The sequence below is a fragment of the Magnolia sinica genome, chromosome 14 (genome assembly GCF_029962835.1).
Source record: "Magnolia sinica isolate HGM2019 chromosome 14, MsV1, whole genome shotgun sequence".
Lineage (NCBI taxonomy): Eukaryota > Viridiplantae > Streptophyta > Magnoliopsida > Magnoliales > Magnoliaceae > Magnolia > Magnolia sinica.
The window spans coordinates 29,672,766-29,797,451 of NC_080586.1; the positions used below are offsets into that span (position 1 = coordinate 29,672,766).

The 124,686-nt window shown below is 38.9% G+C and overlaps 2 protein-coding genes and 1 non-coding gene across 6 annotated transcripts; 2 read left to right on the plus strand and 1 right to left on the minus strand.

The window, feature by feature from the left end:
- Positions 1-24,683: 24,683 nt before the first annotated feature.
- On the plus strand, positions 24,684-73,637 carry LOC131226310 (uncharacterized). 4 transcript variants are annotated; one of them, XM_058222120.1, is made up of 5 exons: positions 24,684-24,839; positions 69,974-70,711; positions 71,222-71,341; positions 71,895-72,774; positions 73,207-73,637. In XM_058222120.1, exons 2-4 carry the CDS (start codon positions 70,016-70,018, stop codon positions 72,765-72,767), a joined length of 1,689 nt encoding a protein of 562 aa, XP_058078103.1. In that variant the 5' UTR covers positions 24,684-24,839; positions 69,974-70,015; the 3' UTR covers positions 72,768-72,774; positions 73,207-73,637. The 4 variants fall into 4 exon arrangements, with proteins under 4 accessions (XP_058078103.1, XP_058078104.1, XP_058078100.1 ...); XM_058222121.1 differs by having other exon boundaries at positions 73,479-73,637; XM_058222117.1 differs by having other exon boundaries at positions 24,685-24,839; positions 73,224-73,637.
- Positions 73,638-75,867: 2,230 nt separating this feature from the next.
- LOC131226312 (uncharacterized) lies at positions 75,868-77,053 on the minus strand. The gene is made up of 2 exons (XM_058222122.1): positions 76,235-77,053; positions 75,868-76,127 (listed from the first exon to the last, which is right to left on the minus strand). The coding sequence occupies exons 1-2, from the start codon at positions 76,512-76,514 to the stop codon at positions 76,093-76,095; spliced, it is 315 nt and encodes a 104-aa protein (XP_058078105.1). The 5' UTR covers positions 76,515-77,053; the 3' UTR covers positions 75,868-76,092.
- Positions 77,054-99,586: 22,533 nt separating this feature from the next.
- LOC131226496 (small nucleolar RNA R71) lies at positions 99,587-99,693 on the plus strand. The gene has a single exon (XR_009161875.1). It is a non-coding gene; the product is annotated as a small nucleolar RNA R71 (small nucleolar RNA).
- Positions 99,694-124,686: the final 24,993 nt, after the last annotated feature.

A 124,686-nucleotide genomic window follows, 5' to 3' on the forward strand; every position in this document is an offset into this window, starting at 1 on the left:
AAACCATCTGAATCAGAAAAATGTATGCTTACTAGAGTAGTATATAATATAGATACGCAAAGGAGTCAAAATAGGAATGCGCTTGCTTCAAAGTATTTGTTACCCAGATACAGGGTCCTTCACAGGATATTTATTTCAAATCTTTATCCACGTTCTGGTAAAAAATCGAACTCACCTCTTTCATAGTTCGGATTTTGCATTCCATCATTTCTGGTACCAATGTATGTCTCCTTCTTTAATCTGTCATTCCATCATACAATTCCGTCTCCATCCTGGACACAGTGATATTCCTTTTGCATATCTTATGACTGTGTTGGCCACCCATATGTTAGTGGCTATGCCTGTTAGAGAGGCACCCATTCAGCACCTCATCTTCAACAATTTAAATATAAACAAGATGAATTTGAGGCTGGCCACAGGCCAAGTCAATGTGTGTGTTGGTGGAGCTGAAGTAGTAGATGAAGAAGAAGGCGATTTACCTCCAGAAGACATTAACATGGACGATATCTTTGATGAGATCGAATCAGATTCTAAGGCTGACTCTGATTATTAGCCTTCTGATTTTGCTGAGAGGTTGAGTACTCTTGAGGAATAGGTGGCTCAGATTCTTGTAACCCAAGATTCATAATTTTCTTATATGAGTAAATATATGAGACGCATTAATAAGGATTTACATCAGATTGATCCATCTATTCCTGCTCCCTCTTCAGGATCTGATTAGTATTTTCTAATCTTGGTTTGTAATAACTCTTATGATAATTAACTTTCTTTTGGTTTGTGGGATTGAATTTGGTTGAATTATGTTGATGTTGAGTGATTATGCTTGAACATTACTTGCTTATGAATTTTAATATCTTGATCCATTATTCCTCATTGCTCGTCTTATTCTTCCTTGTTTATCTACATCCCGTGTCTTATATTGGGTTCTTCCTTTGTCATATTGTGACAAAAGGGGGGAGAATTTTGACATGCATGATATATGGTATTTGTGATTTATGACATGTGGATTATGGATGGAGGGATAGGAGTAAGGGGGAGTAATGGCAAAATGTTTGCTTTTTTTGGTTTATATAGATGGTGCATGATTCTTTAACCAGGTTGACTGGTTTATATTGATAATTGGTGTATGATTCTTTGTGCATATAATGTTTATATTATTATGAAGTGTGTTTTGTCACAAATTTGACAAAGGGGGAGATTGTAAGTGTTATGGTTTCTAGGTCTTATAATTGTCAAAATTTGTAGTGTCAAAACCTCTATTGGAATCTGTGTCTTATCCGACTCATCTACATAATAAAGACTATGCATCTCTCAAGACCAAAGATTTTTAGTTCAAGAAATGCAAGATTACATGGTCATGTTCAAGTACAACGTCAAGTGAGTGTTCAATGTTCAAGATTCATAATTCAAGCTCCAAGTCAAGACAAAGTCTTTATACTTGGAACCTCAAGCTCAAGATTCAAGATATTTCAAGTTCAAGCTTCTTAAGGTTACAAATTCAAGTTTGAATATACTTCAAAAGGTCTCAATTTCAAGCTTCATCCCACGACAAGATCTCAAGCTTCGTGAACTTTAAAGAACGACTATCAACTGAAGAAAAAGAAGTTTCAATGTTCATACATCATGTTTTAAGGTATGAATGACCCTAGATTAACTATAGGGTAGGTCATTTTGAATACATAATTCAATTAGATCATTTTATAAGTGAATAGACTGTTTCTCGACTAGTCCTGGACTCTGTTCAACTAGTCTTAGCACTGGCTTGACCAGTCCAAGAAATTCCTCGACCAGTCCTAAGTTTGTTGCAAGTTTTCGAAATTTTTTGTTAAGCCTCAACTAGTCCTAGAGACTGCTCAACCGGTCGTGTGAATAGTGCTCTACTCGTTCTCGACCAGTCCTACAGCCATGACTCAAAGTCCAGCAACTAAATCTAGTTCCACACGACCAATCGTGGAGGTCTCTCGACCGGTCGTGAAGGGCCTACGACCAGTTGTGAAACGGCTTTATTTTATCGCGCTCAAAATTTCAAAAATCTGTCGTGGTGTCCTTAGGACCAGTCGTGAACGTGATTTCTTCACCTATAAATAGCATACAAATTTCAGAGTTTTTCATTCAATTCAAGCTAAATCAATACGCTACTCTGAGAGATAAGTTAGTGATCTTTTTAAGCTATATTGTGCTTATTTAATGTTCTCTTTTATTAGCTTTCTTTGCATTTGATTTTGAATTTTCACTTTCCAATTTCATTTGAAAGAGGGATTGAAGTATTCTTATTTCTTGGAATCAAAATCAAATTAAGCTAGCCCAAGGTACTTTAAATATAAAATCAATTTAGAACCTAGAACCATTTCATAAGTTGGTTTAGACATTAAACTTCTACGTTGAACTTCTACTCCTATCTGGTTCTTCCGGGTTTCATCAAAAGGAGAATATCCAGGTATTTTACATTATTGTAAATTTCTGTATTTTGGTTTCATTGAGATTGTGCCAGAAAAATCTCTTTGTTTTGTTGTCTGAGGTGATCCAGGAAACTCAGAGTGTGGGGTTTTTGAATTGTGTAAGCCCACTTGAAAGACACAATCGTGAGGGTTTTAGGTGAATCTTATAAGTGCAATGGTTTCTTGCTCCTTTGATTGTCAAATTTTGTAGTGTCAAAATCACAATCTGTGTCTTGTGTAGCACATTAATAAATTTATTTAAGGCAATGCATCACATGTACAAGGACAATGCTCTAAGTCAAGAACAAAGATCTACTTCAAGAAATGCAAGATCAAGTACGTTGTTCACTCCTTTAAGCTTCAAAGTTCAATGTTTTAAAACGACATCGAAAGTCAAGTGAACTGTTCATACTCAAGACTCAGGGTGAAGTACAACTCATGTATTACAAATTCAAGCTTCAAAAGATCTCAAGTTCAAGCTTCATTATGTGTCGAGATCTCAAGCTTCATAATCTTCAAAGATCGTCTATCATCTAAAGAAAAGAATGTTCAATGTTCATAGATCATGTCCAAGGTAAGAAAAGACCTTAGATTGACCTTAGGGTAGGTCATTTTGAATACATAATTTAAATTAAATCATTTTATAAGTGTTTGGTTTGTTCTTTGACTGGTCCTGGACTCTGTTCGACTAGTCTTAGCACTGGCTTGACCAATCCAAGAAATTTCAAGACTAGTCCTAAATTTGTTGCAAAGTTTTGAAATTTTTTGTTAAGCTACGACCAGTCTTGGAGACTTCTCGACCGGTTGTGTGAACAGTGCTCGACTCGTTCACGACTAGTCCTGCAGCTATGACTCAAAGTCCAGCAACTATTCCAGACTCCTTACGACTAGTCATGGACAGGTCACGACCAGTCCTGGAGGTCCCACGACCAGTCATGGAACAGCTTTATCCAATCGCGCTTAAAATTTCAAAAATCAGTTGGTCTTACGACCAGTCGTGGTGCCCACAGGACCAGTTGTGAACGCAATTTCTTCACTTATAAATAGACGACGAATTTCAAAGTTTTTTATTCAATTAAAGTTAAATCGATACATCACTCTGAGAGATAAGTTAGTCATTTATTTAAGCTATATAGTGCTCATTTAATATTATCTTTTAATAGCTTTTTGATTTTGAATTTTCGTATTCCAATTATATTTGAAAGAGGAATTGAGGTATTCCTATTTCTTTGAATCAAAATCAAATTAAGTTTGCCCAAGGTGCTTTAACTCTAAAATCAATTTAGAACCTAGAACCATTTCATATGTGAGTTTGGACATTGAACTCCTATATTCGAACTTTTACTCCGACTTGGTTCTTCCGGGCTGCAACAAAAGGAGAAATCTAGGTATTTTATATTATTGTAATTTCTATTGTTTTGGTTTCTTTTTAGATTGAGCCAGAAAAATCTTATTCTTTTGGCTATCTGAGGAGATCCAGAAAACTTAGAATGAGGGGTTTTTTGAATTGTGTAAGCCCACTTGAAAGACACAATTGCAAGGGTTTTAGGTAAACCTAGAAAAATGTATTTTCATAGCTAATATCCACTGTGTGAGGATATTATGAGTGGAGTAGCTGTGTGGCTGTTGTTTAACAGTTGGTGTACACACAGGCGAATCACTATAATTCTTTGTGTTATGGATGTGTGGTTTATTTTCTATATCTTTTATCATTCAAGATTGTGGGATGTATTTATGGATGTGAATATTGTAATCTTTACATTTCAGCATTGTGGGGAATGTTGTAATAGCTTAGATTTCCTTTCTTGTTATTTCCTTTTTATTCCTCTGTATCAAGTTTAAGTTTTTGATACACAGACCTTTCTAGGAATCAGGTTGTCCTACCATGAGCCTTAGGTTTTTGGTGTAAGGTTGTCCTTAAAATAACATCTGTATCAATCTCTCAATACTCGTACATTAGAGGTTGTATTTACATTTTCGTATTGTGGATTGTTTATAGTGTTATCTTTCCTTTAATTGTTTTATTCCGCTGTTATTATTTTAATTTGGCATAGTCTTATTCACCCCCCTCTAGGACGTATAGCTCGGCCTTTTCAAACCTAGAAAAACCTATTTTTATAGTGAACGCTAATATCCACTATATGAGGATATTAGGAGTGGAGTAGTTGTGTGACTATTTTTCTAAACAGTTGGTGTACACACAAGCGAATAACTATAATTTCTGGTATTGTGGATTGAATGTTTATTTCTTTTTGTGGATGATTGTAATTTCCCTTTTTTGCATTGTGGAGAATGTTGTAATTTCTTTTATGCAAGTGTGGAGAATGTTGTAATAACATAGATTTCTTTCCATGCTATTTATTTCTTTATTCCTCTGTATCAATTTGAGTTTTTGATACACAAACCTTTCTAGGAATCAGGTTGTCCTACCATAAACATTGGTTTTTGGTGTAAGATTGTCATTAGAACAACGTCTGTATCAATTTCTCAATACTCGTACATTTGAGGTTGTATTTAATTTCTACTTTGTGGATTATTTAAGTGTTATCTTTCCTTTATTTGTTTAAATTCTGCTGTTATTTTTTAAAAAAATTTTGGCATTGTCCTATTCACCCCCCCCCCCCCCCCCCCCCCAAGGACATATTGCTCGGCCTTTTCATACTTAGTCCAGCAACCAAATTGTTAAAATCTAGAAATTGTCGATGACATCGAAGGGAGTTCGATGACATTGCAAATAGGCCATAACACTCCAGCAAGCTTTGAAGGAATTCTAAAATTCTCGATACAGTTAAACTACCTTCGATGGCATCGAAGATAAGTCATCGATGACATTGAAGCAGGTTCGATGACGTTGAAATTGAGACTAGATTGTCCAGTGAGTTTTTCAAAGAAAATCCATAAAATTTTCGATGGCATCGAAGCATTTTTAATGACATCGAAAGGTTGTTTGATGACATCGTAATGAGGACAAAATGGTTTAACATGTTTACAAAGGAAAATGATTTAATTTTCGATGGCATCGAAATGCCTTCGATGACATTGAAATTCAAATTTCGATGACATTGAAATTGTGCTCGATATGTCCAGCAACCTCAATGCATTTTTTAGAAAAATCTCGATGGCATCGAGTCATCATTCGATGATATCGAAGGTCTCATTCGATAACATCAAAGGGTGCTCAATGACATCCGACAAAAACTGTCCAGCATCTAATTGAAAATTCTAGTGCAGGGATCAATGGCATTGAAGAAGGTTCGACGACATCGAAGGAAACTTTGATGGCATTGAAGACCCTTTGATAACATCAAACCCGATAAATTTTTGCTTGTTTTTTACCGTTGAGATTTTACTTTATATATCACTTGGGGTTGTTTCCTGACTTTTTGAGCGAGCATAGAAGAGATCTTTGAAAGAGTTATTGCAAGAGTAAATACCCTTACTCTCCAGCCCTCTTTCTCATAGGAGTTCATCATTCAATCCATGGCATAAATGCAATCATTGGAACATTCATTGCCTAGATTGAACTATGAACTCTAACCTTCATTGATGATCCAGCTACACTTTTTAATGGCAAATCATTGTGCTAGAATCTTTGAATGCTTAGCTTGGGAATCTTCTCTAGCTTATAAAATACATATCATTAACTAGATTAGATTTACCAAAACCTTGACCCAACAATCTCGACATCTTCGATTGGAACATCTACAACTGGTTGCGGTTTAAGGGAGCTGAAGATTCTTCATCAACTGGAAGATCTTCATCATCATACGCTGAATGGGGCTCGCTTGCTTCTAGATAAGTTTAAGAGTCCATTTTGTCTAAAAAAAATTCCTTTTGTAGGATTGGGATTCAAAGTCTGGTATCCCCAAACTCGCCAAGTCCTTTCGTAGGCCTCTGACAGGAAAGTACGTGTAAAGTCCCCTGCAGTCTTGTATGAACATTTTTCTTAACCTTGTGTAGGTTGTAAAGGTTCATAGTTAACTTGATTTAAAACCATTAGATAATGAAATCTGGTACACCAATGGGTTGAGTAGATCCGCCGAGAGTGAAGTAGGCATGTAGCCTAACCACTGTATATCGTTGTGTTTGTGGTACATGCTTCTGCTTGTGTTTTATAATGATTCATGCTATGCTTAATTTCTACACACAACATGCTTAATGAAATGTGGCTTTCATATATTTCACTATCCTAGTGTTTTATTGTGTTTCCTTTTCACTTGATCCTTCTTTTATGAGTGTTTAGAAGTTTATATTTGTATTAAGTAGGATTGAAATTTTGAAAAGTCCTATTCACCCTTCTCTAGGACACTTAGACATAACTCTGTACTTCACTAGCAGTGGTTTGCCTGCAATTTCAATTAGTATCAAAGCGGATTCCTCTTAAAGGGTTTAAGAACCTGGAGGGAGATCTTTATTGAAGTTGGAAGTATGTCCAAAGGAAATGGAACATCGGTCACTTGACCGTACAATTTTGATAGTTTAAATTATACATACTGGAAATCTAAAATGAGTATATTTTTGCAATCTTTTAACCATGATGTATGCGATATTTTTGAGAGTGGGTATGTGCCACTAACGAAACAATTTGTACTTGAAAATGGCACTACCATATCTCGACCAAAACTGAAGGCATTTTGGACTGGCTATGAAAAACAACGAAAGACATGTGATGCCAAAGCTATGAATGCAACTTACCGTGCTATTTCACAATAGGAATTTAAACACATATGCATGTGTGAAACATTGAAACAAGCATGTGATCCATTGGAAACCACCCACGAGGGAACAAGCACTGTAAAATGTTTAAAACTACAACTTCTCATAATCTAATTTAAGAATATAAAGATGGAAGAAAATGAAACATTTATAGAGTTTTACACATAACATAATGATATATATAACTCCATGCAGGGACTTTGAGAGAGGGTTCTAGTACCAAAAATCTGTAGGAAAATCTTGAAATCCCTACCAGAATGCTTCGCCTCTAAAGTTACCACCATTGAAGAGTATAGGAACATTGACAAAATGAAAGTATAAGAACTCATAGGTTCCCTACAGACATTTGAACTACACTTTAAAACCCCAACAAGATCCAAAATATTATCCTTAAAACATAAAAGAACAAAAGTGAATCTCGTGAGGATAGTGAAGATAATGATGTTGATGAGAAGGTGGCCCTTTTGGCCAAGCGATTCAAAAAATTCTTCAACAAGAACTGTGAAGGAACATTCAATAAAAAAAGAGAAATATCCTGACCATAAGTGCCAAATAGGCAAAACATCAAGGAGGTTAAAGGAGCCCCAATGTTATAATCTCCGAAAGTATAGCCATTTATCTACTGATTGTCCCTTAAAGAAATCAAAAGGAAAGGTTATGGCAACCACATGGGATGACACCAAAGACTCCGAATCAGATACAGATGAGTCTGAAAGTGATGGAGACCAGAAATCCTTGAAAATTCTCATGGTCTCCACCACTATTGTCGCCACAAACATAGAGAACAATGAGGAGATAAATGAGCAGCAAATCGAAAAGGCCTCTTTCTCATAAGAAGAGGAATGATGAGAAGAACAAGAGAAAGATAATATTCATAATGCATATGACCAGCTTTACACTCACAACTTGATCATCCTTAAAAAGTTTGATCAAGCCAAGAATGAAAACAAGCAGCCACAAAAAAAATTTGGATGAAGCATTAGCTGTACATACATGTTTAGTCGATGACTTACAAGAATATCATGTTGACAATGACAAGCTTGAAAGGGAAGCAGCTATTGATGGTTTTGAAATTGAATATTTGACCAAGAAGATTAAACATCTAGAATCATAAAATGAAAAACTGGAAATAGAAAATAAGAAACTAAAAATAGAAAATGAAAAACTAAAACTAGATGTAGAGAAGTCCAAAAATTCAGTTGAACTTGGTCATAGGTTTTCTCAAAGTAATGAAAAACTACAAAGACTTTTGGGATTAGGAAGAAACTCTAGAGATAAGAAAGGATTAGGTTATGAAAGTTTCAAATCCAGCCCCTCTCTTGCACCTCCTATGTCTACGAAAGCAATGGCATCCGGCAGCCAAACAAAAGTCTCTCCTATCTACCATGCATGTGAAGACATGTGACATTTTAAATTTGAATGTCTAACATTTAGACGGTCTTATTCCACTTTCGGTACAAGCAATATTGGCAAATTTAAACCAAACGGAAGAATGATGCAGAAACCAAAGAGTCTTACAAAAATTCCAAATGAAAGGAGAAAATTTCCTACTCCTAAATTGACAAAGAGGATGGAGGAGTTACTTAGGCAAGTTGCAAAAGTGAATTAGAAAACCAAAGAATTGATGAATCAGGCGAATCTGGATCAGTTGCCCTAAAAATCCAAATCACCTAGGAACAACCAAATACCTAAGGGAGAAACCAAAAAGAAACCTCATCTCCAAAGAAGGTTGTTACCAAATGGGTTGTGAAAAAAAAAGCTAACTACCTTGTGATACATACAATGCTTAAAGTAAGTAGTAGCTCAAAATGGTATCTTAATAGCGGTTGCTTAAGGCACATGACTGGTGACATGACCCACTTCTGTAGTTATACCAAGTTTGATGGTGGGTTGGTCACTTTTGGAGATGGAAGCATCACCAAGATTATTGGACGTGGGACTATAGTTGGGCCCGGATTGCCAAAGATTGAGGATGAATCTATTGAGTATCTCACAAATATGCGACAAAGAACACTCGATCACTTTCTCCAAAGATGCGTGTGAGATCTCGGACCATATAAGTAAATTAATCATGAAAGATCTCCACACAAGTGACAACTGATATGTAATATCGAGCAGTGGAGAAAATGTCCTGTCCACAATATGTCACATGGCTAAGGATAACGAGTCTGAATTGTGGCACCAAAGACTCGGCCTTGTACACTATCGAAATTTGTCCCAACTTAGCTGAAAAAATCTAGTGAGAGAACTTCCTAAGATCGAGAAGAAATAGAATGTTGTGTGCGGTGATTGTCTCAAGGGAAAATACATAAAAGTTGCACATAAAAAGACAACTGCCGTTGCAACCTCTAAGCCACTCAAGTTATTACATATGATCTAGTAGGTCCCACTAGAGTTGAGAGCCATTGAGGGAAAAGACATTTTTTGTAGTGGTTGATGATTACTCCAGATTCACCTGGGTCACATTTCTTAGGGAGAAATCTGATACTTTTGATGAATTCAAAAAACTCGCTAAGCGACTCTAGATGTAAAAAGGATATGCCATTGATAGGATCAGGAGTGATCACGGGGGAGAGTTTAAGAATGGCTGATTCCAAAGGCACGAGTTCTCGGCTCTAAAAACTCCCCAACAAAATGGAGTGGCTGAAAGAAAGATTAGGGTGTTGCAAGAGATAGGCTCGGTTATGCTCAATAGTAAAAATTTGCTAGAGAATTTCTGGGTCGAGGCCAACAACATCGCCTGCTACATAATTAATTGGACGTAGGCCAGTGGGGCCCACTGGTGAGCAATCACTAGTAGGTGGGTCCCATAAGTTTAGGCTTCTTCCAGCCTCTTCCTTTCTGTTATATTTCAAATTCAACTTTGAATTTGATTTTAGATGGTAGATGGGGATATGACCAGATTATCCGGTCTCATCCAATCTCTCATATATATATATATGGAATCTTCTTGCGAGCAGTTCTTGCGAACAGCAGTGTCACACAAAAACGGAAGAAAGAAAAAACCAGAGAAAAAGAGAAATTAAGAAGGCTCACAATTGCTTGCTAGTCAAGCACTTTCTTGGACTAAACATTGAATTCGCTATTCGAATTCCTACTTACAACTCGAATACTACACTCCTTATATAGAGTTTGGAATAGAACTATTACAAAGCGGATTTACAAAACAGGAGGAACGATACTGTGGGCGCACAGTAACTGGTTTTGGCACTGTATGGTTTTACTATTCTGGAAAGTGAATAGTAAAAGTGCTACAGTGACAGGCGTGCTGTAACAGTAGATTCGCTACAGTAGCTCGTTTGGAGTTTTCTGACGTGTCTTTTGGAAGATAGCGGAGACAGCTTGGCTTCGGCTTCGACTGTCGGTGCTTGCATTTGGCTTCAATTTGGTTTCAATTTGGCTTCAATTTGGCTTCAATTTGGCTTCATGCTTTGAAAGAAATTGCATTTTGAATTTCTCAAAAGAATACATCTTGATCATCCGGATGAAGATCAATATCAGGAGCCGCTGTTGAGGATTCTTCGGATTCCACATAAGTTGATCCTTGTCGGCTGGATACTTGATCTTGAAAAGCAATGAATGCAGCTTTGAGTGCACTCAACTCTTTCTTTAGTTTGGCTGTTTCATCTGGAGGAGATGCTATAATAGCCTCTTTGAATGACTTTGGCAATTTTTTGGAGGAAGCCTGCTTCTTTGTTGCTTCGAGAACAATGGAGCAATCAAATTTATTCCACCACTTGATGTATGTGGACTGGAATAAGACTTTGGCATTTTGATATTCAGAGGGTAAAACTTCATATTTCCATTGGAGAATCCATGGAATCCCATGTTTAGCATAATATTGCATTAGACAAAATCCTGGATATTCAGGATTTTGAGCTTTCTCAAGATGTGAATAATGAGAAAGTAAATTTTCTGGCAAAATGTTTGAATGGCCACCAAATAAAATCCACCATTGAGTATAAAACCATGATGGGATAGATTTGGTATATGGTCTTGAAAAATTTAAAAACCACGAATGACTATTTTCAGAATTTTGGAATAAAAGAGCATATTTCCATGCAACCATATAATCCCAATAGGAAAAAGAATGAGACTTTCCATCAGGACTATGGATATGTTGGACTTGGGAAAGAGAATCTCCCCATTCCTTTTGGAGAATGATGTTGATGATTTTCATTTTGGAAAATGAAATTTCTTTTTGGTTTTGGTTAGTGCGATGCTCAAAAATTGCACTTTTGGTTTGGATCAGAATAGCTTCATAGAAGTTTCTAGAGAAATTTGGCTGTCTTGGGTTAAAATGATTATTTGGAAGAAAAAGTTTTTGAATGAGAATTTCTTCTGGAAGTTTGGAGAATTCTGGATCTAGGGTTAATACCCTATGTTTTCCTTTTGGTTTGTATTCTTCGGGATTTTTGGTATTTGGTATGAATGCTGTTTTTGGAGGATTTTGGATTGTTTGAAATGGATCCTTTGGGACAATTTGGATTGAAGGTTTTTCTGTTCTCCGATCTGGAGAGGAGTCTGGAGAAGAGGAAAGAAGGAATTCTTGATTTCTAATTCCATTAGTTCTTTTCCCTTGTTTTTGGCCTTTTGTGGCATTTTGGAGTTTTTGGGGTAGATCTCGATTCAGTTTTCCCTGTAAAAATTCGCGAGATAAAAAATCAGGCAAAGAATTCTTTTTTCCCGGGATAAACTCGATATCAAAATCAAAAATGGATAAAATAGCTTGCCATCTAGCAAATATTTGTTTTGAAGCTAGGTTTTTCACATCCTTTTTCAAAACTTCTTTGGCAGCTTGGCAATCGACACGAAGAATAAATTTTTGGTTTAAAATGTCGCTTTGGAATTTTTGGATACAAGAAACCATTGACAAAATTTCTTTTTTAATGGTAGAGTAGTTTAGTTGAGTTGGGTTCCAAGTACCAGAAGTAAAACAAACAAGTTGCTCTTTGTCATTTGAATCTTTTTGTAAAAGAATTCCACCATAACCGATGTCGGAAGCATCAGTCTGGATGATTTTTGGAAAATCAGGGTTTGAAAGATTGAGACAAGGAAGATGTCTGACTTTCAATTTGATATTTTTGAGAGCATTTGTATGGTCTTCTGACCAAATAGTTTTTGATTTTTTGGTTAAAAGATTTTGTAAAAGAGCTCTGTCTTTAGCTAAATCTTTATAAAATTCAGATATATAATTTAAACATCCAAGAAATCTTTGGAGTTGTTTTTTATCAGTAATTTTGTCAGGAAATTTATCTGCAAATTCAATGACTCTTTGGATTGGCCGGATTGTATTTTTTGAGATTTTGAATCCTAGAAATTGAATTTCTGGTTGAAAGAGCTTGATCTTTCTTAAAGAAAGGACAAGACCATTTCTTTCAATAACAGATTTAAAAATTTCTAAGTGTTTCCAATGTTGATTTATATTTTGGGAATAGATGAGTAAGTCATCTATATATGAGAGAATGAAATCTTTATAAGGATTAAAGATATCATTCATAATGTTTTGAAATTCAGAAGGAGCATTTTTGGCCAAAAGGCATTACAGTCCATTCGAATTGTCCGTAGGGAACAGTGAATGGTGTTTTGTATCTATCTTTAGGATGAATTTGGATTTGCCAAAATCCTGATTTGAGATCGAATTTTGAAAATAGATTGGCTTTATGCAATCTATTTAATAAATCTTTTTTATTAGGAATTGGATATCTGATTGTTTTTAGAACCTGGTTCAAAGGCTTGTAATTTATAACAAGTCGAGGAGCACCTCTTTCAATCTCAGGAGCTTTTTCCATATAAAAAGCAGCACAACTCCATTGGGATTTTGAGGGAGTTATAAGACCTTTTTGGAGAAGAGAATTGATTTCTTCATCACAGAGTTTAAGAAGTCGGGCATCCATTTGGGAAGGGCGAGCTTTAGTAGGAATGTGAACTTCATTAAAGTTCTCTATATAGGGTAGAGTGACTAAATGAGTTTTTCGATGCCAAAAGGCATTGGGAACCTCAGAACAAAGATGTTCTAAAGTTTTTTGGAATTTTGATAATTGCTTTTGGAAATTTGGGTGTAGAAGTTGTTTTTGGATTTGAAGATGAGAAATTTCATTTCTTAGGAAATGAATTTGGGTTTCCTTATTAGAAACACAATTAACAACTTCAGATATTAAACCATGTTGAGGTGGTTTAATGAATTCAAAGAATAAGTCTATTGAATTTATTCTGGTTTGGATTCCTTTACTAGTGGTAGTAAAGGGTTGTATTTTCAGGATGAAAGGAGTACCAAGAATGGCATCTTGTTGGAGGTTTTTAACAATGATGAAAGTGAGTGGAATACACACTCCATTTTTACAAATATGAACATTTGGTAATTTATATTCAATATGAGATTCTTGGCTATTAGCAGTATAAATTGTATAATTTGTCTTCTCACAATATTGAGTAGGAATCAATCCTTCTCTAAGACAATTTACATCTGCCCCTGTATCTATTAAGGCAATCACATCTTTTTAAAATTTTGATTCGTAATGGTAATAGGAGTATACCATTTTTGGAATTGGTAAATTGTCAAAGAATTGACAATATTTGGATTAATATAGTTTTCAATTTGATCATTTAGTTCTTCATCTGGAGAAATAGATTGCAAGATTTCTACTTGCCTTTTGAGAGTAGAAATTTCCTTTTTAAGGATATTTACTTCCTTATAAAGGTCTTGCAAATTAATCTGGGTTAGGGAAATATTGCGATGGTTTTGAAGGCGTTGATACACATCAAGCATGGATGTATTAGCAACAATTTTTTGGAAAGGCATTGAGTTATTTCTAGAATTTTCTTTAGGGACTTCTGGTGTTAAAGCCTGATCAAGGGCTTGTTTTAGATATTTCGTTTTTTCCTCAGGGTCATGGACTTGATTAATGAGTTCAAGAATCAATTGATCTTTGGCCGTGATCACCATGACGTTTGGTTTGGAAGAAGTAGAAGAAGAATGATGTGAGTCTTCTTCAGAGAATTTACATTTACATTGCTGATGATTCTCTTCCTTATCAGAAGAATCAAAGGGAAGTTCAGCTGCAATTTCTCTGACCCGGCGTTTTGGAGTATTTTTAAAGCATTTATTTGCATAATGACCAGGAAGGCCACATTTATAACATTTGGGAGAAGAATTTCTTCTTTGTTTTGAATACTTGGGTTTGGGTTTTGGTTTTGAGTAGGTTTTAGGAAGATTATCCCTATTTCTTCTTTTAATGTATTTTGGAGGATAGTAAGCTTTGGATTTAGAATGTTTTCGAGTAGAAGGAGAAACGATGGGGTCATATCCGAATTGGTAACAAAATGTACCTAATTCTTTTCGGCCATTAGATTGTTCGCGCTTTAATTGCTTTTGGAGTTTCATTTCGGTACAAATTCCTAAACCGACTTGGCAAATTGTTTGAATGAGTTCACCAAAAGTATACCGGTTATAATTTAGTATACCGAAATTTAAATCTTTTAGTTTAGCTTTGACCTTTTCTGAGAACAAAGGAGGAAGGCCCAAGATAAATTTTTCTTTCCATATAACATCATTACAGGAAGTAATTTTGTATAATTTGGAGAGAAAAACATCTTTATACCATCGGAAATCAGTTAAGGTTTTACACCTAAGATTCATTAATTGTTCTTTGTTCTTCTCAGAAACATCATCGGTCGATCCTACAAAATGTTGGATTATATTAACAAGCAGACTAATAACTTGGTCATCAATTGGATTCCCTTTATCATCAAGGATAGGATTTCCTTGAGCATCCATTTTAACAACAGAAAGAATCTCATCTCTTTGATTTTGAGAAAGAAAGGAATTCCACCATCCATATAATTGGCCAGTAAAACCTTGCGTAATAGCACTAGCAATATTGGCAATTGTATGGTGGTAAATTAAACAAGCGTTTTGGTAAATTAACATTTGGTTGCATAACTGAAGAATCGGTATTCAGTCATACCATCTAGATTCCATTCATAAAGATGGTTTCCATCAAAATGGAGTCTAGAGAATGTTTGTTGTTCTTCTATCTGAAGATCAACAGGAGTAGGTCTTTGGTAATATTGTTTAGTAGGTTTAACAATGCTTTGAATTTGGGGAAGATTTCTTGCTTCAATAAATTGGCTTTTTATTCGCTCAATGTCTGGATCGGTACAAGAACCAGATTCTGAATCGCTTTGTTCATTGTCATTGTCAGATTCAGAAGTAGAATCTAGACGAATTTGTTGGAGTTGATTATTTATTTCTGAAGATTCTTGAAATTCTTGGGAAAGAACATTAACGGAAGGATTTTTTGCTTTTTCCAGTTCTTTGGCTAATTCAGATATAAAATCTGATCGTGAATTTGGATTTGGAAATGCTGGCTTAGCAGCTTCTTTGGGTAAGAAGAAAGCAGAGGTTTTTCTTTGCTCTATTGGAGATGAAGAAGAAGTTGTTTGTGTGAAGTGTATTTTATTCAAATTCATTTGTTCTCCAAGAGTATGAAGAAAAGTGTTTGTATAGTTGTTTTGTTCAACTATAGGAGCTAAATCTTTTGGAGTAACTGGTCTATCTGCAGGAAATTTTTCTCCTATTTTTATAGGGGATGCTATAGTACCAGATATTTTGATGGATTGGAATGGAGGGAAAGTTTGGTTTAATTGATTTCCTGCTTGAGATTCCCATTTTCTTGTGAGATTTTGGAGCATAAGAATTTCCTTTGAGGGAGTTGGAATTTGTTCAGTATGTAATTTAAACCATGTAAAGAAAGGGATAGTTTCTTTCACTGTTTCCATGTGAAGATACCATTTTTCTTTAAGATCCTTTTTAACTATTTCAGGTATATTTTTAAAATACCATTTAGTTAAAGGATGTTTTTGGAAATCTTGCTTTAGATATTCAGTATCTATAGCAAATGATTGTGGAAGATTGGGTCCAGAGGAAATGACATTTACTCGAGGTATAAAATCACTTTCCGTGGGGTTATATTCATCCTCTTGGTATCGAGGACTAAAAACATGAGTAGGGACAGTTTTTGGAATAGAATTTGGATGTGGAAAAGAAGTAGGTTGAAAAGAAGAACTTGGTTCTTTTGAATATTTGGAAAAGAGAATATCAACAGAACCATCATTATTTACTTGTATAATATCTGGTTCAATTATTTCTTTTGGAAGTTTTTCATGGGCATCTTCAATATGCCATTTAGCAATATTGATTTCATCCCATTTAATTCGTTTGGGAACCACGATATTATGGTTTAGGTTAGCCATAAAAAGAGTAGTTAAACCTTTAACCCTGTCTTCATAGGCTATTCCTGGAGTATTTGTTTTCATTAATTTGTAATATATACGATATGTTATCGTAATATTTTCGCTTCCTGGTAACATATTAAATCCCTGGGTATAGATTCCTAATCGTAGAAATCTTGATAAATGTTTATCTGTTAAAGATACAACATAGTTTGGGATACATATAAAATATGCAGGTCCATCAGTAAGGGTTGCTTCAACCATTCCAATTAAGGAATCATTAAAGGCAAGGTGTCTTTTATCTCTTAAAGTCACCAGGCAAGAAGTCTGTAAACCCAATCGAGTTAATGGTTTTACAGCAACCTGAACAAACCCTAGATGAAGGTAATTATATTTAGAAGAATTTTGGATTATTTCTCGAACAGAGAGTAAAGATAAATCTTCATTTTGGTGAGATATAGGAATTGTTTGTTCAACAGTTTTGATGATGAAATCAGATTCAAGTGACTCATCATTTTGGAAAGATCCCTCAATGTATATTTCATTTGTAGGAACTTGTGGTAAGTTCCAATTTTGGAGTGATTGTTCGATATCTGAGTATCGAATCTCTTCTAGATTTTTAATAGACATCGTCTCAGCAAAGGCTGTCTTGCCAATGCTAGTAGATTCTATTGTTTTACTTGATTTTGCAGATTCTGAATCAAAATTACTTTGGGTAGAAAACCATCTGGTTATTTTGGATTTTAAACTTTTAGAAGGGGTAGTAGTATTTTGGCTAACAGAAGCAGAGCTATTAGATCTATCTAATTTTGAATATTTAGCAGACTTTTCAGAAAGAGATTTTCTTCCTGGTTCCATATCCTAACTTTTAATTAAAAGAGTGGCTTGTCAATAATAGAATTCCCAAAAATAGTCTTATGCACCACTGGCTAATGACTAGAGGGTATTACGACAAGGAAGCCTCGAACCTCTTTTAACTTCAAGCTAAGTACAGAATAAGGAATTGATCTAAATCGCAAAGATTTGAAAATACAAACTGCGTAAACACAAATACAACTTTAAATACAAATTTTCTTTCTTCCGTTTTTGTGTGACACTGCTTACAAGATTTGTACTTAGATTGGCTCTGATACCACTGCGTAAACACAAATACAACTGCTTACAAGATTTGCGAGCAGTTGTATTTTATATATAAAATAAAAGGATGAGACTCTCTCGTAAGAAAAAGATAAGAAATATCGAGAGTATATAGAAAGATATAGTATGCACAGTAATCTGTCCATTTTAGCTTGTCTTTGTCATGCTCCAAACTCGGAAACCGGGCTCACAAAATTTTCGATCACCGAATCCAGTGCCGACAGCCTCCGTAGTATTTCATTCTCGACTCCTAGTGTCCATACGCCAAATCCCGATCCTGGGATCCTACAAGAAGGATTTTCCAATGTACATTTAACTCGTAATAAGCATAACCACAGGTATACCCAAATCACAAAGGCAACATCATTATCACATATCCACTAATATAAACGTTTGAATACAATGCTGAAAGGGAAATACATATGTCAAAATTAAAGCTCTAGAAGTCAGCTACATGCTCCAAGCTCCACACTGCTGCAACCCAACATCACTTGCATACATCTATCATGCATAAGCTTGTAGAAAGCTTAGAGGGTGATGTAAGTGTGTGCACAAGATAAGTGCCAAGTATTCAATATAATGTCATAATCATACAATATCGAAAATACTGGTAAGATCATGAATCATACAATGTCAGAGTAAGCGGAAATACTGACAAGTCCATGAGTCAAACAATACCAGAGTACGCAATACAGATCAGCTATGAAAATGAGGAGTCATAAAGAGCCAAATATCGGATGCCGAGGATGCAATGCAATATATAATTTCTGATGAGTTCACGAATACCGTCAGCCGTATCTAGACCATATAAATGTAGAAACACAGTCACTCAAAATGTTATATGCCGCAGATGTAATGAAATATGCAGTGTGAATGGAATGACCATGCTGGAGTGTGAAGTCGAGATGATAATACGTAGTATCGCAGGCTATGGGGTCCATCACAAGGGACTTCTATCTAAATCAGTCTCATACCTAATTTGGATAGGTAGACTCAATGTGGTAAACTCCTGATCTCAGGTTAGTCGCGTACCCCAACTGAAATCCTGGCCATTGCGAAGGTACACGTAACAAATAGTTGCGCACCACCAGCCCGAGTGGATAGTGAACGAATGAATAAATGAGTATGTAACTCCTGCTTAATAAGTCCACATATTAGTACTGTTCATCACCGGGGTTTAGCACACTCTACATGCAAATCGCCGCCCACTGACGCGCGACCATACAAGTAGAAGAGACCTCACTATCTGCCTGGCCAGTAGTCAGCCAATATCTACCCGGCACGTCGGTAGTGGACCCATTCACGAACTGGTTAAACTCAGCCTAGCTATGCCCCCTACTCTCGGGCGGATAAGGTCGCACCCTCTCCCAACCGACCATGACACAGTGGGAGACGCGGCCTCTTGGTATTCGGCACTCGGGTGCTCATGTATCCACTCGATCTCGACGTTGGGGCGTCATCTAGTACCAAGAGGATTTAAAGATTTTCACCCAGGGCCATCTATAACAACCCCGATGCTAGAACAGATTTTCGGGGTCCCATCTGACCATCCATGATATGCCTGTGGAGGTTACGACTCTAATGTTGCTAGGACGTACAATAATCACAACACACAATGCAAGATGCATGAGTCATACAATCCAGTTATGCATCAATCCTGCGCATACCGCACTCTCATATGAGATAACCTCCGCCTATCAGGAAGTCTCATAACAACCGGCACTATGGCATATGCAATGGTCAATTATATCTCATAACAAACATGCAAATGATGCGTATAGGCATGTATCATGATGCTACATTGTTACATACTCATGATCAGTATCAATAGCCGGCATCGACAATCGACCTAGATAATGTGGACATTTAACCAACATTGCCCCTAAGGAATGACCCACATATAACCTAACATATAGTGGACTCATGGCCTCACACAAGGGCCAAATATACAACACCATGGGCCTCACTCAAGAGCTTAATACACATCACGATGAGCCTTCACATGAGCCTAACATACATCACAATGGGCTCCATCGCCTAGCCCTCAAATGCATCACAATGAGCCTCATCACATAGGCCTCATATACATCACATTAGGCCTTAAACACGGATTGAATACATATCACAACAGACATCAAATACAGGCCGCATATACATCACATTGGGCATCAAACACGGGTCAAATGCATATCACAATGGGCCTCAAATACGAGCCGCATATGCATCTCATTGGGCCTCGACAATCGGAATCGGCCTTGACAATCGAAATTGGTATCGACAATCGGAATTGGCCTTGACAATCGAAATAGGAATCGACCTCAACAATCGGCCTCGATAATCAGCCTCGACAATCGGAATCAGAATCGACTTCAACAATCGACCTTGACAATCGGAATCGGCCTCGTTAACTGGTTTCGACAATCAGAATCGATATCGACAATCAAAATTGGCCTCGACAATCGGAATCGGAATTGGCCTCAACAATTGGAATCAGAATCGGCAATCGGAATCGACCTCAACAATCGGAATCGGAATTGGCATCGACAATCGGAATTGGAATCGGAATCGGAATCGGCCTCGACAATCGGAATCAAAATTGGTAATCATCTCGACGCAAGCGCGGGGTCCATAAATGGACGACCGATGATGGAACAAGCAATATCAATGGGGCCCAATAATTTAGGTTAATTCACTAGAGAATGATGAGAATGAGCCTAACAAGGCTTAAGGGAAGGTCACAATGTGGACCTTTAACTATCATTGCCTATCAATGTGGACATTTAACCAGCATTGCTCCCAAGAAGTGGTCCACATAGGGCCGAACATATAGTGGGCCCATGACCTCACACAACGGCCTCATACACAATACAATGGGCTTCATACAATCTCAAGGGCCTTACACAAGGGTCTTAAACATCATAATGGGCCCCGTAACATGGGCCTAATACACATCACATGGGCCTATATACATCAGATGGGCCACGTCCCATGGGCCCCAAATACGTCACAATGGGCCACAACTCATGAGCCTTAAATATATCACAATGGGCCTCAACCCATGGGCCCTGAATACATCATATTGGGCCTTAACGAATGGGCCGCAAATACATCATATTGGGCCTCGTACAAGGACCTCATATACATCACGTCGGGCCCTTCCAAATGGGCCCCAAATACGTCACATCGGGCCTCATCAAATGGGCCCCAAATACATCCAACGGGCCGAATACATGGGCCTAATATACGTCACCATGGCCACGACCCATGATCCTCAAATACATCATAATGAGCTACGACCTATGGGCCTTAAATATTTCACGATGGGCCTCTATCATGGGTCCAGATACATCACAATGGGCCAGAAATACATCATAATGGGCCGCATCCATGGGCCAGAAATACATTACAATAGGCTGCATCCATGGGCCGGAAATATATCACAATGGGCCGCACTAATGGGCCTCATACATCAAGTGGGCCGCATCAATGGGTCGCACCATGAGCCTCATACATCAAGTGGGCCGCGCCATGGGCCTCAAGTGGGCTTGGACCACATCAAAAATTATTTCAATAATTGTACATGTAACATGTGTACCACTGTACACTATCATTCCACGGGGCACCTGGCCCACTAATGATGATCAACACCGTCCAAAAATTGTCCAGATAAATCAGCACCATCCAAACATTGTCCATGTAAATCATCACTGCCCAAACATTGTCCAGCACCGTCCAACATGATCTGGACGGTGTGGATGAAATAAATACATCATGGTGGGCTGCTTGCTTGTCCCAAACGGTGAACGGTGTGGATAATACATTCATCAGGTGGGCCACAACACCGTACAAACTCTGTCTAGCACCGTCCAAACACTCTGGGCGGTGTGGAAATAACACATTCAGCAAGGTGGGTTCCACAGTAGACGGTGTGAATACAACACTTGCATCAGGGTGGGCTCCACGTACAGCCCATCTGGACAAACGACCCGGACGAAACTCTTACACCTAGTGAGTTCCACACGTACATCACGTGGGGTCCTCAGCTAGGCAGCCTGGATGGAATACTGCATCAGGTGGGTCCCACCATCCTTTACTAGACGGTGAGGATATACATAAATCATGGTGCGTCAGCACCTTCCCACTGTCCAAGGGCAGGACGGTGAGGAGGCAATATAAACATCAAGTGGCCCCACCGTCCTTTACTGGACGGTCTGGGTGCAAGCATACATCAGGTGGTGTCCCACCATCCTGGGGCTGGACGACTAGGATAAAACTCTTACGTTAGATGGTGTCCCACCGTCCAAACCTGCTAGACGGTGTAGATAAAACACTCATAACACATGGGCCCCACCGTCTTAGGGATTGGACGGTGAAGGTGTAATGCAAATCATTAAGGTGGGCTCCCACACAGATGGACAGTGGATGAAATACATTCATCCAGTCATCCAGCACCATCCCACTGCTGGACGGTTTAGAGAAAACACATGCATCATGTTCGTCCCACATGGATGGAGGGTGCAAATACATCATGGTGGGGTCCACGTCAGTGCGGCCCACCTAAGGATCAGACTGATATTTGTGGTTTTCCTTCGTCCAGGCCCACTAGACGGTCTGGACAACAGCCCGTCTAGCGGTCCTGGCCCATCCAAATCATGGCCACGCCATGTACAGACAACGTGGATGAAATATACATCATCGTGGTAGGAAAGAGAGAGAGAGAAAGATCAGATGGAGGGGAGGGGCTCCGCCACTATGAGCCCCTTAATGAACATGCATGCATACATTAAGGTGGGTACCAACCAAGTGTGGGCCCATAAACAAAATCAAAGGTGGAGATTTCCTTTCCACCGGAAATCAGATCTTAAAAAAAACACCCACCGTAGGATCTTCTTCCTTCTTCCACCAACGCTTTCAAGAGCTTCAAGGGAATAAGATTCAACGGTTGAGATCAATTTTGGAGGGTGTGATTGGGTGGTAGGGAGTGGGCCACACCTAGTTTCTCTCATGGAAGCCATGGACGTCCAAGCTTGCTAATGGAGAAGGGAAATGAGAGAGAAAAGAGATGTAAGGATGGGAGGGATGGGTGTGATGGGTGAAAAAGGTGAGTGATGGGTAAAAAGGTGAGTGATGTGTACTTGACATGTAAGGGTGTGTAAGAGAAAGGGTTGACTTAAGGGGGTTGCTTGTACTTGACATGATGTGTACTTGATTGATGAGATTGATGTAATATTCTCTTGGGTTTGCAAATATGCGGCGTTTTCCTCGAACCGAACGCGGGCCCACATCTCCTGGCCCGGGTATCGCCTCGGCGCGCCAGACACGGTGTCGGAACCGTGGCAACGGCGTAGTCCCAAGGTTACAAGTTTCGAGTCAAGTCGACTCTGATATACGGGACACGACTCAGGATCGCGCGTAAACGCCGATAACAGATTGCAGGTTGCCAGAATTCAACTAGGAGGACCACGGAAGTCTACGGAATGGTACGGGCTAGGATACGAGTCTTACATTTCTATAAAAGGACGAGACTCTCTCGTAAAAAAAGATAAAAAATACCGTGAGTATACAGAAAGATATAGTGTGCACAGTAATCTGTCCATTTTGGCTTGTCCTTAGGACGATCAAATCCATAAATCGTGATCCAGGACCATCTATACCATAGGATCAGAGGTGTGAATAGATCCATCTGCTCTAGTAGTAGATAGGCGAGCCGTTGGAGCGTTAATTTTCTGCTTTGTGATGGTTCTATATCGTGTAGGCCGTTGGACCCCGAGGGCTCACACTTCCACGCTTCCTAACAAATCTAACTCTAAGAGCGATGATGGCACATTATTAGGATACTCACAAAACAGTCGCGCTTATAGAGTCTATAATTCGAGGATTATCACAATCTAAGAATCAGAGTTGTTGATGACTAGGAACATGACAAAAATGGTCCTACCGTTGACGTGGATGATGATGTGGAACCATGTATTATAGGTAAATCAAATAACAAATCCACCTCTCCACATGTGTCTTTGCCATTGGATGATATACCGGTTATCAAGGATTATCCCCTCAATCAAATAATTGGAGATCCTTGAGTTGGTACGAAAACTTGGCGACAACTTGAGACCATTAATAGTCATCTTTGCTTCACCTCGAAGATTGAACTAAAGAATATTATAGAGGCCCTTAAAGATGAAAATTAGATTACAGCTACGTAGGATAAATTATAACAATTTGAAAAAAAACTAGGTGTCGGATCTAGGCCCCAGGCCACGAGAAACAAATACTATCGGAACAAAATAGATTTTTTTCTCATTTCATTTAATGTACATTGAAAAGTCCTTTTATATGAAAAGTGAAGGAGTAACCCATCATCAGAGGATGGAAGTGGATCGTGTACTGAGTAACTCAGTACCCTTACCATACTGAGTAAATTGTGTGGGGTCCACTGTTATTTATTTATTTTATCCACTCCGTTAATCCATATTAACAGATAATTTTAGGACTAGATCCCAAAAATGAAGCAAATTAAAATCTCAAGTGGACCACACTACAGGAAACAATTTGATTGAACCTCTACCATTGAAAATTTTTTGGAGCCAAAGAAGTTTCGGATCAAGCTGATGTTTGTGGTTTCTCTTTATCCATATCTTTGTGATCTTATGAATAGGTTGGATGACAAATAAAAATTAATTTGGACCCTAGGAAGATTTCAACGGTGGAAATCATTATTCCACACTGTTTCCTGTGTAATGGTCTACTTGAGCTTTGGATTCACTTCAATTTTGGTATCAACCCCTAAAATTATCAGTAAAAATGGATGGATAGTGTGGATAAACCACATACATTAACAGTGGGCCCAACTAAGTTTACTCAATACGATACAAGCATACTGAGTAACTCGGTACGCAATCCGATTTCTTATAGGATGAACCTCACCGACTATCGCTTAATCCATTTATATACTGAGCAAGTGACTGGACAGGTGACTGATTTTTTCAAAACTCGGTCATACTCTGTCTGTCTACTTTAGCACGGGGAGTCATTGTTGTTCAGTTTGAATTGGAGACACAATTTCAATTATAGCAAGCAGCCAACCATGCCGGGGAAAAAACCGACGAACACGATCTAAATAGCGTGGCCCACCTGACAGAAACTCGATTCGTGCACACGTGCCGTTTTGCGCTCGAGTGTAGACGGGCGGGGCTGCATGCACGTTTACGCTGTGCATCCCCCCCCTCCCCACAAAGAAAGTCCTCTTTGGTCACTCCTATCGTTTCTCTCCTTCTGCTGCTTTTTCCTCCGATTCGCTCTGGGCTTCTTCTCAAGGTACGGAAACCCTTATCTTCCACCTTCCTGTTTTCATTTCCCAATGCGTTTTCCACTGCTCGAATATCTTGCTAGGGTTTTTCTTTCATTCCTTTTTTCTTTTTAAGAATGGGATAGCAACCTAGGGTTTTACTCTGAGCTCTTCCTTTTTCTTCATCTGATTCTGTTGAATTTTCTGCAAAATATTGTTTTTTTCTTCTCTGTCGATTTTTGTTCATATGTCGTCATTTTCATTTATGGCTGCTGTTATTCCGTTCCTCTGTTGAGATTTCTCTTGGGATAGCATTTCTGTAATTATATTGGGTTGTAAGCGGAAGCCGTTCTTGGGCGTTGGATCAGAGTGTTCGTGTGATTGGGATCCACCACAGGATGATGCAATGCGGAAAGCTCTCGGAAAATCCAGACCATCTTCTTCACCGTGTGGATCTCTCTGCAGACCGAGCTTATGATAATGGCGTTATGTGGCTGTAACAGCCACCCGCCTAATGCTGTTGAAGATCAACAATCGCTGTAATAACTATTACTGTAATAATGATTGCTGAGCCTTTTTTTTAAAAAAAAAAAAATATATTAATGGAGGCCACTATAATGTACTTTAACAGTTGTTGATAAATAAGGGAAAAAAGAGATTAAAAATGTGAAAAATGTGCTAGAGACTAAAGTAATAGCTGTTATAACAGCTGCTGTTCGAGTACAATGCCCGTTGCCGCATTTTAAACAGTTTTTATGTGGTAGGTTCCATGAATGATCTGAGTGTAACTCTGTAGCTCCGAATCGTGATAAGTAGAAACCATGCACTGAACACTTACAACCTCTGCTTTGACAGCCTTTGCATCTGCTCCAAATGAAAGCAGAAAGAAAATTAAGTTCTTCTCGAAAGGTGTGATTTGGATTGGATTCTTCCACACCTCATTGACCGATCAGATGTAGAACATGGATAGTAGGACTTGGGGCATGTGGGCCCCATGGAAGATGGGTCATCTCAGTTTTACCTAAATTTCTAAATTCTACCCCCATTCTTGGATATGGAGTCGGGACCCACAATGTAGTTCATGGGCCAGTCCTGGTCTGCATTGCTATTTTTAGTGACTCAAATTTAGGGTCCTATGCACTTGCTGTTGATCAAGTCCTATTTTAAGCTTTAGGTTTAGAGTCTAGAAAGTTACCATGATACCTTGGTAAGGAACTAAGGATATGGACATGAAGATAAATTTGGAAATGAGGGTGCAATTTGGGAGTTCTCAAAGATCTCAGATGTGGATATGGGTATGACCATATGGTTATCCTTCCTACACAAGGGAACACTATCATTATGCATGCTAATTTGAAGATAGTATCATTAAATTTTTTATTAAAAGCTAAAATGTCCAAGCAAGGTAAGATACATGATATCTTCTCTTTATCGTTTCAAAATATGTTCCTTTAATTTTTGCAACTTATTCATAGTATAATGAATAAATATATTGCACAATGTTTTGTTGATATTATACTACAAAGCATGTGCTGGATAATTACAATAAGTAGTTGCCTGTATCCTGTTGTACCTCATACATGTCCTTGTATTGTATCCTTTGGATGTTGGTAGTGTAGGGATACGCGGGTACTAGTAGCCATGCATTGTAGGAAAGATATACTATACCATGCAGTAGTAGGCATGACCACCACCACCACTATAGCCTTGTCTGATATATTCAGTCAGGCTTTATGATTTTTTTTATTTTTTATTTTTTGTTTTTGTTTTTGTTTTTGTTTTTTTTACCATCATTCCAATTCAGTGCCCTTTTCTCTAGTTAGATACGAGCCATGATTTTGAAAATCGGTTATAGTGCGATCGTATTGGGCAACCCCCGTTATGCGTAACAGGGGTGCACCGGTCTGCTAAAAAAATGACCATATCAGCTGGCACAGGTTGGATTGATGCTGATAAAGGGCTGATACGACTGATATAGCTTGATATGGCCATAAAGTTTCCAACTTTTTTGTAGTTTTTGAATGCATTCTTCATTTCAGCAATGCAGGAAGCTAAAAAGACTATCTTATACTAGATCTAAGCTTATTTTGGGGATCAACACACAAGATTTGAGTGAGGTTCGGTGAATTGACGCAGAATAAATTATTTTAGGAAAAAATAGAAGAACAAAACTATCACCTTTATATATATATATATATATATATATATATATATATATATATATATATATATATATATATATATATATATTGAATCTTCTTTTGTTGCATTTCAATATAATGGGCCTTAATCTATCAAATCATGCTTGATTTGTGTCCGAGTAGGACCCATTTGCTCAACTTTCAGTTGAGTACTATATACACTTCCTGTACTGCATACAGCATTTACAATGACAATATTCATTAGTTCATGCATACATTACAATATCAATGTATGTGTGCAACTATATTTTGTTTACTTGGTATTTCGTAAGAAGAGATGAGCCTAACTATATACACCTCATGTATCGCGTATGGGTGGGACCTGCTTCCAAGTAATCGTTGTTCATGCCACCTGATTGGCTGATCCTTCACATGCATTTGAACAGCCTGACCAACAATGATATAGACAACCCTCGATACCATGACACCATCAGATGAAGTCCCATATAATTCTTAAACATAAAAGAACTCAACAATCTCTTACCGAGGGAGGGAGACAAGAAATTTGAGCTCTAATTGCTACATATTTGTCATATCTTAATTATGTTAGGATTTCTTTTCAATCTTACCGCACCATTAATGTTCTCATGTAATTTCGTTCGGCAAGTCCCCATGCAGAATTAGCTTGCCACGTTAAACCCTTGTAAATAATTTAAGCTTTCCAATAGTGCTTTAGCTTCCACCTCGTTAGAGCCTTTCACCCCAAATTGGGCTAGAGTAAGCTAGAATGTCACACCCTTATCAGTAGAATGTTTCTCAACTGGAAACTTTCAAGATTTTTGCTTAATAATAGAACATCGTGATGAAATCCTGTTATTGAATCAGTTACATTTCAATATCTGAATCACTAGAATGATGAAGAGACACCACACGAGTATTTGAATAGAGGGCTAAACAAGTTATTGAAATTGTAACCTTTTTTTACTAGTAATAAGTACAACTCGAACAAACTCAGAAAATATGTAGTGCCTTCTACTTCTTAGAACAACTCTTTTATAGACCCTAAAAAACACCGTAGAATTCCTATGAATCTTTACTCAGGACTTTCCAACCCCTATATTGATTTCAAATCAATCTAATCTAATATACGATACTAAATCGCAACAACTTTATTTACAAAAGATTTGTCCATTTGTAATGGCCTAAGAAAATTAAAAGTAGATCCAGGAAATCATCCCTAGAATCTTTGGAGAATCTTCAAAATTAGCAACAGTCTTCATTATCAGCAACTGTAGACTTCCAAACATAGTTAACAATAGTCTCAAAATCAGCAAACAGCCCAAAATTCAGCATGTGGTGGTCGGCTTCATGATGGTTCTTGGGCGTGCTTCATTTCCCTTGAATTGGAGAGAACTCGACTTTGTTGAGTTTGATAATTCACACTAGTAGAGATCAAGATTCAATTCAATTAGTTGTATGTAGTCTACGTGCATTTAGAATGGGGTTTGTTCTTCTATTTCATTATGTATGGCCTGTATCGGCATCATTGGGTATCGATAGTCTTAATGCACAATGATTGTTCAACTTTCTTCTTTTTCTTCAAGACATGTTTTCCCATTTCATCAATAACTTCATTTTGTACACTGGACACCTATCCATGGAACTCAATCAAGTCAACAATGTTGATAGCCGGCGAGATATCTAAGTCAAGTAACTTGATCTTATAGGCGTCGTTATCCTTCTTCCTCTTGACTTGGCATGGACCAATATTTTTGGACTTGAATTGGTTGTATATTCCCCTCAGAAACCTTTCTTTGCATAGATTGACCATAACTAAGTTGTTTTCGCTATCTATTTTCTGAACAGTGTTTGTTTGTGAATGACTCGATACTTGGTGTTGCTCTATTTAACCTTATCCTTTGCTTGCGCTTGCATGTCTTGTATGTTTGATGAATGCATTATCATCCTGATACCTCGGGGCCATCCATCACCATTAGATGGACTTGATTGTGGGGATGCATGTAAAACAACCCATGCTCAAGATATTTTGGTTATTTTGGTAGAGTTGTGTTTTGGGGAATCTTTAGGTCGTTCGGATATTTGGTTGGGCATTCAGATATTTGGTTATGCATTATTAAGTCATTGATGGTTTAAAATCTAGAACCTTTTTAGTCCTCGGGGAATCCTTTTTGGGAAGATTTTTTAGATATAGAATCTTTTTGGTCATTCGAAATCCTTTATGAATATTGAAGTTAGATGCATATCTTTCGAATACCTTTAAAAAAGATGTCTATCTTTAGGATGTGATTTAGATCTAAATTAGTAAATAAAGCTGGGCATCGAGTCGAGTCAGCCCGAGTTAGGGCTGAGATGACCTGACCCGGTTTTGAAATAGACCTGACCCGAACTCGACCGAACTTGTTACTGAGTCTAGCATGCCTGACCCGATCCAAGTCTGGGTCTGGCTTGGACTAACTCGGACTCGGGTCGAGTTAGCACCAAGTCGGGTTGAGTCGAGCTTTTTTTCCCTGTCATTTTTTATTTCTACTTGAGTTGTTTAGAATAAATATTGTCAAAGACTCAAAAGTAATTCGTAAAAAAAGAACAAAGTCATTAAACATTGTAAAAAAGTCAAAGTATGTTCAAAATCTTAGATGAAGTTTGACATACAAACCAATAAACCATTCATTCATTAGATATCCTCTATATGATGAATGCCTTTGTGGCATGTAACTTGAGTAACCTTGTCCATAATAGTAACCCCCTTCTCCACCTTCGTCACCAGAATCATCTTTTGATTCTCTTTTTACTGCTTAAACTGCAGGATGGGCTGATTCCGAGCTGGAGGTGTCTAAAAGATGGTTGTTTACTTCTTATGAATCGGATGGTGGAGATGCCTTTCCATTGTCATCATTCATAGATTTAACTAGTTTTTCAGCCTCTTTTTATGATCGGATTTGTATGGGATTCCCAACTGCCTATAGAATGCTCTGAGACTTTTAAGAAACTTTGATGATTTCTTGCCTGACTTATGTCTCCTAGTCGTGCTAGCTTTGGCATCATGTTGTCTCGGAGGGGGTTAATGTTGTCTGGTCATGGATGCCAATTCCAAGCTTTGTTTTACTGCTTCTTTATAATCTCGTTCTTCCTGTTCCCTTAATAGCTTGTCTTCTGTGGGGGTAGTTCCTCTGTTTAACCTTTCTTCAATTATAATAGGCCTACTTCTATATCTTCTGTGGCTGGTTTTATTGGCTGTAGGGGAAGGGATGGTGGAAGCCTTTGTATTTGAGTCGAGAATGGCTCGAAGTAAATCCCAGACTTCTGGAGGAGCTTTGCTATATGGGGCAACGTCTCCTCCCCGACAAGCCAAATGTAATTTTAACCGATTTCTTTTGTTTATAAGTGTGAATTTTGAAAGAAAAAATTTTTGGTTAGGCTGAGGCAACATAAATAATGAAGGAATGAAGATAAACAAACGCAACTAACCAACTATATGAGATTTAAATAACATTTAAGTCATTTTAAAACATAAACAAAAAGAGAAAATATAAAAAAATTTAAAATATATAAACTGATAAGTGATAAGCATAGAAAACATCCATCCACTCATCAAATGTTACAATTCAAGTCCACAAATAATAACTGTCAAATTGTCATAAGCAAATGCAAGGGAACTAGAAGGCACTGTTTCATCTTGCTTCATGCAATTGTTGCAGGTATTATCTCATCCTGTTTCTCTCTCCTCTTCCTCGAACTCCTCATCAAAAGATTTGCCTTTTCCCTAGATTAGACGCAGCCAATCCTATGTACAAATGAGCGCTTCAACTGATTTCCGTATAAGTGAGTTTCGATACTTGTTCACGACCATACTCCCTGTGCTAAAAACAGATTCTGATGCTAGGATTGAAATTGGAATTGATAATGCCACGTGCCATCAACGAGAGCACATGCATTATGATTCATGAGCTTTCGACTTCTACCAGTCTAAAACATCAAATTCTCCGCCTTTGTACTTTACAAGTGGCTCCTTGAGATAGTTGTCAAGTTCTGTTTGGGTTGTCTGCGTTTGGTAGAACTAGAATCCACTTAAGGAGTTTGACTTGTGGTACTGTCTTTTGTGTCCCCCAAAGTTTCTACATAGAAATTGTACGGATCTTCGACTGTATCATGAATCTTATTGACATCAGCGGCACACCTCTTACCATACGACTTTTTAAAAATGAATATAACAATGAACATCTTGTATCGATGATCAAGAACGACTGCAACAACCATTACCAGATTGCACTCAGACCAATACTTATCAAACTTTAATTGCATACTTGTAGTCATTAATTGTAGAAAGTTTGGTCCACGACAGCTTCTGCAAAAAACATCTTCTACTCTCCAAAGTTCTGACAGAAATATATTTGTTGTTGGATACTTGCTTCCCGAAAGGATCTTTGTTGTATCTATCGTAAAAAAACTGAAAGGAACCTGTGAACTGCTTCAGCTCTTGTCCAATCATCATCGGAATGCAACCACTGATACGCACTATCACACTTCGCATAGTGAGAGAATGCATCTTTGAAGTTATCGCTGAATCCTACATTTCGCAAGTTGAATTCCAACATGTCATGACATCCAGCTTCATCGTTCTTTGAGATGGCAAATTCAACCGTTTCACGATCTCATTCCATGTATTTAATCTTGTAGGTGACCTCGCATGTACTTCGCTCTCTCTTATGTTCTCGATCGTTGGCTCAATTATTTTAAGCCCATCTTGTACAATCAGGTTTAGGGCACAACACCTAAGATGAAATATTTTCCCACCGAAATACAAGTCACCTGTGGCCCTAAATTGGTTCTGTAAATTCATTATCATGCTATTGTTTGCAGAGGCATTGTTTAAAGTTATCGAGGAGATTTTCTTCGTAATGACCCACTCCATAAGGCATCTGTAGATGTAGTCTGCAATCATCAAGCCAGTGTGACGAGATGCAAGATAACGGGGGTTTATAAATCTTTTGCAGAGCCTCCATTCGGCATCAACATAGTCGGTAGTTACTGACATATACCCCTTTCGTTGATTGGATGTCGTCCACAAATCTGATGTCAGGCCAATTCGGGAAACCGATGCCAACTGTCCTTTTCAAGTTGACCTTCTCGCTTGCATGCATCTTCATGCACGCTCTTTATTGTTGTACCGAAAACCTTTTCGTATCTAGGGTGAAGGCATCTGGCTAATTTGACAAAAGATGGACCTTTTACCATCTAAAATGGTTTTTCATTTGCAATAATAAATCTGGCCGTCAACTCATTCACATGGTCCCTGTTATACTTATAGGTGGACAATGTACCTTGCGACGGATCCACCTAAGATTTGGTAAATGAAAGTATCTGTTGGCCTAAGGTCTAGCTTCTCACTTTTTTATGACACTTCAATAGTATTTGTTCAGAGTTGTGGTTGACTCGCCTATTTGTTTAACGTATCGAGCCTTACAGTACTTGTACTGTATCTTCACTGTGTTGTTCTTTAGGGTTACTTCTTCAAAATCTTCCCACACTACCGATCTTTTTATGTATATATATATATTATTTTTAATTTACTGAACTCTGTGACTGTGAGGTACTAATCTCAATGAGCACTTCTTGATATTGTAGATCTAATCCTTTATCTAAGATCATCGGCGAAGTGACTAACAAACCACCAGGGGTATTGAGAATTTCCTCATTAGTTATCTAATAATTGAAAAATACTAAATCAAATTAGCACTATAATGCCTGAAAAGTTTATACTAAACCCTAAATTAGTCGCCCATCTAAGGTCGAATAGATTGTAATACTTTCATATTCCCTTTTAAACGCCTACTCCGAAATTCCAGCAGCATCTCCCAGTGTCTCTCCAGATAAGTAGATCTTCCATTTCATTACCATGACAACTATCTAAGCAATGTGAATATATTTGACATGAGAAATAAGAACATATTCAGAAAAAAATGAGGAGATGGAGTCAGAATAGGCATGAGCATTTAATAGGTTATATGAAAGCATACCATCTATAAAACCTTGAATTGTCCAAAATGGGACAATTTGAACGATTACTATGCCACCAAAAAAAAAAAACACTATCTGTATCTGGCCACATAGAAATCCTCAAATGGGCAACTAAGTGTCTAATTCACAAAATTAAACCACATTATGCTAACTGTCTAATGCATAATAATAGGCTAAGCAATAAGCAGTGTAATCCATAATTCACAAAAATAAACCACTACTTGTTTAATTCAAAAAAATAAAATACATTAGCGGCGGTTTAGGGTTTAGGGATTAGGTTTGGGGTTTAGGCTTAGGGTTTAGGTTTTAAGGTTTAGGGATTATGTTTTAAGGTTTAGGGATTAGGTTTAGAGATTAGGGATTGGGTTTAGGGTATAGGTTTAGGTTTAGGGTTTAGTGTTAGGTTTTAGGGTTTAGGGTGTGGAAATGGCTTAGCCTTAGCTAGTCTGGACATAGGCAGCTTGACTGCACTCGAGCCAGCTCAGATGCACCACACAGTCTATAGCCAACCCACAGTCTACAGCCAACCCGGATGCACCACAGCCAGCCTGACCGCACCCGAGCCAGCTCGGATGCACCACACGGTACACACCCAGCCCGGACGCATGCCATAGCTAGCCTGGATGCATTCGATTTCAACCATACCCGATCCTAATTTTACAAACCCCCTAAATTAGAAATTAATAAAACTAGTAAATTACCTTGATTACGCAGAGTCGGGTGGCCGGGTGAGTGCGGATCGTCTGGACAAGCTCTGCAGTGCTGCCTAAGTTGAGAAGAGTGGCTGCCGAGAGAGAGAGAGAGAGAGAGAGAGAGAGAGAGAGAGAGAGAGAGAGAGGACGGTGGGATCCAGTCCATCTGAATGAGTTGGATTTCGGGTCGAGTCGAGTTATTGGGTGACTCGGACTTGACTTGGTTTGAGTTTGGATTGGGCGATTTCTACTCGGTTCGGATCGAGCGGGTCTGAATGAGTTGGACGAGTCGTCCCATGCCCAGCTCTATTAGTAAAGCCTAGGTTTGAAAGATCTTTAGAGATCTTTATCCTTTGTAGTTAGGTCGATATAAAGACATGTAAGGGCATGTGTATGTGATAGAGTTGATTGATGAGGATTGGAATAAAAAAGAGTTAATTTAGTGAGAAAACATTCTCTTGTAGGGGGAGGAAACCCTAAAAAATCAACCTCTTGGAGTTGTGCAGTGTTCGCAAAAATAGTTCTCTTTTTATTTTCTTTCTCATCATCTTAAATCAAATTGGTATTAGAGTGAGTTCAATTGTGCATTCTATGATATCAATGCCAAGTAACGAGAGGAATGTCATGGAGGAAATAATGAGTTATGATCGTATGGAGGAAATGCTCTATAAGATTTTGAGTCGATTGGATAATTTGACAATACCAACACAACATCAAAGAGTGCCTCCTTGTGCGTGAGAAGGAGGCAACATCTTGGAATTGGATGTTAGTGATTTCGAGGTGTTCGATTGATCATTCTCATGCTAGATGAGATGAATGATTGGAGGATTGTAACTACACACATGATGCCATACTTGAGATCCCTGGTATTACAAAGGATGTTGGAATTTGAATGAACAAATCCAAAATTCATTAGAGGAAGTGTTTAAAGATTTGACGGATGATGTGCCCTGTGAAAGTGCTACAATCTAACAAGATACATGAGAAGAGCCTATTTAGGATTGATAGATTAATCTAATAATGGATCTATGGATTGATTAATTGATGGAAATGGATCGATAATTAGTGTAAGATAGAGGAAAGAGAGATGGAATAGAGAATAAGAAACAAAGAGACCCCCCCCCCTTCTTTTATATTATGGAAGTTGCATATTTAAAAAAATGCCATTAATAACAAAAGAAAATCCTCTCTGTCGTAGGCGAAAATAACCTATCTAAGTAGGCGTACGTAGGCCCATATCACGTTCATTAACACTGTCCCTCAAGCTAGAGCATAGATATTATCTATGCCAAGCTTGGAATACATGTGTATCCTAAGCGGAATGAAGAGCTTTGGTGAACACATCAGCAAGCTGGGTCTTAAGGTCGAACATATGGAGTAAAAGATTTCAACAATGGAAACTTTCCTAATATGAAGTGACAATCAACTTCGATGTGTTTAGTTCTTTCATGATAAACTGCATTGTTTGTTATGTGCGAAGCAGCCTGATTGTCACAAAATAACTATATAGGTAGTAGGTGCACCATTTCTTGATCCACATTAACTCACAGGAGGTATGAGCCATTGCTTTGTACTTTGCTTCGACACTTGACCAAGTCACCACACTCTGCTTCTTGCTTGTCCATGCGACTAGATTTCCTCCCACAAATGTATAATATCTAGCAATGGATTATCTATCCGCCAAGTAACCCACCTAGTTTGCATTTGATTACCTTGTGACCCGAAGACGACCATTATGTTTATACAAAATTCCTTGATTCGATGCTCTTTTGAGGTAATGCAAAATTCGAGTAACTGCTGTGTAGGTACTTTTGGAGAACTCATGGATTGGCTTACCATGTCCATTGCATATGATATGTTGGTTGGGTAATAGTTAAAGTAAAAGTTTTCCAATCAATCTTCTGTACCTCTTCGGATCTTTCATTGCATCTCCTTAATCACTTACACGCTTGTGATTCGGATCCATTGGAGGGTCTACTTGCTTAGTCCCAAGAAGCCCCATCTTCACGAGTAAATCCAGAACATATTTCAACTTTTATACTAAGGAAGTATCGAAGATGACCCAGATCTTTTGTGAGAAAATGCTGTTGAAGATACTTTTTTAGTTCTTCAATCCCTTGTTGTTGCTTTTAGTAACAGAAATATCATCCACACATACTACAAGCAAAATGAGACATGAGATACCTTTATGTACGAAAATGGAATTATCAGCATGACTTCAAACAAAGGCATAGTTTAATACAACCTTGCTGAACTTGTCAAACCATGCACGTGGATATGTTTTAACCCATAAGTTGCTTTTCGCAGTTTACACACTTTATCAGACTTCCCCGAGCAACAAATCCAGGAAGTTGCTCCATATAAACTTCATCTATGATATCACTAAGAAGGAAATCATTTTTTTAAAATGTCAAGTTGGAAGAGGAGCTAACCGTGATTAATAGTTGTGGATAGTATAACCCGAATGTAGTTCAACATGGCCACGTATGAGAAGGTTTCACTGCAATTAACACAAAAGTGTTTGAGTATACCCTTAGTAACTAGGCCAGCCTTCAACCGTACCATTAGGATGAAACTTGATTGTGTAAACTCATTTGCAGCCCACAACACATTTACCAGTTGAAAGAGTGGAAAGTTTGTAAGTGTCATTTAGATAAAAGTGCATCTATCTCTTCCCCCATAGCCTGCTTTCACCTCTTATGTAACAAAGCTTCCTCATATGACTTGGGAACATAGTGAGAAGGCAAGGATATGAAAAAGTTGTGGAAATTTGGAGATTTGCAATGAAAGGAAATGTATTTAGAGATGGGATGATCGGTACACGTACGCTTACCTTTTTTAGGGCAATAGGAAAATCAAATTTATTTGGAGAATTCGCTGGACCATAAGTCTCTAATGAAGATATGTTGGATGGCACTTCATGATTGGCTGTACCATCTATCTATTTTCGGCCTAAGTAGATCTTTAGTTGAGACACAATGGGAATGGAAGAGGCAGTAGATGATGGAGGTTGGATGTCTTTATTGACTGCAACAGGTATTGGAACAAATTTTGTATTAAGACATTTGTTATTTTTGAGCAGAACAGGGTAAACTCGGAAAATGTAACATTTGTATGTTGATAACCCCTCTGTGTGCGAGAATATTCAAGAAAAAATACATTTAACTACTCGAGGATCAAACTTATCATGGCTTGACTTCAATTGATGGACAAAACAAACATATCCAAAAACTATAGGAGATAGAAGAAACAAGTTTCTAGGAACTTTATTGTTTCAAAAAAAAGACTACAATTCGTGGACAAAACAAACATATCCAAAAACTTTAGGAGGTAGAGCAAACAACGAAGTATATAGAAACTTCGTTGTTTCAAAAAGAAAAAAAAAGAAATATCTAGGAATAAAACTTGATGAGGTGACTGACCCTTTAAAGTAGATGAGGCATCAGATTTACCAGAAAACATGTTGTGAGTATTGCATCACTCCAAAACTCTTAAGAACAATTATGTGAATTAAGAGAGCACGAGCTATCTCAAGGAAGTGGCAATCTTTTCATTCTACAACCTTGTTTTGTTGTGGGGTGCGCGCACATAATGTCTGATGTAGGATTCCTATTAAAAGAAACAAGTATCTAAGAACTTTGTTGTTTCAAAAAAAGACTTCAATTGATGGATAGAACAAACATATCCAAAAACTTAGGTAGAGGAAACAACGAAGTATATAGAAACTTCGTTGTTTCAAAAAGGAAAAAAAAAGAAATATCTAGGAATAAAACTTGATGAGGTGATTGACCCTTTAAAGCAGACGAGGCATCGGATTTACCAAAAAACATATTGTGAGTATTGCATCACTCCAAAAACTCTTATGAACAATTATGTGAATTAAGAGAGCACGAGCTATCTCAAGGAAGTGACAATCTTTTCGTTCTACAACCTTGTTTTGTTGTGGGGTGTGCCCGCACAATGTCTGATGTAGGATTCCTATTAAAAGAAAATTGACTAAAAGCTTGGGACATGTACTCCTTGGTATTATCAGATTAAAACACAGACACTTTTAGAATTAAATTGATTTTGCACTTCCACGTAGAAGGTCTTAAAGATAGAAAATAATTCAAATCTATCTTTCATTAAATGAAGTCATGTCATTCTCAAACAATCATCAACAAATGTAATAAAATACTTAAACCCAAACCTACTAGATATTTGAACTGGACCCCAAGCATCTGAATGAACTAAAGAGAAATGAACTAAATGACACTCCTCAACATGTGGTGAAAAAGTAGCATACTGATGTTTACTCAACTCACACACATCACACTTTAGACATTACATTGACGACAATGAAGGAATGACACTCTTAAAAACCTTCAATGATAGATGACTGAGATGGTAGTGCCACTGATAAGTTAAGATGTCTTTTTATGATGTTGCCCCCATAAAGTCACAATCAAGATAATACAGCCTGTCATACTCATGTCCTCCACCAATCTTTCCCTGTCTTTATGTTATGGAAAACACAATGTGAATGATAGAACGTGACACAACAGTTAAGGGATTTGGTAAGTTTGCTAACAGATAGAAGGCTTAGAGGAAATTTTGAACAAATATCACAGACAAGGTATCCCGTATCGGTATCATTTGGCGTAACGGTGTCCTCCAAAACCGATACGGATACGGGGGCGTAACGGCGCAAAATTTTTTTTTTGCCAAAAAAATATGAAAAAATATGGATTAAATCCAGAATATTCTAAGCATTCCAAATATGCATTCATTTATAAATTGGAACATGTTTATGGTGGTGTAATGGTCCACTCTTTGGTGAGAAGTTGTATCGGACTGTCTGATGAATTTATGAACCAGATAACCTGAATTTGACTACAAAATTCATATATTTAATTTTCTAACTATCTACTATCAATGATAGATATATTAGAATGAATGTAAAATGAAAATATCTTACATCAGGTGTTTGCAATTATTTTTGAGGAATTTCTCGAACATACCCGTGGTCCTGTGCAGTGTGGTGCACGTGACTGTGATAGTGTGATTCCTTTCTATGACCTAACATCCTCAAGTCAAGAATATTAAAAAATAATAATTAGTAGTGTCTGATATACTCCCCTGCAACTTGATTAAGGATTACTTGATTGGTTGTCAAGGGAGCTATTTTAAATACAAGTTCTGAAGTTTTCCAGTGTGTGCATGGCTTCTTGCAATAATCTGTTGTGAGCTGTCTGCTGCAACAAATACTTACCTTAACACAAATATATACTCACAAGTCACAATCACAAGTCACCACCAAAATGAAAATCCGCTTTTTTGTGGTTGCTCGACCTCCACATCATCGTCATCGTCACCATCAGGCTGAGGCTGTCCAATAGGTGTAGGTGCTGCATATCCATAATATCCAGTGCCAGAAGGAAATACTAGATCAACGAAACTAGAGGATGACTGATCCTGACTAGGCAACGACTCTGACCCGGAGTAAGGATATCCACCAGTGCCCGTCGAATAGCCATACTGGTGCCCATACTCAGGCTGTTGAGAATCTTGAGATTGAGAGTGCGTCTGCTGTGATGAGTAACTTGGATTTGGATCTGGATATCTATAATCATATGGATATTGATCGGGAGGGCTACTCCAACATGAATGTGATGGAACAGGCTCAGTATAACCATCATAATTCAATTCACCATAAGAATATCCATCATAATAACCAAGACCATGAGCCTGCTGATGTTCCGAACCTCTCGGACCCGGTGCACCACTAGATGTACCCACCTCCTGCTGGCTGTATCGTGACTCGGTACACTCATAAGTCCGACCTCGTGTACCACCTCGTCGCTGTTCATCGACATCGTGATCTGTAGACGGCTGTATAGGGCACTGAGCAACACCAGAAGTGCCAGCACCAGGGGCAGGGGGGTCATCGTCTTCATCCGACACGGTCACGCTACCACTGCTCGTACTCTTTTGTTGATCTTGAGCCGTATCTGTACGTGGCATAAACACCGCCCCTCTTACTGGGTCCAACACATCTGCACGACTCTCTTGTTGCGCTCTGCGTATTTCTGGGTCATCAATTTCCAATTCTTCACTATCCTCTTCAATTTGTTTTTCCCTTGTTTCCAACCAAGGTAGAAGTGGGTCATCCTCATCATAAATATTATCCAAGTTTATTGGACAGTAGTCTTCATCAGCAGTTGTAATGCTCCTATGATGTCGTCGCATTCTTAGTTTTATATTGTAGTGCATGAAGACAAGTCTATCTAATGTTCTATGCAATCTATTCCTATTCTTTGAATGAATGAGCGCAAAACAACTCCAATTCCTTTCGCAGCTATAGGAAGATGTTGTTTGGCTCAAAACTTCTACTGCAATGTTTTGGAGAGCCTTCGTACTCTCTCCGAAATTAATCCACCATTCGGCCGGTTGCAATCTAGATACTGCATGCTGTGCAAGAGCATCTCCAAAGCTACCAAGGCGATTTCCAAATGTATCTAATTCATTTAATGCCTTTATTTGCAGATCTAAGTCAGGCTCTAATCTCTTTATCACATTTTTTAGCCCGACACGAACTTCATCATCCGCAACAAATGATTGGGCATATCTATACCTAGGATTTAGGTAGTAACCTGCTGCATGAAGATCGTGATGGAGTTGGTTTGTCCATCTCTTGTCGATCATCTTCCAATAAGTCTGCCAACTTCTACAATCACGTTGAATTGCAAGCTTTACCTTATCCATGGCATCATATAGGAAGCCCATGGTAGGTGCTTCATCGGATTCAACAAGACGGAGTACCCTCATTAGTGGCTCCATCACCTTTAGGATCGCCTTGACCTTCTTCCAATATTTGTTGTCCCGTATGGTGTTCACAACTTCGACCGGTATTCCTGATGTCTTCTTCCCATGTTTTGTTTTGAGCCATTCTCGGGAAGCGAACATCTCACTCAACTCTTTTCTATGCTGGAATAAACTCTCTAATGCCATAAAGTTTGTTGCGAATCTAGTCGCCGCAGGCCTCAACAACTCTCGTCCTTTCGTAAACTTTCTCATTATTGCAACTACTTGATTATGGTTGTAAATAAACGTCGTCACTTCCCTTGCCCTTTCGACCATTTCCTTAACATTCTTCTTCTTCCCAATATCTTCCAATATAAGATCAATACAATGGGCAGCACATGATGACCAAAAAAGATGTTTTCTCTTATCCATCAACATATGTCCTGCAAGCTTATATGTTGCTTCATTATCTGTCACAATCTGCACTATATTCTCCAATCTCGTCCACAACTTTATCCATTAGTCCATTAATATAAGTAGAATTTTTTGTTGCCTCTGAGGCATCAATTGACTTGTGGTATATAGTTCCTAAGTGGCAGTATACCATGAAGTTGATCATGCTGCGTCTGGTTGGGCCAGTCCAACCATCACACATGATTGTGCATCCTCTGGCTTGCCATACAGGTTTAAAGGTAGCCACGTATGCTTTCACATCCGCATACTCTGCATCTGTCCATTTCCCCCTAATCTCCTTAGCCGTGGGAGCTTTTATTCCTTCACCTACTTCTGCTGCTGCATCAATTACCACCTGCCAATATGGAGAATTGGCTGCGTTAGGAGGTATGTTGGCGTGTATAAATAACTTTGCTGCTGCTCTACCTAATTTCTCAACGGAAGTTCTACTCCACATTTGTTTTATCTTCTTTTGTTTAGTTGATTCTTTCCTAAATAGGATTGGATCAATAGAGGGTCTCCTAGGCTCATTTACTTCTTCATTCAAACGTATAGGGGCATCATGTGAAGATGTCTGTCGTCGGCTCCCAAACATACGTCGTAACCCACCAAACCTACCCCCCCCACTCCCACCCCCACCCCCACCTGCAGAAGCAGTTGCACTTCCAGTTGCACTCCCACTCCCACTCCCACTCCCCCCCCCCTTGTATCACGCACTGACCCATGCGTGCCAAACATGCGGCGACATTCTTCCTCTTCACGAGCTAGACGCAAGCTCTCTCTCCTAGCTATAGTAAGTTCTCGATCTGAATCTTCGTCAGAATCAATAATATCTTCATCACGAATGCGCATATATTCAGGACCAAACACTTCCTGTCGAGCTGCATCCAAAATATCATCTTTCTTCTTTTGTACAGCAGCATGTTTACCCTTCGACTCATCCAGACTAGCTTGCATTAAAAGCATTATCTCTTTCGGTACTCTACTACATGGCGCAACTTGACCCTTTCGATGTGCCAAATGTTGTTTGAGACGGGTAATTCCACCAGTCACTAGTCTATCACAATACTTGCACTTCATTTGGTGCCTAGTACCACCAACCCTCTCACAATGTTGCCATCCAATATCATCACTTACTTGTTGTTGGCCAGATCCAGACATTTCTTTAGGCTTAGGTAGACACTAGATAATTAAATTTGAGTATGAGTGTATGACCTATGTTAATAAAGATGATTTTATATTCTAACTAAACCCTAAGAAGCTCCAAGGCAAAACCTGTCCAATATAAGCAAATAAAAACATAAAGTTACTAATTCGAAAATAGAAAAAAATTATAAAATGACTCCCCAAATCTGTAAAATACACATTAACATGTTCTACTATGATTAACATATCACATGGCATGATTAAAACAGTAAAACAATCATTAAAAAATTATTTTTTAAATTTAAAAAAGAAGGGCCATAATTAATGCGTAAATAGAAAAAAATATTAAAAAATTATAAAATGGCACCCCAAATCTGTAAAATGCACATTAACATATTCTACTATGATTAACACATCATATGGCATGATTAAAACAGTAATACAACCATTAAAAATTGATTTTTCGAATTTTTAAAAAAGGGACAAAATTCATGCTTAAATAGAAAAAAATATTTAAAAAATATAAAATGGGACCCCAAATCTGTAAAATGCACATTAACATGTTCTACTATGATTAACACATCATATGGAGTGATTAAAACAGCAAAACAATCATTAAAAATTGATTTTTCGAATTTTTAAAAAAAGGGGCAAAATTCATGCGTAAATAGAAAAAATATTTAAAAAATATAAAATGGGAACCCAAATATGTAAAATGCACATTAAAATGTTCTACTATGATTAACACATCATATGGAGTGATTAAAACAGCAAAACAATCATTAAAAATTGATTTTTTGAATTTTAAAAAAACGGGGCAAAATTCATGCGTAAATAGAAAAAAATATTTAAAAAATATAAAATGGGACCCCAAATCTGTAAAATGCACATTAACATGTTCTACTATGATTAACACATCATATGGAGTGATTAAAACAGCAAAACAATCATTAAAAATTGATTTTTTGAATTTTAAAAAAAAGGGGCAAAATTCATGCGTAAATAGAAAAAAATATTTAAAAAATATAAAATGGGTCCCCAAATCTGTAAAATGCACATTAACATGTTCTACTATGATTAACACATTATATGGAGTGATTAAAACAACAAAACAATCATTAAAAATTGATCTTTTGAATTTTAAAAAAAAGGGGCAAAATTCATGCGTAAATAGAAAAAAATATTAAAAAAATATTTAATGGCACCCCAAATCTGTAAAATGCATATTAACATGTTCTACTATGATTAACACATCATATGAGATAATTAAAACAGCAAAACATATTAAAAAAAATATAAATACCTATTTTTGACAAATTTATGAAAAATGGCCCACCAAGCTTTGATTCAACAAAATCCGCCAATATAATGTGTTTTTTCCTCAAATATCTAGCCAAGGTTGGTCGAAATTAGCAGTAGAAGGAGTGAGAAGGAGTTTGGAAGCAAGAAGTTTCGAAAAAACATAAAAAACGGACCTTAAAATGCAAAAAAAAATGGCCGTTTTTCGACCGTTACGGCGCTGACCGTTACGGGTGACCGTTACGCCCGTATCGGGCCCGTATCGGCCGATACGGGTACAAAAACTGGAATCGGCCGTTTCGGCCCCGAATCGGGTAACGGTGCGTACCGTTACCGTTACGTATCGGCCGTATCGGCCGATACGTAACCGATTTGGCATTCCTTGATCACAGAGGATAATGAATGAGACAGACTTATATGAATGATACCCATTCGATATACTTTTGGATTGGGTTACGTCTGCCAAAGTGATAGAAGAGCCTGTCAATGAGACATTAATAGACGAAGATGCACTAGACTGACCTGTCATATGGTTAGATGCTCCAAAGTTAATTACTCATGGGGTATGAGATTTTAATCCTAAACAAGGTATACTTAAGGTCACAAATGTAGCTGTAGGGGTGGAAGTAGTTACAAATGTAGTAGGAATAGACTGATTTTGTAGATTGTTTAGCAACTTCGAATATTCTTCTTGAGTCTGAGTAACCATGTCACCAATCATACATGTATGTGGAGGAGTAGATGTAGAATTAATCAGAGGAGGCCCAAGTGTGGGAAGCTTGTTTAGCTCATGTAGGCTTTACATGAAGGTTCCAATATTTTTCTACAGAATGATTGAAAATCCCACAATGCGTGCACTTCCTAGGTCCATGACCTCTGCCACGGCCACCACTCATGTCACCACGACCTCCTTTTCCAACATAACAACCACCATGTCCTCATATAGAAAACGATGTTAGAACCGAGTTGTCATTGACTCCACTTGTAGAGCCTAAAGATATACGTTGGAGGCGTGTATGCACCCGGTTTAAAGATGACACATCTTTGCTACCCAAAATCTGTGCACGAACTGGTTCATATTCATGTTTCAATCCAGATAAGAACTTGCCACTTAGAACTCTTCACGTTGCTGCAGTAATTTCTCCAAATTGGTAGTCAGGGGCTGATACACATTCAGCTCTTCCCACCTTCTGGTATTCACCCAACAATTTATCTCCTTGTTAAAGCTCGAATATATATATATTTTTAAATATAATTTATAAATATAAGAGATGTTTTTATCAGATGAATACATGTCCTTAGTCGTGTCCAGAAACATGGCATTTGCACTTATAGAGGGTTCCACACTATTCCATAACAAGGTCATAATTTGGGCATTTTCTTTGATTCGTTGGTCATATAACCAATGTTTTCCGTATTGTTGCACCCTTGGGATACAGATACATATCAGTTATCTCATGGTATATATTAGTTGTATCACGTAATGTATTGCTGTTGTTGGGAAACATTGGGAAATTGATTGAATTTTTCAATGGAACTTCTCACATTGTTAAAAAAGACATCAATACACAGAAATCAAAACATCACAAAAAACAAGTGCACGTAATAGGTTTCCTTTGTATGGGGTCCTAATCTATGTGATGTCTGACTGAATTGATGTAAGTATATTCAAAGTCAATTCATATAATTTACAAATATAAGACGATAAGTATGGAAGGAAATATAAGCAATACATTTAAAAGCAAAAGAACTAGAAAACTAGAAATATACCTGTGGCTATGAATGATGTATGGTTGTGGCTTAGACTCATGTGTTGTTGCGCATGCATTAGGAGTGTAATTTTGAAAAAAAAAAAAACTTTGAAATGGGGACCAATTGACCGCTAATCGAAGTGAAATTTTGAAAAAAAATATTTCTTATATTTTTTAATTAAAATTTATTTATTTTACCTAAAAATCTCCAAATTACCAACAATCACTAGATCAGGTTACAAACATGTTTGATTTCATGTTTAGATACTATAATTGCAACAATCATACATGGGGTGATTTCATTCAAGAAGCCGATGTCTTCATTACCTCATGCACAAACACGAACCATTACAAAAGACCCAGCACAAGAAATGAAAAAGAGACTCTTGATTTCTGAAGAATTTTTTAGCACATGCAAGATAAGTGACACTAAAGGGATAAAAGAAAAGATGAAGTACAAAGATTTTGAGAAGAAGAAGGATACGAAACGACTTGGCTTTGATATCGTGTATAGAGGAAAGATGGAATAGAGAAGAAGGAGAGAAGAGAATGGGTTGAAGTGAGGGTTCACCCTCTTTATATATTATGAAAGTTTCATAATTACAGAAATGCCATTAATAACAAAAGTAAAAAATCCCGTCTTAGACCAAGATAACCCATTTAAGTGGGCCTATGTAGGTCCATATCATGTTCATTAATAGTTAGATTGGTAGTGGAAGAGATGAGTAGCTCAACAGTTAAACTGACACATTCTACGATGTATGTTAAAGTTGATATGGGCATGTTGGTCCTATCTCAACACTGATCAAAGCACGTAAATTAGAGACTGATAGTGATAATGACAACACATTGACACGTGCTGATAGACTCCCAACTCCATTATTGCAAAAGTGGGAGTTGTCGCCTAAAATGTGGAGAGCATGAAGACGAAAGAAGTAGAGTTGTACATGAGTTGAACCGAGTTGAGCTTGGCACAACTCGGCTCAACTTGGCCAGTAGCTAATCCCAGCTCGAACTTGGCTCGGCTCGGTCCTCAAGCCTGTTTGGCCAGCTCGGCTCAGTTCGGTCAGCAACTTGGGGCAGTTCGAGCCTGTGCAGCATTTTCTCAAACACAGAATGCATCTTCAATTTCTCATTGAATGCAAAACAGTAACAACTCTTTACAAGTATTTCATCAAATACTTGACGAGCAAAATCAAAATCAAGATATGATGGCAGTTTTATAATGTGAAATTTTTTTTTTTTTTTTCTATAGTGATTTGTTTTGTATCCATTCCTTTCTCGCCACCAACTGATCCTGCGGAGAATGTACGCACCCTGAAACAACACTTCGTTGGGTCATTTCATCAAACACTCGGCGAGCAGCATCAATATCAGAATAACCGAGTCATCGATCTGATTCGATTTGAGTCGATTCGAGGTGAGGTTTGATCCGAGTCGAGTCGAGCTCAGGCAAGCTCGAACTCGGCTTGAAATTTTTTCGAGCTCTAAAAACCAGATCGATTTGGTCCGAATCCAATTTTGAGCTGAGGCGAGTCGAGCTTTTCTGAGTCGAGTCGAGCAAGCTGACCGAGTGTACACGTCTAGAAAGAAGAGGTGGCTTGACCTTTGACTCTATCTGATGCAAGTGTTGTAGATCTGATGCGTAGGCCTTGTTATCAACTACCATAGAAGCCAAAGAAGATAGGTTCTAAATGTGGATTGATCTAGCAAATCGCTGCCAGTTATCAAGTCAAGGTTAGCTTCTTTTGATGCTAGGGGGATTGATGCATTTAGGCCATCCATCACCATCAGATGTGCTCACTTTTTGGAGCTATATGTGAAACAACCCATACTTATGATATTTGGTTATTTTGGGAGATTTGTGTCACCGGGAATCTTTAGTAGGCTCTTCTGTGTCATTTAATCATTGGTAGTTTTCTATTTTGAGAGGATGTTTTTGGATTTATTATCTTTTTAGTTGTAACTTCTCTTTTTATATTTTGAAGTTAAGATGTTAAAGTTTAGAATCAAGGATTCAATGTGTCCCCTATCTGTTACGATACAGCTGTAAAGGCCGTTTTGTATGGCAACGGCCGTGATCGTTACACGATACAAGGGTGAAATGAGGCATTTTGTTTTTTGATACCATATCGGGCATTATGGGGGCTATAACATCTGTTACAAGGCATAACGCCCGTTACTCCCGTGATGGTCGAAAAAAGAAAATCTTTTTTTTTTTTTTTTTTCTATTTAATTCCATAGTCTCAAAATTTTTTTTTTTTCACTTTTCTTATTCCAAAAATGCTCCTGGATCATTTTACAACAAATTTTAACCATGCTAAAGTTTTTAGGATTAAAACTGTAGATTGAAGTGATTTGAGCAAATAAAAGCTCCGAGGGCTATTTTTCAAAAAATTTTAAAAGTGGTATTTATGCCTTTTTTTTTGTGTGTTAATTTCTAGTTCTATTGCTTGATTGCAATGTGTAAACATTAGAGACATATAACCATGTTCGTAAATTCACTAGACTGCTCGATACACCACTCTTACTAAAGAGTGGACCGTCACGCTACCAAGACTATTGATTGAAGTGATTCGAGCAAATAAAAGCTTTGAGGGCTATTTTTTTTCAAAAAATTGAAAAGTGGTATTTATGCTCTGTTTTTTTTTTTTTTTTTTGGGGTCAATTTCTAGTTTAAATGCTTGATTTTGATATGTAAACATTAGAGACATATGACCATGTTCGTAAATTCACCAGACTGCTCGATACAACACACTTACCAAAGAGCTACCATAAACATGTTCAAAACAAAAAAAATGAATATATATTTAGAATATTTACATTATTTTGGATTTTCTAGATATTTTTTCAAAATTTTTTGGGCAATTTTTTTTCTCAACTGTTACAGGGTTATAACGGTCGTTACACCCCCATATCAGCCGTTATGACTACTGTTGCCGATTCGGAATACCTTGTTTCGGATATGATTTAGGTCTGAATTAGCAAAGTCTTGCTTTGAAGAGATCTTTATCTTTTGTATTTTGACATATATGAAGACCTTTAAGGCCTTGTGCATGGGATAGAGTTGATTAATGAAGATTGAAAAAAAGAAGAAGAATGTGAGCTTAAGGTTGTAGAGGGAGAAAACCCTAATTCTGTAGTGCACACAAAAATCCGTTCTTCTCCTCTTATTTTCTTCCCCATCAATTTAACATCATATTGTCATACACTTGATCAGATATTAGTAATGGTACTAGGTCAAGTGTATGATGTGGACTTCACTTGTTAACAATCTTGACTGGGGATTTTCTTGTTGTAAATTTTATTGGATTATTTTTGGTGAATTCAGGTTGGGTAAAGCCAAGTTCTACTAAGATACATTATTGCCTATGATACCTCAGAGGTTACTAAGGTTCATGTTGGCAACTCCAGTTTGTTTGCCAGTCTAATATGCACTAAAGAATTAAAGCTTAAGTTGTAGATGCTTCCACAAATTCCCCAAAAACTTCAAATTTAGTGTCGTAGGTGTATCCATACCATATGAAGTCTCACAATGTCTTTGAAGTTGTCATCAACACGTGGCAATACTTGATCCTCCTTAAATCACTTGCAATGGAGGGTCTTTCTTTCCATAATCAGTGTGTGATGTGCCTCTATGAAGAAGATGATCACCCCATTTATTTTTAAGATGCTCGTGTGGAAAATTTGAATTTGATGGGTGATTCCAAATACTTTTGGAGGTTTGATGACATGTTGGAGACTTTTGCATGGAGTCCAATTGGTATGCATGAGTGGAATTTAGTTTTGAAAGCAACCTTGTGGTGTTTATGGTTTTAGAGAAATTGTAGAATTTTCAGAGGCAAAGAGAGCTCAAGCCAAGTGGTGGGGAAGAATTTTTTATTTGATTGTTGAATCTGGGTCCTTGGATGTCTTAATAAGGGATTCTATTCTCCATTTGTGTTATCTAAGATGGGAAGAGTTCCCGTAGTACCAGTCTCCCCCCGTCAAACAAAAACTGAATGATTTGTGTGACTACTTTTCATCCCGAACTGAAGTACCACGCTGCTAAATTTGTCGAATCATGCACAGGGGGAATATTTTAATCCATAAATAGATTTTTTCATATGACAGGCTTTATCGTACTCCCCCCTGAGCAACAAAGCCAAGTGATTGCTCCATATACACGTCTTTAAGCAGATCCTCATGAAGAAAGGAGTTCTTCACATCAAGCTGGTACAATGCCCAATCTAAATTTGTAGTAGCAGAGATCACTACATGTACGAAATGAAGCTTGGTCACTAGAGAGGTCTTAGAGTAGTCAACACATATTCTAAGCGTATCCTTTTGCAACTAACCGAGCTTTTAAATGATTCATCGAGCCATCGAGATTGTACTTGATAGTATATACACATCTGCAACGCTATCACATTTTTTGTAGGTAGCGCATATGAAGTCCAAGTTTGATTTTGATGAAGTGCAACCATCTCTTCTTCCATAACTCACCTCCATCCATCGCTATTAAGAGCCTCCTGAAAGGAGTGAGGAATAAACACACAGGATAAAGACAACGTAATATGCTGAAAAGAATGGGATAAGCCATCAAAGGAAACAAAATTAGAGATGGGGAGTAGAGCAAAAGAGTGTGTACCCTTATGGAGAGCAATTGGTAGATCATCTTCATTTAACAATATTACTGAAGACCCAAGAGAATGATCTTCTGATGGGGTGGTAGAATTGATAGAGGACACATTGGTATTCACTTCATCACCTATCTTAGAGCGTCTGGAGTAGATCTACAATGGCGGTAGAGCTGAATGTTGCACATGAGCTTGCTTTCTGGATGAAGTTGTGTCTGGCACCATAGGAAGAGTGGTGGAACCTTCATCAAGTTACAATGATTTTCCTCCCTCAGGAAAATATGTAGTACTTTTAAAGAAAGTGACATCAGCTGACACATGTTGTCTATGAGTGATTGGATTATAACACTTGTAACCCTACTGAGTATCAGAGTATTACATAAAAATACACATTACAACCTTTGGTTCATATTTATCAGAAACATGGTCAATTTGATGTACAAAGCATATACACCAAAAAACTCTAGGAGGAATTTAAAACGGTTGACATTGGGGATATAGGACAGAAAAAGGAGGTTTACCAACTAAGATTGATGAAGGCATTTGGTTAATGAGATAATATGCAATCAAAACTACACCACTCTAAAAACCCTTCGAAACTTTCATATTTAACAACAATGCCCTAGCAACCTCAAGTAGGTGATAGTTTTTACAGTTTGCAACTCTATTTTGCTGTTCTGTGTGTGCACGTGATGTTTGATGAATAATGCCATGAGATAAAAGATATGAATGAAAATAGTTTGTTATATATTCCTTACCATTTCAGATCTCAAAATGCGCACTTCATCATTAAATGGAGTTTGGATTTGCATATGACATTCTTGAAAGAACGGAAATACCTCAAAACGGTCTTTCATCAAATATAATCATGTCATTTTAAAGTAATCATCCATAAAGATAATAAAATACTTAAAATTAGATAAATTGGAAACATGGACATGACCCCAAGCATCTGAATGTATCAAGTAAAAAGGTTTATCACTTTATCCTCACGTGAAAGAAAAGATACTTTGTGATGCTTGCTTAACTCGCAAGTTTCACACTCTAACCTAGACACATACGACAAAGATGACACAAGATAAGGCTCTTCAAACTATTTAAAGATGGGTGAGAGGCCTGGGATGCCACTGATGAGGAGAGATGTTAGCCTGTAGTGTACTTCCAGACTCCAATTCTAGTTGTTCCATGATTGAGGTAATAGAGTCCATTTGAGTCATGTCCTCTACCAATCATCCATCTCGTCTTTAGGTCCCAAATATCATGATAGGAAGGATAGAATTTGACAGAACAATTTAGGGCTTTAGCTAGTTTACTGTCAAATAATAAGCTTAAAGGAAACATATGAATGTACAAATAATAAACTTTGGTTAGTTTATGGACAAATAATAAGCTTAAAGGAAACGTGGGAATGTACAAAACTAAATATAATGAGAGGTCTGGAGTAGGATAGACATTGCCCTTCCTAGATACACTAGTTGATGTACCATCAACTAGTGTGACACAAGCGATGAATGGGGACTAGACTAATTGAGGTAGCACACTATGCTTACCAGTCCTTTGATCGGAAGCTCCAAAATCAATAATCCACGGGACATTCATGGAAGAAGCAAAACAAGTTCTACTTGATTGGGTAAAAGTAGTGGTAGAGGAAGAGGCATGGGTGGAGTCATCCCCTAGAAGCTTGGTATATTCTTCCTCGGACATAGTAACTGTGCCACTTGAAGTACTCAACTTAGCAGGAGTGGTAGACTTGGACACATACGTTTTGGAACCATAATCCAAATGAGTGGAATTGATTAGCCAAAGCTAGCTTTCTACTAGATCTCAACATGTATTAACTGTGTGATTGTTGAGACCATAGTGAGTGCAATGTCGATTACCACGCTCGTGACTACTACCACTAGAATTTGTGCCATGGCCACCCATGTAGTCCTGCCTCCAATGCGAACTCCCAGAGTCTACCTCCAAACCAACCATTGCGATTGTGACCACTGCGACTCCCTCCATTATCTCTGCCAGTTGCAAAGATAAACGTAGATAAGTTGGATAATGGGGAACCTTGTGTGATCATACTAGCCATATGCTGAACTCTGGCGAATGCCTCTATGATTGATGAGATCTCACTTCTTCCAAGAATTTGAGATCTCGCATGTTCGAACTCAGATCGGAGGCCAGAGAGGAATTTAGCGACATGGAATTCCTCCCTTCGCCTTCACACAATCTCAACGTTTTTAGACATCGGCTAATACACGTTCAATTCTTCCCACATGCCCCATAGGGTAGAATAGTACTCTTTCACACTCGTCTCCATGTTGGAATGAAAATATATTCTGTAGAAGCTCATAAATATACTTTTTTTTTTTTAAAATAAAAAATAAAATAATCAAATACATCTCCTCCAAGTTACACCGAACATCGTTAGCGGTCTTGAAGAAGATGACATTCGCACTGATATGTGGCTCTATACTATTTCACAACAATGCCCTAATTTAGGCATCTTCTGCTACCCAATCATCACAGTATGTTGCGGTTTCATCGGGTTTGAGCAACGTTAGATATTTCAGTTTCCTTTTTCTATCGGAAAAACCTCTATAAATGTCGCCCACTGTAGACAGTTTATTCCATTCAGTGTATTTGATGTGCTTTGGAGGGACATTGACTTTGATGCATCCATTCCATCACAAGCACCTACAATGCCATGATTGCATTGGTTTCTCCCCCCTTTTTCTGTCAGAAAAACCTCTATAAATGTCGCCCACTGTAAATGTCTCCCCCTTCAGGACATTGACTTTGATGCATCCATTCCATCACAAGCACCTACAATATCATGATCACATTGGTTCTCCTGCCCTCCCCCCCTTTTTTTTTCTTTGGTAGTTCAACGGACTGTCACCCCTCCAACAAGAAAAGGTAGAAATATTGAAACTTCTCTGCTATTTGGATCGGAGAATTTATGGAGGAAATCTGGTTTGAAATTTTCAGAAACTGCACGATTATATAACCAAAGGGAATACACCGCGCCATTATTCTTTGATTCACCTTTGGTATTCATATCGATAGAGGGAAGAGCTTTGGATACACACTATGGAAAGCTTTCAACAAAATTGAACTTCACAAACATAGAAGGTTGTATAAATCCACGAACATAGTAAACTAGATCATTACCTACTTTCACCCGCACACTTTTTCTTTGATATATATACCATCACCAAGCTTCATGAATAATTTGTCTTCAAATCTGACTGTAGATCCAATTGTAGATGACTGATGTCACACTTTGACCCATCATGTGGGTAGAACATGAAGGTGGGCCTTACACGCCTTTGTTGAACATGATTACACCACCCACTGAGCAGTGATACCACGAGAGAAAGGATTAGGTTAGATTAGCCCGAAGCATGTTTGGGTTTCCCTTTAAAAAAGAAGAAAGAAAAAAAGAGGAGGAAAAGATGATAAAGAGAGAAAAGCAAGAATTTGGATCACTCGTGTAGTTTGAGATGGAAGAAGAGAAGAGGAAAGGAAGAAAGATGAGAGGAAAGAGAAGAGGAGAGGAGAGAGCATAAAGAGATCCACATGCCCCACCTGGCTTTTATTATAAAACAGGGCAAACACTTATTACAAAGAAATTGCACTTGTACCCCTATGTTAAAATATAAATAAACAAATAAAATAATGACTATGGGTCCCAAAAAAAACAACTAATGACTATGGGCCTTAAGGACTTTAACCCAAACACATAACTAAGGCCCAACATAGACTCAAACATGTGGACCACATGAGAGATTGGGGGACCACATGTGTGGCCATATATGGATCCATAGCATTTTTCCGCTAAAATGGCCAATGTCTGTCTCTACCGAAGTGTCCACCTGATCTACCTTGTAGCTCGGGTAGGATGTTTTCCTATAATTGAATCCTTAAAGAAGGCACATGTAAATTTTTTAGTATTCTTTGTGTGAGATAAATTCACACTTAAAACTCGACCATCCTCACATCTGTTGTGCATCTTGTTTGGTCCTGTATTCTTTCAATGCTTCAAATCTCACAACTTCCATGGCAAGTGTTTCCAATAGGACCAACCTCCTATTGAAAGCCCCTGCCTCCTTATTATGGTTTTCTGATTTATGATGTAGAGGATAGATATGCTGTTGGTAGAAAGTTGTCTACTCTGCATGGCACACATTTAGTTTTTTTTTTGGAAGTTCTAATGTATCAATGATTCACACTTTGGAGTTGAGTATCCGTTGTGTGAAATGAATTCTCACTTTGGATCTTGGCCATCCGCACGTCTGTCAACCACCTTTTTCGGCCCTCATAGTGTTAATGCAACTAGATCAAGGAAGAAACTAACTGCAGAAGTTTAGCATACTAGATTGAAAGTTGGAATCACACGAGAAAAAAAGATGCAATGACTATGAGCAAGCTCCACAGTCCTTTAGTTTGATACTAGAGATCACCACTATCTTTCAATACACTAACCTAGAGAAACAATATAACTTGCTCAAAGAAAATTCATTCATCTATCTTATTCCATAGGGCCTATGCCTTATTTATAATGAGTGTATACAAGGTTTCCTCCTTGGAAAGGCTCTAGCATAATCTAAGGAATCTAAAAATATAATTCCTAATTCCTTGCTAGACAAAATCTCTAAAATAAGAAAACCATGAAACATGAAAATCTAATACTTATTTCCTACCATAAAAAAATATCTTCCTAACATAAAAATATGAATGAAAGGAAATTAGAAACAAGCTAAGAAAGAAAAGTGGGCCTTTTCTTGTGCACAAGTGTGGAGTGTGCACGTTTGGGATGTGGTGCGATTGCATCAAGTATTCTTTCAATGCCTCGAATCCTATAACCTGCACAACAAGTTTTCCTAGTAGGACCACCCTCCAACTAAAAGTCTGAAAGTGCTTGCCTCATTGTAATGGCTTATAGTCTCACAAAGAGTGAAGCTAAGCGGCCACAAATCCGGTTGCAGGAGTGGGCTAGTGTCTATTTCAAAATGTAAACAAGTATAAATAGGTAGGAAGAGGGAGCAAGAGCGGGAATTTGAAGTGGGATTAACACCTAAGTAAAAGGACCTTGCAACTAAGTTATGACACTGATTTGTGACGTAGAGGGTATGTATACTGTTGTAGGAAAGTTGCCCACCTTACATGGTGAGCACTTGCTTCTTCTGGAAGTGTAGATGTATCAATGATTTATTATTTGAATATCGAATAAACTCCCGATGAATCAATAACGCTTCCAATGTCCCAATGCTTGAACCAATGCATTGAACTCGAGATCATGTATATAGTTCTTACATCCATCATCAAGCTTTTTGTTAAAGAAAGTGATTGACTTTTCTTTCTAACTTAGCAATGCATCAATATCAATATTGGGGGTGTCATTTTCTATAATGAAGACTTCTTTGGAGTCCACCATCAATCTTTTTGTTAAAGAAAGCGATTGACTTTTCTAACTTAGCAATGCATCAATGTCAATATTGGAGGTGTCATTTTCTGTATAGAACACTTCTTTAGAGTCCAAAGTTCGAGAATGGGAGGATCCATTATCTTGATCGTGACGAAGCTTCTGTCCATTGTTTTTTTGCCCATTTGAACTTCCCTCCATGCTCGCAATTGCAAACGGGTGTGGTAATAGTGCTAATATTCCTAATAAAATGATAAATATTTGGTAAAATGCTATGAAGCCATGAAAAGAACGGACCTTCAAGAGTGTATAGCATGGGCCACTCCACTGTCCTCAATCTTCTCTTGGTCAAGCTTGAAATTCCTAATACTCAAAGGGCACCATTTATTGTAAGGCTTATAACAACATCATTTGACTCTTGCTAGAGTGAATAAATGGAAGGTTTTATCTAGAGGCTAAATCCTTGATGTCATTGAAAATGGTTCTAAGGGCCATGGCTCATTTCCATGTCTTGCACAACGAATAATCTTTGCCATGTGCCCTTGGCAATGTTCGGAATACAAGTGATGTTTGTTCAGTAAGAGGCATAGGCTTCCTCTTGGTCAAGCTTGATGTGGGACCCTAATCCTTGGAAATACGGCCCGAGCACACACTTGCCCTGATCTGCACCATCGATTGATTGTATGCAATACCCTTGTGTACCCAGCAACCCCACCCAAGTGATTTGTGCCGGATGCCTTTGAAACCCTTTTCATGTCGACCGTGTCGTCTCTACGGTCGCAACGATGAAAATATGCGTCAATCTGACACTCCGTTAGTGAGATACGACCTGTTGAATCCATGTACCGAATTGCGTATCTTGTAATACAAGCAACCTTTATTGTGCTAAGCCCATTGGACTTGGACCTAAAGCCCACCTTCTAGAATATGGGAATTATCACATGATAGGACAAACACTGCATGACAAATGAACAACTAGCACATATGAGACAATACACTATGGGATAAAAATGGGTTATACCCTAAAATCCATCATTAGCTCTCTCCCCATGCCTTAGAAACTCATCATGGCCCGTGGCCACCTCATCTTACATATGCATCCAATGCATACCTTGTTTTGTGCCACATCACTTCAAACAAACAATTGAAACACTCCACTTCATCATTCACCATGCATCACCTACAACCCACAATCCTCATCCATCCACTAGCTAATGCATGCCTAGATTTTATCCACCTTGGCCAATGTATGCTTAGCACTATCCACCTCATCTATCCACTACCTACAGCATACACCACCTTCCACCTCACTTTTAGTACCAATAAGACCCTCAAAATTTGTCACATCATCTTACCACCTCAGGTCTCATTCTCTATAAAAGAGTAGGGGCTCTCTTACACTTATACTTTTGCTACACCTAGAAATTTTTTGAAATTTTGTGTGTGAGAGGGGCCAAGGTGTGGCCCACAATCAAACCTAGATAGAATGGACCACTCATCATCATCCAACCGTCCATTCATTTGACATGAGTCTACTCCCCCTCCTACCCTCCTCTTCCTACTCTTTCTTTCTTCCTTTTGTGTTTTGTTGCCTATGTGCATGTATGGCTGGCCCTGATGGTCAGCAAGGTGGCTTACGTCGGTATGGTCCACCAGGATGTATGTTATCTCCACACATTTTACATATAATCCTGTTTTCCTATCTGGACAGCAACTTGTAAAAATGGTATAAAATTAACCGTGTTAAGATCTGAAGTGAAACTTTTTGCTAGTATGTACCACACTATGCGCTAACACTGGACCAAATTTCGTGGCTATCTGATGGTGCAATCTCCTGTAGCATTAATTTTACTGGGTTATTGTCCAGCAACGCACATATGGTCTTGATTTGCCTAAGGTGTACCCATTTTGTCCCTTTAATGGACCCAATAGAAATATATGATCCATTGGGTTAGTAGAAAATTGGAGTAGCTTTCCAACAATGTATAATACACCTCGATCGGAGTCCGGACGACTGTGATCTTGGCCTCATACGAAAATATATCTGTGGGCTTGTTGTGGCCACACATTGTGTGGGCCACATCCGTGATTCCAATGGTCAGATCTATTTGAGATTTTTCCTTAGTTTACTTGAGTTATTTATAATATGTACGGTCCCTGTGGTTGGATTCATTGTTAATATAATTTAGGAAATTCTGGACTGACAGATGCTTCTGTAAGAGTAAATCTTGAATTGTCATATGTGGTCCAGATGGATCCAAGAAAGCTTATGTGCTACTTGATGCGTATGCTATATGTATGTTGTCCATGACGTTCATCCTCTTATTGTGGACCTACTTGTGAGATATGTGATTATTCAGGCTGTCCAATCTTGACATCCTTGTGACATGATGTATGTCTTATCCATGCCTTTCTAGTGGATGGGCCCCACTTGCCTTTGGATCCATTTTCACTACTTTATATTCTCAGTTTGCTGAAATTTCTCCAAGTACTAAACCCTGTTGGAAGTTGGTCTCTTTGGCACCTTGTGGTGGGTCTCACATATGAGATATGTGAGGGCTACCAAGTAGACTTTCTAACCTACGTATGTGTCTGGACAAATGATAATTTAGTTGGGCAAAAGTGGTCCTCATTTGCTCTGGAATTTGATCCCAAAATGTGTCCAGGAAGAGTCGTGCGAGAAACTCTACGCAGAAATTTCTGCTGGCCATGTTGGGCCATGTGCCAAAAATTGTAGACATGTAACCAGAGGTCTCTACCTTAAGATTTTGATGGCTGTACATGGGAATGGCAGGGGCACTTGACGGCACGCCGAAAGGTGGCCCCATGTGTCCATGGCATACGCCCAACGTTGGGCAAAAAATCATTTCTGCACAGTTCTTCCAATTACCCATGTTTGGGCCCTTGCCACAAATTGCACACGCATAACGAAGGGGGCCCGCCTTGTGAGTTTTGAAGCCCATACATGTGGTTATCAGATGGCCTTTTTCTTTTCCTAGAAGCGGGCCCCACATGATAGTAAATCAGACCCTGAAATGGCCCAAAATCATATCTGAAGCAAAGTAAAACTTAAAAACTTTTTGAGCTGAAAATTTGTGTGGGGCCACATCCGTGGGGGCCACCACCTACCCAACACATCTGATGGACCATTTAAGCTATGGACATTAATTACCAGGTGGTGCTAGACCCAAAATCCTAAGTGGACCGCCTTGTATGGGCAGGCCCACATTGTATGTAAACTTGGCATATTTTTTATTGTGTGGGGCATGGGGTGGACAGCCTTGCAGTCCATTTATTTTTCCTATGTTATGTGTGCCCTTGGACCGTCCAAACGAAGTGAAATTGAGGCCCAAGTGGGCTAAGGGAAGCATTTGGGAGAAGGGATCCGACCATAATGATCTTTATTGGACCTGTTTGGTAGGCCCATTGCCTAGTGAGTTGCATACTTTGCACACCACTAGTCACACCACACCCTAATGAGGCCCCATTTTAGCGTAGGCGGTACTTTTGGAATCTTTTACTTGGCTTCCTTGTGCATGCGGTTAGTAGGCCCATCATGATGTGGAATGTGTTTAATGTTGGCATATGACCCTCATGTTTGAGATCATGATTTATTTTCTAGTTAATGGTGGAATCAATTTGTGGGGCCCAGGTGTGTTGTGGGATCCACTTTAGGGGGTGTTTGGACGGACAAATTGGAAGGGATTGGAAGGTAAAATCCCGGGATATGCCAAACGTGCCAAACAGACCCTCTGAACTTGTCCCAGGATATAGCAAACCCATGGATCTTAAACCAATCCACTGACATCGCCATCATTACCTTAAAATTGATCCCATCCCACCTAATCTCGTTCAATCAGGCCTAGGGCGTGTTTGGACGGACGGATTGGAAGGTAAAATCCTGGGATATGCCAAACGTGCCAAACAGACCCGGTGAACTTGTCCCGGGATATAGCAAACCCATGGATCTTAAACCAATCCACTGACATCACCATCATTACCTTAAAATTGATCCCATCCGTCCTAATCCCGTTCAATTCGGCCGGCCAAACAGGCCCTTAGATGCATGTAGTCTATGTATGCCTTCTGTGGTATGGGACTATTATTCACTACCAAAGCAAACGTAGCATTTAGTGGGCCCCACTACAAGAACTTCAACAATTGGAAACCCCATTTAACCATACTTGTTGTATTGTATGGAACACTACTTGAATTGTACATATTACCTTAAGCTAGTGGGGCCCACTTAGTTGTGGAATTGGATCCACACCATTGAACACCTTGTGATTGAAGGTTTATCCTTTGAAGATTAGCTTGACGGTCCACCAAGTGGGACCTACACTTGACCTATAGGACCGTGTGCCTCGCACGTAGTCCAAGGTCAACGTGGAGGTCACACTTAGGTGGGACCCACCTATTAATGGTTGAGATCATGATGATGATGATTAAATTGATTGTGAATTTGATAGCATTGCTTGAGAATGATTAAGTAACTAATGATGATAAGTATGATGTAGCTTATGTGAAACATAATATGTTTGTGGTGATGTGGCCGATGGTAGATGAATGAATGATAGTATGCATATTAATAATGATGTGATGATGACGATATGCATGTGGATGGTCATGATGATGATGATGTTGATAATTCAAGTTAGGAAAAATGCATGTGTTGATGGCCATGATGATAATATGTGTGTGTGTGTGTGTGTGTGTGTGTGTGTGTGTGTGTGTGTGATAACCATACTCTACTTGATGTTAGTCACATAGACAATAATAATGCGCGCTAAGGGAACCATATGCATGATGATAGCCATGTGCCTAGTACCTTAGACATGCATGATGATGATGTGAATTCTTGTATGCTATGCACTCCATGTACATGCACATTGAAAACGCACATGCGGGTCACACCAACTTCCTCACCACTTAACAGACTTGGCGAACGAGTTGGCGAACTTCCCAAACACCAAGTCCGGCTCATGGCAAAGCATTTTTTTTCTTCTTGAAATGGTTAATCTGCTTAAGGGAGCTACAATCATATACTTGGTATTACGGCATACATCCAAGAAACGAACCTGTTTGACATATCATGCATGAGATGGTGCATCAGCTAAACAATAAGGGAGGAGATAACAAAGCTCCAATAGCTCTTGCATACCCCTACGGCTGAACGCATCCTGAAAAAGGTGTGAAAATAACGGTTTGAGCAAACCACAGCTCGTGAGTCTATGACGTGCTGGGAGTAAAACATGGCTTATTAGGGTCCTCTCGTAAAGACATCCAAAACATGTTTATATATGATAATATGTGCATCTATGATAACATGCTTATATGTGACAACATATGCATCTATGGTTGGTTTAGATGTCTTTACGGGAGCACCCTGATAAGCTGTGTTTTGGATGTCTTTACGGGAGAAAACTAAAAATACAAAGTGGTGAAAAGGGATCCAAAGGCAAGTGGGGCCCATTCGCTAGAAAGGCATGGATAAGACATGTACATCGTGTCACAAGGATGTCAAGATTGGACGGCCTAAATAATCACATATATCACAAGTGGGGTCCCACTCCCAAGTGGGTCCACAATAAGAGGATGAATGTCATGGACAACATACATAAACATACACATCAAATAACACATGAGTTGTGTTGATCAAATCTCTATGATCAAATTCTCTGTTTGAAAATCTGAGCTAATGGATGATTTTAGAATACATTATTTAGGCTACATATAGTTTCCAACCATACATAGTCATAGATCCATCTGGATCATAAACAACAATTCAAGATTTATCCTTATAGAAGCATTTGTCGGTCTAAATTTTTTAAAATTCTATCAACAAAGAATCTGACCACAGGTGGCGTACATATGTTATTAAGTAACTCAAGTAAACTAAGGAAAAATCTCAAATAGATCTGACCGTTGGAAACATGGATATGGCTTATACAATGTGTGGCTACAACAAGCCCCTAGATACATTTTTGTACGAGGCCAAGATCTTAGTTGTCTGGACTTCGATCGAGGCGTATTATACACCATTGGAAAGTTATTCCTATTTTCTACGATCCCAACAGATCATATGTTTCTATTGGGTTCATTAAAGGGACAAAAATGGGTCTGTCTTTGGCAAATCGTGGCCATCTGTGCATTGCTAGACAATATCCCAGTAAATTTGATGCTACGGGAGATTAGACCATCGGGTAGCCACGGAATTTGGTCCAAAGTTAGCGCATAGTGTGCTACATACTACCACCAAGTTTCACTTCAGATTTTAACATGGTTGATTTTATACAATTTTTACAAGTTGTTATCCAGATAGGAAAACGAGATTATATGTGAAATGTGTGGATATAACATACATCCTGGTGGACCATATTGACATGGGTCATCTTGTTGACCACCATGGCCAACCATACATGCACACAGGGGCCCCACACCAGTGCCTACACACATCAACAAAACACAAAAGGAAGAAAGAAAGAGGGGGCGTAGACTCACCTCAAATGGATGGACGACAGGATGATGATGAGTGATCCACTCCCTAAGTTTGATGGTGGGCCACACCTTAGCCCCAATCTCTCTCTCTCTCTCAAAAATTCTAAGTGCAGCAAAAGTATAAGTATAAGAGAGCCCCTACTCTTTTATAGAAAATGGGGGCCGAGGTGGCAAGATGATGTGACAAAATTTGGGGGGTCTTATAAGTGTTAAAATCGACGTGGAAGGTGATGTATGTTTTGGGTAGTGGATGGATGAGGTGGATGGTCGAAGCATGCATTGGCCAATGCGGGTGTAATCTAGGCATGCATTGGTTAGTGGATGGATAAGGATTGTGGGTTGTAGGTGATACATGGTGGATGATGAAGTGGAGTGTTTTAATTGGTTATTTGAAGTTATGCGGCACAAAACAAGGCATGCATTGGATGCATATGTAAGATGAGGTGGCCATGGGCCATGATTAGTTTCTAAGGCATGGGGAGAGGGTAGGGCTAATGATGGATTTCGGGGGTAGAACCTATTTTTGTCTTATAGTGCATTGTCTCATATGTGGTAGCTGTTCATTTGTCATGTAGTGCTTGTCTTATCTTGTGAGAATTCATATACACTTGAAAGTGGGCTTTAGGCCCACATGGGCCCAAGTCCAATGGGCCTAGCACAATAAAAGTTGCTTGTGTTACAAGATATGCAATTTTGGCAGTGGATTCAATAGGTTGTATCTCACTAACGGAGCGTCAGATTGACGCACATTTTCACTTTTGCGATCGTATGGACGACGTGGTCAACATGACAGAGGTTTGCGAAGGCATCTGGCACAAATCACTTGGGTGGGGTTGCTGGGTACGCAAGGGTGTGGCGTACAATCAATCGACGGTTAATATTAGAGCACGTGTGTGCTCAGGCCGTGTTTGTAAGGATTGGGGTCCCACACTCGATCTCTTCTGTAGGAATAAAATACCTCACAAAAGCAGACCATTGGTGAGGATGGTGCACCCTTCCAAGTTAACATAAAATGGTTCCCTCCATAGTACGTGAATATTATGAATCACTCCAGGTGTGGAATAGGAAATGGGTAATTGATAGCAATTTGGTTGGTCTCACTGCTTCTCACAACAATCTTCAATATCTATCTTATTTTTTTACACACACACTCACACCGTAGCAAGATTTCACCACAATGGTACTTGAACCCATGACCTCATGTTGAAGGACCCCCTCAATATCTATCGTTCTTAAGAGTTAATCATGTAGGGAAAGATACCCGTTAAAAGAAAAACAATGCAGGGACATGACACAATGACTTGCTCTCTTGTTAATCCTTTTTGTAGAAACTTTGTGATCTGCCATGGAGCTCATTATGCTTAGCTGGCTTCATTCAGTAGTGTACAAGATGTGGTAGGCTCGAAGCAATGTTTATAGTAGAGTATGCCACATAGCGTATGCTGGTAGCGCAATCCTTTGGTAGCGTACGCTACAATGGTATAGTGTTTGGCCCTGGTAGAGCACGCTACCACCAAGGTGTCTAATATCCATTACGATACGGTTGTAAAGGCTGATATGTATGGGTAATTGCCGTGACCGTTACATTATATGGGGGGGAAATTGGGCGGTTAGTTTTTTAAGACCATATCAGCCGTTACGGGTAATGACGCCCATTGCTCCCGTAACTGTTGGGGAAAAAACCAAGTTTTATTTTATTTAAATCCATATTTTCTCCTCATATATATATATATATTCACTTTCTCCTTCCAAAAACACTCCTAAGTCATTCTACAACAAGTTTTGACCACTCTTGCTAAATTTTTTAGAATTAAAACCATAGATTGAAGTAATTTGATCAAATAGAAGCTCTGTGGGCTATTTTTTCAAAAAATTGAAAAAGTGGTATTTATTCCTTTTTTTTTTTTTTCCGTCATTTTTTAGTTCCAATGCTTGATTGTGATGTGTAAACATTAGAGACATATAATCATGTTCATAAATTCACCAGACTGCTCGATACAACACTCTCACCAAAGAGTGGACCGTTACGCTACCATAAACATGTTCAAAACAAAAAATGAATATATATTTGGAATATTTATATTATTTTGGATTTTCTAGACATTTTTTCAGAGTTTTTTAGGCAATTTATTTTTTCTCAACTGTTATGGGGTCGTAACGGTCATTACATCCCCATATCAGCCGTTATGGCCATTACCTGTATTGGTAATGGTGGTGACTGTTATGGCCGTTACCTGTATCAGTAATGGTGGTGACCGTTATGGCCACCGTTGCCAATATAGAATACCTTGGCTACCACATGCACTTTTTTTAAGGTTCTTTTTAACATGTGAGTCTGTAAATACTTTGGAAATGATGGTGACTTATCTCCATCACGCATGAGAGTATATTGGGTTAATTTGGACCATCCGAAATGTGGCCGTATCATGGATAGATCATATCTCGATTATTACAACCATCAAACTATCCTAACCATCTGATTTTTTGCATTGAACTGTATGGCTGAGGGTTTATTTATATGTTATAAATGGTATGAGACTCACAAAGCAACTACTCTTTTATAAAACAAAAGCCATTCGAAGGGTTTTTTTTAAAACCCTACCCGACTCCAACGTTTGAGCTTTTGGCAGTAAAAAATTTCGAGTGCTCGATTCTCTCAATACACTAATCCATCTGGAGAAAGATTTTACGGTTTGGACTGGCTACATGAACGGATCCTATGGCTAGAATTTCAGAGCCATTGGACTCGAAACAGAGGAGAAATCAGAATTTCCCCAATTTGCATCCGTGCAGCTGTTGGCCTTCAAATTTTTTTATTTTAATTTTTATTATGTTGATTTGGAAGAAATTAAAGGTAGGTTTATACTATTCACTTTAATTAGTTATATTTATATTAGTTTTATTGATAAACTGATTTGTTTAGGTTGTATTTTGTTTTGTTTTGTTTTTGTTTTTTTTTTTTCCCTTTTTTGGTTGCGGTTTTGACTTTTTTTTTTGCATGGAAGTCATTTATTTTCATTTTTTCCCTCTTGGGGTGCCAGTTCTGTAGAATAAGCATGTTTGAGAAATAATTCTTGCATACAAGACACTGTTTTAGCATACGCATGGGAATGGTCCAACCGTAGAGCTATTTTACATGGAGTGGCCTGACTATGGACATGTTTTAATGGAAAGTTGGAAATGGCCCAACTGTTTTAATGGAAATTTATCATTTGTAATGTGGTTTGGTTATTTTGTTGGTGATCTATTTGACTAACATGACATCCTATGCCTTTCACTTAATTTTCTTTGCTATTTGTATATTTATTTATATTATTTATCCTATTTTTATATGTTATTTTATTTAAAAAATAAAAGTATCATGTAGCTTATGCTACATGCTATAGAGGGGCGAACTCCACACTACACGCTACACGCTATTTAAAACATTGGCTTGAAGTTGTCACCAAGTCAATATGGTGGTAAATATTCCTCACACTAGGAAGTCCAACTTGGGATTTCTTTGAGCAATCTTCATATTCATGAAGGAGCTTTTGAATAAGAGGTGGAACATCTAACTGTTTGAAACCGACGCATAACAATAAATAAATAAATAAAACCCATGCCAGCATCCTTTCTTCTTCAAACCTTTCCATGCTAAGTGATTTCTGCCTCTTCCCTTTATCAGATTTTGGGTGCTAGAAGCCACATCTTCAGGTGGAAGCCACTTCTTCAGGTACAAGATGATATTAACACCATCCTTGACGAAGGAATAGGTGTTCACCCAAGTCAAACGCATCATATCTTGATCTAACAACCATGGTCTTCCCAGCAAAAATGTGACGTCCAAGGGGATTACGTCACATGACACCTCATCCTGGTACTTAGTTTCAATAGAGAAGGACACTATGCACATGAGAGTTAATAGAAACTTCACCTCTCCTTGAACCATCCATGGGGAGTACACCATGCCATATGTCATCAATGTACGTAGATCTGATCGAGAAGGATACTAAGCACATGGAGGTGACAGATTACCTCCTTTCTTGAACCAATAATCTGGTATTGATGTTCGAGTCCAAAGGTAGTATGGCTTTGATGCTATAAATGAGAGAATATACATGTGGGACCTGTCGTGTTGCAAGCATAAGTGCAATAAGCTAGAAAGGCAGTATATAATTGAACATGCTAGTCTTTTCCATATTCCTTTATTGTTTTGGTAGGAATGCTTAGGATGATTTTTATTTGAGATTTTGGCTTGTCAATTTCCTTGAGGGTACCAAGGAGTTGGATGGTGATGGTGAATGTGATAATAGTTACAAAAAGCATCCATGTGTTGGTTTTCAAAAGGAGGTACCTTACGATGGATTTAGGGATGCCATCTCGGCAACGGATATCGTGATAGATCAAGTTCACAGTGGTAGGGCTGTTTATTTGGTGAAGTTGTGGAACTTCAAGCCATTTGATGAAGTACCCAGTGGCAATAATGTTAGGGACAACAATGGACCTGTTTAGCTAGGCCTATGGGCTGGTCTCGGGCGTGGTATGTAAGGACCGCTGATTTTTCGTGCCGGTCTTGGGCTTAAATCATTTTAACGTGGCCCAACTGGCTTCATTATTATTCAACATACACTCTCTCTCCAAATCCCAAACACAACTTTTTCCCCTCTCACTTTCTAATTGCAAATCCAACCCTTTCTGGCCCCAAATCCCTTTTCCCTTTGCACTTTCTAATTGCAAATCCAACCCTTTTTTTATGCAAACCCCCAAAATTGTACATTACACACCATACCGTCCCTTCTCAATCTCTTTCATGGAAGAAATGCAATGGCAACCTATCAAGGTGTTCAGTAACAGTAATGGTGGCCATAACGGCCACCATTGTTACCTTTACGATACGGGGCCTCTCTTTTTTATTTATTGAAAAAACCCCCGAAAAACCTATATCTGCCTCGTAATGTTGATTAAAAAGCATTACACACACACATATCCCGTAATAGACCATTACGGGGCTATTATGACCTTTATAGGGGATGTAATATGTCGTTAACGGCAATTACGGGTCAATTTTTTTTCCATAACGGTTGTTACGGCCGTTATGACCCTGTAAAGTGTAACGGTTGCCACTGTTACCTTTACGTAATGGCCTTTATGGCCTCGTAACGGCCGTTACGGGCCCTTTACGACACACCATGCAACCTATCCATTAGACAACAGCTGCCTTTCATTCCGATTTTCTTCTTTTCTTCCACATTCTTGCTTTTCCTATCTCCTATTCAGAAACCCCTTCTGTTCTCATGCAACCTCATGGATTTTCCCTTCTCTCATCTGTCCATCTCAGTGGGTTCCACAAACGCTGATTTTCGTTCCATCTCCTCTTTCCTCCAACCCTAGAAAATCTCAAATCCCTATCCTTCACCTCATCGGTTTCACCAACAATCTCCTCCGATGTCGGTACCTCCCCGCCAAGAGTTCCTCCCAGATTTCGATCGTGCAAGTTCTCTCCAGATCGATCTCCAACATCTTAGTTTTGTATGCACCAAGATAAAAACAACAGATCTCGAAATTATGGACAAGCTGGGTTGCTTGGGCCAAGGCCCATCCAATGTTTGGGCTCATGCGGCCTGCTATGTGAAGCCCATCTTAGGCTCTGGCCTAAGGATTTTTAAGTTTTGGGCTGGTTGGGTATAGCCTGGCACAGCCCAAACCTGGCTCAATTGCCATCCCTAGTCATAATATGCCTATGATTCTTTGATGTTCTTGGAATGTGGCCAATGATATCAAAGGCCCATGACATATGGGCCAAGGTGTGGCGATATGAATGAGGTGACAATGATAGTGATATGAAACTCTGACATTCATTGTCAGGCTAGTAGTAATTAGCCTGAAGGATTTTGTGGGGCTAAATTCTGTTAACATGGTCACTGCATGCCCTATCATTAGCTTTTTGGAAAGCTATATGAGATTCATCGGAAGTCAAACATTGGAGGGTACTGCTGATGAGCGTCTATAGAGTGTATTTGTCTAGGATGACATAGCATTGCACTTGATCACGTATGGTTGGCTTTTCATCGGGAGGGTCAGGTAAGGTACCATTTTATAGGAATTGGTAAATTTTATGTAATCAAGGGGCAGATGATGCCCAAGGCTGAGGGTTTAGCCCCTAGCGTGGGTGCATGGAATCTCTAAGCCCGAATAGAGATGGGAGAACAAATCATCCAAGGTCCAACGAAATCTCTAAACCTCAGTTGCCCGAGGAAGCTCTTAATCCATCAACTTTTTATGTACAATCTTTATTTGCAAATGTTCATATTGATTCTAGTTTTCTTCAATATTTTGATCCTATCACTGACAGATTTATATATATGATTTACTTCTAGCGATTCTAACAAATCTCATTTCCTTATTTTCGTTCTCTAAAATTCGATTGATAAGACCGGAGTTTATAACAAGAATTATCCCATGTTTGTGAACTCTCTCAGGTTTATGGTTGTCCTCTAAAAAATTGATTTGCAAGATCTTCAGTCATTTGAACTAAAATGTTGATTTGAATTTAGTTGCTGAGTGTTATTTGAACTCAATTGCATATATATATATATATATATATATATATATATATATATATATATATATATATATATATATATATATATATATATATGGGAAAAGTTACTATGCGCTCGACCTCACAAGACTGTCCCATGAGGTCGAGTTGCGTGGGCCCCACCGTGATGCGTTTCAAACATCTACCCCATCAGTCCCATGAGGTCTCAAAAATCAAGTCAATCCGTGACTTGTGTGGGCCACACCACATACAGAAGTGGGGAGGGGCCGTGCACCATTAAAACATTCATAATCATTTTTTGGGCCCACTGAGATGTGGTTTGCAAATCCAGCCCATCCATTATGTGTGTCCCACTTGGATGAGGGTTCAAACCAAGTTTCAGCAGCATTCAAAACTCAGGTGGGCCCCACCAAGTGCTTTTATATGTTTTTGGCATGTCTTCACATGATTTTAGATGGTATGGCCCGCGTGAGTTCCGTATACGGCTGATTTTTGGGATATCCCATAATTTAGAGGGGACCCATCAAATGCACGGTGTTGATGGTCGACACGCATCACGGTGGGGCCCACACAGCTCGACCTCACGGGAGCTTATCGTGAGGTCGAGCGCATAGTACCTTTTCCCTATCTATATATCTATATATATATATATATATATATATATATATATATATATATATATATATATATATATATATATATATATAATTGATGTTAATCTATATGAAAATTTATCCAAATTGCTGATTTTTAATACATTGAGGTCTGAATCTGGTTGCCAACCCAGAGTCGGCCGATGATGGTAAATTTGGTTGCAGATATTTATTTACTATGTGACCCATTTAAAATTTGAACCAGCTGTTGATTTTTTTTGATTATTTTCATTCATCTTTAGATCCATTTTATTCTATCTTCATTCAATTCAGACGTATTCAGATTTATTACAGATTCTGTAAATTTGCGTTGTCTTTATATTCATCTTTTTGTGATTCATGTTCCAACATTTGAGTTCACCCTATCATAATTGAATGGTCTTTAAACTGCATTATGTACCACACATTCATTCTAGAATCTTCTTTAAATGATCCTCATCACTTCCATTGGTTGTTGAAGTCCAAGTCCTTGCTGAAAGTTTATGACTATAGCTTCAAAATATTGTTGTGATTTCAGATTAACTGTTCTGCTGAAATTTCCTTAAATCCTTAAGGCAATGCTGTTTGTTCATGAGATATTTTAAAGCAATCTCGTGATTCTTGATCTTCAGACCTGCTGAAATTTCTTTTCTACCCATTTTCTTTTGATCCTTTAGGCACATTGGTTACAAACTTACAATTAGCTAATCATAAGTCGTAATCTGCCAAGACTTTACCTATTAGCTCTTTAGTTTAAACAGCTAGTTTTTAATTGGCAAATGTGCTAAAAGAAGTATTATAGATTTGCTTTCACTAAGGAGAGTGAATTCATTGTCATTGATGAAGGGTATGCTATTTTTGAAAAACACCGTTCTCTTTCTCCTTGTCTCACATGCTTTGCACTCCCCATTTCTTTTCCCCACATTTATGGGGGCTAGTTTGGGTGCAAGATATTTGAAAACCAGATTTCTTTAAAGATCCTGTTACTTTGAATTCTTATTTTTGTAGGTCTTAGTTATGTAACATTCGGTATTATGTTGTCTGGATTTCTCAATTAAAACTTGGTTCTTTATCCTATTGCTTAGATTTTTCTGTTGTTCGGTCTTTGTCCTCTTGCTTAAATTGTTTGATGCCTGCTCATGGCATTCAGGAAAACATTTGCATTGGGAAGCTTGGTTGGTAGGGATACATTATGGGCCAGGCTAAGAAGAGAAAGGGAGCCGGAAATGCTGCTGAAGCCTCAAAAGAGTTATCATCTGAAACAAAGACTACAAAAGCATTGAAGCCTAAACCAAAGATTGTAAAAAAATCTCAAAATCATGTTTCTGCAAATACAGAAGCTGAAGGTACTCCGAAATCTCAAAAGAAGAAGGCAGGAAAAGCCAAGGGTACTGAGGGTCAGGTTAATGATAAGGACAAGACGACAAACGCTCTGGAGAATAACAAGGAAAAGGGTATTATCAATGAAAAACCCAAAGAGAAGAGCCAGAGTGATCTGATGAACAGAGAAAAGAGCCAGAGTGATCTGAAGAACAAAGAAAAGAGTCACAGGGATCTGAAGAACGATGCAAAGAGTGAGAGTGATCAAAAGAACAGAGAGAAGAGTGATCACGAGAACAAAGAGAAGAGCCAGAGTGATCAAAAGATCAAAGAAAAGCTCGGTGGGTTGATTTTCATGTGCAATCGAAAGACAAAACCAGAGTGTTTCCACTATATGGTAATGGGCCTACCGGCGAGCAAGCACGAGCTTGTAACAAGCATCAAGCCTGGTCTAAAGCTCTTCCTCTATGATTTCGATCTTAGACTTCTGTATGGGATCTACACGGCATCGTCGTCCGGCGGAATGAAACTTGAGCCAGCTGCTTTCAATGGTGCCTTCCCTGCACAGGTTCAACATTGCATGGAAGTTGAAACTATTTTCCGCTGTTTAACATCCCCCGTCCCCTTTTCTCTTCTCTGTAAATATTGCTGAAGGCCTGAAACCTGATGCCATTTACAAGCATTGAGGACTCGGATTAGAGACATTTCATCATGCATGACATTGCAAGGGAAGACCATTATGCTCATGAAATTGCCAACATGTGACTAAGGGTTTGGAAGTTGCACTCTTAAGTCATATTGCTTCTGCTTTTTCAGTGGAAATAATCTGCTGAGTGTTCGGGGCGGAGCAGGAAGCAGGAACTGGATCAGGCTTGCTCCTATTTCACCATGTTCTCTGCTTCAAATCCCAAATGGTATAAGAATGGCTTTCCATTCTTATCCCACTTGTGATTTGGGTGGAGTGTTTCCACTTCCCAGTGCGCTGCAAAGCGAGTAATCTCCAGACAAGGTTCTAAGATTCTGCTTTCTGGATAGGATGGGGGATATCATGTGCTGACGACAATTGATACTTCTGCAGGTGCGTTTCAAGGTTCATAAGGATTGCATTCCGTTGCCAGAAGATGTTTTTAAGAAGGCAATTAAAGAGAACTATGATGCAAAGAGGAATAAGTTCAAGACGGAGCTTACTGTCCAACAAGTAAGGAATGCGTACTGTTCTGGAAGTAACTGATTGAGCAGGCCTATAACTTTTGGTTTAAATGAGGAACATATGATCCTTGGCCCACAGACATGAGTAGTAGTATTTTTGGGCCCTGAATTCCGTAAATTAGATCTCTTGGTTTGGTGATTCAGGCTGTTGATACGATGGGCTCCATTGTTATGGACCACGCTCCGAAAATCTCCCAGATTGGGAACCCCAGCCATCCAACCTTCGTCTCTTTTCAGTTGAATGTGGACTGTTGGTGCATCTTTTACTCAAACTGCTAATTTGCAGGCAACTAATTGAAGGGTTACTATTGTCTCATCTGGGAGATCTTTGGGACATGTTTCATCATCAGTATGTGCCATCGGATCAGTTGATCGGATTACCAAATTGCAGCCCAACTTGTAGGAACTCAGGGCACAAGGATACAGTATGTATCCCAAGGCCGAGGTCCTATAAATCCTTGTTTTCAAAACCATGTATGATCTGTCTGTATCATGTGCCCTTAATGATCTTTGACAATTTCCATATGCACCCATCCCAACAGGTGAAGAATCTTTCTGAGCTATTCCGGCCTGCCACTGCATTCCCATCGATTCAGCACTCTCTCTTTCAAAACCCTGCCCCGGCATCAATCATACTTGGTCCACCCATGCCAATTGTACCGCTAGTGGGAATTCCAGAGAGCAGGAGAGAAGCTCTACCACAGGTACACAATGAACTGTTGTCCAGAAATCAGTATCCCAACAATGAAGCCAGGAGATACTATTTGCCCCCACCAGATTATGGTAGGGAGGAGCATCCAAGGCATGATGCCTCTATGCACATAGGAACAATCCCAATGCGAAGAGAGGCAATTCCGGTGCATGGAGAAGGAATACGTCGTGATCCACTTCCTCTAAGTGAGAAAGAGTACCGAGCTTTTGGGCTTGCAAAAAGGCCCACTGCCCCAGTTCCCGGTCCCGGTCCTGCTCCCTCTTTAGATCCTTATCGAAGTGGCAGGGATCAGTATAATCCTTATCTCTATGGGACAGCTTCTTCAGACCCATATCATCTGCCGCCTAGGAGAGATACGTTTCCAACTGACATGTCAGAGGGAGGAACCGATCTGTCCCGAAAAAGACCTGATGGGGTGGAGTATAATATGCATCGGGCAGGCCAACAGGTGAGCACCCAATCAGCAGTGTCTCATCTTGGTCATCCATATGGGGTCTCCACGAGAGCTGAGATGGCATATGAAGGGCAATCATTGGATAGAACTAGGGCTGGTGAAGCTGAAAGAGTGTATACGGCACATGCTGCAACTGCATTGTCAGATTACAACAGTAGACTTCAGCAGCTCGGCGGGAGGCCAGATGTTGGATCTTTGCCAGTCTCATCTCGTTACTCATTTGCTGGCCCATCGTTGTCTTACCGATGAAGCCCAGGTAAAACCCTTAGATGTGGACTTCTTGGTGCATATATATGAGGAACACTATTTCCAGATGCTCCTTCAGGTGCCAAACACAAGCGCCACGCATTTGCCAATGGGACGTGTGTGGGGCCTGAGATGTTCATTGGGCGCATAGTCTCTTCAGTGCATCGATTAGGTGAGCAACACATGCACATTGAACAGACCCCTGCTTATCATTTTTTTTTTGTCACTGCATTTCTTTCTATCCCACCTAATTAACGAACCCGTTGGATTTTCCAACTGAGGAACACTTACCATAGGGATCTATGGACAGCCCAGGTCTCGAATGTGCCATGTCAGCACATGCAGTGCATTTGTGTTTTGCAAGTGAAAATGGGCCATCTGGATTTAGCATTCCTCCTGATATACTCTTTTTGAATCTTGGTTAGTGGTGTGTGTTTATTAGGCATCTTTCTCATGCAGGCGTGCTTGCGGGGACGTTGCTGTTTTCGTGTTTAGCCTCTGGAAAACGTCGAAAGAACTAGAAAACTGTGTCATTACCATCCAGCTTTAGTAGGATGGAAAAATCTTATTGTGTTTGTGGTGTATCACTAGTTCTGTTGGCAGTCTTGTTCCTTTGAATACTAACATTCATGTTAGGGGTAAAAATAGCAGGGACTTGCATTTGAATTTTTGCCTTTTGGTTTCATATGATATTTAGTGATATTGTTTTACCAGGACGAGCATGAAAGGAAATCCCAGACTTGCAACCATAAGCTTTGCGTGACTTTGGCTGCACTTTCAAATTGTATTGTAGTATTGTCTGATAAATATTAGAGGAATGTAACTTCAATTGCCTACTTTGTCATTGGAAACATCATTTAAGTTTTGTTTTTCTTTCTTTTGTCTTCTTTTTCTTTTTCTTCTTTTGAAGCGTAAATTTCTTCTTTCCAATTGAATAAACTGAAAGTTTGCAGTTCACATAATAAATTCGAAATGCCACCTAACTGACATGGCTTTATATGTTGCATTATTTGATTGCATGGAGTCTTGAAGCCCCATATTGTTCGACTTGGCCAGTCCTGGGTGTGTTTGGATGTTTTCCCAAATCATGATTGGTGCCACTTCTCGGAAAGATGTTAGGCGGTTCCCTGTGGTTGTCACCGAGTGTAGCACGTCCTATTTTGAGTCTCTAATTTTCTCGCTTTTCTGAACTTTCAATATCAGTTTAAAAATGCATTAGGCTGATGAAGAGTATTGAAGGGATTATATGTTGCTTTCCTCTTATGCTTGTTTGGATTACTCTATTTCGGGTTATGCTTGTTTATTTCCAGGGTTATGCTCTCTCTCTCTCTCTCTCTCTCTCTCTCTCTCTCTCTCTCTTTTAAATAATTCTTGTATAATTATTTTTTTAATTTTTTATTACTATAGGATTCTGGACCTGTTGAATGTACACGGCAGTTTTGAGTCTCGAATCAGTTGAAGTGGGGCCTGGTGGCCTCGCTGATCCAGACCATTGGTCTCAGCCCTTTCTTCCTGCTGAATGTGGATTCTCTTCTTAACCATTGATTTGCAGGCTGCCAACGGAAGGTTGTTTGGTCCTGGAGATTTTTGGAGTCCACCCTGTTGGGCCATTGTATCAATGATCTGGACCGATCACAGGCGCCACTTGTATAAATTCAGGGCTCGAGTTACTATGCATATTCTCGACTTTGAGGATGCAATGATCCTCGACAGGGGACATGGATTATAGAACTATAGGATCCCAGAGGTATCTAGGTTTTTTTTTTTCCTTCTCTTTTTATTTTACTTATTTTATCTATATAGATATATTATTTTGTGGGTCTTATGTTCAAGAATCCAAACCAATGGTCATTCCAGATCCCAATTCCTCTCTAAACGTGAGCTGTTCTTGTATTTCCCTTGACCATCTAGGCCGTGAACTGAAACGATAGGAATGTTAGTTTCCGTCAGTGAAATGTTTGAGGCAGATCCTTACATGATTGGTTGTTCAACACCAGTTTGAACTTGAGGGGTGCTATAAACAATAACCAATCTATCACTTGAAGTGGAAGGTTGAGATTCTGAATGATCTTTCTCAAAAACTATGTTCTTGGAGTGATCGCTTCCACTGATCAAGTCATTTTCGACAAATTTCGCATTTCTTGATTCCACAATCCTAGTGCTGTGAGATGGACAGTAAAATCTATAACCTTTAGACCTTTCAGCATATCCAATGAAATACCCACTAATGGTCCTTGGGTCCAGCTTCTTCTCTTGTGGATTATAAATTCTCACTTCAGACGGGCATCCCCAAATGCGCATATGTTGCAAACTCGGTTTCCAACCTTTCCATAATTCAAATGGTGTTTTAGGAACAGCCTTGGTTGGAACTCGGTTTAATATATACACTGTCGTCTTAAGTGCTTCAGCTTACAAGAATTTTGGAAGATTGGAGCTACTAAGTATACTCCGCACCATGTCCAATAATGTTCAGTTTCTTCTTTCTGCTACACCATTCTGGTCCGGTGAACCAGGCATAGTGTATTGGGCAACAATCCCATGTTCTTAAAGAAACTTTGCGAATGGCCCAGGTGCTTGTCCATCCTCTGTGTATCTGCCATAATATTCTCCACCTCTATCTGATGTCATGATCTTAATTTGTTTACCGCATTGTTTCTCTACTTCAGCTTTAAAGATTTTAAAAGCATCTAATGCTTCGTTCTTGTTATAAAGCATGTAGAGATAAATGTATCGTGAGTAATCATCTATAAAAGAGATGAAGTATTTCTGACCATGTGAGTCCATGTTTAGACTACATATATCAGTATGTATGATCTCTAATATGTTGGAACTCCTTGTGGCACATTTCTTTGACTTATTGGTCTGCTTTCCCTTTATGCAGTCCACACAAGTTTCAAAATCGGTACAATCTAGAGTATTAAGTACCCCTTCATTTACTAATCCTTTAATTCTTTCTATGGAGATATGACCTAATCTCCGGTGCCATAATTTTGAGAAATCCTCATTAATAACACATCTCTTAGTGCCAGTGTGAACATGCATTGAATCATAAGTGGCATTATTTTGTAAATTAATGCAGTAAAGACCATCAGACAAAGTACCATTCCCAACACAATCAGATTTATAAAATAAACTGAATGATGAATATGAAAAATTAAAGGAATATCCAAAAGGTACAAGCTTTGAAACTGAAATCAAGTTTCTAGAAAAACTTGGAACATAAAAGGTCTTTTCTAACTTTAAAACAAAACCACTACTTAAAATTAAATTGCAAGTTCATATAACTTCCACATGCGAGCCCATCTTGTTTCCTGATAAGATGCTTTGCTCACTTCCCACTGGCTTTCTTAGGTTTTGCAAACCCTGCAAGGAATTCGAAATGTAGATTGTTGATCCAGAATCAATCCACCATGTGTTAATATTGACTTTAACCATATTAGATTCATAACAAACAAATGAGGTTGGATTACCTTTGTCTGCAAGCCATTTCTGAAATTTGGCGCATTCCTTCTTCATGTGTCCATTCTTTTTACAGAAGAAACACTTGGAATCTTTCTTGATACCAGCTTGGGGAGGTATTTTACCTTTCCCTTTCTTATTGGCTTGAGATTTGCCTTTTCCATGCGTTGCCAGCATTGCACTTTCTCCCTGTTCCAACACCTGTCTCTCTTCCTCTTGAACACACATGGTCATAAGTTCATTAATTGACCATTTATCCTTGTGTGTTGTATGAGATTTTGAAGGGTCCATATTGGTCCGGAAGAGTGTTCAGGATGTAGTGCACCAGGAAGGACTCCGACGTTTCAACCTTGAGTTTCTTCAATTGAGCCACATTGTCCCTCATTTGCATGATGTGCTCGCGCACACCTCTCACACTAGTGAGCCTTAGAGATGAGAACTTCATGATTAGGGTGCTTGCTAGTGCCTTGTCTGAAGTGACAAATTGTTCATCAATGGCTTTCAGCAAGTCTCGAACCTTTTCATGCTGATCGACAGAACCACGAATACCAGCAGAAATTCTAGTCTTAATGAACATCATGCTGAGGCGATTAGATCGCTCCCATTGCTCATAAAGCGTGATGTCTGCTGCAGTGCTAGTATCAGTGAGTGCTGGTGGTTCGTCTTTCCTAATAGCATAGTTTATGTCCATCCACCCTAAATGAAGAAGAACTCTCTCCTTCCAGACTTTATAGTTATCTCCCTTAAGTTCAGGGATATCATAACGAACATCAGAGAAATTTGCAGGTTGTATAACTGCATAAAAATATAGATTACATGCTTGTGTTAAAACTGAGGACTAAATTTTTATTTTATTTATTTATTTATTTATTATTTTTTTTTTATACTTTACCAATGTAAATCATGCTTAAAAATTGAATCTAATGACATAAAAATTGCCCGTGGGCTAAAATTTTAATCCAAGCAGATTCAATTATTCTTTATGATAGAATTTATCAAATTATTTACTTAATACATAATTCTAAAAGGTATATTATGATTATAATTTGATATATATTTTATCTTAGGTTAAACTTTATGATAAAATTATCAAATTATTTAATTAATTCATAATTCCTGTGGGTAAGTTATGAATAATTTGAGATTTTACCCTAATTAATCATATAAATATAATAAAAATTCTTGTGGGATAAAACTTATCATATTAAGTATGATTAATTACAATTAATGTCTAAATATCATTTATGTGATCTGAATTAACCATAATACATGATTTTTATTTAATTAAAGATGCTGTGGCTATTCTCTAATTAACCAAAAATCATATGGATCACTAGACATTATACCTTTTATACATAAAGATTAACTAAATATGAGAATAATTATAAATTGCATAATTAAAACTAAAATTAAATGTACAACATTTAATTTCATACTTTTAACTGCAAATATATACTCATCCAAAATTGCATGTATTAATTTAGAGCCGAAATAATCAATTCATGCAAACTAAATATGAGCATAAATAATAAATTTGCATAACAATTATCCAAATGTAAAAGGCATAATAAATAAATTTGCACAACAAAAATAAGCACAAAAGGTCTGATCCGAAAGGGTGTGTGCCCAAATCCCACTCTCTAGACCATCACGCCATGTGGAAATGATTTTTTTTTTTTTTTTTTTTAATATCACAGAAAGCTTAAAAAGCTATTTCCACATGATATATATAATCTTGTTTTGAATCGAAATGAACCAAAAATCAAAACTTAATTTTTCATATAGTTTTCGGCCAAAACATAGACAAACAGAGCATCTCAATAAACACCAAGGCAAAGATAAAACATGCTCTGATACCAAATGGTTTTACACACAGTTTGGTCCCCAAACTCACTAACTTAATCCCCTTCAGTTTTACACCATCTAATTAGAGTGAGTAGAGTTTAGAAGTGCCAAACCGAGAGAGAGAGAGAGAGAGAGAGAGAGAGAGAGAGAGAGAGAGAGAGAAGCAGTAAAAAAAAAAGGCACTGAGTAAGCATCAATGACTAGATGTATGATTTCCTGTGCATTTCAGTTTCTTTCAGTTTTAATTCTAATTAAGTGATTAATTCCGCATTATAGAATCATTTAGAGATACAATATTTGGTATCAGAGCATGTTTTATCTCTGCCTTGGTGTTTATTGAGATGCTCTGTTTGTGTATGTTTTGGCCGAAAACTCTTTGAAAAATTAAGTTTTGATTTTTGGTCGATTTCGATTCAAAACAAGATTATATATCATGTGGAAATAGCTTTTTAAGCTTTCTGTGGAAAAAAAATATCATTTCCACATGGCGTGATGGTCTAGAGAGTGGGATTTGGGCACACACCCTTTCGGATCAGACCTTTTATACTTATTATTGTTGTGCAAATTTATTTATTATGCCTTTTACATTTGGATAATTGTTATGCAAATTTATTATTTATGCTTATATTTACTTTGCATGAATTGATTATTTCTGCTCTAAATTAATACATGCAATTTTGGATGAGTATATATTTGCAGTTAAAAGCATGAAATTAAATGTTGTACATTTAATTTTAATTTTAATTATGCAATTTATAATTATTCTCATATTTAGTTAATCTTTATGCATAAAAGGTATAATGTCTAGTGATCCATATGATTTTTGTTAATTAGAGAATATAACCACAACATCTTTAACTAAATAAAAATCATGTATTATGGTTAATTCAGATCACATAAATGATATTTAGACATTAATTGTAATCAATCATACTTAATATGGTAAATTTTATCCCACAGGAATTTTTATTATATTTATATGATTAATTAGGGTAAAATCTCAAATTATTCATAACTTACCCACAGGAATTATGAATTAATTAAATAATTTGATAGTTTTATCATAAAGTTTAACCTAAGATAAAATATATATCAAATTATAATCATAATATACCTTTTAGAATTATGTATTAAGTAAATAATTTGATAAATTCTATCATAAAGGATAATTGAATCTGCTTGGATTAAAATTTTAGCCCACAGGCAATATTTATGTCATTAGATTCAATTTTTAAGCATGATTTACATTGGTAAAGCATAAAAAAATAAAATAAAATAAAATAAAATAAAAAAAATTTATTTAGTCCTCAGTTTTAACACAAGCATGTAATCTATATTTTTATGCAGTTATACAACCTGCAAATTTCTCTGATGTTCGTTATGATATCCCTGAACTTAAGGGAGATAACTATAAAGTCTGGAAGGAGAGAGTTCTTCTTCATTTAGGGTGGATGGACATAGACTATGCTATTAGGAAAGACGAACCACCAGCACTCACTGATACTAGCACTGCAGCGGACATAACGCTTTATGAGCAATGGGAGCGATCTAATCGCCTCAGCATGATGTTCATTAAGACTAGAATTTCTGCTGGTATTCGTGGTTCTGTCGATCAGCATGAAAAGGTTCGAGACTTGCTGAAAGTCATTGATGAACAATTTGTCACTTCAGACAAGGCACTAGCAAGCACCCTAATCATGAAGTTCTCATCTCTAAGGCTCACTAGTGTGAGAGGTGTGCGCGAGCACATCATGCAAATGAGGGACAATGTGGCTCAATTGAAGAAACTCGAGGTTGAAATGTCGGAGTCCTTCCTGATGCACTACATCCTGAACACTCTTCTGGACCAATATGGATCCTTCAAAATCTCATACAACACACATAAGGATAAATGGTCAATTAATGAACTTATGACCATGTGTGTTCAAGAGGAAGAGAGACAGGTGTTGGAACAGGGAGAAAGTGCAATGTTGACAACGCATGGAAAAGGCAAATCTCAAGCCAATAAGAAAGGGAAAGGTAAAATACCTCCCCAAGCTGGTATCAAGAAAGATTCCAAGTGTTTCTTCTGTAAAAAGAAGGAAACATGAAGAAGGAATGCGCCAAATTTCAGAAATGGCTTGCGGACAAAGGTAGTCCAACCTCATTTGTTTGTTATGAATCTAATATGGTTAAAGTCAATATTAACACATGGTGGATTGATTCTGGATCAACAATCCACATTTCGAATTCCTTGCAGGGTTTGCAAAACCTAAGGAAGCCAGTGGTAAGTGAGCAAAGCATCTTATCAGGAAACAAGATGGGCTCGCATGTGGAAGCTATATGAACGTGCAATTTAATTTTAAGTAGTGGTTTTGTTTTAAAGTTAGAAAAGACCTTTTATGTTCCAAGTTTTTCTAGAAACTTGATTTCAGTTTCAAAGCTTGTACCTTTTGGATATTCTTTAATTTTTCAGATTCATCATTCAGTTTATTTTATAAATCTGATTGTGTTGGGAATGGTACTTTGTCTGATGGTCTTTACTGCATTAATTTACAAAATAATGCCACTTATGATTCAATGCATGTTCACACTGGCACTAAGAGATGTGTTATTAATGAGGATTCCTCAAAATTATGGCACCAGAGATTAGGTCATATCTTCATAGAAAGAATTAAAAGATTAGTAAATGAAGGGGTACTTAATACTCTAGATTTTATCGATTTTGAAACTTGTGTGGACTGCATAAAGGGAAAGCAGACCAACAAGTCAAAGAAAGGTGCCACAAGGAGTTCTGACATATTAAAGATCATACATACTGATATATGTAGTCTAAACATGGACTCACATGGTCAGAAATACTTCATCTCTTTTATCGATGATTACTCACGATACATGTATCTCTACATGCTTTATAACAAGAACGAAGCATTAGATGCCTTTAAAATCTTTAAGGCTGAAGTAGAGAAACAATGCGGTAAACAAATTAAGATCGTGAGATCAGATAGAGGTGGAGAATATTATGGTAGATACACAGAGGATGGACAAGCACCTGGGCCATTCACAAAGTTTCTTCAAGAACATGAGATTGTTGCCTAATACACTATGCCTGGTTCACCGGACCAGAATGATGTAGCAGAAAGAAGAAACCAAACATTATTGGACATGGTGCAGAGTATGCTTAGCAGCTTCAATCTTCCAAAATTCTTGTGGGCTGAAGCACTTAAGACGGCAGTGTATATATTAAACCGAGTTCCAACCAAGGCTGTTCCTAAAACACCATTTGAATTATGGAAAGGTTGGAAACCGAGTTTGCGACATATGCGCATTTGGGGATGCCCGTCTGAAGTGAGAATTTATAATCCACAAGAGAAGCTGGACCCAAGGACCATTAGTGGGTATTTCATTGGATATGCTGAAAGGTCTAAAGGTTATAGATTTTACTGTCCATCTCACAGCACTAGGATTGTGGAATCAAGAAATGCGAAGTTTGTTGAAAATGACTTGATCAGTGGGGGTGATCACTCCAAGAACATAGTTTTTGAGAAAGATCATTCAGAATCTCAACCTTCCACTTCAAGTGATAGATTGGTTATTGTTTATAGCACCCCTCAAGTTCAAACTGGTGTTGAACAACCAATCGTTGAAGTTCCACAAACTGTTGACGACACTCCAGTAGATCAGGTAGTTCAAGAGTTGCCAAGAACTTTTGAACAACGAGTTGAACCGCATACTTCTCAGGAAGATGTTGGTACAACATTAAGAAGATCTACTAGATCAAAGAGATCAGCAATTCCTGATGATTATGTTGTGTATCTATAAGAATCTGACTACAACATTGGAGCCGAAAATGATCCCGAGTCCTTTTCACAAGCCATGAGTTGCAAAGAATCAGAATTATGGTACAATGTCATGACGGAAGGGATGAATTCTATGAAGAGTAACGGAGTCTGAGATCTTGTTGAGTTGCTTAATGGTGTAAAAACCATTGGATGTAAATGGGTCTTTAAAACAAAGAAAGACTCATTGGGCAACATTGAGAGATACAAGGCAAGACTCGTTATTAAGGGATTCACTCAAAAGGAAGGAATCGATTACACGGAGACTTTTTCTCCTGTATCTAAGAAAGATTCCTTGCGCGTTATTTTGGCATTAGTAACCCATTTTGACTTGGAGTTACAACAAATGGATGTGAAAACGGCATTTCTCAATGGAGATCTAGATGAGGAGGTTTATATGAAACAACCTGAAGGATTCTCCTCTAGTGATGGTGAACAATTGGTTTGCAAGCTCAATAAATCCATACACGGTTTAAAACAAGAATCCCACCAATGGTATTTGAAATTTCATAATGTAGTTTCTTCATTCGGTTTTGTAGAAAACATTATGGATCAATGTATATACCAGAAGGTCAGTGGGAGTAAAATTTGTTTTCTTGCTTTATATGTGGATGACATTTTGCTAGCAACTAATGATAAGAGTTTTTTGTATGAGGTGAAACAATTCCTCTCTAAAAATTTCGATATGAAGGATATGGGTGAGGCATCTTATGTCATTGGCATTAAGATCCATAGAGACAGATTTCGACGTATCTTGGGTCTGTCTCAAGAAACCTATATTAATAAAGTTTTAGAGAGATTTCATATGAAGGATTGTTCACCAAGTGTAGCCCCCATTGTGAATGGTGATAGGTTCAATTTGAACCAATGCCCGAAGAACGACCTTGAAAGGGAACAAATGAAGAACATTCCATATGCTTCTGTTGTCGGAAGCTTAATGTATGCTCAGGTCTGCACAAGACTTGACATTGCATTTGCTGTAGGAATGCTGGGACGATATCAGAGTAATCCAGGTTTAGACCACTGGGGAGCTGCAAAGAAAGTAATGAGGTACCTGCAAGGAACCAAAGACTACATGCTTATGTATAGATGAACAGACAATCTGGAAGTAATTGGCTAGTCAGATTCTGACTTTGCTGGCTGTATTGATTTACTTAAATCAACATCAGGATACATTTTTTTGATGGCCGGTGGAGCTGTATCATTGAGGAGTGCGAAGCAGACTTTGACTGCCACTTCCACTATGGAAGCCGAGTTCGTCTCTTGGTTTGAGGCTACTTCACATGGTGTATGGCTTAAGAGTTTTATTTCTGGGCTTAGAATTATGGATTCTATTTCTAGGCCATTGAAAATGTATTGTGACAATTCAGCTGCTGTTTTTATGGCTAAGAACAACAAAAGTGAGAGTCGAAGTAAACACATCGATATTAAGTATTTAGCCATAAGAGAACGTGTTAAAGAAAAGAAAGTGGTCATTGAGCACGTCAGCACTGAACTAATGATCGCTGATCCTTTGACTAAGGGCATGCCAACGTTGAAATTCAAGGATCATGTAGCAAATATGGGACTTGGTTCCATTATGTAATTTTTCATTGTATTGACAATGTTATTTTATTGAAATTCTTAATTATTCTGATGTTTTTCTCATATTGATGTGCACCTTAATTTAATTTTGAGAAAATTCATCTGTGTTGGACCATGAATAAACATAGGGTTTATTTGTTAAGAAATTGTTGCCACATAAATTATAATATTTAAGAATGATACTAGCTGTCTAGTTGATTGTCCAAGAGAAACAATGCGGTAAACAAATTAAGATCGTCCAGTTTTTTGCTACGGACAACTGTCAAAGCAATACAGGTTTATTTAATTCTTAACAATGTAATAATATTGCCGACTCTTGATGAGTGTCAAGTTGTCTATTTTCATCTTCTTCTTTTTTTTTTTCCCAACACGTCTTATTTATTATTATTATTATTTTAAAGCAAGTCATGTGTTGGATCTTAATGAAAGGTGATCAAGAGATGTCTTGGCAGAGTTGGTCAGAGTTTCTCCGAGAGTTTTAAATTGTGTAAACAATTATTAGATTAAAGTCAACATCAATGGATTACCATGGACCATCTCTTGGATGAGTTATTGCCTGGAAAAGTAGGCCTTGTTGGAAGTTTATTGCTGTTGGCCTTGCTCGAACTTGGGAGTGGCCCATTCGATCTATTATTGCCTCTCTCTGACATGTGGTCTAGAAAACATCACATGCGGAATGGTTAGAAACAAGCTATATTGTTCTATCAAGCCATTAAGTATCCAATCAATTGGTTGGTCCAGATTAAAGGTCTGTGCCATTCTTATACATTTTAGTGCCAATACCTGTTGCGAAAAATAAATAATTGATAGTCCTGTGCTGCCATTTGTTGAGGCCATCCATGCCCACTGGATGGTAATGGGCCCCTATTATATTGTGTGGCCCACCCTTATTTCAACAGCCAATTAAGCTTCTTTGCCAAATGGTCATGACAATGCGCTGGTGTTGCGAGGTTTCTGATTTTTGGCTCACCCAGTAGAGTAGGACATGGGGCAATCTGCACTCATCATTGGGTAGATTCCATGCATCTGAATCGTTGGTCAATTTTGCTTAATGTTTCATTTAATAGTCCTATAGTCGATAGTTTCTAGATGTGGCATTTACACTTGATCAGATCAATTATAAGTTATAACATAAAGGCACCAATATCAAATACGGTACTTGTGGCTTGTGAGAAGGCAGTGGGACCAGTTTGGGCGTAGAGGAAAAGGTGGACTATCAAATATAGTATTGATGTTCCTACTATTGTGGGCCTAGAATTAAACCATGGTCCAGCCCATTTAACCAATTGGTATCCAATTTGAGGCCTAAATCCACCCCATTAATACTATAATGGGCCTTTTCCTGGTCTTATGTTGGACTTGAATCTAAACTTTTGCCATCAATTGGGCTTTGTTACAGGCCATGCTCCCCAGAATTTGATGGCGAACATACGTTGCCATCCCTAGATGCAGCCTTGATCATTTGTTCGGCACCAACAATGGTTAGGATTATTCAATTGAGGAAATTTTTATATGGCGGGACCACAGCAATCAAGATCTCTAGATAACTATACACAGGGGTCCTTACTCATTCCTCAACACCAGGTCATGGGTTCCAGTACCCATTGTGGTGAGTACGCAGCGTTGGTGTGTGTTGGGGTGTTGATGGGCCACGCGGGCCTCAAACAACAGAATTTCGAATAGGCCCGGCCCGGAACAATTCAAAATCCCGATGGAGACCTACCCCAGGCTCGGCCCACTCACAGTGTGAGTGCGTGTGCGTGTTTAAGAGAAAAAAAAAAAAAAAAAAAAAAAAAAAAACATACACATGTAGATGAAGATTAGAGCGAGGTACAACTTGGAGTGGGCCTCAAGACAATTTCCACCTTTTCCATAAAAAAGAAACCTTTTCTTGTACTCTTATACTAATCAAAACGCACCTAATCCAACTCACCCATCTCCAAAAGTAGTTGGTGTTTCAATTTCTGTCATTTTCCAGCTCATCACCATCCTAATTTTAATCTACACTATGGTATGGGTTTATTACACACACGTGGCATGCACTTGCATCAATCCGTACCTTTCAAACAATGGGCCTCATTTTGCACGGGCCATGTACCAAAAATCACACAATTTGGACACTCCTAATCATCCATTTAGTGCTCATCAAATGAATGGTTGAAAAAAAAAAAAAAAAAACAGAAAACCGTTCCAATTTGAAAGGAAAAAATTGGTTGGTTAAGATCATCGATCAGTGCAATTTGGGCCATGCTCCATCTATAATGGCGATCGGATGATCTCAACGGTGTGTTGAATATGGCATTGTTTGGTGGATGAATTGCTAGCATGGAGTGCATTGTAACAAACACACTCGGTAATGGAGGGCCCTATGTTGCTTTCCTGTCCCCTTCCTCCCCTCCCCCAGATCTATCAAAGGTGTGCCTTTCAAGGTACGTGTATTATCCCAGAGTATGGTGTATGATGCGCATGCATGCAGCCAATCATAACTTTTCATGACCATCCATATCATGGTCCACCCGTGGATTGAACGATCATAACCATTCAGTTGATGGACTCTTGCTTGTTGAATTTCATCCGATCGCTGTTTTTTTCGTTTTAATTATCCATGCAACTGGCGCGGAACCTATGGTTAAGAATCACGCACTCGAGGCGTTTTGGGGCCTAAAACTGGACTGTTGATTAAGATGGTGCATGTGATAAATACAGTAGCGGCTGAAGCTTGACGAATAAAAAAGTAGCATCTGCGTATGTATGAGATTCCATACTCCGACAGAACCGTATTGGTACCTCTTGCTATTAATTTCTTCACGTGAATTCAATTGGATGACAGTACCCTTTCTTGTCGTAGATATTGAAAGGAAGGAAAGAAACCCCTTTCCATCCTAGAAAGGGACAAAAACTGGCACTACCCCGCCCATCCCAGCTAGGGAAGGCTCTGAGCTGCCACCGTGATGTATGGGTTTTATCCTCATCATTTTAGGTACAAGTCTAAAATTTAGGTAGATACAAGGCTAAGTAGATCACACCGAAGGAAGCAGCGGTGATAATGGCACCCACGGTTGAAACCTTCTTAGGGCCCACCATGACAGTTAATTGCGGGCAGGAACCGAGGTGCGTGGGTTGGATTTCTGACCATAGAGCCCACCTTGATTCATGTTCCTCACTTCCACCCGTCCAACCGTTTTCATGGCTCATTTTAGTGTATGATAAAAAATTTGAAGCAGATCCAAATATAAGGTGGACCATACCACATGAAATTGGAGGAATCGGTCATTAAAAACTTGTTATAAGCTACAAAAGTTTTGGATCAAACTAATATTTGTGTTGACCCTTCATTTAGGTCTCTATGACCTTATTAAAAGGTACCTTTGATATTACTCGGCTTGGCAAAATTTTTGATATCACGTTGGCCGAGAAATTTATCAAAGTTCTTATCAATAATAAGATACCTATAACCGAAGAGTTAAAGAAAACCAGTTCTTGTAAATAGCACGAAATTCATTTTCATTTCACTAACAAGTGTGTCATTTTCAAAAATGTTATCGAAGACAACTTCAAACAATAATTGTTAAAGTTTTTTTAAAAAGAGAAAGATATGACATTGATTGATATGATCCATTCTCATCTAATATGAAAATCAACGTGTCAACGATTAATCCTCAAAAGTTGGTTCGACCATGATAAAAAAATTAACCTTTAATCTCAAAAGAACTAGGCCAAGGAATGGGCTATTAGCGAAAGAACCAGGACATGTACGTATATAATTGAGATTACTGAATCATGTCCAAAGATAACAACTTCAACCTCCCAAAGATCGCACTCGTGTGAATGATGTGTAAGGCCAATTTGGCCATACAAGCTATTTTATCGATTGAACTACCAAACAAAACCATCGATCATTCGAAATATTGAAGAGGGTAACTATTTTTACTAATGAAGGATTAGGTATGTTAACAATCACTATGAGTCTAAATCATCCAAAGTTTTCAGTTGTACTAAAAGGGATGACATGTACTAAAAAATGGCATTGAGAAAGGTAGTAGGTAGCTAAACAAAGATAGTTGGCCGCTGTAAGGGGTGAACCTCAAATGAAGGCTATGCGAATGCGGTCAAGGTTGACAATTTCAAAACCACAAGAAGAACAAATAGCAATAAATATGGCCGGACTTCATATGAGATCCGAGTCAACCAAGAATGGCCAAAATCTTGAAAAGGAGGGCATAGAGATTGAAAGATCGACCGAATACCTTAGCGATGAATGCTTTTCAGGTGATCTTTTGATTGAAAAATTTCTTGCAAAAGCATAGTCATTAGGAAAAACTTCATGCAAACTGATTGAGGGTATTAGGTTAGAAACAACAAAGGAGATTGACAAGTGACCAAATTCGAAGCACTTAGGGGGTAATGTCCGAATTCGGTAATAAAGTTTGGGTAATTTTCAACAATCGTATTGGATTGCAGTATGATACTTACCCTATCATTGAGTTTTTAGGTTGAATTGTGTCATGCCCCAAACTTGGATACCGGGCTCACAGAATTTCCGATCGCCGAATCCGGCGCCGACAGCCTTCGCAGGACCGTATTCTCAGCTCCCAGCGCCCATATGCCAAATTTCGATCCTGTGATCCTACAAGAACTAATGTATATTTATCTCGTAAGAAGTATAACAACAAATTTACCCAAATCACAAAGGCAACATCATCATCACATATCCACTAATATAAACAATTGAATACAGTGCTGAAAGGGAAATACATATATCGAAAATCAAAGCTCCAGAAGACAGTTGCACGCTCCAAGCTTAACGCTGCTGCCACCTAATGCCACCTGCATACATTTATCGTACATAAGCTTATAGAAAGTTTAGAGGGTGGTGTTAGTGTGTGCGCAAGGTAAGTGTCAAGTATGCAATAACAGAGTAAACAGAAATACTGGCAAAGACTATAAGTCATACAATATCAGAGTGTGTGGAAACATGCTGGTAAGTCTATAAATGCCATCAGCCTTATCCAGGCCATGCGATGCAAAAACATAGTAAACTAAATGCTATGCGTTGAGGATGCAATGCAATAAGCGGTGCAAATGAAATGACCAAGCTGGAGTGTGAAGTCGGGATGATAGCATGTAGTATCGTAGATTGTGGGGCCCATAAGGGACTTCTATCCAAACCAGACCCATACCTAAATTTAGATAGCCAGATTCAATGTGGTAAACTCCTGATCTCAGGTTAGTCGCGCGCCCCAACCGAAATCCTGACCATTGCGAAGGTATATAACAATTAGTTGCGCACCACCTGCCCGAGTGGATAGTGAATTAATGAATGAATGAGTAAAATGCTGAATATGTAACTCCTACTCAATAAGTCCACATATCAGTACTGTACATCTCTGAGATCATCACTGGGGCCTAGTACACTCTATACGCGATCGCCGCCCACTGGACGCATGCAAGTGGAAGAACTCACTATCAGCTTGGCCAGTAGTCAGCAATATCTACCTGGCACGTCGATAGCGATCCATTTACGAGCTGGTTAGACTCAACTTAGTTATGCCCCATACCCTTGGGCAGGTAAGGTCACACCCTCTTCCAATTAACCACGATACAGTGGAAGACGCGATCTACTGGTATTCGGCACTCCGGCGTTCATGTATCCACTTGGTTTAGACGTTGGAGTGTTTCCTGGCTACGAAGGTTTGAAGACTTTCACCCAGGGACATTTATAGCACCTCATGTAGAAAAAATATTTTTGGTGTTTCATCTGGCCATCCACGATATGCATGTAGAGGCTACGGCCCTGATATTGCTAGGGCGTATAGTAGTCATATCTCAAAATACGAGATGCATGAGTCACACAGTCCAATCATATATCAATCCTGCGCATACCGTGCGCTCATGTGGGACGACTCCGCCTATCAGGGAGTCCCATAAACAACCTGCCCTATGACATATGCAATGGTCAACCACATCTCATAACAAACATGTAGATGATGCGTATGGGCATGTATCATGATGTTATGCTGTCATATACTCATAATCGGTATCGATAACCGGCATCGATAATCGACATCGATAATCGGCCTAACAAAGGGCCTAAGAGAAGGTTACAATGTGAACATTTAACCATTATTGCCCATCAATGTGGACATTTAACCAACATTACTCCTAAAGAGTGGCCTACATAAAGCCTAAAATATAGTGGGGCCCATGGCCTCACACAAGGGCCTAATATACATCACATTGGGTCGTATCATATGGGCCTCAAATACATCACAATGGGTGGCATCACATGGGCCTAATACATATCACAATGGGCCTCATATACATCAATGGGTCGCATCGCATGGGCCTTATATACATCACAATGGGCCTCAGCACATAGGCCATAAATACATCACATGGGCCGTATCATATGGGCCTCACACATGGGCCACATATACATCACTTGGGCCTCACCACCTAGGCCTCAAATACATCAAATGGGGCGCAACACACAATGGGCCTCCAACATATCACAATGGGCCTCATATCTGGGCCTTAAATACATTAAATGGGCCACAATACATGGGCCTCATATACATCAAATGGAGCGCAACACATGGGCCTCCAACATATCACAATGGGCCTCATATCTAGGCCTCAAATACATCAAGTCGGGCCCACCGTTCTAAGTGAACTATCTACACCATACATCTATTTTTACAGATCATTTTAGAGTATTACCCAAAAAGAATATGAATAATATTCAAAGATCATCTGGACCATACCACAATGGCAGCGGAGATGATTTAAAGATCATCTGGACCATGCCATAACATTGATTTTCCATCCAAACAATTCATACGTGCACAAAGACCTGAATTAAGAGGAAACAAATTTCATATTAGTCCAAAACTTCTATGACCCAAAAAGTGTTTCAATGGTAGACGTTTAATCCCCCACTGCTTTTGCAGTGTGGTCCACTTGATAAATAGATGTCTTATTTTCAGTCTCAAGCTTAAGACGAGCTCATCATCCGGATGGACGGTTTGGATGTAACACATACATCAAGGTGGGCCCGACAGATGGATGGCGTGGACATAAAATACATACATCAATGGTGGGTCCCACCGTCTAGCCATCTGGATGGTGTGGATAAGACCCATACATCAATCTATCTATAAGGTCACGTGGGCCTGGATAGGGCCCACTAATATTTATTTTTCGTACAAAATGGGCCCACTGATATATATATATATATATATATATATATATATATATATATATATATATATGAACAACAACGTCTAGGCCCTGGACGGCCTGGATGATACATCATGGTGCACATCACACAACACCATCCATTTGGACGGTGCAGATATAGAATATATACATCTGGTGGGCCCCACCCTTACACGTGCAGCACGTGTGGGGTGGGTCCCACCCCAGGGAAAAACGGATGGACGGTATAGGTATAATACATACCTAAAGATCAGATCCACAAAACTTGTTGCGTCAATACAGCAGTTGTAGCTGCTGGTGGACGGACGGTCAGGATTTAACATATACTGCATGATGGGGCCCACGACACTTGCTGACATCAATACAACAGCTATATAACTGTTGTAGGTACACCAGCCATATGCTTTCCCACCGTCCAAAGATTGGACGGTGAGGATGTACAACATCAAGGTGGGCCCACATGTGTGGGACCCACCAGCTTTGAGTAAAGCTGACATTTGTGTTTTCCCTACTCCCATCCAAGCATCCTGGACGTCCAATGGACGAACGGCCTGGATGGAATACATCATCAAGGTGGCCCCATGCCCGGCCAAATGGGCGGACGGTTTAGATGTCTAGACATATCAGGTGGGCCACACACCACTACAAGAGAGAGAGAGAGACGTGAGGCGGGGGAGCTCCGCCACTATGAACTCCCCTAGGCGGGCCACATACAACAATATGGGTCCCAAATCATGTGGGCCCTAAATAAAAATCACGATCTAGTGCTGTGAACACCCACCGATTCCACTTCTTCTAGGCTCCTTGGACTCCTTAGCTCCTACGCTTTCCCTTTGATGGTGGATGATGAAGATTGAAGGGCTAGGATGAAAGATGAGGGGGTAGGAAGGTGGGCCACAAACTTGGCTATCCTTGGAGCTCCATCTCCATGGATGGTCCTCTCTCTTGGTTGCTTGGGTAGAGAATGAGAAGGAGAGGATGGGTTATAAGGGAGATGGGATGGAGGGTATGGGTTCTCTTGACTTTTTGGTAAGAAGGGATAGGATAGGTATGGGTGTTGTTGACTTTGGGTAGAGCTGTACACGAGTCGAGCCAAGCCGAGTATTGCCCAGCTCGTGCTCGGCTCGCACTGCTCAAGTCCTAGCTCGTACTCGGCTCGGCTTGGGCTTCGAGGTCGGATGCCCGCTCGTGCTCTGCTCGTCCGAGTTTGAGCATATATCGAGCCGAGTCGAGTCTGAGTTTTTGAGTCTGATGTAGCATTCTTACTAAAGAATGGTCTGCTGTACCATTAAATACATAATCAAAACACACATAAATAAAAAAAAAAAGGTTAAAGGTATTAGGTACTTATCGGGCGAGATGCGGCAGGAATGACCGGCACCGTATGGGCAGGAACGACCGGCACCGTATGTGCAGGGTAGGGATGAGCGGCAGGGACGAGCCGTGGTATCAGACGAATGATTGCTTGCCTCCAAGTGTAGAGGTTCGTAAGTAGTATCCCATGAATACAAATTTGATCCCACAGGGAGATGAATTGTGAGAAGGAAAAAATCAAATGCAAAACAAACTAAGTAGTAAAAACTAAACTGATGATTTGATTTTGGAATTTTTGAATGGATGTAATTCAACTGAATAAAATAACACCCAAGCTTCAAAGTTCCACACATAGGTTAATGTTCTAAAATCATGATGACTTGGATAACACAACTAGGATCTGAGCACTATGGTTAGCCTAATCGAAAAATAAAACAGTTTAAATATTTTAATAAGTGATATAAAATATTAGAAAATCATGGATTTGCACCATTGACATATATTCTCAAGCATCAGTGATTTTAAGTATTCAATATCAATGAGATAATGAAAATTAAAGAAATATAACAAGTTGAGAACCTCTCCTATATACGAAATTTGATTGATCTAGGGTAAGCCTATCCATCAATGTGGATCTCATATGATGGAAACGTATGAATCTCACAAGAGGATAAAAAAAGAAAACCTAAATAATAGATAACATCCATACACCATTTTTCTCATCATTAAAACAATCAATCATCATAATCTTAAAGAATTATTAAACCCATGTGCTTCCCTTTTAGCTTGGGCTAGAAGGAACTTAGAAAAATATAACTAAAATAAGAAGAAAAATAAGAAAAAAGAAATAAATGCAAATAAAAAAGATCTAAAAGAAAAAAAAACAACTTATATAACTTTAATAAAATTAAAAACTCTTTAAAAATCCTAAATTTTGCCTTAGGATGCCTTGAATAATGTTTAGGAATGCCCTAGGAAGCCCTATTTATAAGTAGGGAACTCCAATTATCATACAAAGTTGAAAAACCCTAGAAACCGCCTCAAATATACGTATTTTTCTAAAATAGACTTCTCACTGTATAGTTCATTTAAAACAGACTTCCTGCTGCGCAGTTTCTCAAAATAAACTTCACAGCTTCAGAATACACTTTTTTAGGACGATTTCAGGATTCTTCACTTCAAATCTTTGTTTTCTTTATTCTTCACTTAGCTTTCTTGGATCTTTGGCATGTGAATTCTTCAATCTTGGTTTCCTAAGATCCATCTCTTGCCTTGGTAATTTTTGAACATCAAAATCATGCTTTTTAGCACTCTTTTTCAATCCAAGCTCTTAAATTCACATTGCAACACATACATGAGTAAAATAGAATATTAAGCTGATTCATTTTCATAAAACCAAGATGTAAATAGAGAAAATTATGCAATATTTGAGTCTCAACACACCCCCTCAACTAGCATTTTGCTAGTCCCGAGCAAAATAAGCGAAAAAAATAAAAATAAGAATAAAACTAATTTTAGAAACAAAATTAAAACGAAAATTTTTGTTCTAACTACACCACTTTCGCAGGTAATCTCGATTGCATTTAGCATATGCAATAAGCCTTTAAACCCATAGGTTTCCCCTAATGGATGAGTTATAGTCTCGTGAGGGTTTTCATAAATGTTACCCACAAACATTGAAAACATGAAAAATAGTTCAACACTCAGAAATTTATACAATTATGCCTCTATTCATTATATGAATTTCAAAACAAAACAATATTTACCCTAAGTCTAAAGTTAGTTAGAATCTCAATTTCCTAATCCATTACATTTTTGAGTTTAGAGACCTAATCAAAATTTAGAATAGTTATGATCCAATATCCTTAGGTGCTCCGTGACACTAGTCTAACTTTGAGAAATATGCATGTTCTCTATCCTAACTCCTTTCAATTATTCCAAGAATATGAAATCTCTAGTTATCTCATTTTTTTCATGTCATTTCTTCTTTTATCATCATATCCTCATTATTTTAGACCACCCTTAGATGAAGATTCTCACATGGTTTGCTTCATTACCTAAGGTATCGTACTTGTAATGGTAATAGTAATGGATACTTAGGTATCTTTACTCCGGATTACTGACACGATTGTTATGGTCATTGCATTTATGCTCTATAATAATTAAAAAAAAAATTCATCATTTTTTTCTTCAATATTCTCTCTTTTAAGCATATATTAATGATACTAGTTCATTCAACCTTGCTTGAATCAAAAGTTGTTATTCTAGTTCACATATCATATTCCTAACTTAGTTAGCTAGGGTGTATTATGAATTCAGTACATCAAATTACAACTCACTTTAAACTAGTGATTAGATAATTGAACTCAAATATATAATTTTCAGTTGTCAGAATTCTGACTACTATCAACCTAGAATAAATATTAACTTTGCCTTTAGAATTCGCATAATATCATGTTTACATTCTTGTATATAAACATATTATTTTGAAAATATTGAAAAAATTTTTTCCCATAAACCTAAAAAAATAATAAATAAATAAAAATAAATTGAAACCAAAAAAGAAAAAAAAAAACCTCACATGGATGACTATCCACACCCCCCAACCTAAAATCTACGTTGTCCCTAATATAATGATAATGTAATGTAGAGAACAATAAAAATAAAAGAAAGGGTGGATAGTACCTACCATGAAAAACTCACCTGCTATGTGACATTAAAAAGAATTGAATATGATACAAATTCTACAGAAATGGTCCGTCAGACTAGGAGCATCAATCTGAATATTCTGGCTCATGAAGAGGGAATGACTCCTCTCCCAAATGAAAGTTTTCCATATAAATCTCTGACCATTAACCTTGTACACATTGCCATTACGTGGATTCTGAATTTCAATAGCCCCATGAGTATAAACATTCTTCACAATGAAAGGGTCTGTCCATCTTAATCTTAACTTTCCTGAAAAGAACTGGAGACGGGAATTGTATAATAGGACCTTTTACTGAGGTTCAAAATTCTTCCTCAGGATATTTTTGTCATGAAAAATTTTAATCTTCTCTTTGTAGATTTTAGAATTTTCATAGGAGTCTCTCCTTAGCTATTCTAATTGATTCAACTCTAATTTCCTTTGTCCACTTGCTTGATCCATATCAAAGTTTAATTTCTTTATTGCCCAGTAGGCTCTATATTCCAATTCCACAGGCAAGTGACAAGCCTTCCCATACACCAATCTATATGGAGACATTCCAACCGAGGTCTTATAAGCAGTCCTATAAGCCCATAAAGCGTCAGATAGTCTAAGGGACCAATCCTTCCTATTTGGCCTTATAGTTTTCTCTAAAATGTGTTTGATTTTCCGATTAGAAATCTCAGCTTGCCCACTCGTTTGTAGGTGGTATAGGGTACTCACTTTTTGCTTAATGCCATATTTCTTCATCAAAGCCTCAAATGTCCTATTGCAAAAGTGAGACCCGTCATCACTAATGATGGCCTTTGGAGTTCCAAATCTAGAAAAATATTTTCATTTAGGAATCGTATGACTACTTTGTTGTTATTGGTCCTACTTGGAACTGCCTCAATCTACTTTGAAACATAGTTCACACCAACCAATATATAAAGAAATCCAAAAGAAGATAGAAATGGGCAATCAATACCCCAACAATAAAAAATCTCTAATGGTAAAATTGGGGTTAAAGGCATCATGTTGCGCCGGGACACTTTTCCCAACCTTTGACATCTATCACAAGCAACACAGAAAGCATGGGTGTCTTTAAACATGGTGGGCCAGTAAAAACCACACTGAAGGATTTTTGCAGTGGTTTTCTTAGTAGAAAAATGACCACCACATGCTTTCATGTGACAAAAGGAAATAATACTCTAAACTTCATCATTTGGGACACAACGTCTAAAAATCTGATCAGTCCCATATTTATATAAATACGGGTCATCCTAGAAGAAGTTCCTAACCTCGGTTTCAAAATGCTTCCTATCTTATGACTTCCAATGATATAACATTTTTCCTGTTACAAGATAGTTCACTATATCCGCATACTAAGGCAATTTGGAGATCACAAATAATTGTTCATTAGAGAAAGTGTCCTGGATATGCATCTCCTCAGTGGAATCATCTAACACCAATCTAGAAAGGTGATCGGCCACTACATTTTCTACTCCTTTCTTATCTTTTATCTCTAAGTCAAATTCTTGGAGTAGGAGGATTCGTCTCAACAGTATCGGCTTTGTATCCTTCTTAGATAACAAATATTTTAAAGCCAAGTGGTCCGTGAAAATGACCACTTTGGATCCCAGCAAGTAGGACCTAAACTTATCCAAAGAAAAAACTACTGCAAGTAACTCTTTTTCAGTTGTTGAGTAGTTCACTTGGGCCGAGTTTAGAGTTCTACTCGTAGAGTGAATAACGTAGGGCCGTTTATCTTTCCTTGGGCCCAAAACAGCCCCTATGGCATAATCACTTACATTGCACATTAGTTCAAAAGGAAGTGTCCAATCTAGTGGACGCATGATAGGTGCAGTGGTAAGGGATGATTTAATTTTATTAAAGGCACTTGCACACTCATCTGTCTACTTAAATGGAACATCCTTTTGAAGAAGATTAGTCAAGGGTCTAGTAATGGCACTAAAGTCCTTGATGAATCTTCTATAGAAACCAGCGTGCCTTAGAAGTGATCTAATATCTCTAATAGTTCTGGGGATAGGTAGATTAACAATAACATCGAGTTTTGAGTGATCTACCTCGATTCCATTTTTGAAGATAACATGACCTAAAACAATTCCCTTTTGAACCATGAAATGACATTTCTCCCAATTTAAGACAAAGTGTTTCTCTTCACACCTAGACAAGACAAGAGATAAATTATTGAGGTATTCCTCAAAACTACTCCCAAATACAGAGAAGTCGTCCATGAAAACCTCAAGAAACTTCCCAACCATATTTGAAAAAAATACTTAACATGCACCGTTGAAAAGTTGCTGGAGCATTACACAATCTAAATGGCATCCGTTTAAAAGTAAATGTGCCAAATGGATAAGTGAACGTGGTTTTCTCTTGATCTTCCAGGGCTATCTATATTTAGTTATATCCGGAATATCCATCAAGAAAACTATAGAAGGAGTGACCTGCTACCCTATCTAAAACTTGATCAATGAATGGTAGAGGAAAATGGTCCTTTTTTGTGACCTGGTTCAATTTTCTATAATCAATGCAAACACAGCAACCAGTGGTGACACGTGTTGATATGAGTTCATTATTAGAATTCTGCACAATAGTTATTCTAGATTTCTATGGGACTACTTGAGTTGGACTCACCCAAACACTATCGGATATTGAGTAAATGATTCCCACATCCAATAATTTGATCACCTCATTTTTTACAACTTCTATCATGTTTAGATTGCAACACCTTTGAGGTTGTCTAATTAGTTTAACGTCCTCATCGAGGTGATCCTATGGGTGCATATGGAAGGGTTTATACCTTTGATGTCAGAAATGGTCCAGCCCAAGGCTTCTTTATGGTCCCTTAGAACTTTTAACAATTTAATCTCTTGATCCTTCTCTAAAAATGAAGAGATCACCACACGATAAGTTTTATTTTCACCTAAGTATACATACTTAAGCTCATTTGGTAGTAGTTTTAAATCAAGCTTTGGAACATTAGTTGGTGATGGTAGAGGCCGCGAGTCCTCGATAGATAGGATTTGAGTGCGCTGTCTCCATTGGTACATACCAATGTCCTGGGTGGTAGTGTTCTCATTATCATCACAAATTTTAGTAAGCACTTTTTCTAAATCAGAAATTTTCAAGTCCCCAATGACTTGAATCAATTCCTCAGTCAGATTAGGTTCCAATTCCTCTTCTTTTATCAAGTAGTCCATGAAATTCAGCTCATGGATTTCATTATTATCAATAGGCTGCTTACATAAATTGAAAATATTTAGCTCTAGAGTCATGTTACCAAAAGACAAATTCATCATTCCATTCCTGCAATTTATGATTGCATTTGAAGTTGCTAGGATTGGGGGCCTAAAATGATGGGAACTTGAGCGCTAGCATTTACACATGGTTCAGTGTCTAGTACAATAAAATTCACAAGGAAGTAGAATTTTTTCACTTGGACTAGCACGTCCTCTAAAATTTCCCTTAGTACCTTAATGGAGTGGTCAGCGAGTTGGAGTGTAATTGTGGTTGGTTTAAGCTTGCCTAACCCCATTTGTTTGTAAACCGAATAAGGTACTAAGTTGACACTTGCACCCAAATCTAGCAAAGCATGCTCAATTTGGAAATTTTCAATAATACAAGTAATAGTGGGACTTCCTGGGTCTTTGTATTTGGGTACAACCCTTTGTTAAATGATAGCGCTCACTTTCTCAGTAAGGAAGGCCTTTTTGTGCACATTTAATTTCCTCTTTACAGTGCACAAGTCCTTGAGATATTTAACATATGATGGAATTTGTCTAATGGCATCAAGTAGAGGAATATTGACAGTAACCTTTTGGAGCACATCCAACACCTCTTGATATTTCATGGGGACAGTTGGATTCCGAAGTCTAGATGGGAACGGAACTGGAGGCTCATATGACTCAGTCTCTTTATCCTTTTACTATTGTGGCTCTTGAACCATAGCCGGTTCATCATTTTCTTGAGATAGTGGTTCATCCTCTGGTATTTTTACCGGTTGTTTTATCTTGTTATCGACTTCTTTTCCACTTCTCAAGGTAATGATGGCCTTAACTTGTTCATGATGTAGCTCACTTGGATTTAAGTCTCCAATGAAATGTGTGTTTTTAGGGTTTGTCATAGGTTGAGAAGGAAGGGTGCCTTTTTCCCTAGCATTTAGTTGAGTCTCAATCCTAGCCACAACTGTCTTTAATTCCTGATTTGATTAGATTAGAGACTGATTCATTTGAGCTTGAGAGTTCATGAATGCGGTTAATGCATCCTCCACAGATGATCGCTTTGGTGGTGGCACATATGGTGCATTGTTAGGTGCCTTAAAGAAGTTGTTTTGTAGAGGCATTTGAGGTGCATTTGGCGCATTAATTTGTGGTCCATTCCTCCAACTAAGATTAGGATGGTTACACTAACTTGGATTATACGTGTTTCCCATTGGTTGCATAACTGACCTTTGGTAGTTATTTATAGCATTTGCGTGATTATGCTCATGCGTGATATTTTGTACAACTAAGATTATTGGACAATCCTTTGTGTCATGGTCTGTACCACCACAAATGCTATAAAAATTACCTAAGGAAGTGTTTGCTTTAACAATATTAACCTTCCTAATTTCCAAGGCTTCGACCTTTCTAGCCAATGCAGCGAATTTTGCATTAAAGTCGTCTTCCTCTCTTAGGACATACATCCCCGCTTTCTCTCTAGGAATGAATCTAGTTTGGTCTGATTTAGCAGAGACATCCCATCTCTGTGTATTCTCTGCTAACATATCTAGAAAATCCCAAGCCTCATTATGATCTTTGTCAAGAAAGGTTCCACCACACATCATCTCTATGAAGTGATGGGTATCCATAGTGAGCCCCTTTCGGAAAGCATCAATTACGTGCCATAGTTCATAACTATAATGTGGACAAGTAATTAGAATGTCTTTGAAGCGCTCCCAAGCTTGAAAAAATAGTTCATTCCCCTTTTGGGAGAATGACATGATTTCTTGTTTTAGTGCATTTGTTTTGTGCTCGGGAAAGAACTTTTTCAAAAACTCTCTACTTAAGGCTTGCCATGAAGTGATGGTATTAGGTCTTAGAGAGTTGAGCCATACTTTGGCCCAATCCTTTATGAAAATGAGAATAACCTAAGCTTAAGTACATCCCTATTGCCATTATTTACTTATAACGTTGCAATTACTTCCTCAAAGTCCTTGAGGTGCAAGTAGGGGCTTTCGGAATCCAAGCCATAAAATTTAGGAATTAATTGAATCACACCTGGTTTAAAATCAATGTTCCCTGTGTGAGTAGGGAACACTATACAAGATGGTAAAGTTGATCTCTCAGGGTGTAAATGTTCACGTAAAGTCCGTGGTTGGTTTAACACATTCCTATGAATTTCACTTTCATCCTTAAGAGGAGGATTATGTTGATTTTCTCTGTTTTGATTTATAGTTGGATCTGACAGATTTGGATTTGGATTATCAACTGGGTCTGCCATGGAATCTAAGTGATGTTGAGTGCCTCTTCTAAGTGAATGATTAAGGCCTGGAACTAGTCCGCCTTTGGAGGAGAGTTGATTGTTTTGATCTCTACTCCAACCGGACATAAACCATCCAGGCGGTTTGAGATGATGTGTGAGAAAGAAAAAATCAAATGCAAAACAAACTAAGTAGTAAAAACTAAACTGATGATTTGATTTTGGAATTTTTGAATGGATGTAATTCAACTGAATAAAATAACACTCAAGTTTCAAAGTTTCACACATAAGTTAATGTTCTAAATTCATGATGACTTGGATAACACAGCTAGGATCTGAGCACTATGGTTAGCCTAATCGGAAAATAAAACAGTTTAAATAAAGATCTAAAAGAAAAAAAAAACCAACTTATATAACTTTAATAAAATTAAAAACTCTTTAAAAACCCTAAATTTTGCTTTAGGATGCCTTGAATAATGTTTAGGAAACCCTATTTATAAGTAGGGAACTCCAATTTTCGTACAAAGTTGAAAAACCCTAGAAACCACCTCAAATATACGTATTTTCCTAAAATAGACTTCTCGCTGCATAGTTCGTTTAAAACAGACTTCCTGCTACGCAGTTTTCCAAAATAAACTTCACAGCTTTAGAATACACTTTTTTAGGACGATTTCAGGATTCTTCACTTCAAATCTTCGATTTTCTTTATTCTTCACTTGGTTTTCTTGGATCTTTGACATGTGAATTCTTCAATCTTGGTTTCCTAAGATCCATCTCTTGCCTTGGTGATTTTTGAGCATCAAAATCATGCTTTTAGCACCCTTTTTCAATCCAAGCTCTTAAATTCACCTTGCAACACATACATGTGTAAAATAGAATATTAAGTTGATTCGTTTTCATAAAACCAAGATGTAAATAGGGGAAATTATGCAATATTTAAGTCTCAACAATGAACGACAACGATGAGCAGCAGCACCGGACAGGGCAGGGACGAGCGGCACAGGATGGACGCCGAACGAGCGTAGGGATGGGTTGAGAGAAGGTAAGGGCGTTGGGAAGGAAGGGTAATGGGTTTTTTTTTAAAAAAAAAAGGGTTTGGGGGGTTTTTTTTTGAACGGGCTGAAAGAGGGTAGGGGCGCTGGGAAAGGGACGGGCCGGGTGGGTGAGTAGCTTAGGATTTTTTTTTTGGGTATATATATACCCCTGGTTGAGTACCAAGTCGAGTCGATTTCAAGTATTACTTGAGTCGAGCTGAGTCGAGTAGGATCAAGCTCTTGCTCGGCTCGAAATGATTTCGAGCACCAAAAATCTGCTCGTACTTGGCTCAAACTCATTTCGAGCCGAGTCGAGTCAAGTTTTTCTGAGTCGAGTCAAGCGAGTTAACGAGTATACTCTGCTCGTGTACAACTCTAATTTTGGGTGAGAGAGGGATGGGTGTGATGAGATATGTACTTGACTTGTACATTGATTGATTGATTTGATATTTAGTAGAGATTCTCTTGTACTGCGTTTTTTCTCGAAATAAATACAGGCCCACATCTACTAGCCTGGGTATCGCATCGGCGTGCGAGACACGGCATTAGAATCGCAACGACGATGCAGTCACAAGAGTACAAGTCTCGAGTCGAGCCGACTTATATCGAAAGGATGCAACTCAGGGTCGCATGCAAATGCTATCTACGCGTCGCGGGTCTTCGAAATTCGACCGGAAGGACTGCGGGAGTCTAAGGAATGTTACGGTCTAGGGTACGGGCCTGACAAATTGTCTCAACCAAATAAGATGGAAGGTGATGTGAAGGAGCTTGTTCTCTAATAATCATATAACATGGTTCCTTAGCTCTGAAGAGGATACCAAAAATATATCGATCATTACTGTCGAACCAGGTTCGCCATATGAAAAGATGGTGATCGAAAGACCCACTTATAACATGACTCAATATATGAAACCGTTATACATTTCTACGCATTTGGAAGGATGTCCAGCCACTAGGGTCTTGGTCGATAATGGTGCATTCATTAATATCCTTCCAGCCAGGATGATGGCCAAACTAGGGAAGACTCAAGATGATTTGATACCAACTGAGGTCATGATCAATAATTTTGCTGGAGTGGTGTCACAAACACACGTGTTTTGCCTATCAAATTAATGGTGAGAACTAAGAAGATGATGTCCTCTTTCCTTATGGTCAATACCTCCTCAAAATATAATGCTTTGCTAGGAAGAGTCTAGATTCATTCTTTCTTGTGTATTCCATCTCCATTGCACCATTTTTTTATTTTTATCTTTGGAATCAAGACAAAGTAGAGTTGGTTTTGACTGATAACAAACCATTTTTAGCCATATCCAATATAGCCGAAGCTTATTATATGGAAATGAGATCGGACTAATACATTTTATAAGATGAGATAAAAATGGTAGACCGACTGTGATAAACGCTAGAATCAACCCATATAACATTGTGTAGGATATCGCTACTATGATACGACTGGACTATGAGTTGCCAAAGGCTATAATTCCCTTCTGAGCAACTACAAGTTGCACTATAGAAGAGGTCCCATGATGACTTAAACATCAATTAAGGGCAACTTCACAACTAGAATAAAGTAGCTCAAGGAGAGTCTGCAACGATATGACATCCCCATTGTCACAATTTCCTGCAAGAACCAATAAGAGTGAGTTACGTGTGATCTGGACAGATCCGCATGGTGTATTTGAAGATTTATGGAGATATATGAAGAGGATTCAATGGTAGTACAACTGGAGCGCATCAAACCATGCCACGTCATTGATTAAGCGGCCGATGGAAGAGCAATCATGTAGAAGCAGTTACAGGACATGTGACAAGAGTAGTAAAGAAGGCCATGTAGTGTCGAACGGTTATAACAACCATCAGAATGTGGGAAAGATCTAGATGGCCAAGGTAAAGCTATAAATAAAAGAGGAATTCAGCAAGAAAGAGATCACACACCAACCCAATCAAACCCAAACATTATCTCTTAATTATCCTTTCAATTACCAGTCAATTACATTCCTTAGTGTAATCATTCTACAATTCTGCCAAGTAAATTATATTTTTTAGTATAATTCTTTACTTTTCACTTGTTGCTTACACTCCATAGTGTAATCTATAACATTAATCAAGTAGTTGGTAATTATAGTTGTAATTTGGGTCTACGCTTATACGCGAGATTTGGTTCCTCATCTAGGAAAGCATTTCATAGCCACTCTCTGCGACCAACTTTAAGAATCCGTTTCTCATTTTTTTTTCTTTTATCTGTACTGAAAAAATCCTTTCGTATGAAAGGCGAAGGTATAACCCATCATCAGAGGATGAACCCTAGCCTCTGAATATTGCCTGATCTAATTTTACACCCGAGCAATTTGATTGCACTTTGGTTTGAATTAAGCTGCAAATTTAATTATGGCACACTCACATTCAAACAACTGAAAGCAACAAGCAACAAAATTTTGACACGCTGGTGAGACCCTATCTCTAACTTACTGGCATAAACTTTCCAATCATAATTATAATAGAAAGAGCAATCAAATTGCTGGGGTCGAACCCTCAGTATCCAACATATTCAGGAATATGGAAAGGCCTAAGTTAGCAATTCCGTATTTAAATCGAGAACATTGATAGATACATAGCTAGCTAGACTGAGGCCATGCAATGATTGAAGCCGATGATGGTCGAACGAATGCCAACAGCAGTACAATATAATGCCAAGGGAAGCTCCACCAGCAACGTGGCTCAACTACCATCTCTGCCTCCTCAGAGGAATCCGCCACCAATTCCAGTTTAGGGGATATGCAATACTCTGCCTCCTCCTGAATTTAGATGACCAAAGCGGGAGGCTAGGAATTTTGTTCTTGAAATTTGAAATCAAGGTTTACACAAAGGATATAACCCCCAACAATTTCCTAGGAATCCGTTGTTCCAAGAGGGTCTAAACCGATTTGATCTCGATCCACCACCTATAGTTGAACCTTAGCAAGTGGATCGCGACCAAAACATGCAAATGGTCCAGGAAGTTGCAGGCCAAGTACTTAGTTGCAATACTATTTCAGTCTACCTTATGTTGAGTGGATCGATCAGTAGCATCCATTGTCATGGAATTATCGTCCATATTTTGACTTATTTTTAGGTGATCCTGGTCAGTCGACTATTGAGCATGTTGGTCGATTCACTATGTAATGTGGGGAGTTAGCGAATAATGACTATCACAAACTCCAATTATTTGGTCATTTGCTAACAGCCATGGCCTTTACATGGTATTCTAATCTATTGTCAAATTTGATTAATACTTGGCAAGAAATGAAAGAAATTTACATGCTCAATTTTTTCACTAAGAATAAAGAAATAACTATGACCACTCACCCATTTTAGACAGCTACCAGGAGAAGCTTGTGAAAGCTAGATTACTAGGTTTAAAAGGGTAAAGAGCTGATGTAAGGTTGTCAAATTTGTGCAGCATGCACAAGACAAACTCGAGTACAAACTTTGTAAGAAGTTCATTGGAATAAAGTTTATGGACCTGTATGACCTGACTACAAGGTCTCAGATACGAAGAACTCTTGCAAGAAGGTGTTAGGCAAAAGAACTCTTCAATTAGGACATATTATCATGACCTAAATTACGAGGTTGCAAATGCCAAAGTGGTAGCTAAGAAGCCACTCATATGTTTGATGGTGTTCAAGACGGAATCGATCGCATTGACCGCACAAAAAGCTTAAAAAGTTTACACTTTTGATATCACATGACTTGAAGAGATTTTTAAAATTTTATTGGCCGGAAAGTTTATAAAGATTCTCGTAAATCATAAGATGCATTTGGTTGACGAATTACAAAAAATGGTTTAAGGAGATAAAACACTAGAGTGCCAAGGATTCACTTATAGTCATCTTAATGTTAATTTACTTGATTCAATTAGATCACACAATTGGAATCGAAGTCTTATCCTATCCAATCGGATAATAGAGCAGTTAAATCATCATTCATATGCTTTAAAAATATTTGAACTTCCATTAAATTGGGTCCCTCATAAAGCATCAACAACTTGATTGCAATATATTCAAAGCCTCTATCGTACTTGGAGTCAACGATAGATCAATGGAATCTACAAATCAATCCCTTATAAAATAGGTAAGAAGATATTCATAGCCTTCCTAAGCATCCAATGTGCTCAGAGTCGACAATAGATCAAAATAAACTAGAAATACTTCTTCATTCAAACCAAAATTATTTAATTGCTCAACAAGAAAACCAAATAACTTGAATAAAAGTAAACTAAACATTAAGAAGAACTATAAGCTTCACCTCTTAACTCTACCTAAGAGATTAGCCAACCATCGACATGATTGAACTAAAACTCAAACATAAAAATATAAAAATTAACTAGAATCGAATGATTAAAAAGGAGGGATGACTTCTTGAAGCTCCACAATTCCTTGCTCTGCTCCGTCTACCCTAATTCATGATTAGAAGATTCTAAAACATCCCTTTATCTACCCTTCAATCACACCGACTTCAAAACCGACTTGAATTTATGCAACTTCTGTCACGCCCCAAACTCAGAAACAGGGCTCACAAAATTCTCGATTGCCGAATCCGGCGTCGACAGCCTCCGTAGAACCCCATTCTCTGCTCCCAGCGCCCATTCGCCAGGTCCCGATCCTGGGATGTTACGAGGAGGATTTTCAATATCAATTTGATTCGTAATAAGCATAACCAAAGGTATAACCCACAAATAACAACCAAAAACTCTGTCATATTTCCACTATGATAAATTACTTTACAAGTACAATGAGCATAAAGGAAAATACAATGATAATGGATAAAAACTCCAAGATGATCTGCTATGCGCTCCTGCCTCAGCGCTGCTGCGGTCCATCGTCACCTGCACGCAACGGTCGTGCATAAGCTTATAGAAAGCTTAGAGGGTGGTGTAAGTGTGTGCGTATGGTAGTAATACAATTATGCAGTATCAGAGTAATGTGGAATATGTTGATGAATCCATGAATGCTATTAGTCATACTAAGGCCATGCAGTGCGAAATGCAACTCAAGCATGCGACTCCTCATCTAAGCCCACATATCAATACAACTCAACTCTGAAATATTACCGGGGTCTAGTACACTCCAACCAGATTGCTGCCCCATTACGTGCAATAAGGTGAGTGGAAGAGACCTCACTATCCGCCTGCCAATATCAGGCTTGACTTGTCGATAGCGGACTCATTCCTCGAGCTAGTCAAACTCAGCCTAGCTTTGCCCCCTCCTCTCGGGCGGGTAAGGTCGCACCCCCTTCCAACTGACCACGACAGTGGAAAGCGCGACCTCCTGGTAATTGACACTCGGCGCTCATGCACCCACTCGGTCTAGACGTTGGAGCAACCTCCTAGTACCATAAAGATTTAGGGACTTTCACCCAGGGATATCTATAGCACCCCATCTAGAACAAAATTTTTGGTATCCAATCCTGCCAACCACGATACGCCTGTGGTGGCTACGACCCTGATGTCGCTAGTGCGTTCAGTATACATGTCACACAATGCAAGATGCATGAATCACGCAATCCAGTCATAGGGCAAACATGCGTGTATCGCGCGCTCATGTGGGCAACACCGCCCATTCAGGAGCCCCTAAATAATCTGCCCGAAGGCATATTCTATTATCAGTCACTTCTCATATTAAGCATACATATGATGCGTATGATCATGAATCATGGAACTATACTAAACATGTTATATGGTGATGGATGCTGTTCATAACGAAGATGGGCCTAGACGGCCTACAAGTATGGGCCTAACAATGGGCCCTACGGAGAATTATAATGCGGACATTTAACCAACATTATTCTTACAATGTGGACGTCAAACCAACATTGCTCCCAAGGCACGACCATCATAAACATCATTACACAAACCATGGTGGAGTCACACATTGTAATGGACTTGCATACATCCAATTGGGCCTCGATCCATGGGCCTTAGATATAACAAATGGGCCGCATAACATGAGCCTTATGTATATCAGGTGGGCCTCAACGGACGGGCCACAATTACATCAAGATGAGCCTAATCATATGGGCCTTATATATATATCAAGGTGGGCCTCATACATATATCAAGGTGGGGTCTCAATGGACGGCCACAAATAACTCAAGATGAGCCCCATACACATACCAAAGTGGGGTCCACTTGAACTATAGATCTGACTCATTCTTTAGCTCATACCATAAAAAATGAGCTTCTAAGATGGTTGGACGGATTGGGTGCAACCCATGCATCATGGTGGTTTCCACTGTCCACAGCCATGGACGGTGTGAGTAAAACATATACATCAATGATGGGTCCCATAAGGATGGATGGTGTGGTATACATACATCATACGTGAGTCCCACAAACCTTGCTGATGTCAACAGCAGTGGGACCCACCGCCCCTAAGAATGGGTGGACGGCGTGTCTAAAACACATACAGCGTGGTGGGTTCCACCGTCCGCCTGGACGGTGTGACTAAAACACATACATCTTTGTGGGTCCCATGTGGGGCCCACCATAACATTTATATACCATCCAATCCGTTGATAAGGTCCCACGGACCCAAATGAATAGGAAAAATAAATTTCATACGGGATCCAAAACTTCTGTGACCCAGAAAAGGGTTTCAAGGGCAGACGTTCAATCCCACTTTTTCCTCTGATGTGGGCCACCTGAGCGTTGGATGTGGCTGATTTTTGGAGGGGGCCCACTTCAAGCAGGGGCCCACCTAATGAACGGTTTGGATGACATACACATCATGGTGGGGCCCACGATTGGGACCGTGGGTCCCTGCTCGTTTGCCCACCAGTAGCAGTCGCTGCCTGTACTTCTGACAGCAGCAGCAGCAATGCTGCTGTCTGTATTTTGTTTTTTTTTAAATGATAGTTTTTCTGAGGTTTTTTGTGCGTGGGGCCCGTATTGGAAGAATCCAACCCCGCCATTGCTTCCCATATCTCAAGACAAGCCAAACAATCCCAATATTCAATATATTTTGGGGTATAGAAACGACAGAAGGATATTTCAACGGTAAACCCGTTGTTTGTTATGCTATGGCCCGTCCAAAAGTCGGATTGGCCCCATCTTTCGGCTCAACGCCTAAAATGAGCTTGGGAAAGGAATGGACGGCGTGGATTGAATACATACATCAAGGTGGGGCCTATATGAGTGGGCCGCCCCATAAGCTTGGAAACAAGCTAATATTTGTGTTTTCCCTTTTGTCCAGCGTCCCTGGACGCTGGACGGTTGGGCGGTTGGGCGTTGCACATGTATTGAGGTGGGCCCTGCTTAGGTGGGCCACCAAATGATGGATGGTATGGGTACAACACATTTAAAGTGGGCCCCACTTATAAATGGCTTGGATAAAATACCTGCCTCATGGTGGGGTCCATCCTGATGGGCCACATGACCATATTAACACAAAAAAAGAAAAATGGAAAAGAGAGGAAGAGAGAGAGAGAGAGAGAAAGAGAGAGTGGGACACGCGTGATGGAGGGACCCCGACATTATGGGCCCTCCCTTGCAATCAATCATACATCAAGTGGGTCCCAATACATGTGGGCCCATCAAATTAAAGATCAACAGTGGGGATTCCTTTCTCCATCGAAATAGAAGGTCTAGATAACCCCTTTTCAAACTAGAAAGTAAACATCACGATGGGGTCCATGGAGAATGGCCCCATCATGGAATGATCATGAGGATTAAGGTGGGCCATCGGCCACATCTTAGGGTTCAAAGTGAGATCCACACCATTGATCGGTAGGCCTCGCTTGGCCCATCATAAAAATATGAAAACTAGCCTATAGGAGCACCCACCATTTGATCTTCTTGGTCTGTTGGAAAGCCGGTTTCCTTGTGCTTCACTTTGATAGAGGGTGATTAGGTTTGAATGGCTAGGATGATGGTTCTTAGGTTGGGAAGTGGACCACAAAAATCACTTTCTCTCTTGGAAAGGGCTTGGACGTGAGCACCTCGCTTTGCTTAGGATTGTTGCTTGGTAGTGAGTTTGAAAAGAGAGAGAGAGAGAGATGTGATAGAGTGATGGATGGGAGAGAGAGGGATGAGTGTGTAAGGCCTTTTTGACTTTTGTGGTAGATTGTGTAAGAAACTTTTGACTTTGGAGTTGCTTGGGGATGGGTGAGAGGTGATGGTGTACTTGACATGATGGGATTGATTGATTGATTGATGTGACATATTGTAGAGATTCTCTCGAAATTCGCACGCACGGCGTTTTCCTCTCACTGAACGCTGGCCCACATCTCCTAGCTAGAGTATCGGATCAGTGCACGAGACGCGGCATCGGAACCGCGACGACGGCGCGGTCGCAAGGGTACAAGTCTCGGTTTAAGTCAACTCAGGTTGGCAGCGTGTGACTCAGGGTCGCATGCAAATACCGGTTAAGGGTCGAAGGTTGCCGGAATTCGACCGAGAAGACCGCGGAAGCTTACAGAATGGTACAGTCTAGGAAATGGGTCTTACAGCTTTTACATATTCGATGGCATCAAACTCCCATTGAAGGATCCGAATGAAAATAAGAAACTTACCACCAACGAAGTTTTAATTTTTTGAATTTTCTCAATGGCATCGAACACTCATCGAAGGGTGCATGAGTATGCCAATCAACAAAATTAGATTTTCATGATTTTTGCGATTGGATCGAGAATGACTTTAATGGCATCAACACTTACTTCGAAGGCATTAAAGGTGTCATCGATGTCATCGAAGGGTCGATTTTTGCACTTTGAATCCTCAATTTTCTTCCTTCCTTGCTTAGTTTCCTTGGATATCGAACTCTTGAATTCTTCAGTGCTAACCTCATAGATCCAATCTTTTACTTGCTAACTCTTTGAGCATTAAATCCATGCTTTAAGAGTCCTTTTCTCCTTAGCTCTCAAAATCATCTCGTAAGAGAAAATAGAAGAAATTAGATCGATTACACGCATCCATGTTCATAAAACAAATGCATAACAAGGGAGAAATATATAATATTTTACTCTCAATGATGATCCTCCTTAACCAAGGTTGCAAGGCAAATACATGGTTCCCGGGACTAAAGATAGCAGTCAGCATTGGCCGCAGGGGGCGCCTTCACCCTTTGGTCATTACTCTCAAAACGAGATATCAAATCAAAGAATGGTTAAACCTCCAACAATTCAGAAGGGAGTCTGGAAGCAGGTCATGCATTCTAAATTTTCGTCAGTGCCAAAAGCATTAACTCGAACTTAAAAATGCCGTTGGTAAAGGTGTAGAGCGCCATGAGGAGGGAATCAGCGAGGGCAAAAGACATACCCCGACCAAGAATAGTACAACCCGACCATTTTGGAAAATCTCTTTACCTGAAGATCAGGTGGCTGTTAACATGGTCAAAGTGGTTTTACCTCCTGTGTTGTGTGAACATGATGCCAATATTTTTGACCAACCCTGTGAATCGATAGAACCAAAAGAAGAAGACCATTGCAATAATCTATTTGATTATCTCAGTGATGAATGTTTCCCAGGGGACAAGTGGTTAGTGAATGAACTAGTAGCAACCGCCAAAGCATTGCAAGTGGTCTCACCAACAGCCACAATGTTCAATATTGTAGCCGACAAGAGCACTGAGCACATTCAACATCTCAATACTCAAGAAAGCTCAGAAACACTAAGGGGGCAATGTCCAAGCATGGAGATTGTGTTTGGGACATTGTCACTTGTCATGTTCTATTGAAATATGGTATTCACCTTGCCTTCTAGTTTTCAAGCTAAATCGGCCCAGCTAAGTAAGATGGTAGGTGACATGGAGGAGTTCAACCCTCCTATGGTGATACAGCATGCTTCTTTTCCATCAGAGGAAACAATTGAAGGGAAACCTAGGTTAGATGAAACACCACATGTGAATACGGTTATGGTGGAATTAGGAGCCACGTCGGAAAGGGTAGTCATATAAAGACGCACTTACAACATGATACAACATCTCAAGCCATTGTGTGTGTGTGTGTGTGTGTGCTCACCTTAAAGGATATCTAGTCTGTAGGATTCCAATCGACAATAGGGCTACTGTCAATCTCCTACCATTAAGAATAATGTCAAAATTAGGGAAGACAACGACCAATTTGATCCCATCTGAGGTCACAGTCAGTAATTTCATGGGTTACATTACAAATACTCATGGGGTCATACCAATCAACTTGACCGTCAGGACTAAAACAATGTTGGTCCCATTTTTTATGGTCGATACCTCATCTAGCTATAATGCTCAACTTGGCAGAGATTGGATCCACTCGTTTGCATGTATTCCTTCGTCTTTGCACCAATTCATAATTTTCTGAAATCAGTATAAAGTTGAATTGGTTTTGGCCGATAACAAACCCTTTTTGGCCACATCGAATGCAAATGAAGCTTACTACTATGGTGAAGAGGTAGGGCCAATTTAGTTCACTGGAAGAAATAAGTATGGCCGACTGATTGGAATATCCATTAAAAAGAATCTAGACAACACAGTATAAGATATCATAGAAATGATCTGTCCTGAAGGACATTATTCCTTTTCAGTAGATTCTATATTGTACCATCAAAGTGATCTCATGATTGGTACACCAAAAGATATCTAGTGTTGGGCCGATTTCATGGTCGGAATAAGAAGGTTTGAAGAAAGCCTGAAAGATGTCAACAACAATTGTCTTGTGAACTTGGCTGATGTAGTTGTCCTAATCAAGGAAGAGGATACGGAGCTTAGGGAGGTGCCTGACAAGTCAGAAGATTCTCAGGATCAAGTTCAAGATCCTCTAGTGGAAGTGAACCTAGGGACTGAGTAAGACCCAAAGCCTACGTTTATCAGTGATTTGCTTGGACCATGAGATAAAATGCAACTGACCAATCTACTCAAAGAATTTGCTGATTGCTTTGCATGGGATTACCATGAGATGTCAGGACTCGATCGGGGTTTGGTCAGACAAAGGTTACCCATAAAAAGAAGGGTATTGGCCACATAAAAAGCCACCCAGGCGAATGTTAACGAAGGTAACCTAGAAAATAAAGGAAGAGATCAAATGGCTATTGAAGGTTAGTTTCATCAGGCCCATTAAGTATGCCGAATGGATCTTAAATGTAGTCCTAGTCATAAAAAGGAATGGAAAGTTGCGAGTTTGCATTGACTTCAGAAATTTTAACCTAACAATGACAAAATACGAATATCCAATGTCGGTGGCCGATCAACTAATCGATAGGGCTACTGGGCATCGAGTTATGTCCTTCATGGATGGCCATGCTGGGTACAATCAAATTTACATCACACTGGATGATGCACCGAAAATGGCATTTAGGTGCTCAAGCCCTCTAGGAACTTACTATTGGGTGGTAATGCCATTTGGGCTTAAAAATGTAGGGGTTACATATCAAAGGGCGATGAATGCCATATTCCACGATATGATCGGCTAGTTTATGGAGGTTTACATTGATGACGTAGTAGTAAATTCGGCCAACGTAAAGAGCCATCTTGCTCAATTGCGCAAATCATTTAAACAGATGAGACTCCATAAGTAAAAAATGAATCCCCTTAAATGTGATTTTGGAGTCTCAGCCGGTAATTTCCTGGGATTCTTGGTATATCAGTGAGGGATTAAGGTTGATCAAAACAAGGCTCAAGCGATCATAAACGCTCACTCACCGAGGAATAAACTAGAGTTGTAATGGTTCTTGGGGCAAGTTAACTTCATGCGAAGGTTTATATCTAACTGTGCAGGAAAAACCAATATATTCTCTCCTTTGGTAAAGTTGAAGAAATGGCTTGAATTTAAATAGGAGGCAAAACATTAGCAAGCTTTTAAGAAGATTAAGGAGTATTGATGAAGCCATCAATTGAAGGTCGACTGTTCAAGCTGTATGTTACAACATGGGCAAAATCGGTTGGAGCCATCCTAACACAGGACGATGATGATCGGAAAGAGCGTGCGATTTATTATATAAGTCGAACCCTTCTCGACACTGAGAGACATATTCCCTCATAGAAAATTTATGCTTATCATTGTACTTCACGGTTACCAAATTAAGACATTATTTGATGGCCGAAAGAGTAAATGTAATAACAGTAACTGATTTAGTAAAATACATGTTGAATTAGTTGATTTTGAATGGCTGAATTAGCAAATAGGTGTTGGCTTTATCTGAATTTATTCTTTGTTACGTCCCTAAAAAAGCAGTCAAAGGTCAGGCTATAACCGATTTCCTGGGCGACCATCCGTCTGACTTGGGAGATCAAATTTCTCCAAATGTTTTAGATTTGTATTGCATACAATTGATCCCATGAAAGTTGATCTTCGGTGGATTAAATACTTATAAAAGCATCAGTTGCTAGAATGATCTTAATTGCACCAAATGGAAATAGACAAGAATTTGCATTCCAATTGGATTTCGAGTGCACTAATAATTAGGCTGAGTATGAAGCAATGATAATTGGCCTGGAATTATTAATGGAATTGGGTGCAAGAAGCTTGATAATTACGAGCGATTCATAGTTAGTCATTAACCAAATGGTAGGCTTTTTAAATTTATCAGCACAACCCTTTTACCATACTACACCTTGACATCTCAGATGATAGACAATTTTGAGGAAGTCAAGCTAATGTATATTATTAGAGATCACGACATGGATGCTAATGAAATGGTGCAATTAGCAGCAGGGCTTGATGTCTTGAGGGAATCGACCAAAAGGATGATTACTGTCCAGAGGAGGTGTCTACCATCAGTCTTCGAAAGGAAAGTTCTCATGGAGATATGCTGGGTAGAGTTAGAAGAAGAGGATTGGAGATATCCTCTCATGGGCTACCATTAGAGTTCACACACTAAGGTTGGTAGGGATGTGAGGAGATCGGCCACTAATTATGTCATGATTAACAATGAATTGTACCAAAAAGGGGTTGATGGAGTGTGGCTTCGATGTTTATCCAAAAAAGAAAGGATATGTGGGGCTTACCAAGTAGGAAGAAAATGAGGCTTATACTTAGGTGTTATGAGTAATTTTGGCTAACAATGATGATCGGCTACATCCGATATGCAAAGCTTGTGCGAGTCTTGCCAAAGGAACGGTCCAATTCAACATGTGCCTGCAAATGAAATACATTTAATAATTAAGCCTTGGCCTTTTTGAAAATGGTTGATTGATTTGATAGGTCAGATCCACCCACCTTGCTCAGCCATTTAAGAATTCGCTTGTCCTGGACTTCCATGAGGACCTGCTTGGGGGTCTTGTTGAGGAGAGTGTACGAGCTGAACCTACTAGTAGGTCATCTGCTCAAGCGCTGGCTTCTGAGTGGCTCATCATCTTTCCATATCTTGCTACCGTTGGCTAAGGTAGGCTCCTCCTTAGGTTGCCTCTCTCTGGTCAAGCTTCCTTGTTCCGAGCTGCTTTTCGTAAGTTGATAACCTCTTTGGCGTTAGAGTATTTTTGGGCCCTATTGAGGAGATTGGCCATTATCGTTAGGGGTTTTTGTCGAGCGAGAAGTGGAACCTTCCTTCCCTTAGGCCTCCAATCATGGTAGTTAGAGCGATTTCTTCCGAATGTGATTGTACTTGCATCGTTTCCAGGTTAAAACGTTTGATGTAATCTTTTAATAGCTCACCTTCTCTCTGGACGATATTGAGGAGATGGGAGCCAGCTTGAGGCTTTCTTTTCTTTTAATTAAGTTGGTGATGAACGCTTTGTTGAGCTATGTGAAAGAGCTAATCGATTATGGCTTCAGTTGCCAGAACCACTTCCGAACTGCACCTACTAGGGTTAAGGAAAATGTGTGGCACATGACTGTGGTTGATGTGCCATTGAGTTCCATCCAAGCCTTAAATGATTCCAGGTGCTCGGTTGGGTCGGTGGTTCCAGAGTGTAACGTCCTGAATTTTCACTATTTTGGAATTGTCTAAAAATTCTTAATTTTTTTTTATATAACTAGCCTACATCGTCACTTACTGACCCTTGACACTCAAGGTAAGCCTATATGTAGGTGATACTAATAAAGAACCGCACTAATTCGATTAATCAACCATAGGAAGCCAACGAATCCGCCTAATTACTTAAACCTTAAGTCTAGCCTCGTGATTTGTTCATCTAGGGCCCAAATCTAGCTAACCTATCACTGAACAATTGAGATAACCATAACTAAATAAAGAACTACCTAAAGCCGAAACAACTATGGGTCGATCTTAATTAATAAACCAAATCAACCCATTACTCATTTAGCCTAAGAACCAACGGTCTAGAGTGATCATGACCAAATCACCATTTTCGCTAATTACGAGTAAGCCACACTATGAACATAGTTGATCCAAATCTTAATGTTACACACAAGAAATCTTGATTCCTAATTCATTTAAGAAATGCCTTGATTATCTAAACGAGCTCTAGACTGCTCGTTAGGAGGCCACTAGTTCCGAAACTATAGAATAATGTCCGTCTCACTGGGCTTGAAGCTCATCGCGGGTGACGAACCAAGAAAGTGCCTAGAACTTCCCAACTTGTGGCAGAAGCCAAGTGCTTAAAACGAGCGAATCCCCTAAGCTAAAATATGAAAAGTTAAGTGAAATAGACCCCTCGCTGTTTTGCAAAGTTGCAACCTTCTGACCGTTACATTGCAATCAAACTCTAGGTATGAGTTAAGGATATTTCCCTTCTCATATCCATATAGTTGCGGCCTCGATTGATTACTGAGGACCATCTATCATAAGTGGGGTCCCCATAATTTATCAAAGCGTTCGTTTGCCGCCAAATTGTGATATAATATAGATCCCATGGTGGGACACCTACCCTTTGGTGCGAATGAGCCCGTGGGCCTCTGTTGAGGCCCTGTAAGTTAGAAACACCCTCCCCCAGGATAATTTCAATGGAAAAGGAGGCATAAGGGCTATTTGTGCACATTCTGGCACTATAAATAGCTCCCCATTCTCACCATTTCACTCCTATACGAATTTTTATTTGCAACAAGAGAGAGAGAGAGAGGAGAAGAGGGGAGAAGAGGCATAGGAGAGGAGATGTTTGGAGAATTTGCCCACCAACGCTAGCCTGCAATGTAGCTGCAATCGCGTCACACCGCCGAAATTGCCTTGACAATGAGTAAAGGTAACTATCGAGTGTTTCCTCAAGTTTTAGGCCTTAAAGGCCAATTATATGTGCCCTTACGAGCTAACCACGCTAGTGCAGGGTGCCGTGAGTTAATTTATGGGACCCTATCCCTAAGAACGGGTGCGAAAGTCGACGACCACTCCAAGGTATGGACCATTACCCTTATGTTGCCGTTTATCGTGTCTCGTGTCACGATTAATAATTTGTGTTATGAATAGATGAATGCATGTTAACTTGTGCGTACTCGTATGACCTGTTTACTTTTCATGAATTGCTATTTGTGTGTAATGAAGCATTTATATTTGATTGGTTGCTAGAGTAGGTTGAATTTGCTAATTTGTTACTCATGCTTCTTATTACTCACTTACCTATGCACTCAATTTGCCTTATCGTGCATGAATTGCTATGTTAGTTGTAATACGGCCCGCGTGTTCGATAAAATGCCCAAACAAAGTAGAATTTTTCCGATCCGTTGTTTGTACAATTTCTTGTAGCTGTGAAAATTAATTTATTAGTATATTGATTAATTGCAACTAATTGGTTAATTGGGTTGGCCGACAAACTATAAATTTACGAGGGCAGTCATAATTGAGTCAGCTGCCCTAGACTAGTCCAATTGACCTGGGCTAAACGCGGACAACCGACAGTAGTCGGACTACACGGGATGCTTGCACCCAATGCCAGTTTCGCCGAGGTTTACCCGAGTCAACTGAACTAGACTAATAGCTAACCAACCGCGTGTGTCTACCATGTATGATCACGTCTACTTGAATCCAGAGCACCCCCATACCTTGGAGAGGTTTACTAATAACCGTTAGTGATATGATCCTCAAGTCTCAAGAGCTAGGCATGGTAGTATGGGACACTATGTCCGTGCTGTCGGCCTACGCTGGGGTGACGAACTTCCCCGTAGTGACCAATGAGTAACCAATAAGGCTATAAGCCTAATATATAGAACTGTAATGATGTTATGACCATTCCACAACTGTGTTTGGGTGACGACCCTTACATCATTTGTGGGCACCCTCCACCTGTCGATGGGCGGCCTAACCCTGTGCATCCGGGCTATGTCATTTGGGTCCTGAGTGATTGGTCGGGCCAGTTGTTCGGGCCAATATTAGCCTCACATTGATTAGGGAGCTGTCGTCTGGATGGTAAACCCTAATATGGATCAAGGATCACAGGTACGGGGCCGCTACAGCCGCCCTGGGCCTAATGATCGGATTAGGGACATTAATTTAATGGAGGTGTTTTAGTTTCCCCAACCTGGCTGAATGAATGGACTTAACTAAGTGCTTGGCTAACATGATCACTTGTCGCATTACATTAGTATAGGTTGTGACGACTCAGGAGTTGAGGTCGCACGATGAAGGAGTGTTGGCTATTTGCGAATGAGAAGTTGGAGTCGCTATGAGGGAGTGTTGGATTGCGAGGGTATGCATCATATCATAATAGCATATACGTGCATTAACAAGAGTATCCAAGGATTGTATGTTTATATTTTTTCATTAATTGTACCCATGGAATTGATCATTTTTATAACTTGATGTTAATAGAATCACTGAGTTGATCACTCACTCATACCATGGTATTGTATTTTAAAATACCAACCAGACCCTATCATATGTGCAAGTACTATGGAATCCGACGTGCTGGAGGAGGTGTCCGTGGATATAAAGGAGGAATTCTCCTATTTCCATGTAACACCCCGAACTTTTCAATACCCGAGTATTGAAAGTCCTCGAGTGTTACCATAGATTTAGCCTATTATGTCAACGTTTACGGTACCAATCTATTCAACCTAACCCTACATCCATCCTCCAACATGAATCTGACCGATTATGAATGATATTCATCCATAAATCAAGTCATCCGACCATTGATCATGTGGTTTGATACATGTACCTTCCCATGACTAAATCGGTGAATAACTCTTTAACCATAATGATTTAGATGCAAGTTCTTTTGTAAGAATTGTTTAGAAATGGACATAGAACCAAGTAGAACCATTAGATTTTACAAAGCTCTTAGATCATCAATAATTATGAAAATGCTACTAACCTAGACTCCTAAATCCTATATCACATGGTTCCCATTATCTGTTTAATGTGAAAATTTGTACCATACCTATGTATCATAAATTAACCATACACGTCGAATTTCAGCCCTTATATCATTGTAAAAGTGACCTAATCGACAGATCAACCCCTTAACTGTTGATTTTGGTGGCCATCGAGTGAAGAAACCTCGTGGGTAGTAGTAGTAGGATATTTCCCTTCATATGAACGACTTAGATTATCCATAATATGGACCAAGCATGAAATATAAAGACCCAACTTTAATAGGCTTTTCCTTAAGCGTGAAGTTATCCTTTCCTGGCTTATCAACTCGGTGAAAACCTAGATCTTTACATCTAGCCACTTCCTGTCGTCCATTAGAACTCAAACTTGGACCACACCTTGGCCTCACATGACTATGACATCATACAAAATATGGACCCCAATCTGTAATTCTACACCGTTGAACGTGGAAGCCAACTCTTTCCTTTTGACGCAAAAGGTGAGATTTCAGATCTAAGTCTTTTTCCACCATCGATCAACCACCAAATTCTGTCTAACCCTCTGCCTATCTTAACTACACATTTCCTCCAAATTTGGGCCTTAATCATTAAGTGTGGACTGTTAATTTAAATTAAGTCCATTTTGGCACCCGCTAAGAGACTTTTCAAGATAAAACAACCTAAAGTTCGGATTTGCTTCATAATTAAGCCCAGGTCACAACATGACCCCACGAGACCAACGAAGGGGGTGGATTTATCGATAACTCATTATAGTGGACCCACTCATTCCGTACAACCAAACGGAAGGTGTAACTTTCGCACGTTGTAACAACGCACGAGAGATTCTCGCTCGAGAGAATTTCCCCCACCAAAAACTCCTCCTTTTACATTCTCTCTTGCGGGCGTTTGAGCAAACCACGTTCGTTTGTTAAGGATTTTGGCCCACCTCCAGCAACTAGACGAAAGATCTAAGTTGTTCATCTGATTCAGATAGCGGGCCTGACCAAAACCCAATTAATTCCACCAGTCCCTTTGTACATGTGGGCAAACAATCCTCAACCCAAACTGGACTATCCAATCAAGTTGCATGGCCATTGAAGCATTGGATCCGCCTCATCTAGGGCCAGATGGACCTAATTAGGGGTCGTGAAAACCCGATGGCCGGAATGGATTTCCCATAAGCATCACCCTAGGCCCCACATTGGTGGTGCATGTACACATAATGTGTACACTCCCGCGGATCACCAAAACTAAGACCCGGCTTAGATTACGTTGACTCGAGATTTCAGAGAAGGAATTTCCTTCTTCCTTCTGCATTCATGGATGACCGTCTGCCGGGACGAGTCGTAGCCCACCATGATCATCCCTAAGGATAATCTGAACCATCCATCTCGTCGGGAAGATCGGTCTAACTAGGAACAAGTCGTCCCTGTGCGTCGATGCACACACGCATGCCTGCTGTGGTAGACAAGAAAACAGCATCCTGTACAAACAAATGGAAAACATGTGGTTGAGATGTGTTGTGGCCCATCGTGACCGTCCATCTACATGATCTGATCCATTCATCATGGTCGTAGGATAAAACTGACTAAAATCTAGCTCCCCTACACATTGACAAGAAGAGAGAAAATAGGGATATCCCTCTCCCTTTGCTACGCACGCAAAAATCTGCGCAGACGATCTTTCGCACTCCCGATTGCGCATGACATTATGCAATCAAGGTGCGTAGTCGACTCTCCAAAAGCTTCAAAGCCATCTATAAAAGACTGTCATCGGATGCGCTTCAAAGCAGAACAGAGAGGGAAGAAAAGGGAAAAGAGGAAGGAGAAGAAAAGAGAGAGAAAAGAGAGGAGAATAGTGTGGGTACGCGGGTTGCTACCCTCCAACTCTAACCCGACTGAGTTAGGTAATTCATATTTAATCAATATTATTTTGTGTAATTCATATTATTTAATATTAAATATTTTCAATTAATAACATATATATTTATTATAATTATAATCTTTAATTTTATATCATGTATGATTATTACAAATTATACCATAACTTTAATACTTTTAAATTATTTAATTTGTTATAATTTTTAAATCATATTATCCAATATTTGAATATATAATATTACTACTTTTAAAAATCATATATAAATTGATATCATTAAGTAATAACACACATATATAAATAATAAAATATTAATATTTATTATATTTGAATAATATATATTATTTTTCTATTGTCATAATAATTCGTATGTATGATATAATATTAATATTAAATTATAATATTGATAATTTAATCATATATAATTAATTATTATATCTTTATATACTAACATTTATATATATATCATATAATATTATTCATGATTACTCCACTTTTAATTATATATATTTATATTACTTTTATTTAAACTTATTTATATGACATTAATAATAATGGGCCACGGTTGGAGCTGGAATCTGGCCCTTGTTAAGCCTTGGATCGGACTAAAAATCAGCCTCCTGTTAGTACAAATAAATGGGCTGAAGATGTTCCTTAGTTGAGCTTAGGACAGGTTTTTCCCAGGCCTTGTAATGCAGGTCTCAGCTGGGCCTTAAATCCAGCTGAAAACAGGCTGCACGTATCAGGCAAGCCATGCCACATAATGGAGGCTGTCACACCCTAAACTCGGAAACCAGGTTCACAAAATTTCCGATCGCTGAATCCAGTGCCGACAGCCTCCGTAGTACCTCATTCTCGGCTCCCAGTGCCTACACGCCAGATTCCGATCCTAGGATCATACAATGAGGTTTTTTTTTCCAACGTACATTTATCTCGTAATAAGCATAACCACAAGTTTACCCAAATCACAAAGGCAACATCATCATCACATATCCACTAATATAAACATTTGAATACAGTGCTGAAAGGGAAATACATATGTCAAAGTCAAAGCTTGAAAAGTCAGCTACATGCTCTAAGCTCCACGTTGCTACAACCTAACATCACCTGCACTCATCTATCGTGCATAAGCTTATAGAAAGCTTAGAGGGTGGTGTAAGTGTGTTCACAAGGTAAGTACCGAGTGTTCAATACAATGCCTTAATCATACAATATCGGAATTACTGGCATGAATCATACGATATCAGAGTAAGCGGAAATACTGCAAGTCCATAAGAATATTAATAACCTCATCTAGGATATGCGATGAAAAGACATGCAAGTCAATGTCATATACTGAGAAAGTAATGTAAATCGACTATATAATGCGGAAACATAATGAACCAAAAATCAGATATCGAGGATGCAATACAATATGCAATTCGGAAGAGCTACGAATACCATCAGCCTTATCTAAGTCATATAAATGCAGAAATATAGCAACCCAAAATGCTATATGCCGTGGATGTAATGCGATATGCGGTGCGAATGGAATGACTATGCTGGAGTGTGAAGTCGGGATAATAGTACGTAGTACGCAGGCTATGGGGTCCATCACAAGGGACTTCTATCCAAACTAGTCTCATACCTAATTTGGATAGGCAGAATCAATGTGGTAAACTCCTGATCTTAGGTTAGTCGCGCGCCCCAACCAAAATCCTGGCCATTACGAAGGTACATGTAACAAATAGTTGCGCACCACCAGCCTGAGTGGATAGTGAATGAATGAATGAATGAGTATGCAACTCCTGCTCAATAAGTCCACATATCAGTATTGTTCATCTCTGGGATCATTACCGGGGTCTACTACTTTCTACACCAGCTTGCTGCCCCATCAATCGCACGACTGGATAAGTGGAAGAGACCTCACTATCCGCCTGGCTAGTAGTTAGCCAATATCTACTCGACACGTCGATAGCGGACCCATTCATGAGCTGGTCAAACTCAGCCTAGCTATGCCTACTCCCTTAGGCGGGTAGGGCCACACCCCCTCCCAACCGACCATAACACAGTGGGAGAGGCGGCCTACTGGTATACGGCTCTCATGCGCTCATATATATCCACTCGGTCTCAACGTTGGGGCGTCCTCTTGTACCAAGAGGGTTTAAGAATTTTCACTCAGGGCCATCTATGGCAGCCCGATGCTAATAATAGATTTTCAATGTCCCATCTGGCCATCCACGATATGCCTGTGGAGGCTACGGCCCTGATGTCGCTAGAGCATACAGTAATAACACACAATGCAAGATGCATGAGTCATATACTCCAGTCATGCATCAATCCTGCGCATACCATGCGCTCATGTGAGATAACATTCGCCTATCTGGGAGTCTCTTAACAAACTGCCCAATGTCATATGTAATGGTCAAACCACATCTCATAATAAATATGCAGATGATGCGTATGGGCATGTATCATGATGTTATGCTGTCACATACTTATAATCGATATCAATAACCGGCATCAACAATCGACCTTGACAACGTGAACATTTAACCAACATTGCCCCCAAGGAATGGCCCACATAGAGCCTAATATATAGTGGACCCATGGCCTCACACAAGGGCCAAAAATACAACACCATGGGCCTCACTCAAGAGCTTAATACACATCACAGTGGGCCTTTCACGTGGGCCTAACATACATCACAATGGGCTCTATAGCCTGGCCCTCAAATACACCACAATGGGCCTCATATAATCATAATGGGTCGTGCCACATGGGCCCCGAATACATCACAATGGGCCACAACCCATGGGCCTCAAATACATCACAATGGGCCTTTCACACAAGTTCATTATGCATCACATCAAGGTGGGCCCCAATGGATGACCATAAATATGTCACATTGGGCCTCATATACATCAAGTGGGCCGCATCACATGAGCCACATATACATCACAATGGGCCTCTAACACGGGCCTAATATACATCATAAAGGGCCACTCTCATGGGCCTTATATACATTACTTTAGGTCTCGACAATCGAAATCGACCTCAACAATTGGAATCGGCCTCAACAAACAGAATCAGCCTCGACTGAATGAAATTGACCTCGACAAACGGAATCGGCCTCATCAAACGGATCGGCCTCGATAATCAAAATCGGTCTCGACAAACGGAATCGACCTCATTAAACGGAATCGGCCTCGACCAAACAGAATTAGCCTCGATAATCAGAATCGGCCTCAACAAATGGAATCGGCCTCATCAAACGGAATCGGCCTCGACCAAACGGAATCGACCTCATCAAACGGAATCGGCCTCAATCAAACGGAATCGGCCTCGACTAAATGGAATCGACCTCGACAATCAAAATCGACCTTAGCAAACGAAATCGACCTCAACAATCGGCCTCGACAATCAGTATCGGCCTCGTCAATCGGACTCCGCCTCGACAATCGGAATTGGCCTCAACAATCAGCCTTAAAAATCAGAATCAGAATCGGCCTCGACAATCGGAATCGAAATCGGCCTCGATAATCTGACTCGGCCTCGACAATCTGAATCAGCTTCGACAATCGGCCTCGATAATCCGCCGAACAAGGCCTAAGGGAAGGTCACAATGTGGACATTAAACCCTCATTGCCCATCAATATAGTCATTTAACCAACATTGTTCCCAAGAAGTGGCCCACATAGAGCCAAACGTATAGCGGGCCCATGGCCTCACACAATGGCCTAATATACATCACTATGGGCCTCACTCATGGACTTCACATACATCACAATGGCCCGCAATACATGGGCCGAAAAATACACCTCATTGGGTCTTACCAAACGGGCCGGAAATACATCATAATGGGCCACGACATATAGGCTGAGTATACATCTCAATGGGCTACGACTCATGGGCCTTAGATATAACAAGTGGGTCGCATCAATGGGCCACACCGATGGGTCTCATATACATAATAGATGGGCCCTACTCATGGGCCTCAAATACGTAACATGTGGGCCTTACACATGGGTCTTATATGCATCAAATGGGACACACATCTGGGCCTCGAATACATCAAATGGGCCACACATCATGGGCCTAATACATATTACAATGGGCCTTCAATACATCACAATGGGCTTTGCCCATGGGCCTCTGATTCAAGCAGGTGGGCCCCATCATATGGGTCTTGAATACAAGGCAAGTGGGCCCTATCACATGGGCATCAAATACACATCATGATGGGCCGCACCAATGGGCCTCAAGTCAAGTGGGCTTGGACCACACCAAAAATCCCGATTCAAGTGGGCCAAAATAAATGGGTCAATCAAATGGGCCGATTCAAACGGGCCAAATCAAATGGGTCCAAACCAACACACCATTCATCTATTGCTAGAGATCATTTTAGAGCATTATCACAAAAATAAATCATATACAAAGGATCATCTAGACCATACTACAAATGACAGTGGTGATAATGATTTTCACAGTTA

Bases quoted from the DNA above. Each gene is read 5' to 3' on its own strand.
- LOC131226310 (XM_058222120.1), top strand. From the start codon at position 70,016: ATGGGCCAGGCTAAGAAGAGAAAGGGAGCCGGAAATGCTGCTGAAGCC. The intron at 70,712-71,221 runs GTTCAACATTGC...ATACTTCTGCAG, and splicing joins ATGGTGCCTTCCCTGCACAG to GTGCGTTTCAAGGTTCATAA. The intron at 71,342-71,894 runs GTAAGGAATGCG...CCATCCCAACAG, and splicing joins CGGAGCTTACTGTCCAACAA to GTGAAGAATCTTTCTGAGCT.
- LOC131226312 (XM_058222122.1), bottom strand. From the start codon at position 76,514: ATGGACCCTTCAAAATCTCATACAACACACAAGGATAAATGGTCAATT. The intron at 76,128-76,234 runs GTAATCCAACCT...AATTCCTTGCAG, and splicing joins GAAATGGCTTGCAGACAAAG to GGTTTGCAAAACCTAAGAAA.